Here is a 144,179-nt window from a genome sequence, read left to right as displayed (position 1 = left end):
TATGAAATTTGTTCAGTTTATTTCACAATCTTCACAAAAATTATTATTAAAGTAAGACAAGAAAAAGAATTTTTGTTTTATTAGTATTAATAACATTTTTTAATTTTACTTTGTTTTAATATTTTTAATATAATCTATGTTTATCGTCATCCAGTCTATATTTTTATTAATTTAATCAAAATTGTGTGATTACCTATTTAGATCTTCTTTCATTCACTGTATTAGAAGGAAATGTAATTCATGTTACTAGGTCGATTTGCTACAGTATTTGTTTCATATAAATTACTTAAGTAATATTACAATATCTCTATTACAGACTAATATATATACATTATATTTACACATAATATAGGCAGCTACATTTAGCAATCATTTACTTTGCCTTATAGACTAATAATTCTTTGTTTTTTTTGCTACACATCATATCTATAATGACTAACATGGTATATTATAAATATATTCTAAAAGTGCATTTATTTTAAGTTTAAATGTTTTTTTATGACTGTATTTGTACTTAACTTTTTTTACTTTTTTTATACATATTTTATATACATAATTTATATTTATATACATATTTTGATTATATACATTATATATATATATATATATATATATATATATATATATATATATATATATATTTATTATATACATTATATACATTATATACATTATATACATATTTTGATAAATTTATAGTTTAAAAGTAATTAACGAATACATATTGTATGATAATTACATGTAAAATTGTACGTAAAATATTCAAGTCATTTGAAAAAAATGCTATTTCAAATAATACAGACGATTATTTTGGTTAATTGTTTGCACAATTTGTTCTAACTTTTAATATTGATTTTTTGTTAAGGATATTACTTAGTGATTTATATAACATAATTTCATGACTTGGAGAACATAATTTTATAAATAATAAGTGATTAAACATAAAAAATAATCTTTAATAATATTTACAATATGTGCTAACTTTAATACATTAATATAATGACTAAAATGAGAAAAGATGCTAATCCTAATATTAAAAATGTTCGTCACGTGTTCGTTACGTGTACAATTAGTCACTGTCTAAAAGAAAATTGTGCTCTTGTTTTTTTTCCAGAAATGGCCAAACCGACGTGGACAATTATTAAATTTACAGCAGATAACACTGTTGAAGCAGTACCATCAACTTGGATAGAACATAGCAAATGTTATTGGCCTCCATTTAAATATGAACAAATTATCGCTGCAATTAGAAAAAACGTAGAACGAAATACATGTTGGCCATCTTATGATATCATTACGTTTCGGAACAGCACATATGGTCAGTAACATTTTACTTAAAAAAATTATTTAAATTAATATTATTTTTCTAGGAGTGAATTTATATACGTATATTATTGCTATTATTCGCTGGAATATAAGCATTTACATAATTTTAGATGACTATAATGTGGCAAGACAAAAAACAAAAAAGGCTGAATGTACATCCGATTTAAACTCAGAAGTTGAGGATACAAAAAGAAAAAGGACAAGAAATCCGTTGTTTGTGAGTGACACCTGCAGTGATAGCGATCAGGAAAACAACGCTCCGACAAAACAGAAACACGTTAAAGGTTTGTTTTATAAATAAAAATTACTCTCTACAATTATTATATAAATATTAAAGTTTATTGTATAATGTTAAAATGTATTTTACAAAGAATATATACAAATTTATATTTTAAATTATTTCTTCAGAGAACAAAGTGGTGAAAAAAAAAATTAGGACTGCAGACTCTAGTGAAGAGTCTGACGAGTCTGAAAGCACTCTTCCAAAACCTCCGCAAATAACAGGTACATTAATAAAATAAAATAATTATTAATCAAGTAAAACAATAAAATAATTCAATTTCTATTTATTAAAATAAATATATACAAAATTTTGATTTTTATTGAAATAAAATATTGAGCAACTGTATACTTTAATTGTAATAAGTAATGTAAAAGATAGAACCACATATTTTTGTAACGTAAAGTTGTAGATATAATATTGTTTTTTTAGAATCTATTAATATTAAGAAGAGTTTAAACGTAAGCACGAATGGAGTAACCGGACAAAATTTAATTACCAAAGTTAGCGAACAAACACCAAGTACATCAACGTGTAATTTACTAAATAGCAATTATGATGTATGCGACACACAGATAAATTTGAATAATGTTTTCCCCGCAACCACTCCAGATGATGGCTGTATGTATTATTTTTAAGAATTAAAAATTATCATTGTTAGATAGAAAGATGAATATTTTAAGAATTAATATTCTTCTTTTACAGGTAATGCAAACTATTTCAAAGAAATTATTCGCCAGCAAGGCTACTTTCGAACTCAGTTGTGGCAGATAGTAGACGATTTGAGAGAAATGAAAAATGTCATAACCGGTTTAAATCTGCGGCAAGATCAGGATAACAACCAACAGCAGGATATAAGATCTATTTATTCTTCTTTTGATCTACCGTTAAAAACTGTAGAAAATATTGAGACCGTGGAGCAATTTTTAAGAACTGAAGAGAACTTTAAACGCTCGGTAAAATACATATATATGTTCTGTATAAATTTTGCAAAATTAGAATTAAATATTGTATTGTAATGTACGAGTTTTTGTTACAGACTACCGAAACATGTAAAATAGGAGGCACCTCTCCTTACAATTTTATCAAACGAAGTTTGTGCCGATTGATTACTAATGAACTTGCACAACAATATAGTTGGTTAGGTGCTAAACTCAAAAAAAAATTTTGTAATCTTCGAATTACGAAAATGTTATTAGGTAAATGTATTTATAAAAATATATTACATTTTAATATGATATTTTTATAGTAATAAATATATGTATATTTGTATCAATTTATACATGTATAAAATTTCTTTTGTTACAGCTGCAGGTGCTGAATATTCTAATTCGACGTACAGTGAAATAGAACTAGAGAAGGCCATACAGAAATGGTTAAAAAGGGCTAAAGAACGATATGACGCTGAAAGAAAAAAACTTGAAGCACATGAAAATCGCCGATTGTTGTAGACATTGTAACATTTCTTACAATTTCTAGAACCATAGAAAATCTGCTGGAGTTAATACAAGGGGAATCAAAATTCTTTCAGAAGTGATAGCGGACAACGTACAATTGCAGTGAAACTACTTTCACTTTATAGATATTAATATAAATATAAGTGATTTCTAAACACCACTTATAGTTTCAATCCAAAGTTATCCAAAGTTATAAGTCCACTTATAGTTTCATTCAATTACGAAATAACGTAAGAAGACTGATTTGCTCTTATTTTTGTTACTTATATAACTTATACATACATACATATATTTATACATGCGCGCGTGTGTAAGGTAAGGTTGCCGAAATTGCACCACTTTTGAAATAACTAAATTATAATAAATATATATTTTTAAGTTCTATTTGTTAAGTTTTATTAAGTTGAATTTTTAGGCGATGTGGTGTGATTCAGGAGCCGGTGCGGCAACCTTCCCCTATATGTATGTATTTATAAATTTCTACTAGTTATGCTACGACGCATAGAAAAATATTAAACTCGTTAAGAAAGTGCAAAGATTTTATTCTGATATTTTATAAATAGTAAAGATAAAAAGATTAAAAGGTTGTGAACGTTGTTTATTTTGTAAAAGATCGCACTGCGCATATCTTAATGTTACGTTCGTTTTTATTTTTTATTTCGCATATGTATAATCAAATAACGAAATATAATTTCTGCAGTTAAACCATGTGCAAACTCAATTGAGTGAAAGACTGTCCATTATTACATTAAAAATTTGTGTGTACAGTTATATAATATGTATATGCATATATATATATATAATATATAATGTTTTATAAATGTTTAATAAATGTTTTAAAAATGTTTTATAATAAATATATGAATTAATCTTGTATTTCAGACTTATTATTACTTCTAAACTTTTCCTTTATATATAGTTTTAACATTTATTTCAGCAATAATTACGAATAGTAGGGTACTGAAAATTATGTCCAGTTTAGGTCCTTTTTAGGTTAATTTAGGTTCATTTTAGATCCTTTTTTGGATGTCCAGTGGACATCCGAGGCAGTAGAAAACGGACGTCCATAAGACGGCCATAGGACGTCCGTCGGACTTTATTCGGTTACCTAAAGGACGTCCCAATGTCTGAAGTCAGACGTCCATTGGACGTCCAATGGACGTCCACGTGCTATCTGGGAAGAAGAGAAACCGTAAGATAACGAATCCCTTAAGCGATTGGGTGATGCGACTGTTCGCCCCTCTTAAAGTTAAGAAAAATTAGGAGAAGATGAAAATTAGCCAACGTGAGATCATCCGAGAAGATGATTGGTGGTGAGCGTTGGTGAACTACCCAACGAATAAGCTCAAAATTTCGACAACAAGGAATCTCCAAGGAAAGGGAAAAAAGCTCAAAAAGCTTTACCCAATCAAATCTTCATCTCACCCACTAAACTAACCCCACGCCCTTTTCCTAAGCCCTATAAAATGCGCAGTTTCGAATGCCTCGAACATTCAACTTGGCACTCACATCCACGCGTTAAAGTATCAAAGCTGTGCGCGTTATTCTAAAAATCGTTCGAACTTAGAATCTGTGCTTAAGAATCACATACATTAAAACTCCGAACGGCCCACCGTTGAAGCATCCCCCAGAGCGGACAGCCTGCGCTGCGACAAGCACTTTTCAACCCGCAGAATTTCATAGTTTCTTCCCTTTTTCTTCTCATCTAACTAACAAGTAAGTTTGTTATTCTTCATTCTCTGGTTCCCTCGGGACTACGAGTAATACTTAAACATGGTTGATAGTGGTCAACCACGGGAGACGTCCCACGATCGGTCGCCGGGCCGCAAGACGTCTCCGCCGCGAGCGGGTCAGACGAGCGCGGATTCTCCTCGACCAAGCATACAAGGAGTATCTTCAGGAATTGAGACGCGAGCCCGTGGAACAAGAGATCGCTCCTTTGGAAGAACGCCGCGCTCCCGAAAAAGTAGAAGATTCGCGAGATCCAGAACCCTTTTCTCGAGGCTCCTGGAACTCCCCCAGAGCTCCGACCAGAATCCCCTGCCGTCTCAATTTCCTCTCTGCTCGCCTACCGGATAGCTTCCGATTCCCCTCCTGAAACTATCTCCAGCATCTCGTATTCTCCAATACCCTTCGATCTCCCAGCATCAAGCCCCACTCCTTCTCCCGCAAGCACCACATCCAGTGTGGAGTTCTTGGAAGAGGTCGAGCACCCTCCCCGTCGCCCACGATACTATCATTTTAACGGCCTTCAAGAATCTCTTGAAGAGATAATCCAACAATTTCCTCTAAAAGCTATACCCCCTTTTTTATCAGATATTTGCCTACAATATGATTTAAATTTAGATGTCCTACACTCAATAATTACGGCCCTGAATCCTAATGACCGGATCCCCGTTTTCCTCCCTGACGATCCCTACCAATACTATGTACCCATAGATTTTTTCTATAATTTCTTTCCCTCATCTACGGTTTCCATAACTGAAATTAATTAATTCCATCTGCTCCTGTGTACATAATAATGCGTATAGTTTAAGTTTTCAAAACTAATCATTTGCAATACATATGTTAATTCAATATATATATATATATATATATATATATATATATATATATATATATATATATATATACATATAGTTTCTAGATCAATTATTCAATATGCACCGTTTAGCTTTTTACAATTAAAATAGATAATTTACACTAACATTAATTCTTAATTATTTGTATTCTTGATAATTAATCATGTACTATCCTGTAATTCTCAATGTTTCCAAACCTCAAAAATAATGTTAACTTCATAGATTTTCCTATTGATATTAAATAATGTATTTAAATTTTAAACTTCTGAATAATCATTACCTAATCGTTTTATATTTTAATTAAGCAAACTGTTTACGTACTGCTGTCTTAATTAATAATGATTACCTTGTTATATTGTTTTCTTTTTTTTTCTACTAAATAACAATAACCGATTATGTATTTATTAACCGATTATTTATTTGCTAATTCTTTTGAACAACTTTAATCTTTATGTATGTAAATTTCAAGTATCAGAATATATGTTAAATTCTAGTTAAAAGGAAGCTCCAATGTAAAATTTTATTTCATCTGTACTCACACCCATCTCGTACTCACACACTAACCTCCGACTTGAAAAGATTGCACTCGGTCCGATTCCGAGTTATAGAGATTGAATTCTCTGACTCAAATTAGGACCAACGATCGTACGATTCTGAAAGGGCGTTAAAGCGTGTCATTACACGTTGACGCATAATTTCGGAATCATCAAAAGTGCGTTCTGCTCGTGCCGCACATCCCACTAGTGCGGTCACGAGAATAAAAGAGTTTTTGTTGCATCTTCCCTGCTTTCCTCAAGTCCCAGGCATCTTTTGAGAGATAGCCTCCCTTTCCTTAAGGCTGGATGTAACACTTTGAATAAAATTATTTAAATATTTTAATTTATAAATATTATAGTCAAACAGCATTAGTCTATATATCTATTATTTTTTCATGGCTTATATTTTATATTATATCTTACTTAGCTTTCTGATGCAGTAACATTAAATAGAAAGGAAGATGACTGTAAGCAAGCAAACTGTAAGCAGGATGAAAATTCAAAAATAAATGTAAGTAATGCAATTTTTAATTACATTGACTCTACTATTTGTTGTAGTGTGCTTGTTACAGATATTACGTAATTATAAACAATAATATTCTTTTTATATTTGTAGCATTTCTGTAGTTGTTTATTTTTTTTTGTTTCATGTTTCTATATTAGATTGTTCAACTGCTCTGTGAAATAGATTTAGATGTAAAAGCTGCTACAGCTGTCTTGAATGGACAGGATAATAAATTAAAAGACTCGGCAAGAAATAAACTTCGTTCAGCGATTATAAAATATGAACTGAAAGAAGATGAAAACAAAAAGTACGTTTTATTTTTATCATTTGTTGAAGAATTGTCATATGAAATACATTCATCATGTTCCTAAAACAAAAATGATTACTTCCCGTACAGCACAGCATTGCAAAAACATTGCAAAATATTGCTGAAACATTGCAACAATATTTTACAATGTTTTTGCAATGCTGTGCTGTATGGGTTCAATCTACATTTTAAAATAATTGTTATTATTGTATTATTATTATTTTGTTATTGTTCTATACTATTATTTCAATAATATTAATGTAATATATTTCTGTACCAGAATAACCCAAAAACGATTTCAAGAAATAGCTTTGCAGATACAAAGTGCAATTCCGGGAGAAGTTGAGGTTTGTAATTCAACTTTCCATATAATTAAAATTTTTTAAATTTCTTAGCAAGCTCTTAATATTTATAATTTAAAATTAAAAAAAAATACAGTTAAAAAATTGATGAAAATGTAAGATGTAGAGATATATAAGACTTTTAAAGGAAAAAATATATATACATAGTTCGATTGCTGCTTTAAATGTTAAACTTTTATATACTTATTCTTATAGGAGGCATATTATATTCCGTATAAAAGAATTTCAGAAAATAAAAAAGTAAATGCTAAAGGCAACCATTATGACAAGTATATAAATTATGTGTCACGTCCGCGACGCCACGGTCTCAATTTTTTCGTTCGGCATTGACATTACACAGACGACGAGTCGGCATTCGGTAGCAATAAATCGTCAGGTCGCATCCTTTATATTTTCTTTTCTGGTGCCGGACTGTTGCGACAGAGCAATCTGCACGCACGGCCAGTAAATTATAAAACTCAAAACTTCATGGTACCCTAACCCTTTTTTTTCTCTCCTCCTCGGCGACAGAGCAACTGTACGCACAGTCGTAAGCCATAAGACGTCCATAACCCTATGTCGCCTTAACAATTCCAGCGACGGATTGTCGCGACAGAGAAATCTGCCGCGCGGTTGTTAAACCATAGGGGGGCGAACTGACGTGTTTTTCTGACATTTTCCGGTGCCGAATAGTCGCGATGGGAAGGCCCACTCGCACGGCACTTAAGAGCCAATAGAATTCGAGTTTCTTTATTAAATGATTTTGAGTGGTGGACGCACCAACATAAAACCCCACCGAGGGTGTCGACTTGCCGCCAATTTTGTCCAAAGAATTGTATAAATAGGGATGCAATGTTTAGTTCGGAGAGTGAGTTAGTTCAGTCGAGTCAGTATAGCCGGAACAGTTCCGTGTCGCAACCGTAGCGACCGAGTTCTGCCCGAGCTACTAGTCCGCGTTACCCGGTACAGTGATCCACTCTCATTCCACTCCTAATTCAAAGTCAGACTCTAGATCAGCGCTAACATTAAATCGAGGCTAACCTTAATTGTCTAACACTAAATTCAATTCTAATCCTATGTATAACGTAGTTATAGTTCAAATAAGTTGTGTTGCTTTTCTTCCTTACGCTTACATTAATAAATTGTAACCTACACGCTAAAACGCTTTGCTCAATATCCTGCTACCACCCATCCTCATGCATGCGATACCGCGAGTGTAGTGCACAGGCAAAAGTATTGCGATCGAGGCCCGAGGACAACCAGACAGCCAAAAAGGACGAGGACAGTCATCACCGAACCAGTGCGATCACCCAGGCACAGGCAGCAGTCCCACGAGCAGCCGCCATCTCAAAGCTAAGTCGCAACACCCCAAATAAGGCATGTCACATGATTCGTACCTCTCGACCCCTTATTTCCGCTGGTTACACTCCGTGGTTTGTAGCCTAGCCAGTTTTTACCGACACCAACTAAGCCAGACTATAATTTGCCGCGACTGCTACGGTAAAACATCCGAACGCGACCGCGTATATTATGATTCCGTCACTCGCCATCGCTTAATTATCGGCGGGGACGAATGCGTATGGTGCTCATCGTGCCGCACTCTAATATCATACCCCGAAACCGTGGTCGCCTGCACCGAGTGCTATGAAGCACTAACCGACCTTGCGCGGCATTTATTTGATTCGGACGACAAGCCGTACCTTAAAATCGAGCCTACCGTGATAGAAATTGAAGAATCGTGCGAGTGTTCATTTCCCGAGGAGTAATAACCGTATACGCTAAATTAAAGCATGTGCCCCCCGCCGCGCATTGCCATTTACTCGGCTCGTGTCCAACGCGAAGCGAATCGCACGTTCAGTACATGGTTACGTAGTGCCCGGTGCGTAACTTCTCTGTATTTTCGTGATGACAATGAATCAACAATAGTTTGCCTTGAGTGCAAAGGCAAATATTCAAGTACCGAAAAGGGAAATTATCTCGGGGTAACAACGCACTACATACACCTCGGCCATTCATATAATCCGCAAAAGTGCGACTTCTGTCACGCGCCTGTAGCTGCCCGCCGTCACCCTCTCGATTGCGACCGTTGTCCCCACGAGTTGGAAGACTTCATAACGTATCTAATCCGAGAGGGAGATAGTCCCTGGAACGATCCTGACGCAACCATACTTGCGCTCTCGCGACACACCTTTTAAGACTATAAAACCCTCCCCTCTTAGCCACCGGTCGCGGAGAATCGGGCCCGCCGCCGGATAACCCGGCCACGCGATCCGCTCCTGGGCTGTGGAGACCCCGGAGCCTAGGCTTCGAAACAGCCAGTTTCGCCGAAACGCGCGTATTCCGCCCAACGGGGGACCGCGCTCGGTCGGGACGTAACATAATTTGGTGACAGCGGTGGGATTGATCGCTCCGATAATGGAAACCCGTAACTCCGCGAAAACCGTGGCCAAGACGGTCCTCACCGAAGAGGAGCTAGAAGCGATACGGGTATCGCAAGACAAACACGAGAAACGGCTAAGAGACGAAGCCGCCGCGATAGATCGCGAGAGAGTACAATTAGAAAAGGAACGCAGGATGCTCGAGCGCAATAAGGAAACAGATTCAACCTTGGCATCCGACGTAAGAAACATGTTTGCGGCGCTAAAGAATGAGATGATGCGCGAAATTAACTCACTTAGGCAAGAGGTCGAGAACAGACGCGCGGGAGCACGTAGTCCAAGCTTACCTCCGGGTCAACCGTTTTTTTAATCTAACGATCGGCACTCTTCATTCAACGAACCCGCACCCGATGTGCATGCAACGCATACGCCCAAGATATCACTTCGCGAAGCAACCGAGGGCGTAACATATTTTGACGGCTATAACGTCCCCCTTTCACAATTTGCATGTGCATGTCGACGCGCCCGCGATATTGTACCACCTAATTATGAAAAACCGCTAACAAGATTATTAATAAATAAACTCCGAGGTCGTGCATATTCAGCAGTAGAAGACGAGCCCTGCGACACCGTAACCCAGCTAATCGATCTCTTAAATGGAGCGTTTGGGTCCGCTAATACAATAGCTCAATATCGCGGAGAACTCAGCACGATCTACCTCAAAGCCAACGAGCATATCTTAGACTACATCAGTCGCGTAAAGGAGCTCAGAGCAGCTATCCTCGATTCCGAGCGTCGAGCTCACGGCATGTTAAGTCCCCAAGTCATTTCAGAAATCGACGAACTAACAGCCAAATCTTTTTGCGCGGGTTTACCACTGCGATTCCGTTTACAACTCGAGCCGGAAAAACATCTCCGCCCTTTAGAAGCATTTGCTGCGGTCAAAACAATCGCGAAACGGGACGAACTAGAGATCCAAAGATATGAAAATTCGCGTAGATTAGAGCGTAACACCGAGAAACGTCCTACTTTTGCTCTAACATCACCACCCGCGCGCTCATATTATCGCGATTCTCAGCCGACCAGACAACCGACCAATCCGCCACGAGACAATTGGCGAACGGGAAGCACGCGATACCATGATTCGCGCCGTAACGAGACCTACGATTCTCATCGCCGCGATTCCTACGATTTTCGTCATAACGACAACTATCGCCATGATAGAGCGGCCCGAGCAGGCGGTGACAATAACGCCTCTCGATACTACAATAACTCGCCCGGAAAATGGTGTCGGTATTGTAAATACTCCGGGCATGAAATTGAAGAATGCCGGAAACGAGAGTACAACAACTCTCAGGCGAGACAGGGAAACGAGAACAGCCCCTCGAGGCGGGCGGACGCTCCTCGAGACGGGCCTCCCCACCCCCGCTCGCGTCCAGTCAATCCCATCGAAGCGTTAGCGGCCGAAACGCCCGAATCGCGATCCTAAATCTCTTAGACTTTTCTCACGCCCCCACCATTACCATAAACGCAGTCGGCCTCTTACAAGAGACGAATTTTATGGTCGACACGGGAGCTGAACCAAACCTTGTAAAAGAGAGAAGCATTCATCCCGAAACGCCCGTATGTCGGAGCGATACGCTACGCCTTAGCGGCATAACCGACGGACAGGTAGAAACACTCGGGTCCATTAATATTAATTTCATGGGGCATCCCGTACACATTCACGTAGTTCCGAATAACTTTCCGATCGCGCAGGAAGGCATCCTAGGATCAGATTTCCTCCGCGATTCCGCGAACATAGATTTTATTAATCGAATCGTCCAGTGGCGAGGATCGAAAATTTCTTTCGCTCACCGTGAAACGGTGGTTATACCGAGCCGATCGAGAGCTACCTTTTATCTTAGGATAAAGAACCCAGAAGTAGCCATCGGATACGTACCGCGACTTAGCGTCTGTGAGGGCGTATATCTCGGCAACGCTGTTGTTACAAATAGAGACGGAAAAGCCTATATCCAGGTAATAAATTCAAGCGATACAGATCGCGAATTGATCGTGCCTACTATCGAATTACAAGAGCTCGACTTCATCTCTCGAAATCCCCCCGTTAGCGGCGCGGGAAACGTCACAAGTCAAGCCAACTCTAGTTCGCAAAATTCCCCCGTTAGCGGCATGGGAAAAGCTCTAGACCCATTTGTTTCTATTTCTCGAGATCCCGTTAGTGGCACGGAAAATATTTTAAATCAAATCCATTCTATCTCTCAAAATTCCCCCGTTAGCGGCGTGGAAAATATTTTAAACCCAATCGACGCGAAAGGAGATTTTGCCTTAGGGCATCGCGTAACTTCTATATCCGCGGTAGACGTCCCCGACGGTAACCGCATCAAAAGAATCAAAGAGTTACTTCGCCTCGAGCACCTAAATCACGAAGAATCAGAACACGTGAATGAAATTATAAAAAGGCACAGTGACCTATTCCAACTTCCAGAAGACAAACTCGGTTGTACAAACGTAACTTCTCACAAAATCACTACCTCCGACGAAATTCCAATCCATACCAAGCAATACCGCTTTCCCCCCATCCACAAGGAGGAGATAAATACACAAGTCCAGACCCTCCTAGAGAACGGAGTCATCTCCCCCTCCGATTCTCCTTACAACTCTCCTTTGTGGGTCGTGCCGAAAAAGGCCGACTCTCAAGGAAACAAAAAATGGCGCATGGTAATAGACTACCGCGCCCTAAACGAGAAAACGGTCGGTGACGCGTACCCCCTGCCGAACATTACGGAAATTCTAGACCAATTAGGCAGTGCAAAATACCTTAGCGTATTTGATTTAGTATCAGGATTTCATCAGATACCGATGCATGTGGCAGATGCGCAGAAAACGGCTTTTTCGACGCCTTACGGGCACTACCAATTTAATCGTATGCCGTTCGGGCTGAAAAACGCCCCTGCGACATTTCAGCGCCTCATGGATCAGGTATTATCCGGCCTACAAGGCACAGAATTATTTGTGTACCTCGACGACATAGTCTTATATGCTAGCTCATTGCGCGAACACAATATTAAGTTTAATAAGCTAGCCGACAGACTCAGAAAGGCAAATCTGAAACTCCAACCAGACAAATGCGAGTTTCTGAAAAAGGAAGTCGTATATTTAGGTCATGTAATAAGTGCGGATGGCGTGAAGCCTGACCCGCAAAAGGTCCAGGCTGTAGAAAAATTTCCTCGGCCTGCAAATGCTAAAAATATCAAACAATTCCTAGGCCTTGCTGGATATTATCGCCGGTTCATACCCGATTTCTCAAAATTAGCCAAGCCTTTGACAGCTTTATTAAAAAAGAATACAATATTTGTCTGGTCAGGAGCGCAGGAGGAAGCCTTCACACAATTACGTCAAGCATTATGTTCAAAACCGATACTACAATACCCGGATTTCACGCAACCTTTTGTTGTGACAACCGACGCTTCGGGTTACGCCATTGGCGGCGTGCTAAGTCAAGGCTCCATAGGGAAAGACTTACCGATCGCTTACACATCGCGCTTATTGAATACCGCCGAAAGTAATTACTCCACGATAGAAAAAGAACTCCTAGCCATTGTTTATTGCGTCAATTATTTTAGACCGTACCTCTACGGGCGGAAATTCACCCTTGTCACCGACCATAAACCTCTCGTTTGGCTACATTCGGTAAAGGATCCCACCTCACGGCTCGTTCGATGGCGGTTAAAACTAGCTGAATACGATTACGAAGTCACATACAAAGCAGGAAAAGCTAATGCGAATACCGCCGAACGCTGACGCCCTGTCTCGAAATCCCGTTCCTCACGGAATTTTCCCTTTGTCCCGAGACAAACGAAACACTGCACCGCTTCGTCGGTCTCAACGCATTAAAGACCGACAGCCACCTGCAATAAAACCGTCACGAGACGTAAACACCGACCCGACGCCCCCACTTGAACCAACCATGACTGAAAACCCTCATCTTCGAAAAGTCGTACAATTTAACCTTCCCTCAGAAGTAGAATCATTATCCGACAGTGAAAGCGATTCCGAATCGGACGAACCCCTTTCGGATCCTGCAAATGAACCGTCAAACAGAGCTCAAATAATCGACGTACGTGACAATCTGCAGACTCGTAACGACCACATTGTAATCTTTACCACGCTCAAAGGTGAACCGTGTGATATCGGCGCACGCATCTTAAAGGAATCAAATCAATTACCGCGAATAGAGGGAACTATGGTGGGCCGCGCAAAGGTCATTAATTTGGGGAGGAAAAATTTAATTACACTTATAATCGAAGACCGCGTTTCCGCCACCTTACAATTAGAAACCTTAAAAGAAGCTATAGGCTCGCTTCGCGACGTGGTCAACGAGCTCCAGCTCAAGACCGTATCATTGGCCAAGGGTCCTGTTATTGATGTCACGCGGGATACTGTTCGTACCCTTCTGGCGCGAGAGTTCAAAGATTCCCCGGCTAAAATTATAATCTGTTCGAACGAAATAAAAATTCCCTCGGAGCAGGACCGCGAAGATATTATCAAAGAAAATCACTGTTCCGCGATAGGTGGCCACAAGGGAGTCACCAAAACCCTGAGCAGAATTAAGTACAGATATCACTGGACCAAAATAAAAGAAGACGTACAAAATTTTATCCGCAATTGCCGCGATTGTCAATTAAAGAAACTTGTACGATTAAAAACTAGACAGCCAATGACCCTGACAGACACTCCAAACAGCGCGTTCGAAAAAATATCCATGGATATCATGGGCCCTCTGCCCATGACTGAAGACGGTTACAGTTACATTTTGACCATTCAAGACCTCCTATCCAAATACTCCCTCGCCATCCCATTAACGCGTACTACCGCCCCAGACATAGCTGAAGCGTTTGTGAATGAATTCATTTGCACGTTTGGCGCTCCGAAAGTAATCCTCACTGATCAAGGCAGAAATTTTGTAAGCAGCCTCATGAAAAATGTGGCACGAAAGTTTAGAATTAAACAATGCAGAACCACTGCATATAGGCCGCAATCGAACGGCTCCGTGGAGAGATCCCACCATGTTTTGTGGGAATATTTAAAACAATTTGTCGAAAAGGATAATTGGAATGAACATCTCAGGCTGGCGTGTTTTTCTTATAATACTAGCGTGCATGAGGGTACTTGGTACACACCGCACGAGCTCGTTTTCGGAAAGGTTGCCGAAACCCCGTCGAGCGACCCTCCATTAGACACGGAAAAGAATGAAACTTATTCCCAATACCTGAGCGATCTATTCAATAAAATTCGTGACGTTCAGAATATTGCACGCGAGAACTTAATCAGCTCTAAACTAAGGTCTAAATATTATTACGATCGAAAGATGCGACCGCAAAATTTTAATATAGGTGATTCTGTGTACATGCTGAAGGAACCATTAAAGAATAAGCTATTTAGCCAATATATCGGCCCCTATAAAATAATTGAAATACTAGGGAACAATAATGTTAAATTAGAAATAAAAAGGGATAAAACGCGTACGGTTCATACCGATAAACTTAAGTTAGCCATAGGAAATTCCCCCACTGCTTCATAAGTATAACTACGCCAAGCATTCTTTCCCGACCCAACCCTCGGACCGGCGCAGGCAAAGGATCGTCGGCAGTAAGGAAGCGACCGTTGAATACAAAGGAACGCAACATGGACCTATATCTCATTCCTATTCTTCTCACACTACCGTTAATTGCAAACGGACTCGTCGGGTACGATTGCAGCGGCGAGGGATTGAATATCACGACACTGTCGCTACTGGATATCGGAACATGCGAGGTGGAGGACCTCGACCCTATCAACACGGAAGTATATATGCAACTGCTACAAGTGTCCGACTTCGACCGAATCTCGGTGACACAGTGCTTAGTCAAAATAGACCGAACGGTGTATTATTGCGGAATGCATTCCCATGTGTCTGTCGTAAAAAATGGACGAAAGGAATATTTGCGAAAATTGGGAGCTGACGGATGTCGTCGCCTTCATGAGACGGGCTCTTTAACCCTCGGTTCAACCACCATCGACCGGCTGCAACCAAACACCACACACTGGCGCAGTGTTACACTGGCAGGTCGAGCCAACGCAGGGGGAACCTGCGAGGGCGTACCGTACTCCGATGGTGACGGAGACTGGGAAAGAGCAATTGTGCAAGCGTCTGTAAAAATCATCCTCCGTAATTTCGAAGCCTCCGTAAAAAAATCTTCAAAAGAGATCATATTACCTTCTGGTGCACGATGCTCTACAACTGACCGGATGTGCAAAGATACCGATGGATCAGAAACGTATTGGAGCATAACTACCACTGACAGCTGCAGATTCGACCATTATGACGTCATTTACGAAGGCCCAGCAAACAAGCTCTCTCCAAAATTGAACCAAACGTCACCAATAATTTATACTGTCACCACGCGCGAGACGACCTTCGCCCTAACCAAATTGGAGGAAAGAGAAATCAACGTATGCGGTTATAAACTGTACCTAACGGAGCACCCTAGGTTACTGATTCTGGAAACACAAAAGGGCCGTACCTTCAAAACTCGATCAAAAATAGCATTAAATGATCTAGACATATTCGCCTACGTAAATTCGAAGTTTCTCTACGTAGAGAAGCACATGAAGACGCAGCTCACGCAACTGTACCGTGACATCATGGAACAAAAATGTGCATTAGAGATACAAGTCCTTCAGAACGCGCTTTCTCTAGCAAGCATCGCACCGGATGAAATGGCCTTTCGCATCATGAAGACACCAGGCTATACAGCAATCACCAGCGGCGAAGTTATCCATTTAATCAAATGCGTTCCCGTCGAATGCAAAATAAGGCACTCGGAAATCTGCTTTGATGAACTCCCGGTTATTTACCGGAACGCTTCTTATTTTGTGATGCCACGCTCTCGAATTCTAACAAAGAAAGGAACTCAGCGGGATTGCAACGACCTCATTCCGAGCATGTACAAGGTACAGGACACATGGTTTCGCATAAACAATAGACCGATTGAAGTACTACCACCACCCGTCATTCAACCATTGACCAAGCCAAAATGGAGATATATCAGTCCGGACTACCTAGCTACGAGCGGCATATACACACCAGAGGACCTCGACCGCCTGAGGGATCATATAATGTTCCCTGTTGAACGACCATACACTCTGAATACTATTGCACGAGGCGCAATGGGCCAAACTATTGAGCAGGGAAGCATTTCAATGATGGGATTACTCGACGAACAATCTTTAAACCACATTGCCGAGAATACAGGCAAGCGGATATGGAGCGGGTTCGTAACCTTTGGCTCAGCAAGTGCAGGAGTGCTCGCTATCTTTATCATCGCTCGCCTAGCAAAACTGGTGATCGACACAATAATACATGGATACGCCTTGCACACTGTCTACGGATGGAGTATCCATCTGTTGGGCGCAATCTGGAGTTCAGTCACAGGTCTTCTACTACATCTTGGCAACCCGAGACCGAAACCCCCGACGCAAGAATATACTCTCATTAACATAGAGTCGGCAGCTGCAACTCAAGGAGTCAGCCTCCCCGGATGGACCGGATCCCCTACTGCACCAACCGCCGAGACAAGCCCAGAAGAGGAGAACAGAGACGTCAACAACGAATCATCATACGGCGAATTGCGTAAATATCTCAATAGAGTTAAATTTTCTCCCTAATTTAAAAAAAAAAAAAAAAAAAAAAAAAGATTGTAATAATCGTTCCGAAATCAATTGTAAATAAGCTAATTCTTATCTCTAATTGTCCACGTTTCTACCCTAAAATTAAGCGCCCTTCAGCATGATAAATTATCCTCTATCGTTAGTGCAAGAAAAATGTTGAAACTTGCATTCAACATTTTTCTTTTCCTCAAGAGGGGGGGTGTCACGTCCGCGACGCCACGGTCTCAATTTTTTCGTTCGGCATTGACATTACACAGACGACGAGTCGGCATTCGGTAGCAATAAATCGTCAGGTCGCATCCTTTATATTTTCTTTTCTGGTGCCGGACTGTCGCGACAGAGCAATCTGCACGCACGGCCAGTAAATTATAAAACTCAAAACTTCATGGTACCCTAACCCTTTTTTTTTCCTCTCCTCCTCGGCGACAGAGCAACTGTACGCACAGTCGTAAGCCATAAGACGTCCATAACCCTATGTCGCCTTAACAATTCCAGCGACGGAGTGTCGCGACAGAGAAATCTGCCGCGCGGTTGTTAAACCATAGGGGGGCGAACTGACGTGTTTTTCTGACATTTTCCGGTGCCGAATAGTCGCGATGGGAAGGCCCACTCGCACGGCACTTAAGAGCCAATAGAATTCGAGTTTCTTTATTAAATGATTTTGAGTGGTGGACGCACCAACATAAAACCCCACCGAGGGTGTCGACTTGCCGCCAGTTTTGTCTAAAGAATTGTATAAATAGGGATGCAATGCTTAGTTCGGGGAGTGAGTTAGTTCAGTCGAGTCAGTATAGCCGGAACAGTTCCGTGTCGCAACCGTAGCGACCGAGTTCTGCCCGAGCTACTAGTCCGCGTTACCCGGTACAGTGATCCACTCTCATTCCACTCCTAATTCAAAGTCAGACTCTAGATCAGCGCTAACATTAAATCGAGGCTAACCTTAATTGTCTAACACTAAATTCAATTCTAATCCTATGTATAACGTAGTTATAGTTCAAATAAGTTGTGTTGCTTTTCTTCCTTACGCTTACATTAATAAATTGTAACCTACACGCTAAAACGCTTTGCTCAATATCCTGCTACCACCCATCCTCATGCATGCGATACTGCGAGTGTAGTGCACAGGCAAAAGTATTGCGATCGAGGCCCGAGGACAACCAGACAGCCAAGAAGGACGAGGACAGTCATCACCGAACCAGTGCGATCACCCAGGCACAGGCAGCAGTCCCACGAGCAGCCGCCATCTCAAAGCTAAGTCGCAACACCCCAAATAAGGCATGTCACATGATTCGTACCTCTCGACCGCGACCCCTTATTTCCGCTGGTTACACTCCGGGGTTTGTAGCCTAGCCAGTTTTTACCGACACCAACTAAGCCAGACTATAATTTGCCGCGACTGCTACGGTAAAACATCCGAACGCGACCGCGTATATTATGATTCCGTCACTCGCCATCGCTTAATTATCGGCGGGGACGAATGCGTATGGTGCTCATCGTGCCGCACTCTAATATCGTACCCCGAAACCGCGGTCGCCTGCACCGAGTGCTATGAAGCACTAACCGACCTTGCGCGGCATTTATTTGATTCGGACGACAAGCCGTACCTTAAAATCGAGCCTACCGTGATAGAAATTGAAGAATCGTGCGAGTGTTCATTTCCCGAGGAGTAATAACCGTATACGCTAAATTAAAGCATGTGCCCCCCGCCGCGCATTGCCATTTACTCGGCTCGTGTCCAACGCGAAGCGAATCGCACGTTCAGTACATGGTTACGTAGTGCCCGGTGCGTAACTTCTCTGTATTTTCGTGATGACAATGAATCAACAATAGTTTGCCTTGAGTGCAAAGGCAAATATTCAAGTACCGAAAAGGGAAATTATCTCGGGGTAACAACGCACTACATACACCTCGGCCATTCATATAATCCGCAAAAGTGCGACTTCTGTCACGCGCCTGTAGCTGCCCGCCGTCATCCTCTCGATTGCGACCGTTGTCACCACGAGTTGGAAGACTTCATAACGTATCTAATCCGAGAGGGAGATAGTCCCTGGAACGATCCTGACGCAACCATACTTGCGCTCTCGCGACACACCTTTTAAGACTATAAAACCCTCCCCTCTTAGCCACCGGTCGCGGAGAATCGGGCCCGCCGCCGGATAACCCGGCCTCGCGATCCGCTCCTGGGCTGTGGAGACCCCGGAGCCTAGGCTTCGAAACAGCCAGTTTCGCCGAAACGCGCGTATTCCGCCCAACGGGGGACCGCGCTCGGTCGGGACGTAACATATGTTAAACATTTACGCAAAAATGGATGGCAAAAAAAAAGATAAAATCGACAGATTTTGAATCAGGTTTGTTACTATATAAAATAAAGTAACTGAATAAATTAAAAATCTTTCGAAATAGCAGATAATTTTCTATAATCGCAATTGATAATTTACAAAATAAGAGTATTATACAAATGCATTATTTTATATAGATGTAATTTTAAACGACGATTTGATGGGAAAGCTTGAGTGGCTTCGTAATCATAAAGAACCATATGAAGAAGTAAAAGAATACTGGGACGCTACTCACGAAGTAAGATTAGCACAGCTACGACGGGAACCAGATAGCATTTATGATTACATCATTAAATATGGTGCTCTTCAATTGACAACTGGCTACAAATTAGTAAGTTTCAATATACTTACATAAATCTGCAATATGGAGATGTTATTTTAGTGATAAGGAATAGTTAGTTTTCAGTCATTTTTATTTTTTTCAGATTCTAGCAGATTTTAAGATATTATATCCTGATTATGATACACGAATGTGGAGTAAATGGACAAAGTTTGCAAGAAAAGTATCACTACTGTTGTCTCTAGAAGGTAACATTCATTATATAAAATTATTTTCAAACAATACGTTACTTATTATGCTAAATATTAAATATATTTATGATAATTATAAGATTACACCATCTCACATGGCAAACGTTTTTAATTTATTTTGAACGTAATTAGTATTTTTTGTCTTGTTAACTTTAATTGTTTAAAAAATTATTTTTTTTACATATTTCTGATTTAAATATCTTCTTACAATTAGGATATCTTTTTACTCCAGTTCCTGTACCTCTAATTAATGGAAAGAGATGGAAGCCTTCTACACAGGAAATGATAGATTCATTCTTTATGTGAAGGTAAGTTATTTAAAATTTTTTTAGTTCTGATTAATAATAACAAAGATGTTTATTCAATTTTATTGATTTTATTTTATTTTATGTTTATGTTAATCTTCTTATAAAGTTATTTTGTTCAGGTAATGAATGATTTGGTGCCCAATATCCAGAGAATTAGAAGCAGAGCTCAACAATTGAAGATTAAAATTCAACCGCTTGTTGTCGCTGTAGGACCTACTCTGTCACTGTGCAAAGATTTTTATGTAGTAATTGATAAAAATTACTATAGGTAACATTCGGACGGCAATAGATACATGTTTTAAATGCGTGCATGCTTTGCATGCTGAATATTCTCCTCAAAGTGAGGCAATATGGTATTTTTTACGATTTGCATTGTACGAATTACGTACACAATGGGACAAAATAATACCTCAAGAGAGTAAACAATTAAAATCTTTTTCTGAAAAATAATACTTTTTAATTCGTTTCTTTACTGTAACAAGATAATTTAATTAACAGATTTGTTACATCCGTCGGATTTCACGATTTCCCTTTTCGCATCTATTATATAAATTATGCTAAGGGATTGTCTGTAAAATTTACAATACTTATACCCGGAACTCCACGATTTCTCTTTTACAAATAACACCATCACCCGGCTATTATAAGAAAAAAATATCAAACATTGTTCTCGGAATATATATATATATATAATGGCCACATATTATATTCGGAGCAATAAATAGAAGCAAAAAAAGGAGAAATCGTGCGACGACAAAATTACAAGCAACGATGCTTATTTAATAATTCATATGGACGAACAAAGCCTGGACTCGAAAGAGAAAAAATCTAAACGCTATTAAAGTCTGGCAACAATCAGAGATTGAAGGTTGAGTCGCGACGCCGGACGGAAACTATAAAACTATAAAATCAAAAATTACAACCCGGCTTTGTTTGTTCGAACCTATGTTTCATCACGAACGGAAAGATGATTCATATGGAAAGCAAGTCCCAAATAAACAGACGCGGCGATATAAAAAATCGGGACCGAACGTTCCAAGAAGAGAAACCGTAAGAATCCCTTAAGCGATTGGGTGATGCAACTGCTCGCCCCTCTTAGAGTTAAGAAATCGGGAGAAGATGGAAAATTAGCCAACGAGAGATCATCCGAGAAGATGATTGGTAGTGAGCGTTGGTGAACTACCTAACGAATAAGCTCAAAATTTCGACAACAAGGGAAGGGAAAAAGCTCAAAAGGCTTTACCCAATCAAATCTTCATCTCATCCACTAAAATAACCCCACGCCCTTTTCCTAAGTCCTATAAAATGCGCAATTTCGAACGCCTCGCGCATTCAAGTTCGCACTCACATCCATGCGTTGCAAGTATCGAAGCTGTGCGCGTTATTTTTAAAATCGTTTTGAACTTAGAATCTGTGCGCGAGACGCAGACTGTCTAGTTTCAAAATCGTTCTCTATCAACAATCTCCAAAAATCAGAAAACGCGTCATCTCTCTGCTACCATAAGTAAGTTTTTTCTTCCTTTCCTCTTTTTTCGGTTTTACTTCAATTTTCCATTCAACTCGCCAGGAATGCTAATGAGCAATCACAGCCGTTCATGTCCCAGCTCCTTGTTCCCAATATTATTATTTTTATTAATACAGCAATTCTCATTTTAGACAATTCCCGACTTTCCCTCTAAATATTTCTTAAATCTCTATGTAAATGTAAATGTTCTACTTCTATTCTTAAATCTTAGGTTTTGATTTGATTTAATAGTTAAAATATGAATCTCAACGCATAATTATAATTCCCGTAACCGAAATCAATTAATTCCATCTTCTCCCGTGTACATAATAATGCGTATAGCTTAAGTTTTCAAAAAATAATCATTTGTAATACCTATGTTAATTCAATATATATATATTCTCTAGATCAATTATTCAATATGCACCGTTTAGTTTTTTTTTATTTTCAAGTAAAATAGATAATTTACACTAACATTACTTCTTAATTATTTGTATTCTTGATAAATTAATCATGTACTATCCTGTAATTTTTAATGTTTCCAAACCTCAAAAATAATGTTAACTTCATAGATTTTCCTATCGATATTAAACAATGTATTTAAATTTTAAACTTCTGAATAATCATTACCTAATAATCGTTTTATATTTTAAATAAACTAACTGATTACGTACTCCTGTTTTAGTTGATAATGATCACCTTGTTATACTGCTTTCCCTTTTCTATTAAATAACAATAACCGATTATGTATTTATTTGCTAATTCTTTTGAACAACTTTATAGAAACCTTATGTATCTAAAATTCAAGTATCAGAATATATTCTAAGCCTTGTTTAAAAGAAAAATTTTAATGTAACTTTTATTTCATCAAACCATCTCGTACTCACACTAACCTCCCGACTTAAAAAGATTGCACTCGGTCCGATCCCGAGTTATAGAGATTGAATTCTCTGACTCAAATTAGGACCAACGATCGTACGATTCTGAAAGGGCGTTAAAGCGTGTCATTACACGTTGACGCATAATTTCGGAATCATCAAAAGTGCGTTTGGCTCGTGCCGCACATCCCACTAGTGCGGTCACGAGAATAAAAGAGTTTTTGTTGCATCCTTCCCTGCCTTCCTTTCCTTAAGGCTGGATGTAACAGATTAATATTAGAAATTTTGATAAGATTTATTTTATTTTTAAGTTAAACATATATTTGTTGTACGACTGTCATCATGCCTCGCTGTATTATAAAAAATTGTAGCCATGCTCTATTTCCATCCGTTAAAGCACTCTATCTTCACATTGAAATGTGTCATCAATGGCATTTAAATGAGAAAATTATGTGTCAAGAAGAAAAATGTTGTAGAGATTTTAAAGGTTGGTGATCCTTTCGTAGACACTTGATGTCATTTCATAAAGTTTCCGCCGCATTAAATTCTGCTCATAGATGTAAAAGAAAACCTGATATTAATATTAATATCGTGCCTAATTATCAAGATATAAATATAGTCACTGATCGTCAAAATGTGATTAACAATGAGAATTCTGAAACTGTTGAAAGTATTTTGCAACAAGACTTTGCCTTGTATTTTTTAAGTAAACTTTATGCTAAGCCTTCCACGGAATATTGTTCAATTCATAGTGGATGAGACACATGATCTTTTCGATAACATTTCGTCACTTGTTATTCCTTCAATTATAAGTAATTTGGAAAATATTCCTTTGAATGAAAATATATTAACTGCCATAGAGAAAGGATTGGAAATCCTTAAAGAACTTTTTAAAAATATGGAAACAGATTATCAAAAACTGAAAAAAATGAAGTTTAGTGGATATTATATAAAAGCAAAAGATTATGTAGTTGGAAGTCGCTTTGATGAGAAACTTATTCAAGGTCATATCACAAAAGAAATGTGCGATATTAAAGCTAAGTTTATACCTATAAGAACAATTTTGCAACAATTTCTATCTCTTCCAGCAATATTGGACACTATTCTTCATTATATGGATAGTGTCCAGAAAGAGAAAGGAGTGTTCTCTAATTTTATTCAAGGCGAGATATGGCAAAATAAAATGCAACTTTATTATAAAGATAAAATTGTTATTCCTCTTTTTTTTTTTTTGAAGTTTTTAGATTTAGAAGTTAATAATGTACTCGGTTCTCATGCTACTATTCAAAAAATTGGTGCTGTTTTCTATTCTATACCATGTTTGCCTCCTCAATTTTCTTCTCAATTGAGTAACATTTTCCTTGCTTTATTGTTCCACTCTGCGGATAGAAGTGAATTTCAAAATAATAATGTCTTTGATATTCTCGTAAAAGAAATCAATTTCTTACAGAAAGAAGGTTTGTATATTCAAACTGAGACAGGTCCTGTTCAAATATTTTTTGCTTTAGGTCTAATATTGGGGGACAATTTGAGGTTAAATTCAGCATTAGATTTTGCAGGAGGTTTTAACGCTACATATTACTGTCGTTTATGTAAAGTGTCACAGCATGAAACTCATTCGTGCTGTATTGAAAAAGAAAATCTCTTACGAACTGATGACAATAATGACTTAGAAACTAAAAATCTAAAAGATAGTAGTATTAAACAAAACAGTATATGGAATAAAATAGATCATTTCATGTAACTTCTAATGCTGCAGTAGACAAAATGCATGATTTAGATGAGGGCGTATATAAATATGGAATGGTTCACATTCTATATCATTACGTTATTAACACAAAACGAATTTCTTTGTCCTGTCTAAATGAACGACTGAAAGCATTTGATTATGATGGCAATGACATAAAAAACAAGCCACCTCTCATAACCGTTGATGAAATAAGGAAAAAGGATTTAAAATTTTTGGCTAGTGAAATGAGTAATTTTATATTATTATTTCCTTTTCTTGTTGGTGAAGATATACTTCATGATGATGTATGGCACTATTTCTTGATTCTTCGTAAGATACATGACATTGTTAATGCTGAATTTCTTCAGAAGGAATGTAGTGACTTATTAGGAGTTCTAATACAAGAAAAATATCTTCATCTTTTCCATGACAATCTAAATGTAAGCATCATAATATGACTCATTATAAAACAATAATGAAAAAAAGCAGTCCTCTGTCTCATTTGAGTGTTATGCGTTTTGAATCAAAAAATCGTTTACTTAAACTTGCCGCAAATGCAACTTGTTTCCGTAAAAATATTACTCATACATTAGCCATAAAAGAACAGCTAAATTTATGTCACAGATTGTTATCTAAAGCAACATTATATGAAAATCAGAAAATGGGGCCTGTCCTTTTTGCTGATCACATTTCTCAAATTCATGGATTTGATTCGTTTAAAATTTCTTTATCTCCTGATTTCATGGGAAAATTTATAGAGGTTGCATGGGTACAGCATAGAGGTGTAATATACAAACCTAATTTCTGTGTAGTTATTGATATTTTAGATAATCTTCCCAAATAAAAAAAAACATAATTTGCTTATATAAAGAAACAAAATTTAACAAATTATATCTGTTTAAGATTATTAAATTTTTCTAGAAGACTTTATTTGTATTCCTACTTATATATGAAACAATAAAGTGTTGATTTGATATTAATTTTTTTCTGTGTAGATATAAAATCTGGTTACGTTACTAAAATATTGTTATGGTATTGCAAACAAAAATTTGGTTGCTTTTAGCATATGCATGCAACCAAATGTACTTGATTGTCGTAACTTGACTATGTGCAATCAAATTTGTCTGGTTATTTTAATCAGAATGCAAGTAACCAAATTTGTCTGGTTACTTTAATAAACAATATGGATCATTCATATTTCACCAAACAGTTTGGTTACTTGATCCATTTTTCAGTTCAATTCAACCAATTTTTTTTTCCGTGTGTAAATGCAATAATACAAAGAGGAGGAAAGGTAAAATTTTATGAAGACAAAGTAATAATTAGTAAAAATAAAAATATTATTCTTGAAAGGATAAGACATAACATTAGATTGTATGCCGTAAAAAATGATAATATTGCAGAGAGAGAGCAATGACAGTTGAAAAAGAAACCTTCAGTAAAAATATGGCACGAAATATTAGATCACTTAAGCACTAATAACATGATTAAGTTATTAAAACTATTGGAAGGAATTAAATTAAAAGATGAAATAGAAAAGCAACTTTCAGATAGCGGTATGTGCATACAAGTAAATCAAGTGAGAATGCCTTTCGGAGATCACAGAAGAAGAGCGTCACGACCATTGGAAATTATCCACATGGATGTTTGCGGCCCAATTACTCTAGCGACATGGGATAAAAATTTATATTATGTAATTTTTTTAGATGAATATACTAATCACGTAACAATATATCTCATGAAAGAGAAAGGGGAGACGTTTGTTAGATTGAAGAAATACTTGGCATGCGCAGAGGTAAAATAGAACAAAAAATTGCGGAAATACGTTGCGACAACGGGAAAGAATATTCCAGTAAAGAAATGCAAGCTTGGTGCAAGAGAAGGGGTATACTCCACCTTATACTCCTCAATTAAACGGTAAGGCTGAACGCCTAAACAGAACTTTGACTAAAAAATCAGAGCAATAATTTTAGGAGCCAAAGAAAGTAAAATACTCTGAGGAGAAGCAGTGAGAGTCGCCGCCTATCTACATAATAGAAGTCCGACAAGAACGACTACGAACAGCATATGAAATATAGAATGGCGAAAAGCTGAACTTAAAAAAATTACGAATTTTTGGATGTACTGCATACGTCAAAGAACTAGGACAATTACGGAAATTAGACAATAGAAGTAAGATGGTTAAATTCGTTTGTTACACGCCGATTGGATATTGATTATGGGATCCTGTAAAAAGAAAAATAATTGTTTCAAGAGAAGTACATTTTAGCGAGAAAGAAAAATAAATATATTAAATTAACTGATAAAAAAGATAAAGTGTGCACAATACAAAAAGAAGAGACAAACAGCGATGAAGAAGAGGATACAGGTGTCAGGCATCAAGATATATAGGATGAAAATAAAGATGCAACAGTAACGGATGACAAGATATCGAAAAAAGAATAAAAAGTAGAAGAGAACACAGTAAGATCTCAAAGAGAAAAAAAATTTCCAGACAGATACAAGGTTGACGCATTTCTAATATATAAAGAGGTTGTGAATGGTAAGAAAAAGAAAAAATGGATGTAAGTTACACAAGTAGAAAAGAATTCTTTGAAAGAAAATAAAACCTGGGAATTAGTAAATGCAAATGAAGTAAAAAGAAAAAAATGTTTAACGAGCAGATGAGTTTTTCTAATTAAAGAAAATGGAAGAAGCTTGTCGCAAGAGGATGCGAACAAAGAAATAATATAGACTACGAAAAACTATACAGCCCTGTAATTAACAGCGCTGCATTAAGAATATTATTTGCATTGGCAGCACATCACAATTGGAAATACATAAAATTTGATGTAAAAACCGCTTTTCTCTACGGAGAATTAGAAGAGGAAGTATTCATATATTTACCTGAGGCATACGAAAAAGTAGAAGAAAAAATTTGTAAACTAAAAAAGGCATTGTACGGTCTCAAACAAGCATCACATAGCTGTAATACAAAATTTACAGAGGTACTTAAAAAACATGGATTCAAACAACTGTTGACCGATAAATGCATATTCAAGAGAGAATATAATTCTACATTCCTAGCAATCCATGTCGATGATGGTATCATATTTGGCAAAAACATACAAGATCTACAAAATCTGCTATTAAAACTTAAAAATATTTTTAAAATAATAATTGTTGAAAATTTGAGATATTTTTTAGGTCTAGAGATCGAGTAGGACGATAATGGTATCAAGCTTCACCAACAAAACTATGCGGAAGAAGTTCTGGAGATATATGGCATGATTAATGCAAAAGATGGATACACCTATCCTGGCCAATAACGAGATCAATGACAAAGGGTGCAGGACAGGATCTTTTCCATTTAGAGACAATAGAAAGCCTAATTTACCTCACCGCAAAAACTAGACCTGACTTGAGTTACGCAGAAACGTATAATAGTTGTTATGTACAAAACTCTTCTAATATAAAACTATCTTGCGTTAAAAAAATTTTTAAATATTTACAAGGAACTAGACAATCAGAATAAAGCGTATAATAAAACTAGTAATATCGGATTGCTTAAAGCCTATTGTGATGCCAATTACAGAGGGTATGTAAAGAGTAGAAAAAGTATATTAAGACATGTAATGGAATTTTGTGGAGGATCAATAAATTAGGCATCGCGAAAACAGCCTATTGTTGCGTAGTTGAGCACAGAGGCAGAATTTATTTCAGCTGCAGATTGTTGTAAAGAATTATTATATTTGAAAAATGTATTAGAAAAACTTGTAAATAAAATTGTAAGAGCTGAGATGTGTATTGATAATCAAAGCGCAATCAAAGTTATTAAAACAGGAATATTTAATTGAAGTTCACATAGATGTACGGTATCATTTCATAAGTGAGAAAGTTAAAGAAAATAATATAAATATTGTCTATTGTAACACTAACGATCAAACTGCCGATATATTTACAAAATCGTTATGCGCAACAAAATTTAGAAAATTTAAAGATGTGTTAATAAAATAGAATCTATATTTTGTGCGGTCATTATTAGATTTTTCTTTTGTCAATTCATTCTTAAGTGTATAAGAAAACAATTAAGATTAAAAGGGGATGTTAGAATACCATTGATATATCATTAAAAATTGTTGATTATTGTAATATACTTTCACTATATGCTTTCAGTCTCGGTGGCTGGACTGCGTTTCTCTTGCAGACAGTAAACGATTATTTGCAGAATGTAAATAATCACCAAATATTAAAATGCACGTTTTTCTTCTAGGAAATTCTACAACAGAAATACAATTTTATATTAAAATACAAGCGTTAGGAGAAACACCCCCAATGTAGAAAATTATGTACTCGTAATTATTCTATTTAACAATAGAAATCACAGCTCTTAAATTAAGAGGTGTGTTTCTCCTAACGCTTGTATTTTAATGTAAAATTGTATATCTATTGTAGAATTTCCTAGAAGAAAAACGTGCATTGTAATATTTGGTGGTTATTTACATTCTGCAAATTATTTACTGTCTGCAAGAGAGACGCAGTCCAGCCACCGAGACTGAAAGTATATAGTGTAAGTATATTACAATAATCAACAATTTTTAATGATATAAATCGAGAAAGGAGCATAGCAAGATCTTTATAGTGCTAAAATAATGTTTCTCGAGTATTGTACATGTAACTCCTAATTCTTTCAACTGTGCATTGTTACTTTTGATTTTAAATACAGTTCTTAAATTGAACCAGAAAAATAGCATCAATGATATTCAATTGTGATTCTATTGCAGTTTCCTGGCAAAGTGACATAAAAAAGCACAGTTGCATTGTTTCCTGGCAAAACGACAAAGTACAGAAGTAGCCGCAGATAATTAAGCTGACTGCATCAAGTAAGTACAATAATCGATTGATATCCGAATGCCCAGTATGCACAGCAATTAAAATCTCAGGAAAAGTAATAGTGCACAGTTGAAAGAATATTAAACTAGTTTTCAATTTAATCCTGTGACATTAGTTTTCTGATTCAATTTAAGAACTGTTTAAAATAAAAAATAATGATGAACAGTTCGAAAGAATTAGAAATTGTATGTAAAATCACTCATGAAACATTACTTCAACACTGAGATCTTGATATATGGCTCTTTTTCATTTTAAACTTGATATACTATTATAAAATTATATATTTCTAATTTTCTTGATTTATAATTTTCCTGCGCTCTGAAACATAAATATTATTAGAGATATTATTTTATCCTTATTTATCCACTAAACAACAAGGATAAAATTAATAGCTCTAATGTTTTAAAATGTTTTGAAATTTTTCTAGACAGTCGATTTATAGAATAAATATTTTGATATAAAAATTTAAAGTCTATTAATAAAATTCTATATTTGTTAATTTGCGTAACTTAAAATGTGTATAACCAAATAAAAAGTTAAATATAAAAAAGACACTGGAGTGTACGTACATTCGTGTAATGATACGCTTAAGTTTTAAAACAATAAGGAAGTATGTGGAATGAAGTACTAAAATGTAAAAGTTTCGAAGTGCTTAAAAGTAAAAATGCCTTATAACAATAGTCAACTGTTATGTTTTGACGTATTAGCGGCATTAAAAGACGGTGCTACTAAATGACTAATTCCATAAGCAATTAGATTACGTCATCTAATAATGAAGAAAATAGTGGTAGCCGTATTTGTTTACAATAGCCATAATATTTCTTCTTTTCTACAAATCGTTAAAATTCGTCATCTAGTAACAGAAATAATAATGATAGCTGTAATGTTTAAAGTAATATACTTTCTTCTTCTCTATATTCTTTTTATTTATTAAGGTGGTGTTACGTCCTGCGGAGTAATGATTCTTTTCTTTTGAGAATAGATACACCGTTGCCCGACGCACATGAAGAGTTGACCAGGAAGCGCTTAAGACAAGGAAGGGGGCAAACAAAAAAGCGGGGACACATGCAAACCATAATCATAAAAATCGGTGTGCCTGGCATCATAAAGTATTTAAAACTGTGTCCGAGGTTTGCTTACAGGGGGTCGATCATGTAACATTTTCCCTAGGGCGAAAACGTGAAAAGTGAAAAGTTTCACGTGAACTGCACGATCATGTACGATTCCACGGAATTATGTAACTCACTCATGAACGGAAATATGAATTTTTTCACGTGAACTTTTTCGCCATCAGCCGTGATAGCGAAAAGGTGAAAATTTAGGGAATTAATAAATTGTATGTATTTCGAAATTAGAATAAAAGTGTGGTAACAGTGTGGTAACAGTTTGAAGAGGTATTATTGAAGGGGTTAACCTTTTTGGTATTACATTGCGTTAACAGGATAAGCTAATATACATACGTAAATAAAAATAATGCTTTTGTGATATAATTAGGTTTGATATTTATATTTGAAAAGTTGATATTTTGATAATTATATAAAATGAGGCTTCATCAAATGCAAATTTAGATAAAAATATACTTTAACGCGTTTTGATACACAATGATATACTCGTAAGAAAGGTATGTCTTGTGAAACAGAATATTAATCAATCATGTAAGTGTTTATAACTTATAAATTTGGAAAATACATGTGTGAGCGGAGAATTCAGTTTTGATAAAGATCCATATTCTAAATTATTTAATATTTTTTAATTAAACAAAGTTAAATTTAATGACTAATGAAATTAATTTACTTTAAAATTTGCATAAATATAAAACTAAATTAAAGTTATTTTTGAAAAACATTGTATTAAATTACAATGTAATTTTTAGAATTAGATTACTACATAATAAAATAGTTGTTACAATATATGGATCATCAAAAATAAATGTAATATATATTATATTTGTAAAATAAGTTTATGCAATATAACTAAGAAATATTGCTATTTATTTATTAATATATTTTTTTACAATTTCCTTTTTTATATGATTAAATTTTTACAGTAAAAGTAATACTATAAAAGCAGGTAGAAACCTTTTTCACGACCGCTTTAGCGATGACAGATTCGAGCTTCTAAAGGCTGAATTTTGGAACGCAACCTAAACTTCCGCGCATTATCCATACATAATCGCTGTGCGTGAAAAGATTCACGTGAACTCTCTATGAGTGAAAAATGAAAAAAAATGAAAAGTGAAAAGTGAAACGTGAAAAGTTCCACGTGAAATTACATGATTGACCCCTTGGTCAGGTCCACTAGCCGAATAGATAAATTAAAATACGAGGGGTCTTGAGAGCATGACACTTTTGACACCGGAGGCGGGTGGGCTGTGTAGGCGAGTGCTGGAGAGAGGAGAGGCCAGGACACCGAATCTCCCACAACCGCGACTTTCTCTCCGCGCCGAAAATCTATATGTATGGCGCAATAAATATGCCAACCCTTTCCAAATAAGTGATTTCCTAAAGGTCGCCTGCATTAGCTAGACAAACGTTAAAATTGAAACGTAAAGTCTCTTGAAAGAATAGGGCCCAACGTAAGGTCGAACTTAAGTGGGTAACATCTGGGGATGCTAGAAAATTTGATACCCAGAAATTGTAATTCTCATGACTGCTACTCTCTTGACGCTAAGAATCAGTGCACATGGCAGAAATAAACATGTTACAAGTATCGACTTGGCGATCCTCTAAGAGTCGCCTACATTGTCTAAATAAAAATAAAATCAATTTAAGATTGTTCCAAGAAGTAGCGCTTTGCGGCATTATGCGGAAGCGCGTCTCCTTGGCAAACATAAGAGGTAATGGGTCACTGAGAACCGAGATTCTGGGAATGCGTGGGCAGACTTAACGAAAAACAGAATACCCAGCCCTTAAAAAATGTAAGAATTATGGGCCAAAATTGGTATATAAGAGCTCCGGAGCAGAGAAGGCATTCTTGTACTATCGGTGCCACAGTCTGTGACAGTTTTGCTGTTCGAGTTTGTGACGTCGCCCCGCTGTTATACCTCGTGGACGTTTGGTCGCAAAGCGTCTCGGTCAAGTTGGCCAATCAATTCGTTAATGAGTTTCACATCGACTGCCCGTTCGACTTTAGTTCGCGAAGGCATTGACCACGCCTGCCTCCTCTACGATCAAAGCCGACGTTCTCCACTGGAACACTGCACCGACCAAACACTTCCAAGACTGAGGCTGACCACACACACACAATTATATACTACCATCGACATAAACAATACAACTGTTACATCCGAAGAATTTCACGATTTCCCTTTTCGCATCCCTCATATAAAATATGAAATACAAAACAAACTAAGAGATTGTCTGTAAGATTTATAACACTTATATCCGGAACTCCGGAACGATTTCTCTTTTATAAATAACACTATCGCTCGGTTATTATAAAAAAAAATCAAACATTGTCCTTAAAATACATAATGGCCACATATTACATCCGGAGTAATAAGTCTGTTAAATAGAAGCAAAAAAGGAGAAATTGTGCGACGACAAAACTACAAGCAATGATGCTTGTCCTAATACAATAATCCATATGAACAAACAAAACCTGGATTCAAAAAAGAAAAAATCTAAATGCTATTAAGGTCTAGCAACAATCAAAGATAAGATTGAGTCGCGACGCCGGACGGAAACTATAAAACTATAAAATTAAAATTTACAACCCCGGCTTTATTTGTTCAAACCCATGTTTCATCACGAACGGAAAGATGATTCATATGGAAAGCGAGTCCCAAATAAACGGATGCGACGATATAAAAAATTGGGATCAAACGTTTCAGGAAGAGAAACCGTAAGATAACGAATCCCTTAAACGATTGGGTGATGCAACTGCTCGCCCCTCTTAAAGTTAAGAAAAATCAGGAGAAGATGGAAAATTAGCCAACGAGAGATCATCCGAGAAAATGATTGGTAGTGAGCGTTGGTGAACTACCCAACAAATAAGCCCAAAATTTCGATAACAAAGAATCTCCAAAGGAAGGGAAAAAGCTCAAAAAGCTTTACCCAATCAATTCTCCATCTCACCCACTAAATTAACCCCACGTTCTTTTCCTAAGCACTATAAAATGTGCAACCTTTGAACGCTTCAGGCATTAACATTCGCATTCACATCCACGCGTTTGCAAGTCTAGAAGCTGTGCGGGTATTTAAACAATCTATATTCAAGCATTTTATAAAATCTCCGAGCGGCCCACCGATTGAAGCATCCCTCAGAGCGGACAGCCTGCGCAGCGTCGAGCACTGTTCAACCTACAGAAATCTACATTTTTTTCTTTTCAACTAACAAGTAAGTTCTCTATCCCTCATTTTTTGGTTCCCTCGGGATTACGATTAATAACTAAATACGGTCAATAGTGGTCAACCACTGAAACCGTCCCACGATCAGTCGCCGGGCCGCAAGACGTCTTCGCTGCAAGCGGGTTAGACGAACGCGGATACTTTTCGACCAAGCGTACAAAGAGTACCTCCAAGAGTTAAAGCGCGAGCTCGTGGAGCAGGAGACCGCTTCTCCAGAGGAACACCGCGCTCTCGAAGAAGCGGCAGATTCGCGAGATTCCGAACCCCTTTCTCTCGAGGCTCCTGGAACTTCTACGGAGCTTCGACCCAAGTCCCCCGCCGTCTCAAACTCCTCGTTACTCACCTACAGGATAGCCCCCGATTCTCTTTCCGAAACTATTTCTAGCAACTCCTATTCCCCAGTTTCCTTCGATTTTCCAGCATCAAGCCCCCCTCCTTCTCCAGCGTGCTCTACATCCAGTGTGGAGTTCCTGGAAAAAGTCAAGCTCTCTCCTTGTCGCCCGCGGTATTATTATTTCAATGGGCTTCAAGGCTCTCTCAAAAAAATAATACGGCAATTCACTTTAAAAATTATACCTGACTTTCTGTCTGATTTCTGCCTGCGCTTTGACCTAGACTTAGATGCCTTATATTCTATAATTACGGCCCTGAATTTTCATAACCGGATCACCGTCTTCCTCCTTGACAATCCCTACCAATATTATGTCCCTATAGATTTCTTTTATAATTTCTTTCCCCCATCTACGGTTCCTATTTCCAAAATTAATTAGTTCCATCTCCTCCTGTATACATAATAACGCGTATAGTTTAAGTTTTCAAAATCAATTATTTTGTAATACTAATGTTAATTCAATATGTATAATGACTAAATCAAATATTCAATAATCCTCAATGTAAATGTTACATACAGTATTCTGAATGCGCCGCGTAGCTTTCTCAATTAAACATTATACTTATAATAATAAATAATTTACACTAACGTTAATTCTTTCAAGTAGTCATAATTAATTATTTATATTCTTGATAACTAATCATGTACTATCCTGTAATTCTCAATGTTTTCCAAACCCTAAAAATAATGTTAACTTCTTAGATTTTTCTACCGATATTAAACAATGTACTTAAATTTTAATTTTCTAAATAATTATTACCTAATCGTCTTATATTTTAAATAAACTAACTAATTATGTACTCCAGTTTTAATTTTTCTTAATTAACAATGATTACCTTGCTATATTGTTTCTCTTTTTCTATTTAATAACAATAACCGATTATGTATTTATTTACTAATTCTTTTAAACAACGTCATAGAAACCTTATGTATGTAAATTTTAAGTATCAGAATATATGTTAAGTCTTAGTTGAAAAGAAAGCTTTAATGTAAAATTTTATTTCATTAACCCATCTCTTTACACTAACCTCCCGAATTAAAAAGATTGCACTCGGTCCGATCCCGAGTTATAGAGATTGAATTCTCTGACTCAAATTAGGACTAACGATCGCACGATTCTGAAAAGGCGTTAAAGCGTGTCATTACACGTTGACGCATAATTTCGGAATCATCAAAAGTGCGTTCGGCTCGTGCCGCACATTCCACTAGTGTGGTCACGAGAATAAAAGAGTTTTTGTTGCATCCTTCCCTGCCTTCCTCAAGTCCAGGCATCTTTTGAGAGATAGCTTTCCTTTCCTTAAGGCTGGATGTAACACTAAAAATACTTTAATTTTTGCAGAAGTATAAATATGAAAAGTAAAAGTAGAAAAGAGAATAAAATGAAAACAAAGAAAACAAAGAAAAACTTAAATTCTGTTACAGACAGACATAAAAAAAGACTTATACAAATTGAAAGCAATTGTAACGACGCGAAAATCATATCTCGCACACACATACGGATGCAATACGTGCATCATAACAAATAGGCGACGGTCGGACGGTGCGGCATAATAAAAAATCAAAAAAGGGATACAAAAAAAAACGAAAAAGCGAAGCTTGGACGGTTTCGAGCATTTCCGGGTTGCACGCGGTTATTACCCAACGATAAACATCATTCGGACGATGCGACGCCAATATTACAATTGCAAGGTGGTTGTAAACAACTGCCCTAAGACAATATCGGCGTCGCTAGTCCTGAAACCGTCGGCAATCGTTTGTCGGCCGATCGTCTTTATTCGCTGCGCTTGGAAACCGAAAATCCGAATCGCTCAATCGGGGCAAAGATTTCCGAAATCGGAACTAAGCAGGGTGAGAACGTGGCAATTCCTAAATTAATAAATAAGGGTCCGAAAGGCTCTCCGGCACTTTTTTCTAGTCCGACTTCATCGCGGTAACGACGTTCAAGTATTTGCTCTCCCTGCCGCGCCTCCGCAACACGAGCATACGCGAGTTCGCCTATTCGATATCCGCGGAAGGTCGTATCTCTGATACCAGCTCAGGGCAAAATATGCTCCTGAGCCGATAACTAAAGGGCAATCGTTGCACGGCGTCGTCGCCTCTCGCTCGGCGAGAATATTCGGCCCACATGACCGTTGTAACGCAATAGTGTAACGCGATAGCGTAACGCAAAAAATATATACTGTAAGTGACAATTATTAAAGTGAATAAACAAACGAAAACGCAGTGACAAAGATTAAGTTTTTCCCACTAAACAGCAATAAAATTTACAATGAAATATTTTTATCTTCTAAAAAATTACTAAAGATAATAATTATATCGATGAAAAAAAGCTATTGTTATACAATGATAAATTAATAGTAACAAATCATACTAATAACAAAGATTTTGAACAAGAAGTAACAATATCTACAGAACCATGTGAATTACAAAATATATTGCATACTGCAGCTAACGACTGTTTATTTTCTCAATTAGATAAAAGTACAAATCCAATTGAACCATTCAATCAGTCAGAGCAGACAAATTATTTCAGCGATATTCAATACATGTTGCATACTGATGAAAGCTCATTTTCCCAGTCTGAGAAAAATATAAAATTAAGTATATAATATGATCAGTCAAAAAATATGAATTATTTGAATGATATTATAAAATTAAAAAATTTTTTGACCCATTGGACTTTACAAAATTATGTTACGCATACTGCACTGTCCACATTATTGCAAGAATTAAGAAGTTATCAATGTTTTTTTACGTTACCTCAGGATGCAAGAACATAGCTTAATACGCCATCACAATATGTTGTAAAAACGATTGAATCTGAAGAAAACATGCATTTTGGCTTAAGTAACGGTATAAAACATACATTTGAAGAAAAAACTTTGACAGCAAATTTCAATACTATTATTGAAGTAGCAATTAATATAGACGGCCTTCCAATTAGTAAATCTTCCGGCAATTCATTTTGGCCAATTTTAGGATCTATTGTACCACATGGAAAAGTTTTTATTATCGGAGTTTATTGTGGTGAAGAGAAACCGAAAAATGTTAATGATTTTTTACATGATTTTTTGTCTGAGACTAAAGACCTGTATGCAAACGGAACTTTAATCAATAATTTTCAGTTTCTTTATAAAATTAAGTATTTTGTATGTGATTTTCTAGCTAAATTTTATATTTTACAATGTAGAGGGCATACTGGATATTATAGTTGTACAAAATGTACAGTTGAAGGTGTTTATAAACAAAACCGAATATGTTTTCCTGAAATTAATGCTCCTAAACGTACAGATAAGGATTTTAGAATGCATACAGACGAATCCTATCATATATCATATACTTCACTTGAAGAAATTTCCAACCTTGATTTTGTAAAAGACTTTGTATTTGATTACATGCATTTAATATGTTTAGGTGTTATGCGTAAATTACTTTATTTATAGATATATGGAAATGTAAGATGCTGTTTACAGTATTATGATACACAGAGAATTTCTGTTGCATTAGAAAATATAACAAGTTTTACACCAAAAGAATTTGCACGTAAACCACGCTAATTAAAATATATAAAATTGTGGAAAGCTACAGAATTTTGTCAAATACTTTCATATACTGGTCCAATAGTTTTAAAACCAGTATTACCACAAGATAATTACAATAATTTCATTAGTTTGCATGTGGCAATTAGAATATTATGTAATGAAAGCAATACAATCGCTTATAGGGATTATGCCAAAATATTATTAAAACATTTTATTGAATCATTTGGAAAATTATATGGCAAATATCATGTATCACATAACGTACACAACTTGAGTCATATTACTGACGATGTCAACAATTTTGGTATTCTAGATAATTTTAGTGCTTTTAAATTTGAGAACTGTATGCAGAAACTAAAAAAATTTTTAAGAAAAAGTGACAAACCTTTACAACAATTATTTCAAAAATATCACGAAACACAAAATATAACGACTGAAATAAAAAAAACAAAAAAACAATTATATCCAATAAAATCTACATGTCATTGCAATGGTCCATTATTACCTTTATCAAGTAATCCACAATACAAATCAGCTAAATGCACTTTTTTTTTAAATTAGACGCAAATAGTCCTGCCAACCGTTGCTGTGGATTAGAGGATAATACAATAATACTATTTTGTAATATTGCATACTGTTCTGAAAATCAAGAATTAGTAATTATAGGTCAAAAGTTTCAACAAAAAGATAATTATTATGACATACCATGTGATTCATCTGTTCTTGATACATATATAGTATCACAATTATCTGATCTTAAAATGTGACTCCTACGTTTAGTTATTAAAAAATATGCAAGATATCTATATAACAATGATAAATTTATTATTATTCCTCTTTTGCACAATGAAATAATTGAAACAGATTTATGATATTTAAGAATGCTTTCTTCTAATAAACTGAAGCTAATATATATATCAACACAACGGGATATTATATTGTTACGTCCTGTCAAGTAACGATTCTTTTCCTTTGCAACCAACGAATATCCTAATTAACGGGGCCAAGCAGCGGTGATCTCACTCCGATTCCAAGAATACAGTGACTCTCACGGCAATAATCAGATGTCATGAATTAAGTAGATATAAATTCACTAATCATGGAGATTTGAGGTGACACCGTTGCTCTACGCCCAAAACACCAAAGATAGTAAAATCAGAGAGCTGGAAGACGCACGTGTGCACCCCTTTGAGTTCTGATTGTCCGGCACCCGCATAGCAATAAATCAAAGAATTTTGACATTTAATGCTGTCCGGAAGTTCAATTATCAAACCTGCCGCTTTCTCGGATAACAATTACCGAAGAATATAAACAAGGTGTAAAAACAAATATTGCACGTGAGTGCATTAATGAATAAAGTGGTACACACGGCTCTCGATGGGACAAAGAGAATCATAGACAAAAAATTGTATAAATAGGCGCGTTTTCCAGCGGAGCGTCTAGTCTAGTCTTGATCCTTGCTCAATTCGAATCACAGTTGACATCTTGTATGTCCGAGTTCTGTGACTCTCGTGGGCCTTTAAACTCGTACGGAGCGCAAGTCTCGGTCAAAAGGAAAAAGTGTCATTTGAAACGTGCTTTCTTGGGATCTGCAGACCATTGTGCATCGCACGCAGAATCCCTTCGACCGGACCTACCATCTCCCCCCGAGAGCGGCCCAGTTTGGAGACCTGCGACTCCAAGAGTATCACATTCACCTACATCAACACTCACACTACAATCAGCAAGCAGTAAGTCCTGAATTAATCGTTTAGTTCTTATTTCGCTCTTGTTTTCCGAGCATCTTTTCTCTCTATTGCGAAAGACTTTAGTATAAACATAATATATTAATTAAGTTTATTACTCTTCTCTTCCCATACTCCTTCTCATTTTCTCTCTCTCTCTCTCTTTCTCTCTGTATCTCTCTCTCTTTTTACAACATTCTTTTCTTTCTTGGGATTTACTCGTAAGAGTTAATCCGAAAGAATTTCTTTATTATTAATTTTTCTTTTTCTTGGGATTCACTCGTAAAAGTTCTTTGTTTCCTCCTCACTCTTCCCTTATATTTAGTCAAACTTTTTAAACTTCCAATCTCTTTCAGTTAACCCGAAAGGGTGTCTAAATTCTAACCTTTTGCAAAACACAGAGATAAACGAAGTTTTTTTTTATTTTTAGTGAATAGCGATAAAGTTCCCAAAGCCCACAAAAACAAGTCCCGAGCAGTCGCGAAGCGCTGCCGGAATCGTTACAATCGCCGAATCCGCCGCCTCAAAGCTACTGAGTAGGAAATAAACACCATTGCCGCGCAAGTTGACCTAATTTGCCCCCCTATCTCGTGCTCCCCGGTTGCACCGGAAGAAAAGCGACTTCCCCCGTTCAAATTTTCCTCCAATTCCCCCGTAGATAATTCTCCTCGCCCCGATTCCCCCGACTCTCAACCTATAGAATCTTCCCGAACTCGCCTGTTTCACTCTCTCCTCCTGGATCTCCGATCCCTGAAGTCCATGATCTGGAGGAAGACCAACCTCCTACGGATTCTCCTATCGTAAGGACCCGCGATCTCGAAGAAGAGGAGGAACCTTGTTCAATCTCTCCAATCCTCGAATTTTATAATCTCGAAGACGAGAATTGTTCCCCTAGCCCCGCGCTTAGCGTAGAATTCGTAGAAGAGCTACCACCACTTCCCCCACGTTATCATTTCGTCCCTGGTCCTCTTCAATCATTAGAGTCAGTTTTATCAGTGCTTCCAATGTCCCACTCCCTCCTGGCGCGTTCTCGATCGGGCCTGAGGAATTCGATCTTGAAGCGGTCCGTGCCTTCCTTTGTTATTCTCCCCCCGATGCGCCTGTCCCCGTGTATCTTCCCTATACATATCCAAAGTACTATCTAATCCCCAAATTAATATTTTTAAGCCACTTTACACAACTTCGCCCTAACACTGCCGTGTTAAACGAAGTTTCAATGTAACCACACACTCACATCCACACATGTACACTTAGGTAGAATTAGAAATTGTAACGTGAACATCTAGTATTATAAGTGAATTGTATCAACCGCTATAATTATAAACTAACTGTATTCGACCCCGTAATTATTATTTTAAATAAAATAATTATAATAATAGAACTATTAGCTCAATTCTTCTTCTTTCTTAGTTTCAATAATATAATTGTATCACCAATCTGTTGTTGTTCAATAAATTCTAGATTTTTTCTAATTTAAATAACATAAAGAAAGGTGGAGACGTCAGTTCGATCAACTAAACAACGTCATTAAAATTTTTCTTCATTTTATCTTAGGTATCATAAATATACGTATAAATGTTAAATTATCCACTAAGTTAAATCTCATTGTATTCGTCACTATTATAAATTTAGAATAAATCGGGTGTAATAACTAAGTTGCCCTGATTTCTTAACCACAACCACTATTCCCCGCTCCTAAGATAAGTACTAGGTCCGATCCTGAGGTAAAACAATTAGATTCGTTGCCTCAAAACTGAACCGAGGGACGCGGAACTTCCGGATATTTTGTCATTGGGCCCCCGTTGTGGCCCCACTGACCCATATATCCCGGGTTGTCGACGCGCCCCAGTGGTGCCGCTTGCCCTAACCAAGCGTGCACCTTCTCAACTCGTTGCGTCCTTCCCTCCCTCACTCAGAGCCTATTCACCCATTATTCGGGTTGGACGTAACAATATCATTGTAAATATTTTAGGGTATATTACTAATATTTTTATTTGTGTGTATTATTGTATTATATTATGTTGTGTCGCATTGTAGGTAAAAATAATAAACATGAGCAAAGAAGAAAGCCCCTACTACATTATTAAATTTAGTGATAGAATTCAAGTTATACCGTACACTTGGTTCACTAAAACAAAGGCATACTGGCCTAATTTCACAGACATATCAAAATATGACAAAGCTGTGAAAAACGTGTACCTTGTTGGAAAGAATTGAACTTTGTATGACGTTACAAGAATATTACGTAGTGCTCGTAAGAAAAAATTAATTTTTTTAAATATATGTTCAGATATCTTTATGTGAATTTTTTGTATAGTTATATTAGAGTTATTAGTATTGTTGGTAAATCTATAAAAAATAATCCATTTTATCATTTTAGAAACGTTTGAATCTGGAAAAAAGAAATTAAAATTAGCAGAAACCGCCTCAGATTTAAATACTAATGCTAGTGACGCAGAAAAATAAAAAAAGGAAGAAAAATAAGAGCTGCTAAAAAATTTAATAGTGATACAGATTCTGATTCACAAATTGTAGAATCTGTGATAAAACTATTTCCAAAAATTAATTTGCATAAAATTGATCAGAATACGAAAACGAGTGATAGTAAATGCAAAAATTCACAATATGTAGACGATCATTCGGCATCATCATCATCATCATCATCATCAATATCATCATTATTATCCCAGTCAGATAATAATATGTTGTAGCTTAAGCTAACACCAGTGCATAGCAACAAAAAGCGATGTCGTTGCAATGCATATTAAGATTTGCTAAACGCAAATCCGCGGACCGTTTTTCAAGACTTCCTCTCGAAAAACGTGCAGAAAACGCGACAATGACGGAAGACAAAATAGTCTTTCGCCGGAGGTCGTACCGCTGCCGATTCAACATGTAGTCGACCTGCATATTAGCGTCAGCAATATCGGAGGATAAAAAGGGCCTCTGAATCGGGAAACGGGGGAGAATAACTCAAACAACCGCTAGAGCAACATGACGGCCGTGCATAACTCATACGTCGAGCCGTAAAGCGATAGGAAGATAACGCGCACCGCAGCCCGTTGTAACAGGGCATCTAAGTGTAAGCAACCACTGTATAAGAAAAAGTAACGAGAATAAATCTACATCATATTGCGACAAGATAGGTGTTTCTTGATTGATAATCCGTCTGAGCTGTTGCTGTCCCGTGAGTTCTAACTCTTTGGGCAAAAGCGAATCCCAAAATACCTACCAACGTGCTTGGACCACCACCGGGCACAACAATATGTTGACATATACTCATATGTCTATAAATGTACCAAAGAGTAAAAAAAGAAATATAATAACAGAGATTAACGTAAAAAATAAGAGAATAAGAAAAAATAATAGTGAAGGAAATGTTAAAAGTAATAAAGAAACTTTGGACTTGTGTATATCAAATGGTACGTGTATTTGTTTAGTTGTACCTGTATATATTTTATGATTATACAAGGTATAAAATTAAAAGTGTTACAAGCTTTACTTCTCATGCGATTAATATTTATTGTTTAATCTGTAATTAAACCTTGTTCTTTTGTTTTAATAATTTTGTTTTAAATAGAAAATTGGCTACAATTTTAAGTATAAAAAATATTTTGTTATTTTAAAATGTCCTTTAAATAACATATAAAGTTAATTTGTTTGTAATTCTTTCAAAAATAACTTTATCATATTTTTGATAAAAAGCAAAATTGCTGAAAAGTAATTTTATTAAATCTCTATTATTAAATATTAAAGTCTCTATTATTAAATATTAAAATTTGCAACACTTTTTGACATCTTGTATAATATATTTCATTATATTATAAATTTATTAGCACACAAATGTTTCGTTACAAAATAAAAATTAAATATTTTTCATGTGTAGAAAAATTTGAACGATGACGGATTTATGGTAACGGAGATGGTACGTTCAAAAGTCGTACTACGGCGTTGCGAGAGCATGTTACAAAATATACTGACTAGACCTAAAACTTCAAATTTATCACAGGCAGAGGCTAATTATACTTTTACAAATGAAACACTAGATGTATTTCCTATAAAAGATTCTGAAATGTTACAAAAAGTGGAAGAGCGTTTAAAAACAGATGAATCTTATAAAAATTTATTGGTAAGAAATAATTTTTTAGCTAATATGTATATGTACACTATACATTTTTATAAATATGAATATATATCATTTAATATATTGTTTGTAATTAATGTAAATTTATATTTAATTATTATGTATTTTATATAATCATAATTTTTTTTCTAGATAAAAATGCTGAGTATGGTGGGAGGCAATGATATAAAGTCAATAATCGTGAATATTTTAACGCGCACATTAACAAACAGTATTGCAGCAAAATACAATTGGCTTGACGGGAAAAAAAGCTTATATTTTCCAATTTATATTTATGGAAAATTATATTGAATAAGAAAAATTTCTTTTATATCAATAAAAGAGATAGAAATATATATTGCATGTAAGTCGAAAAAGCGATACAATCTCAAAATTATTAATCCTTTTATCGAAATTCTTAATATATTACTAATCTATAACGTTGAAGTAATATCACAACATAATTTACATTTTAAAACCTTTTTAACACTAATTTATTTTTCTAAATTTTACACAATTTATAGGTTTAAACAATTGCACAAAATTAATAGATTTTATTTTCACTTCTATTTTTTTAATGCAATATTTATTTTGATTTGTTTATTTTCATTTGTTTATTTCTTTTTAACTATTTTAAAAACGTTTTTATATTAACAGGTGTTGTCAGGCGACGTATGCCAAATGCCATCAAATCAGAAATTTCAAAGCACATAAAATTATGGTTAGCGCACGCATCAGAACGATTACAAAGAGAGGAAAAGTAATGATAAATACTTTTCATATAATTTATTGAAGGTATCAATAAATGCCTGGACATTTACTTAATCTTGAACATTTTTATTTTATCTTTAAATATGAATGTACATTTTCACAAAATATACGTGTGCATGTACATATACACGTGCACGCACGCACACATACACACACACATTCCATGTTGAAGCTTTAAATATTCGTATTTCTAAGTTAAACAATAAGAACATCAAGGATTAAAAATGTGTCCACACACTGATACTTTCGTACGTCTTAATTACTAAAATTGTAATTTTAATAATGAAATTTATTATTTTAGGAAAAATAAGAGTGCAGAACTCATTGTTGAAGAGCCTTTATCTCTTCAGGATCTTTTGCAAATTGCTTTGCAACATGATATAATAACATAAGCAACTATATAAAGCTCAGATCTGATGCAATATTATAAAGTATTATGTATGCAATGTTATTATAAACTACAAAGTATTGTGCAATGTTATAAAGTATTATGTAATTATTATATTATTTTATATTTCTTAGTTTATAAAGTATTTTATGTTCCTTAATATTATCTATTATTTTATGTTTATTAATATTACATTATTTTATCATTAGTATACTTCTACCATAATACTTATAAAATATTTGTTTAACATGTTTATTTCAAAAAATATATTTTAATATTGTGTAACTTTATTTTATTGTGTATATTTTTATAGATTTAATAATATCAATTCTTAGTTTTATTGATTATTTATAGTTGATGTGCATATTAAATAATCGATGAAAATTTCACATTGTTATTAAAAACATTCTCCCAGATACTACATCTCGATTACAACCCTAAAATATATCATACGAATATATATATATATATATATATATATATATATATAAATGATATCATGATGTCGTACAAATATTTGTACGATATCAGGATATCGTGTGTTATTAGGAAATCATCTCTAGTATATCTTCATAATATACCTACGATATACATCAAAGGTTTTAGATTAAGAACAATATCTCATGAATATTTCGGATATCTTAGGGATATCTCAGATATCTCAGGAATAACGTTGAGATATATTTCACTTAACCTTGTGATATCACTACGTTTTGTTAAGTGCGGACATTAGTATATCCTATTAATATCTCTCGTACATACAGCCCTTACGAAAAAGAACTATTGCCGGCCGTGTGATTATTACACGCGGCTGTGTGATTATTACTGGTGGCTCTGTAGGAGCCTGTGGCTAGCTGTGTTTGCTGGGTAGTAATATCACTTTATTAAATTAAAAATAAATTTACTAATTAATGATGCTAACTCGCATCGAAATGTGAAAACCCTTCTCCTAATAAAACTGTAAAGAAATTATTGTAAAAAATAATACCTCAGCCAGGAGAAAATTTATTCAATGCACAGTTTAACGAACTTGAAAAGCTATATAAAATCACACAATAAATATTAATACTAACAAAGAGAATCCGGCAATATCTATATAATTACTGATTTTATTAAAATCTTAATAAAATTTAATGAGTGTGGTAGTATTCATTGAAACATTTATTACAGTGAAGCCACAGGTGCAAAAATATAAAAATATAGTAACGAATTGCAAGACACTCACTCCTCGATTTCGCTGGTCTTCATGGAAGAGGAATATTGCTATATTTATATTTATTTTTATATTTTCAATATAATTATTTATATATTTAATATAAGATATTAGTTTAATACTATTAGTTTAATATTATACAATATTATACACGGAAATTTATACTGTATATATTTGTTGTAAAGGAAACATATATTAGTAAGTAATAATTATTAATGTTCTGTATTTATTTAAAATTATATTATAAAGAATTGTGTAATTATTTTGAATAATATTTTATATTTTATAAAATTAGATAAAGGATTAATCTTTGGTGGATCGATTCTTCGAACGGCAATTTTTTATCGAATCAATTCTTAAGTGACAATTCGAAAAATTGATTCTTTTGAAAAAATCGCCCATCCCTAGTATGTAGTGCCACGCGATACTGTTATAAGAGCTAAATCAAAAGGAATTTATTTTCGTTGATCTCGTCATAAATAATAAAATTAGTTAGTCCGTTGTCGATAAAAGAATGCGATACAACAAAGATATCTAGTCAACATTGATAAGGCGTTTTCAGAATCGAAAAACTACGTTTTATTATATTATCTCGTATGGCAGGCATATGTTATTTATCTGCTGGAATTGATTTTTACGATCTCGGAAGTCATAATTTATAATGGCATGCGTAAGCAGAGAAAGAATTCGTGCACGCGGTACAACAGCGTTGCCAAGAAAATAACCCATAGACAAGCACGTGGCGTGGTAGAATAGCATTGTTTAAGATGGCAGCGCGTGGGTAAACGCGTGGCGCGTTTAGGTAGCGTTGTTCAAGATAGTGGCGCATGGGTGAACCATGGATTTAGGAATAGAGGGACGATGCATAACCTACAGAAGAGTGGCACGTTTGCGGGGGGGGGCGCCATATTGGTTTCAAAGATCGCATCCCATACAGCACAGAAAATTGCAGCAACATTGCAGCAATGTTGCAATGTTGCAGATTGGAATGTAATATTACGGAGACATTGCAGAAACATAAATTAACAATATGCCTGCAACGTCTCATGGCATATGCCAGTAATATTCCGGAAACATTGCAGTATCATAATTTTTTAATATTTATATTAATAGACGAAATAGGTCCATATATGAAGAAACCTCGATTTACAGCCCAATGAACAAACAATATTTCTTAATTGTATTTTTAATACAAATTTTTTTATATTTAATTTAATTATTGTATTATAATGATATATATTTTCTAATTACATTCTTATTTAAACAAATAACAGAAAAATTATTCCAAATGCTATTCTGTATTTGCGAAATTAGTAAAAAAAAAACTGTAATTTTATATTTGTTTATATAAATACTAAGCTTTAATTATACATATTTCATTTTTTTGATAACGTATATTGACCTGATCTACCAGTTATATACATATATAAGCATAAAGTTTGTACAGGTCATCATGAGGGATCAATTCGCAGCGATCACAGAAGTCAAGCAACGTTTACCAGAGTCGCGACTTGGATGGGTGACCGCTTGGAAATTTCCGAAAAAGATTCGCGAAATTTTTTTGCGAAAAATGTTTTTTTAAAATATTACACAAATATTAGTTTGTTTATTGGAATTATGTGGTGTAATAATATTTATGTAAATATTTTGGAAAAATGGGATGTTTCAATGCAATATTTCAAAAAGCGGACATCTTAATGTTGCTGCAATCTTCCAACAATGTTGCAGCAATGTTTCGCAATCAAAATGCAATATTACAATGTTTCAATGAAATCATTCTGCAATGTTCCTGGAATCTCTCTGTGCTGTATGGGATACATTAAAACATGTACAGTGTATGTGTGAAATAAACCGTACAGAATAATAAAGTTTAAAATTTTGTTAATCTTTTACATTACATTTTTCTTTAATTATTTAATAACATATAATACATTTAGCAATGTAATAAGCTAGTATAAAAACATATTAAATAATATTTTGCATATAAAAACAAACTAAAAAATAAACTATGATAACATAAAAAATAATTTAATATAATTTTTTTCTTTTTTGCTTTAAATAAATAAAGTATAAACAAGCACATACATCAATTGTATCAACAAAGAAAATATTTTTTTATATTAATAAAAATAATATATTATGTACGTATTAATAAGATTATAATTTTTTACCTGTGAAAACAAATTTTTATTTGTTCCAATACTTTCTGAAATTTATTTTTATATCTGTCTAGAGAATTTGTCGTGAAACATCCTGGTACTATGCATTTTACCATTTTTATTTTTAAAGAGTGAATTAACGTTGATGAATAAGACGAATGAGTTCGAGTATCTAACCTAACCTAACTTTATAGCTGTCACTAACACAGCGCAAACAGGATGTCACTGACACATATCTATGTAAATAAGTTTTTTAAAACCAAGATGGTGGAGAACGGTTCCCCCTGCATGCTTGAGAGAACACCCCTTTTTGCCTAAAGTAGGGCTTTATGCTCCGTCCCTCTATTCCTAAGTTCGTGGGGTAAACGCGTGGCGCGTCGAAATAGCATTGTTCAAGATGGTGGCGCGTTGGTCGGAGCACGTGGCGTATTGAGGTAGCGTCGTTCAAGATGGCGGCGCGTGGGTCGGAACACGTGGCGTAATGAAATTCCGGTCGTCACGAAAAATTACGCAAATAACCTGATGCCGGGCGAATTAAAATAAATCCGGCGGAATAAATGGTTTTACTCTAATAATACGGAGTAATGAATTTTGTCAGATACTTACCTTATGACTCAGCCATGGTATCTTTGGCTATGTGGACGTTTTGTGCATCGACGCAATGCTCGATCAATTCGATCCAGTTCTTAAGTGTGGCAGCGCCGGACACACCGTAGCAGTTCGTTTTATTGGTTTATTTATTTATTGTAGCGTTACGTGTTGAAGTTAAAAAATATCATTAAAAAAAGCACGAGAATAATGTAGTAAATGTACACCGTCGTATGTATATAATATGTATTATATTCTAACACAATTATTTGGTTTATGCTATTAATTTGAAGTCTTACTTAGTACTAGATTCTAATATTTAGTTTAGACTCTTTTACAAGAGATGTACAAAGATTAAAACGGAGGTAAAAATTGACTTAATGAATTGACGGAGAAAACCGCCTGAGCAGCTTGACTGTGAGACGTCCGCGTTCAGAAATGATGCGAGTTGTTCCATCAAGCACATTGCGCGTCGCTTCGGTGGTAGGTGAAGAAGTTGTGTGGTAGGAGAAATCAGTAGCGCCGCGAGCGGAGGAACACACTAACAGTGGCGGCGCAAGCGGCGAAACTTTTGACTACTAAGGGCGCGTTCATAAACGTTACCCACAAGATAAAAGTTCCTCGGAACTCGTTCAGAATGTCAAAAGGTAACAGTAGGGGAAAATTTACATTTACCCATAAGCATTCAGAAAGCTAGGGAAAAATTACTCTGAGTACTCCTCAACGTACCCTGCTTACGACTGTGGTAAAGTTTATCTGTCATGCACAGAAACACACATTTCACGCATAAGTATCGAATTTGAGAGACTCACTGACGACTGACGATACTGACTGACTGCGACACGCAAAGATAACAATTATCAACAATTATTTTTGGAAAAATTGACTATGTCACAATTCCACTACAAAGTTATAGAAGGCCGCGATGGCATAATTATATTGATAGCCTAAATTATTTTCAGATCTGCATCTAGCTAAATTTTTATATATTTTAGTAAAACCGCGTTTTTTTCCATGTAGACCAAACATTCTATTATATATACCAAATAAATGTAAAAACTGATAGTTTAAAACAGAGCAAAATAGTTACTTAAATGCGGACACACAGTGCGTGAATTTTCTAATTTTTTATTACCGAAGGTTTACATTACGAAAGGAAAAATCTTCGTGCAAACTTAAAAAAATGTTCGCTTAGACTCTTTTACAAGAGATGTACAAAGATTGAAACGGAGGTAAAAGTTGACTTAACGAATTGATGGAGAAGACCGCCTGAGCAGCCTGACTGTGAGACGTCCGCGTTCTGAAATGGTGCGAGTTGTTCCATCAAGCACATCGCGCGTTGCTTCAGTGGTACCCTGCTTAAAGATTTGCATTAAAACGGATTAAAATGGATACAATTTGTATCCAAATATGGACATTTTCTATCCGATTACATCCGTTTCTTTCTACTGGAATGAAAAATTCTATTCAAATCTATCCAATTATTCAGTTGTATTCGAAGCTTTCCAAAATTCGTATTAAAGATCTATCCAAATTAATACGAAATTTGAATCCTATACGATTTTATTTAAAAAATGTATTCAGATCCTATCCAATTCCATTGAAAATCTGAACTTATACGTTTTCGTCCGAACACCGTATTGAGATCCTATCCGAATGATATTCCGCGCTTGTATTCAAAATTTCCTGTCTCGTTTCTTTCCATTTCTGTACGGCAGATTGGAATAAAAACTTATCCGAATCAATCCGAAAATCAAATCTTATACGTTTTAATCCGAACACCGTATTGAGATTCAATCCGAATAATTCCGTGCTCGAATCCGAAATTTCCTGTCTCGTTTCTTTCCATTTTTATACGGCAAATTAGAACAACAACTTATCCGAATCAATCCGAAAATCAAACTTTGTGCGTTTTAATCCAAACACCGTATTGAGATCCAATCCGAATGATTCCGCGCTCGTATCTGAAATTTCTTGTCTCGTTTCTTTCCATTTCTATACGGCAGATTGGAATAAAAACTTATCCGATTCAATCCGCTAAAAATTTATTGTAAAGAATTTATTTTTAGTTATTAAATTTTAAAGAATAATAGAGGAGAAGAGGGTAATATAGCACCCATTTCTAGTTGATTTGATAACTTTGTTTATAATCAATATTTTATAATGAAACTAGAACGATTTCTTTTGTCAACGTGTTGTTTAACAGATTTTAAACTTAAAGTAATAAAATATTTATTTCTTAAGACGTGATTTATAAAATTATCTTGAATAAAAGTGTATCTTTTCCACATCTTCGTTTACACATATTTTAACATTGTATAAATTATTTTACGTTTATGCTATAAAAGACTCGTACGTATAGTGAGGATATTTAAAAATATTATAATACGTTCTCATATCATGAATAAAAATATTTTTTGAAGTTCTGTTGTATTTGATAACATTGGTACAAATGTATTATCGCTGTCAACATTCATTAATATACATTTTTCTTTTATGTCGTATCCCGCACAGCACGTAATATTGCAACAATATTGTGACAATATTACAATATCGCAGTAATATTAGAGCAATATTGTAATATTACAGTAATATTGTAGCAACATTGTTGTTATATTGCAATATTACGTGCTGTACGGGATATTGAAACAATTTTTTTACAGAAACTGACTTGAACTTTTAAAACATTCATAGATATAAAATTTTCGATATGTTTAATAGGTGAAAGTACGTCGGCGTGACATTAAAATTTTCACACGAAAGGAGAACATTTGTTGCATTTAGTTCCACAATTTCTGCATAATCAGTGCCATCGCAATACAATAGATTCAATATCATTACAAAAACTCCATCGTTTAACAGAAATATTATTTCGTTAAATTTAAATGTCTTATACTTATATGTATATGATATGTGCCATACAGCACCGAAATATTTCAGAGATGTTTCAGAAATATTGCATGTAAAAATTGAAACATCTCAGAAACATTGCAAAATGTTTCTGCAACATCTCTGAGACAGCTCTGCAATAGCAAAATTTCCGCGATCCTTCCACTTTAAACCTTTCAGAGCTGTCTCAGAGCTGTCTGAGACCTTTCAGAGATGTTGCAGAAACATTTTGCAATGTTTCAATTCCTTACAATAAAACATCATACAGCACCGAAATCTTTCAGAAATATTTCTGAAATATTTCATGTACGTAAAAATTGAAACACATCAGAAACATCTCAGAAACATTGCAAAATGTTTCTGCAATATTTCTGAGACAGCTCTGCAATAGGAAAATGTCCGCGATTCTTTCACTTGAAACCTTTCAGTGCTGTCTCAGAGATGTTGCATTAACATTTTGCAATGTTTCTGAGATGTTTCAATTTTTACATTAAATAATTTTGAAATATCTCTGAAAGATTTCAGAAGTATTTCACGTAAAAATTGAAACATCTCAGAAACATTGCAAAATGTTTATGCAACATCTCTGAGACAGCTCTGCAATAGCAAAATGTCCGCGATTCTTTCACTTGAAACCTTTCAGAGCTGTTTGTCAGGAAATAATGCAATAATTGAATAAATTATTTTTCTCCGCAATGAGCGAAGTGTGGATAGGAGTGTAAAATTCAATTTAGAGAAATTTTGCATTTTAAAAGTAATGTTAATAACAAAAGTGAATTTTTATTTAAATTATTTCTATGTATTTATTATAAAAAGCTTAAATTCTATATATGTATATATACATATATATTATAGGTACAACTTAAAATAATATAATATTGAAAACGTAAAACACTTGAAACATAAAATAATACATCAACTTTTTTCTAAATTAAAAGTTATTGAGAAAAACGTTTACAAAATTTCTGTAAGTTATGCATGCATGTAAATATAAAATTAAACAAAAGCGGTCCGAACTTATAACAAGTTTAATCTTGTGATTTTTTTTTATTATGTTGCAATCGTTCCCTGAAAACATACAAATTTAAATTTAAAATATGTTCTTGTAATAAATTTACGAAAAAGTTTTACTTCCCACCAATATTTACTTACTCATCTCTGTCACATCGCAATTTTCCTTGTATAAACCATTTTGCTATAATTTGCGTAATTTGTTGGTCATCTGCAAATTTTGAAATGACACATTCTAAAATAAGGAATATTGTTCGTTTGAATCAGAATTATTGAAAATCTGTATGACTAACACATAATTAAATAATTAATTAATAACATGATTGAGAATTAATTAAAATTTGTTTATAAATTTTCTATTAAGAAATAGAATGTCTATAACTTTTCTTATTATAAAACAAAACTCAATTCAAAAGTATAATTTTTTCATTATTATAAATTTTCATAAAAAGATTGAATATTTATGAGAAAAAGTACGAAAATTTATAAAAATCTTTGATTACATAACACAATAAATTTTTGAGAAAATAGTAATTTTTGCGAACAGATATGTTACATTATAAAACATATGAAAATCCATTAGGAATTAACAATATATTAAAACATCCTTAAAGTATATACTATGGAGGAAACAAACGGTGATGCAAACAAGGCAGAGAGGGGAATAGTTGATCATGATGTTCTCTGTGTCACACTCAATTATCACCGAATAGGTGTGAGGTCTGACGGGCCAATCAAAATTGAAGGAAAGAGAGAGCATCACAATCTACTGTTTTCTTCTCTGTCCTACACACAAGCGATGGCTTTCTCCTTTAGTTATGGTCTAAGAAAATATCTAAATTTCTGCAATTTAATTAGAAATTATAGAAATTCAGAATTGTTTACAATAATTTTTCTTTTTTTATAAGAACATTTTGTTCATTGTTTGACTTACGTTTTATGCATTTGGCGAATATTAAATCTTTAAATGCTGTCTTTTTTCCATCTTTTCCATTCCAACAGTACAGGGTGGAAAGAAAATTACTAATGGTATGTTTTAAAATAATAACCGTCATTTCATGATAAGTTTTGCCACCTAAGTGTTTCATATAATTTATCTAAAACATAAAAATTTAAAATAATAAGTACATTTTATTTGTGATATTAAATAACACAATTTTTATTCCGGATTAACAATAAATATCAAGATATCGTACAGCTCCGTGTGAGCATTATAAACAGCAGGTCACGAGTTCGAGCCCACATCCCCGTATATTTAAATTTCAAGTAATTCAGATTTCCCCGTATATTCAGATTTCAAATTATTCGTATTGCAATGATAACTTCACAAGAGCTACAGAAGAATTTTTTAGATGTAGGTGACGTAAAAAGATTGATATGGTCCTATTACTACTACAAACAAATATTGCAATAAGATATCTAATATACTTTACCATGTTTTTGAAAAAGTCGGCTTCTTGAAGGTCTAGTTCTAACTTGTCCAGATCTTCTTTCGCTTTTAAAGGAAAGGATACAATTTCTGTTATGTCAATATCATGCTTCTTATTTTTAAGACTATTCTCCAGTTTTTCTTCAAGACTATTCAATTTCCCATCAATGCGATCTAACTTAGTATCTATTTTATTACATCTACGTAGTAATTCCTTTTTTAAATCTAAAATATTAGTTATAAATACAATATTATTAAAAGTAAGTGGCATAAGTATAAAAAAGTCGATGAAGTATAAAAACATGATTCATATGATTATAGATAAATATGTTTAGATACCGATATCTGCCAAAAGTATTGCATTATTGTCTTTTGACACATTTGTTTCAGTAAAAGACTTTTTTGAAACATTCTGCACAGATGTATTATCATTACTGTGTTTTTTTTTAGCAGCATTTTCTAAAGGTGAATCCTCCATTGGTACATTATCATTTTTGGAATTCATGGACGTTTTCGAAAATGGTTTCTTTGGCGGGGGAGGTAACATATGTTGACTATCATTATCGCTTTCGTCAGAAACGCTAGTTGTTGTCGTTTTACGATGTTTTTTTTTATGAGCATCATCGACGTCAGAAGATTCGATGTCCGAAAACTTCTCAGCCAACTTTACTTTTGCCATCCCACTTTCATATGAATCTGGATTATAAACAAATTAATGCAATTAACACATTTAGCTAAATGCTATAACATCAGCATGTGATTTTTCCCAAGCCCAAAATTGAAATTTAATTATGAGTAAAATTATATATAGTAAGAAATAGGATTATAAATCAATGCTAAAAAGCATATAAAGGCGTATTTATTTATCTATATCTAATTGGTTTTGCAAATTTGTAATAAATTACATCTCTACAAATTACGCATTGTTTATGTTACGTTTATATAAATCTTTTTTATGTAGACAGTGCAAGCAATGTAAATTATTATAATTTGGATAATACAAATATATAAAAGTGTAATCAAATTTCAAGAGGTTATTAAGTTTGTTGCCATGCGCTAAGAAAAGAAAGCCATCATGACAACAATATAAACGATATAAATTGTATCAACATAAGCAATATATTATACATCGGTTCTAAAAGACGCTTTAAATTCTGTAGTGAGATGTTATAAAAACAATTGATATATGTAGGTAATTTTTTTCATTAATTACTAATAATCATAACAGACATGTATCTTAAAACAGTCATTTACTCACTTGCTGTTCCAAAAATACGGACAACTTTCACGGTTTCCCAAGTTTCATCATCTGGTTCTTCGCACTCAGAAATATTTTTATGAAGTCTTTTTATGTTTTTATGCGTTGGCCAGAAGCATTCTGATGATCCTTTTAACCACTTGGTAGGGACTAAATGCAGTCCATCTTCGAATTCGACGACAGAAAATCGATTCATTTCTTTTCACTTATTATATTCTGCAACACAAAAATTGTAGCGCAGTCTACTCTATTGGAGCTTAAAATACCTTTAACAGAGATCTTTTGTGTCCTAATTTTGAACATATGTGTTTGTCTGAGTATAAAGTCAAAACACGACCATAAACAAGTATACTTTAAATACAACTACTTTTTTTATAATTAGTATGAAAAATATCCCATACATATAAAACATATACAGAACATATACATATTAAACTTAAAAATAACACATATATATATATATATATATATATATATATATATATTAAAAATATTTAAATTTATATAAATAAAAAAAACTCGTAAAAAATTGACAAATAACCGACTCGCGATAAATTGACAAATAAATACAAATAATTTAAACATTAATAATATAATAATAAGAATATTATTCTTTACAGAAAATGTAAGTCAATGACAATTACAGACACATATGCGTACATACATACGCACGTGTGTGTGTGTGTGTGTGTGTATATATATATATATATATATATATATATATATATACATACATACACACGCACGCATCTACACATACACACATACGCAGTATATATGTAATACTTTATTTAATTAAATTTAATGAAAAATCTTCATATCCTGCCTAAAAGCATTGCTAAAGTTTATATATAATATATAAAAAAAGTTGAATACATTATATACTATTGCGCGACAATAAACTGAATATTTTTCATAAAATAATCTAATTATGCAAAAATCATTATAATCATTTTTGTTCAATGTATTATTATATATTTTGTTTATCAAATTGAAAATACTCTCGTGATTATTTTGAAATTTATATGAACTATTATCGACCGTTTTTAAGTATGTATTACTGGGAAAACAACAAACTGATTATGATCGTACGGCATTTTCCACATTTTATTTCGAACATTCTCGCACGGCGAAAGGCATACAGCAGTGTCTTCGCGCATAACTTGTATACCCAACTCTTCTGATGCGCAAGGATAGATAGGTTCAGAATACAAATTTTTTACTACTTTAAGCTTTCTACCTATTATAAATTTTGTATTATCATTACATTTGACTAAATTTAAAACTGATATTACAGTTCCATTTTCAAATGAAATACAATTATTACTTGTGCTATTGGAATGGATCGTATATGTTTTAGTACGTAATATTTTATACTGAAAAGCAAAATTGTAACAATCAATTAAAGGTCCGTTTGAGTGAATTTTTTCAAAAAAAATTTCCTTACTGTTTTTTTGTTTCTTACTAAGCATATTAAAGTTATTGAGTTCGGAATATCTTCGTGATAATTGTTGAAGAGGTTTCTCATTTCTTCGAATCATTTTTTTTATATTTGACATGTAATTTTCAAATCTGAAAGCACTAAACTCGTCAATGGGTCCATACTTCCGCACATCAGAACAAATATGTAATAAAATATGGAAATTATGAGACATAAATTTAACTCCGTAAATTTTTTTGAAACATTTTAAAAAATACTCTATTAACATTTGGGCCCATGTAATATTATTATTATCTTTCGAAAGATTAGGACTAGCAAGAATTGTTACAGCAATATGTAATGTTATAAAATTGATATACACATCTTTTCTTAATATATCCTGTAGCACAACTGGACCCGTGTAAAGAAGAAACTGACGAAATTCCGTTGCTTTCCATAATTTTACATCTTTTAGTGATTGTGGGCGTCGAACAAAATCATTTAGTACACAACTTTGCAAATTTAATAAAGCTCCTGAAATCTGATTTAATAACTGTTGAGATAATTTTACAGTACGCGGACCTTTAATCCAAAGTAATATCAATTTTTTCATTATTCCTAAACATATAAGGTGCATGTAATCAATTACAACGCTAGAAACTAATCCAAAATTAGGAATTTGCTTTAAAATCGTCTCACCAATTTGAAAACCGTCGTATTTATTATTAGCAAAATCTTCATCAGTTCTTAAAGCATCAATTATTTTTGTCGCTGGAAAACATAATCGTCCATCTAAAAATTCACCTGTAATAGTACATCGCGAACAAGTATTGTAACCGGTATGATATTTTATTGATAAAATAAAAGCTTTTGCTGGAGCATCACAAATTAATCCATGAAAATTAATTTGTACTTGAATTTCATTATAAAAGAGTCCTGTATTAATTAATAAAATTGCTTCGTCAACAAATTGTGTTAAAAAATCATTGTTACACTGCGGTTTTCTTTGACCATAGTATGCTCCCACAATGAAAACTGATTTTAAAACTGTATCTGAACATAAAATGGGCCATAAAGTCGCATTGCTTGATTTGGAAATCGGTAAACCATCAATGTTTATAAAAATATCCAGACTAGCAGGTATTCGGCCTAAAACTGTATTATATTCATCTAACATTTTTTTAAATGCATTTTGTAAATCGAAATGGCAATATAGTCCAACGCCCATTTCAATAATTGCTGTGTGCCTTGGAGAGAGTAATGTTCGAGGATCTTTTGGAAACGAATGTCGCGTATATTTACGTAATATAATCAAAAGTGCCCTGATAGCAACCTGGAAAATGTTAAACATAATTGCCCAAGAAGCTATATCCTTAATAAATTGATCATCTTGATTATCAGTTTTATTGCCAGGCTCAACATTTATATAATGTACTACTGATTCAGTTAATTCATTTCCATTTGTATCACTTTCACTACTATTGTTACTATCATTTCTATGCATTTCTCCCTCTTCATTGTTTGATTCATTATCGTCAACTGTGTCACTTTCATTTAAATTGTCTACAAGTTCATCATTTCTATTGACAAATTCGTTTTCTAATAGCTCTAAATCTTCACTAGTATCAGATTGTAATAATTCGTCTCTCAATTCAAGATGTTCATTATTGGAAAGATTTAATAAATCTGAAGCAGTGTTATTGGCAATAATTCTTCGGAAATGCCGTTTAGAAAGAAAAGAATAATTTTTGTGTTTTCTATCCATCTTTATAATAAAATAATATACTAATCAAAACTGAAATAGCTATATGCTTCAATTAATAGATCTTCTAATATTTGTTCGTTTCTACAGTACATGAAATATAAAACTATTTGTTTTATAATTCATGTACAGTAGAAACAAATGTTAAATATACAAAACCTTTATTCAATAAAATACCAATCTCAACAGCTATGCGTTGGAATGGTGGATTTCTCCGTATACGTTGGACTAGTGTGAATGTCCTTGACACTTCACGGATCGTACTTATTGAATCTAGTAACAGAAAAAAATATATACATACATATATATACACACACACACACACACATTTATACTAACTTAGGAATAAGAAAAAAAAGTTAAAAAAATTTACGAGAAATAAATAATAAATACGTTTTGTATTATCTTTATATATGTTGTAATTATTGTAGTTATTGAACTATCCTTACAAAGTGAAAGCTTTTAGTCCTTCGAGAATAATATAATATTTTTTAGACGAAAAAGTTTAATAATTTTATATGTCTAATTTGTATACAATTTTTCTATCTTTATTACGTTTGTAGTTAATTTATATTATATTTCGTTATTTCTTAGTACATAAAATATTACTTCAAAACTAATTTTTCTTTTCTGGAAACTTGAAATCAAATTAATATATCTAACCAGAATACCATTAATATAAGCTATTGAGAAACAGTAGTTTTAATTTATCGCTTACCTCTGATGTCACACTTTGACAATTGTGATTGGTCGTATGCGTGTGAGCATATCCTTGTCTTTATAACATGTGTGAGACCGCCATATATCTTTACGCATATCAAGAGACATAACGCCCGCGCGCGCGCGCGCGTGTGTGTGTGTGTGTTTGAATGTATTTAGTTCCAAAAATTTTAGAATATTAGTGATGCAATAATCACTTTGTTTCCACGAAAAGCTTTGAAATGCTTAAATTGTAAGTGTAAAGTTCGCTTCTTGTACTAATTTTTTCTGAGTTTTATTAAAGCAACTAATAGGTTAGATTGTCCACAGGAACTACAGAGGGATGTATGGCTTGAGAGAGAGAGAGAGAGGGGGGGAGAGAGAGAGAGAGAGAGAGCGTGTGTGTGTGTGTATCTCTTCGCGCGACCGGCGACTTGCGATTACCGAGATCGAATCTTATATGTACATATACATACATGTAAAAGGTTCTTTTAGATTAAAGTAATGATTGAAAAAATAACTCACCGTGTTATACTATTCTTCCTCTCGATTGTATCACATAATCACATGGAGCTACAGTTGTCGAACCTTGCAGACCAGTGCGATCTACACGACTGCACGATGCTGTGACTCGCGACACGTGACGCGCGACGATTTTCAGTTGTCAAGAAAATCTGAACGCTTGGGATCATCGCGTATCGCGCATCGCAACAGTCTGCAACCAACCATAAAAATTCGCGCGTTTTCTTTTCATAGCCAGGCCATCAGAATCGTATGCACAAGCGTGCATACAAAGGCGTATATTAAAGACGGCGCAAAATTACAATTGCAATCTAAATCAATTATCTTTGTATTAAACACCAATTGTGTGTGTTCGCTTCCGTTAGATTTATATTAATTTCTTCCAAAACCAGTACCGTATTATCAATTTAGATTTAAAGAAATCAATTATGTTACATATACAAAATCTGAAACCATGCATTAATTAAATCGAATAATAATTAATTGTTTATTTTTCAATGTTATTAAAATCTTTCCAGTATATTTTTCAATACGTACACATTATCAGCTATATTAAGGTAATAATAAAAAATCATGCATGTTCTTTTTTTAAAAAATATTTTTGAATTTATAAAAATGTCTTATTTATAAAAGATTGAACGCAAAATAATCAACAAAATATAATGTTGTTTCTAAATGTATTGCTTGTGAAAGGTGTTATAGCTCAATCGAAAGATTTGCAATATTTCGATCTTATTAAACGTTTCAGAGATATTATAATTAATTCAACTAAAAGTTTATAAATGTATTTCATGAAATATTTCATAAACAGCTCAACTGAATTTAAAGATCTGCAAATTATTTCATATGAAATGTTTCAGAAATAATTTAATTGAAAGTTTTTAAATTAATTGCATGTGAAAGATTTCAGAAACAACTGAACTGAAAGATCTTCTAAATCATTTCATATGAAATGTTTCAGAAGTAATTGAATTGAAAGTTTTTAAATTAATTGCATGTGAAAGATTTCAGAAAGAACTGAACTAAAAGATCTTCTAAATCATTTCATATGAAATGTTTCAGAAATAATTCAACTGAAAGTTTTTCAATTTATTACATGTGAAAGATTTCAGAAACAACTGAACTGAAAGATCTTTTAAATCATTTCATATGAAATGTTTCAGAAATAATTCAACTAAAAGTTTTTAAATTTATTACATGTGAAAGATTTCAGAAACAACTCAACTGAAAGATCTTCTAAATCATTTCATATGAAATGTTTCAGAAATAATTTAACTGACAGTTTTTAAATTTATTACATGTGAAAGATTTCAGAAACAACTCAACTGAAAGATCCTCTAAATATCACTTGAAATGTTTCAGAGATAATTCTATTAAATTTTTCAAAAATTATTTTCACGTGTAAGGTTTCAGAAACATTTCTGTTGCAACATTTCATATGACACATTTCAGAAATCTTTCAGAAATGTTGCATATGAAATGTGAAAGGTTGAAATAATTTTGAAACCTTTCAGAAAGCTTTCTGCAATGATCGGTGCTGTATGGGATGTACATATGGAGAATATTTGAAAACACTTTAATAAGTTCTCATATCAAGATAGAAAATATTTATTAAATTTCTATCGTATTTGATAACATTGATACAAATATATTATCGCTGTTAATATTTATTAATATACATTTTTCTTTTATGTCGTATTTTGTAACAATTTTTTATGAGAACTGACTTGTAACCAATACATACCTTATACCAATAAGACACAAATTTAACAACACAAAATGTTTTTCTTAAACGATGGAGTTTTCGTAAGGATATTGAATCTATTATGTTGCAATACCACTAATTATCTGGGAAAAATGTTTATAATTATATATAAAATGTGCCCATATATATATATGTGTGCGTGCGTGCGTGCGTGTGCGTGTGTGTGTGTGTGTGCTTGCGTGCGTGCGTGCGTGCGTGCGTGTGTGTGTGTGTGTGTGTGTGTGTAATTATATATAATATGTGTAATTAATATAATTATGTATAATTATAATTATGTATATATACGAGGGCAGTCCGATAAGTACTTAGCCTACAAAAGAAAAACGAAAATTTTGGAAAATTTTTGGCGATTTATTTCTCAACATAGTCTCCTTTTAGCTCGATACACTTGACCCAGCAATGCTCCAGCTTCTTTAACCCATCTGAAAAATACGTTTTCTCGAGGTCTGCAAAGTAGGCCTCCGTGGCGGCGATGACCTCATTCGATTCAAATTTCTGCCCGGCGAGTGACTTTTTCAAGTTTGGAAACAAAAAAAAGTTGCACGGGGCCAAATCTGGAGAATACGGTGGATAGGGCAGCAGTTCATAATTCAATTCGACCAATTTGGCCGTGGCGACGGCGGAGGTGTGAGCCGGTGCGTTGTCATGGTGGAAGATCACTTTTTCTTCGCCAAATGGGACCGTTTTTTCTGCAATTCTGAATCGGCCCAATAATTTGGCATAGTAGAGCCCTGTGACCGTTTTGCCCTTTTCCAGGTAGTCGATGTAAATCACACCTTGTGAATCCCAGAAAACGGTGGCCATCACATTTCCGGCCAATAGGACAGTCTTCGCCTTCTTCGGAATACGTTCGCCGGGTGAAGTCCACTGTTTCGACTGTTCCTTGTTCTCTGGTGTATAACAGTGGATCCATGTTTGTCTTCGGTCACGAAATAACGCAGAAACTCCTTCGGATTGCGCTTAAACAGCGTCAAACACTGCTCTGAAGTGGTCTCACGGTTGCGCTTGTTGTCCGGAGTGAGCAAACGCGGCATCCATCGCGCCGACAGTTTTCTCATGCCCAAAATTTCATGCAGGATATGACCCACGCGGTCTTTTGAGATGCCTACTGTTTCAGCTATCTCGCTCACCTTCAATCGGCGGTCTGCCAATACGAGATCGTGGATTTTTGTCACGTTATCCTCCGTGGTAGCCATTTTTGGGGCACCTGGGCGTGGTTCATCAAAAACCCACGTGCGACCACGTTGAATTTCGTTAAACCAATTTTTGACGGTCGCCATCAAAGGAGAAAAGTCACCGTACACAGCATCCAAGCGTTCTTTGATTTTGCTACGCGATTTCCCTTCCAAAAACAAGAATCGAATCACCGACCGATATTGCTCTTTTTCCATTTTTCTAAAATCTGCGGACACGCCCGCTTCCACACGCGGTCAAAACAAAACTACGAGTCCGATTCGGCTGAAATTTTGACAGTAGCCGTCTACGAGAATGTACTACACGATAGTAAATCTCTCTTTCGATACTAGCACCATCGGGCGGTGAAGCTAAGTACTTATCGGACCGCCCTCGTACATAGAATTTTCTATAAAAAGGTGATTCAGAACAACCCCGGTGTTCTTGTAAAGACGTGTTCTTGGGTTAATTCTGAAGCGATTTTTTATATACGAAAATTTTGTCCAACGCTTTTTGAATTATAACAGGATAAAGATAGCGAATTACGGACCGTATAGACATGGTAAGCACAAAACTCATTGTTCGACGTGGGCGCTTACGCGGAGTACCCTTTGCGATCAGCTGTTTGACAATGAGAAGTCTGATTCACATGAAACGCATACGCGCCCCTCCCCCCGCCACTCTGCATGTCTTTCTGCATGCCTTACTTTCTCTCTGTCTCTGCATGTCTGTCTGTCTGTCTCTCTGCATGTCTTTCTGTATGTCTGCCTGTCTTTCTCTCTCTCTCTCTCTCTCTCTCTCTGCATGTTTTTCTGCATGTCTGTCTGTCTCTTTGCGCATGTCTGCGTGTCTCTGCACATCTGTCTGTCTCTGTATATCTGTATGTGTCTCTCAGTATGTCTCTTTGTCTCTGCATGTCTTTTGGTCTCTGCATGTCGGTTCGTCTCTCTGCATGTTTGTCTGTCTTTTTGCATGTCTGTCTGTCTTCTGCATGTCTGTCTGTTCTCTGCATGTCTGCCTGTCTCTCTACATGTCTTTCTGTATGTTTTTCTTTCACACACACCACACACGCACACGCACACGCACACGCACACGCACACGCACACGCACACGCACACGCACACGCACACGCACACGCACACACACACAAACACACACACACAAACACACACACACAGATCAATTTAAAATATAACCTACACTTTAATCATTGTTTAGGTCTCTGCAGAGACCAAAAGACATGCAGAGACAAGATTTTTTAAATAATGATTAAATCAATTTTCAATTGGTTGGAATATAGTCCTAATAATGACATTAATATTTAACAAAATTAATCCAAATTCCGATACAAATGATGTTATAAAATACAGTATGCTAAAAAATAAAGAATTAAAAAAATTGTTAGGTAAGATTAATATAACGATAAGTTATATTGTTGTTGAATGTACCGAATAGCTTACTTTGAATTTTTACAGTATAACACTGTAAATGACTGGTGGTCAATTGCAACGTGGTCATAAGACTCCCACCCTATTGGTAAATACATATACTTGCAATACTTAATGTCACTTCTTTTTGATAATATTATATTTGGTTTTATTCATTGTAGTTTTTGTTTGGTATTATATTATCAAAAAATATGGATACTTGGTTCTTCTTTTTACATTTTTAATATTTTCTTAGGCGGATTTCATAAATTTTTGCTAAGTATTTTGATATATTAATAATATATTACAAAAAAATATACTTGGCGCTTCTTTTACATTTTTAATGTCTTTTAGGCGGATTTCACAAATTTTTGCTAAGTATGTTGAAACAGTAACAATACTATGTCTACATATATCATAGACATAGTGAGGTTATATAGACACAAAAAAAAATGTATGTTTTAATTACAAAAAGTAAATAAATATCTAGAGACAATAAGAGAGAAAGAGATAAAGAGAATAAGTTCGGTAAAAAGCGAGAAAAAGCGAGAGAAGGAGTGGAAAAGCGATAAAAAGCGAAGAAGGGCGGTAGAGAGCGAGACCATGAAAGAGCGAGAGGGAGATCATGGAAGAGCGATAGAAAGCAAAGGAGAGCAAGAGAGAGAGAGTGAGAGAGTGAGTGAGAGGGGGCGAGAAGAGCGAGAGAGAGCGGTAGAGATGAGAGAGAGAGCGTTAAAGAACGAAGGAGAGCGGGGGAAAGAGACGGAGAACAAGAGTAAACAAAGAAGAGAATGAAAAACCGAGGGAGAGGGACCAAGTCTGAAATATTTTTTATATATATTTGTATATCTTTTTAAAATTATCGCCAAAGCGGACAAATCTGAAATTTTTCGAAGATGTTATCAAATAACTTTATAGGGGTTGGTAGGGTTAATACCGAATATCAATGTTAGAGTACTCAAAGAAAACTATTTACTTCCGTTGGATTCATTCCCGTATAGTTCCTCATTCGGGTTGTGTATACTTGGACCAAGGGCGACAAATCTGAAATTTTACGAAGATGGAGATGACGACGACGACGACGTATCTGAATTTTTTAATGACATAAATCGGGCTGAAAAATACATGCATAATTCATATCTCAGCATTGAATGCATTTATAAACATCATTCTTGTGTCATTATACTCGGAAAAATTGATATTTGTCCCCACTATATTCATTTTTTAATAAAATTAATTTGTTTAAAAAAAACAACCATTTCTTTCTGCAAATGATACGCGGTAGCGTCTTTTACATGGAAGGACAAAAAAAAATTTACAAGGCGCTAGCCGTTACCGCGTCTCTTGATTTATTCAAAATATTTAAGAATCGATTTTATCAAAATCAATTTCTTCTACATTTGCAACAATTTTCTAATAAATTATATTAATGCAAATTAGATTAATCAATATTTTCATTTTAAACTGCCGCGTTTTGACTTACGGCTTTAACCAATCACTCGACACTGTTATAACAACATAACCAATAACATCTAGTCAATTGCTTGCTATTGTCGAGTAAACACGTGTTGTGTGATCGTAACGTAAACACGTGTTTCTTCGAGTAATTTTAACACGTCGAATGATTGTAGTGATCAGTAGTAATTAATAATAATTAATAAAATCGATCGATTGGTTCGTTGCGTCGTTCTGCGTTTATCAATCAAGTGAGTAAATAGTGTAAATGTGGTAAAATGTAAAATAACTTTATTTATACTTACACGTGCTAACGTGTAAGTATAAACGTTATTAAATAATTATAAAATAAATATTTATAACATGATTAAATTTTAAGTTTTGTATAGATTTTGGTTATATAAAGAACATAAAAAAGTTACACAAACGAGTATCAATTACAAGAATGTGATATTAATGCATACTACTTATTAATGATAAGTTTATAGACATTTAATAATAAATCAAATTATATTCTATTTTAATTTATTTATAATCTGTCATTAAGAATTTATTTATGATCTGTCATTTTTCATCGTGAACTCTATTATTCTTAATCAAAAATGTATAAGGACAAGTCAATATACATGGTGACTCAGAAAATCTGCCTATACTTTCACATACTAGGTTGATAGAGCAAGTAAAACTGAGAAGAAAAGTCTTTTACCATTTTTCATTATATGCAATAGTTATCAAAAATTAGTAAAGCTAGTGGCAGTCGCGGATGGTAATGCGGTAAGGAAAGAGAAGCAGCCATTTTTTACCGGCCAGCACGCTGGCGCTCGGCTGTCACACACACGAAGCCGCGCATGTGTCTCTAACTATAATAATTTTTATTTTGGTAACTATTGCAAATAATGAAAAATGATAAAAGATTTTTCTTCTCAGTTTCACTTGCTCTATTAACCCATGAAAATCTGCATAAAAAGACTTTTCATCTGTTGGGCCCCTAAAAAAGCATTTCGGTGATCATCATTTTGAAACTAATGATGTCGTAATCCAAGAGGTTACACGTTGGCTGCGACAGCAACCAAAGTCTTCTTTGCCGCCGGCTTTTATTTGTAAAGAGATGAGATAAGTGTCTGAATGTACAATCGTGAGCTAAAAGGTTGCAACACATTTTCTTCGATGGTTTTTGGAATGTAGACTTGTTCATCGAACGGCAAACGTAATTGGGTCTTACCTATGGATCTAACCAATTACGTTCGCCGATTGATGAGCAAGTCTACATTCCAAAAACCGTCGAAGAAAATGCAACCTTTTAGCTCACGACTGTACAGGGTAAATATGTCAAAAAGTGAAATAAATGTCAGGTAACTTTTATAAGAAACATTTTTTTGTTTGATCACTATTTTAGGAGATATAAAAAAAAAAATAACAAGGCACAGTTAGTGCATAAAATTTCGTCATTTATTTTAACAAATGTTCAAAATGTGTTCCGTTGTTTCCAAATGTCTAAAATGTTTGTTCAAAATTTCAGAACCGCCTTTATTATTGTTTAGCAAATAATGGAAAACAGTTTGAGCATTTGTTATAATAAATAACAAAATTTTATGCACTAACTATGCCTTGTTATTTTTTTTTCTCCTAAAATAGTGATTTATAAGAAACAAAAAAATGTTTCTTATAAAAGTTACTTTTTTTTTACGTAGAAAAAGATTCCGTAATAAAAAATATACATTTTTATTTAAAAAAACAAATTTGATCTTCAAATTACGTTAAAAATGCCCTCCAAATAAAAAATTGAGAGTGCCGTTCTCTTTCTTCCTCGAAATCATAGAAAAAAGTGTTAAATTTTTTTTGTATTTTTTTATATTTTTCGAGATGATTAGCTGGAAACTTTTCAAATAAACACCCTGTATATTGACTTACCCTAGTATAATTTTTGAAATTTTTATTATTTATATTTAGTTATATGTAAACATAAAATTAAACAAATGGCGCGCGCATCGCGCGCGCTTGTGTTGTTCTAGTTATTCTAAAAACGTTATCCAATATTTCGAGAACGCAAAACTGCATGGATTTTTATGAAATAATTATGCGTAATGTATTTTAATCTGTATTTTATTTATTGGTCCGTTCTTGTATTTGAACAATATAGAGATATCTTCTTTCTTAATATCTATTAAAATATGTTCTATTATACATCTTTTTTGTCGTTGATTGATGTATTTGGAATTTTCTCCCTTTTATTTATTACAATGTTAGACACTGTCTTAGAAATTATTATATGTAAATAAACTAATATATATGTTTGTCTATTAATTATTTATATATTGATATTCTTATTTTTTTGTGTGATTTAATTTTTTCATTTAGTATAGTTGTTGACGTTGTTGCAGAAATAATTATTATTATATAAAAATACTTCAGGAAATAAGTAAAAAAAAACCAAATTTAAAGAATTAAAAAACATACTCCGTGTTCAAATGGCTATAAGAATAATAATAAAAAAATTATGATAATAAACTAAACTAAAATTCCAAATCACACCAAGATACAGATTCAAAATTCCAAACACAGGTTTAAGGACTACCTCAAGAACAAACAGAATATAAAAATACACTTATTAATTATTACCTATTACTTACAATCAGTATTAGATTATTTTTTTCTATGTAAACAGAAATATTTTCAAAATATTAACGTTAATATACTAATATTTAATATTATTAATATTTTTGTTTGCTTAGTCTTAACCCAGTGAGAAATGATAAGTTGAAAAGACGTCTATTCGACGTCAATGTCGTTGATAGTTTAATATTAATAAGTTGAAAAGACGTTTATTCAATGTCAATGTTGTTGATGGTTGATACAGTACAGTCTTCTTAAATTTGGCCCCTCTAATTTTTGCATTCCTTCACACGTACTTTTACAAACACTAATATTATACCCCTTCCTTAACAGAATACTCTCACCACAGCACGAGTCTAACAATCACCGTGTACTTTGCTCGCGCAAATACATGGATTGGTGGACTCGTGCTGTGGTGAGGGTATTTTATAACTTTGGCATTCCGCACTTATCGCCCCATCAGTAAAAATTAAGAAGACTTTACTGTATTAATAAGTATTTCAACTACTTTTCAACCACTCGAAAATTTCGTTTCTATTAAATGTAGTTTTACAAATATATAATTAACAAAAATAATTAACGTCATTATTTTCTTCTCTTATCCAGATAACATACAGTTGAAAATTGGGTAAGGTAAGACGTTCTTTAGACATCTTTTATTAACCCGATTTCCCGACATTTTTCATATTTAATTTAACTTTTGTATTATATTCACACATAATTTCTAGGTGCATTATTATTTAAACGAACAACAGAAAAGTTATTCCAGATGCATTTCCAAAAACTATTCCGCATTTGTGAAAATAGTAAAAAACAATAACATAAATTTAAGAATTGGGTCAAAGAGACAAGCTAAATAATTCTGGATGTCAATTAAAAACTTTTATTACGATAGTACGCAAAAACGCAAATAATCCGGAACGTTTCGGTTATATTTAGCCTTCATCAGCCGAAATAAATAATTTAAACAAACATGTTACAAATTTTCCCAACAAAAGATAAATGAAAAAACGAAGGAAATACAAAAGATACAGACGCTCATTACGCAGATCTATACTTGTATGGCACTTCTCAAGTTCCTCTCTGACCGGGGTCACGACTCGGATAAGTGGCTGCTCGAGAATTTCCAAAAAATACTTCAGAATTTATTTTACAAAAAATTTTTTTAAATATTACAAAAATATTGTTTTGTTCATTGAGATTATGTGGTGCAATAATATAACAGTTATGCGGATATTTTGAAGAAATTATTCATAGAAAACGTCTAATAATTGTCTAATTTTGATGACACAAAAACGTCAAATTGACCAAATTTTCGCTATATCAACTGGTTTTTAAACGTTGATTTGACGATTATTCAACCTATTATTTCTTACTGGAAACTTATCTAGTTACAATAATTTATGGTTTTGTTATTATTTTTTCTTGGTTATTAATTGCACTACGTCGAATAATTGTACTATCATCTACAATATTATATTAATATTAGGTTAAAATATATATGATAAATTATTTAAAATATAATAAAAAATTAGTTTACCTAATACTAGGTAAAAATATAAAATGTTTTCATCAATAAAATAGTTATTGTAACCTTCCAAACAAGAGTGAGTTCTTAAATTTTTGACTTTTACATATTTTTTCACATATTCCACAAGTGTAAACAATTCTGAATTTCTTGAAAAAAACATAAAATTGTAAAAAATGTTATTTAAAAAACTTTTAATACGTACATAATATAGAAGTTATATTTTCAAATAAACTTGCTATATTTTGGATTGTTGATCTTATTTTCGTAATTAAAATTACGAAATATTTTTTAACTTGAAACTAATAATTAAAACATTTTTTACTTATATTATTCATGTTTCTTTTACTTAAAAGTTTATATTCTACAATGCTAGCGGTAGAAAGTTTCTAGACACTGGTCGCTGCTAGTGACTATGGCTTTGACCAATCGTAACGTAGGACGCTCCGCTTAATGCTAAAAGTTAGAAAAATCTAACTTCTTTCTTTTGACACTAGTGTTGACGTTGCTTTTCAGCGTCTCATGAATTGGTATCTTAACGCGGCAAATAGCCGTTTAGGCGAGTTTGAGTACACGGCATCCCTCCAAAGGACGAAAGTAAAGTAAGCAGTGAACTGTGGAGGTGACAGTGACCCACGACGACGAAGCCAAGTGAAGGACTCTAACTAAAAAGGTTAGATTACAAGGGCGCGGATTGCGCGACTAGAAGGTAAGAAAATTTTATGAATTTATAGAAACAAAATTGTGAATAATACATAATTATTATAACGCGTCAATTAACGATAGAGGAAAATATATCGTAATACTGTAGCTAAACTATAATGTACAAGAGAGAAAAAAACATTAAAATTAGAATAATTTTACACGTTAGTCGCGTCAATACTTGACGCGATAGCGGTCGTTACAAGCCGAATCCTGCGGTGTCCTCACAATCGCTGGACGCCGATATCGGTAGGAGGACCAGCTTAGCGATGAGACGAGTCAGCTCGAAAGTCGCAGTACACACAGTTACGACGCGGACTCGCCTGTCGTTGCCCGAATGCACGCTGGTGGCTACTTCGTTAGAAGATTGACCTCGCTCTTCAGCAAACATAAGCGGCCCACCTTGATGTCGGAGTTGGACTCTCACCATTTCGGCCAATGATTGAGAGCGTGGAGGTACTTCCGCAACCACCTCTCTTACAGCTGGTCCCGTATCTGCTGCATCAGTTGTCATTGTCCAAAGTGACTAGCAGGCTCATCCTGTAAGGATGTATCTGGCACGGCGTGGATGGCGGAGTCCACGAGGAAGTGGCCTGGGGTGAGTGCAGCGAAGTTCTCCAGGTCATCAAAGGACCTGCAGTGGCCTTAAGTTTATGCAGGCTTCCACTTGCGCAAGAAGCGTCGCCATCCTTTCAAAGATAGCCTCACCCACCCGGAGGTGGTGCTTCCTTGATTTCACAGCGGTCTCTCAGAGGCCACCGAAGTGAGGAGCCGCCGCTGAATTAAAATGCCACCGTATTCCTTGGCTGCCAAGGTCCGTTACTCGCCTTCCTTCAGAGCTGCTGGTTGCAAATAGGTCACGCAACTGACGATCGGTCCCTACAAAATTAGTATCGTAGTCAGAATAAAGAGTGTGGCACAGTTTCCGCCGGGAGGTAAAGCGTTTCAAGGCTGTGTGAAACGCCTCTGGTAAAGAGTCAGAGATGACTTCCAAGTGTATGGCCCATGAGAGATCAGGCAGACGAACGCGGTCACGAAGGCCTTGTACGCCTTATGCCCTTGCCCCCTGCTCGTCCGCAGCATCACCGGCTCAGCATAGCCGACCCTTGTGTGTAAGAAGGGTCGAGCTGGAACTACGTGAAGCCGCGGGAGATCACGCATTCGCTGCGTCGACGTCGCCGCCCGCCATTACACACAGCTCAAGCAATGGTGGATGATGACCGCCGCTCTTCCGCCAAAGATCCAATAGCGTTTCTTGATCAGTCTTAAGAGGGATTGCCTGGGCTTCATCGTGCAGCGTGGTGTGGTGGCAGGCTTCGATGACGAGTCGCGTTAGATAAGCCTTCTTGGGGAGGATCACAGAATGTTTCTTGTCGTATGACAACAGCGAGTGTTGCAATCGTCTGCTCACTCGGAGGACATCCAGGTCGTCAAGGAATAGACTCAGTTTGATGAGTACGTCTCCCCGTGGCAGCGCTTGACTGCGCCTGACCACGTTCAGCTGCCTCCTTCACCAGGTAGATTGGGACACCGGATCAAGGACAGGCGAGACTCCTCCAGCTCGTCCACGGTGAAAGTCGCGTCTCCGCTCTCAGTTACTAATCCTTACGCCGTTACCGTCGGCACCAGGCAGTCACACGGACCAACCGATTCAGTTTGAAGAATTGGGTCACCCAGGCCGGCTTTTCAGAATCCTTCGCATGATGAAACCGGAGGCGCACCTCCCCTGGTGGAAATAAAACGTAATGCAAGCGTTAATGAAGCGTTAATCGGAGAGTGAATCAAGTGTAAGCGAAGAGTAACAAAATGTAAGAATAACCCGTAGGACCTATAAAAATATCGTAGGAAGCGTAAATTGGGACATTGGAGCGTAAAGCAAGCATCAACTAAACATTCAAAAAGTATTAACAAAACGTTACACAATTCTTCAGCATGTATGAGCAGAACGTTTGTCAAGTGTAAACGGAACGTTATCGGAATACACGGTGAATGTAAACAGAGCATCGAGCTAACTTTTACTCGAAAAAGCGGGCACCCATCCAACTTGTAACCGTGCCCAAAGTTGCTGAACCTTAAAGATTGTACAGGAACTGACACTTCGCGGTAATCCATAAATAATTGATGTTTATGTATACTAAATTTGTGATGTATTAATTTAATAGACGTTAAATAGTTTTAAAATTTCATTTAAAAAGCATATAAGAAGTATATGATTGTATCGTATGCATTTCTATTTTTAGTTTACATTTTATGAATACTTGAAAAATGTACAGAATGTTTAATTACGTTTTGATTACGCTCTGACGGTCGATATTTTTCTACTCTAAACAAGATTGATAAAAAACTTACTTTTTTTTATTTTAAACGAAAAATTGTTGTTTTTTATTTAAAACAATTTGTTTTTATTTTGTTAGTATTTTTTAAGTAACCAAAAAACAAGTTTAAAACAAAAAAAAACGTTTCAAAAAATAAAGTTGATCAAATTGAACGTAAGATTTAAAAGGAAACACAGGGAAGTGTCCGCCTCAGATTAAAACGAGCTTTTAATATGTTGTAGTACAGATAAAAATAAAAAATACGTATTTTTTTATACGTGCCCATACGCACTTTAAGGAAGTGAAACAACCCTTTGAAGAAAATCGTTTTTTTTCTCGAAGCGTATACCGTCGAAACTATAAGAGATGAAAAAAATGTTTTAAATAAAAGTTGAATGGCTCAAAGAGTAATTTATAATAACGGAAAAAAAAATTTTTTTAAATTCTTTTTATTACTTTCCCCCACCACTTACTTATTTCTTTCAAAATTTTTATTTTTTTTATAAGCAAAATAAAGCTTATTTTATTATGAATTGACCGCTATATGGTAAAGTTACGATACAACATTCCTATTTTCTAAAAATAATTAAAAACCTCTTTATACGCACGGTACGCGCACTCATCTGCGTTCGTGCGCTACGGAAGTGACTGCCTCCAATTTCGACGTGCCTTTAACATGTTGTACAGATTAAAATAAGGGATTTTTTTACACGTGCCCTAAAACACTTTTAAGGGTGAAATACCCTTTTGAAGATCGGGTTTTTTCTTTTGAAGCGTGTATCGTCGAAATTATAAGAGATAGAGAAAAATGTTCTCAATGAAAGTTGAATGCATGTTTTTCTTGCATAAGATGGCAAAAACATGTCGAAAACAATCTGTGTCTAACATGAAAACGCAGACATCAAGAAAAACATTTACTATAAAATAAAACGACACTGCACTGAAGAATAACAACAATTACGGTGTTGTAAGACATTAATTTCTTGTTTAGAAAATAATGTGTAATTAATATAAGTTAAACATTTATTTACTGGTCTACATGATTTGACTAGAATATTGGTTCTTTTCAACATTTTACAGATAAGGAGACTTGGATTATAAAAAATTATTACTCACACACACCTTCACTATCTAACGCCAGCTCATCAACTAACAACAAGAGAACTAACATAAAACTAATTAAAAAATTAGTTAAAAATTTCATCTTTTAAACTGCATTTATACAATTCAATTAATGTGTTTATTAAATTTAATTAGTGTAGAAATATGCATAATCACGCTACTGGTGCGTGCACTTTGGGTCATTTCCTTACATATATAACTTTTGAATCTATACATGTCAATACTGCCGAGACGTAAACATTCTATTTCAAGATAGGAAATTATACTTTAGAGTTTAATCTTCCACGTTTTGACACTATTGATATGTCTCGGCATTAGAGATTTTATTTATATACTGATATGTCTAGTCGTGAAAATATTTTCCTCGATAATGCAATTTCGAGGAAACTGCACATTTACATAACAATTGAATGTGTTCATTATATTCGAATTGCATTATTCATCTGAGTTTTGCCTTTGCAAGTCAGAACCTGAGACTTGGAACTAATTATGATTAATGCGCGCGCGTGTGTGTGTGTGTGTGTGGGTTAATTGCTATTACGTTGTCTCTTATTTAACGCGACAAAAATGTTTTAGTCAATTCAGTATATATTGAATTTAATTTGTCAAACAAATGTAGAAAAATTATTAAAATCAATTTTCTTATCGCGTGCACTTTGGGTCATTTCTTATGTTTAATGTTTTTCTCCATGTCTGCGTTTTCATGTTAGACTACGAGATCCAATAGCGCACGTTGCAATAGTCCACCAACCAATCATCTTGACTTATCTAACCCAACCAACGGAAAAACTCTAGTCATCGACCGCTGTGAGTGGTGGTGTGCTATCGGTCCCTTGTGCTATCGGAATCCGCCCGTTAGACACAGACTGTTCTCGAAATGTTTTTGTCACCTTATGCGAGAAAAACATGCATTTAACTTTCATTGAAAATATTTTTCTCTATCTCTTATAATTTCGACGATACACGCTTTGAGACGGAGGTATACGCGTGTGGTAATTTTAACCGTTGCGCTAACGCTTCAAAGATGAGCGAGGTTCCGAACCTTGATCGATGAGCGTCTGGTACTCCTCTCTGAATCGGTCAATCACGCGGATATCGGACGTCGCGAGAAGCGTGGTTGCCAATTTTTGTGCCGGTTGACTGATGAAATGATACGTGCTTGCGAACGTGGCTTTGCGGGAAACATTGTGCAACGTGGAGTGATGACGCTCGCTGCATACCTTGCACGTTTTTGTTCAACGGACAATCGCTTAACTGATGCAGTCCGAGGCATTTGCGACAAAGATTCTTCTCCTGCACGTACTGCAGACGTTCTAGACAAATCTTCTTCCAATATGCCTTGCATTGCATTAGGAAATGTTCGGCACAGGGAATAGCGGCTCCGCTTCTGTTACTGACCCTTCACATAGTGAGCGCGTATCATCTTGGCGTCACCGAAAGCGGCCTTCTCCGCGCTGCTCTTTGACTTCTACGGTTCCACCACCTCCAGCACTTGCAGCTGCTACTCGAGAAATATCTTCAACTCTGCATACGTCGGAAGATTTGTACAATTCCGAAGCAACTTCTCCCACTCGAGGCGCAAACACGACTCCATCCGATTGATCACCGAGTGGACAAAAAGGTCCTCGCAATTGAATGTTGGTCGATCAATGCACTTAAAGTTGTCGATTGTGCTAGTAATTCCTAAATAGTACTTCCGCAACTCGTTCGCCGTGCCGTTCTTCATCTTGGCAAACAAGGAAAAATTTAAGAAGCACGAACGAATAAGCAGGCGCTTTTTCTTATAATACTCTTGGAGTCGTGTCTAGGCGCGTTGATAATTCTCGCCTACAATAAGCAGAGGCTTAATAAGCGAGGCGGCCTCCTTCTCCAGGCAAGTCTGTAGATAATGCAACTTCTCTACCTCGGAGAGAAGCCGATCATTCCTGATGATAGAAAGAAATAGATCACGGAATAATTGCTAATCTTTGAACTTGCCTAAGAAATGAGGCACGGAGATCTTAGGTAAGGTCGTCTGAGGAGCGCACGAAGGCTCTTATGCGGGCGGTTGAGGTTCCTCTTTCGCGGTATTACTGGCAAGTGCAGTAATGTGGTAAGCGTGGTACGTTGTGGCAAATAAATTTTTTCGGCTTCAGTCGCGTAATTGTCGTGAAAATAATCGTTATCCTCGTAGTCATCCCAAAACTGACGGTGTAATTCAGTATGCCGGGCCTCGTACTTTTCTCAGTGCTTGTTGAGCAACTGGAGGCGGTTGTCGATCACGTCGACCGTAATGTTTGCAGCACCGAGTTTCTTCATGTCTTCTTTTTGTATTGGCTATGCGGCTATGTAGTTTGATCAGGCGAATCCCGATAGCACACGGGACTGATAGCACACCACCACTCACAGCGGCCGATGTCTAGAGTTTTTCTGTTGGTTGGGTTAGATAAGTCAAGATGATTGGTTGGTAGGCTATCACATCGTGCGCTATCGGATCCCGTTCTGTTTGACCTACAGTCGAACAGCACTTTCAAAGTCTATACTCATTTTGTCTGTTGTTTATAGGTAGTCACATTCCTGGCACTAAGGAACGGAGTCACCACGAGTTTTACAAATGTACTGCACGCGCCGGCAAAATAATCCGACTCGAAGAACCAAAAATGTTTAACGCATTGCAACGCGAATGTTGTACGAACGCAACGCGGCAAGGTAGAAAATGTCGAAAGAAAAAAAAAATAAAAAGCGCTCGTTGCGATAATTTACGAGAGGATCAAAAAAAACTCTGTCTCATCGTGGAGGCAACTAATTGATCGCTGTACAGAATAATACAATGTTCACGCAAACACGCTCTCTTTCTCTCTCTCTCTCTCTTTGTGACAAAAAAAATACTACTGCTTTTAAAAACTCGTCATCTAAATACTTTTGTAGATTTCGTGTAATTCTTTGTTTAATTTTTCGACTGTACCAAGAATTTTCAGGCACTTCTCTTATCAAAATTATTAAAATCAAGACGAAAAATAATTACATTTTTAAGCTAAAGCTAGCATTATTATGTGTGTGTGTGAGAGAGAGAGAGAGAGAGAGAGAGAGAGAGAGAGAGAGAGAGAGAGGAGGAGGAGAGGGAAAAGGAAAGGGTGAGGGAGAGGAAAAGGGAGAGGGAGGGAGAGGGAGAAGAAAAGGGTGGGACTCTTGTGTGATGTATCAGTTGAGCTCAACAGGCGCCTCACGACATATCCGCGCGTAACGGCGAGTGCGCCGCCCCTGCGTACCATTTGTATTCGACCCGTGATATGCTAACTTAATCGGCTAATATTTTAAAATTTAAGCATCTGCTAAATTTTTGCCAAAAGAAAAATCATCTTAGAATTTGACCAGAAATACGTCCTTTGAAGGACAACGGGTGATTCTCAATCATTCTGTATAGCTTACGGCACAAATTATTTCCGAAGGTTTCACGTAAAAAGGCGTCCGCAGTTTTGACGGGAACAACTCGTGCCGGTCTTCGTCGTTTAAATCCTCAAAAAAGATTGTCGCGGGATGATTGCTAATTGGCTGACAGCGACACATAGCGCTCAATCTCACGTCCGATCACGTGCGGTGCAAGTGTGCGATTGAAATTGCCAAGCACGCAGAACAGTGTGTTTACTGCTTGTTGCGCGGAGGCAACGATTACGCAGAAACGGCGTCTAACGCTAGGCCCCCGCTCTGAGGCAAGTAGTAAACATCCCGCTCTGCGCGTTTGGTAATTTTGATCGCTTAGATTTAGCGATGGGCGAGACTAATTCGGAATTTTTATTAACTTATAACTCGTTATTGCGAGGACACAAAGTAGTACAGTACTTTTCGACTCATTATCAGTTTGGTCCATTCTACTTATTACATGCAAGAGATTTATCATTAATTGTCAGATACCCTGTATATACACTATATTTATATATATATATATATATATATATATATATATATATATATATATATATATACACGTTGTGACGTGACATCCTGTCCGGCTGTCCGTCACAGGAATCGCAAGATCCGGCCGGGGAGCGTACGCTGCAGCTCTATGTCCTCTCGGCTCGGAGACGAACGTGTCGGCGCGTGCGCTAATAATTCCGCGTTATTGTTTTGGGTCCTGTGTTCGTCCGCTAATTGTAGCGACATTTTGCGGATCGGCGACTAGCCGATATTAATTCTGTACCGACGAAGTCTCACCCGGCGAGAAGACTGCAAGAAAGAGGACCTACCGCCACTCAAAATTTTTCGGATCGTGCGCAGGATCGCAGTAGCGCGCACGACAGGTGATCTCTCTTCATTTAATTACGTTATCTCTTACCGTCGCGCCTGTACGCAACCGTAAGACCGCTGAAATTGCAGGACGCAAAGAGGAACGGTCAGACGTAGGAGACGTCGACACTCCATGCAGATCATCGCGTAGGAGACCCCGAACGAGGTGCTGCGAGAAAATGTTCCTGACTTGGTCACGAGCGCGGAGGCACCGGACCCCGAAGAGTCCGTAGGGATAGCCGTCCGGCCTCGGGAAAACCACGGGAAGAATCGCGAACTGCCCGAAGACACCGACCTATCTTGAATTGCGTGCCGCAGTGCGACGGCCTGATTAGAAAATCGCAAGGACCGCGTAATAAGGTAGAACCAATAACACGGCTCGACAAACCCTCGTGCGTGGGGCGAAAGATCCTGCGTGCCGCCTGCCAAATTTCCTTGTGCTATCGATCACTTTGCTGTGGATCGTCGTGAGTGCCGTCACGAGCCGGGACGACCGGAGCCGCTTATGTTCGAGGACGACCCTTTTTTGAGCCCAGCCAGCGTCGTGGTGAGACGAACGAGAATTTTGTAAAGCCGCCAATTTCGCCGATTGGATGTGTCGCGCGCGTGGTAATTGCAAGTAGAGTTCAAGCTCGCTGTAAGATCTTTCAGCGTATGTCGTACCGAATCGCCATATAATTTCGCGGGGACTAAGAGTGCGCTTGTAGAGTTTCGAGTGTGCACGGCGTTGTGTACGCCGTTAAGTAGAATCTTGACTCTCTCCGTTCGATGAGCTCGTACCGACGACCGCGTAGTATTTTCCGACCGCGCCCGGGTCGCGAGACATTGTCGCAGAACCTTGTGAGTACTGTTAGATCTTGGCCAAAATACATTGTTACTTTCTCTATTAAATTGACGTGTTCTCTTTAAGCTCCCTCGCTCTCCTCTACCATTCCGCCCGTGGCGAACCACCTCCTCTGCCAATTCCGTGGCTAAGCTATCGGTTAAGAGAGTCCGTTATTGCCCGTGACAAAGTCAAATATTTTCGCATTTTATCCTACAGGAATTTAGAGATCGGTAACGTCTCGATCTAAGAGTGGCACGCTCGCTCGAGCCTGATGCTCATTAGTACCGTCTAATTTCGTGCGTTTGTGTGTGAGCGAGCAGCTTTGCTATCCAACTGTCGTCACAAGCAATTAACGTAGTTGCACCACGTTCGTGAGTGCGGTCGCAACACACACACACACACACACACACACACACACACACACAAATATTTTTTAATACAATATAAATTTCTAAATATGAAAATGTATCTTTAAATGTGTGTATGTGTGTATGTACGGACGGTCCCCACATAAAATTAGTAAAGTTCGACGATTGATCGCGTACTTTCCTAGCCCACTGCACGCGGGGACCGCAATTCATGTTCAAAGAATGCAAGTAGTTTGCTGAGTTAAGTTTCTGTCAAAAAAGAAGGGTCCAATTAAGTAACCATTTACAATATCACACCACACTACAAGACTCCAGTGATGTTGGTGATCAATTGGACGATGCCAATATGGGTTATCGTAAGACCAATAATAATTCGGAGGGAAGTCTTTGCTCATAAAAGAGGAGGAGATTCGTTTGGGTTAGGACGGACCGCAGTGCATGCTCAGCCCGATCCCATGTCCGCCCCGAGTCCAGATACCGGAAACAGTTGGGGTTTAGTGGGTATTCCGACCCCGTAGGTCGGGAGCCTCACATACTCCGTGTCCTGTCCCCACAGGGTACAAAAATGCGGTAACGCATTCTCCAACTATAAGAAAAGGACCAATAATGATTGTTGTGTACGTTTAGTTGGCCTGTATTCATCTGAGAACACAACAAACCCACAAAATGTTGATCTTGCACCAAAATAACCTGAGCCCAATTACAAAATTTAAGTCTTTGACGCTAATCATTAGGTGTTAGTGCCTAAGTCAATATTATGTGATATGGATAGAATATACGCAAGGCCAAAAATCTTTGAACTGTGCTTCTCGGAATACCAAATTGTTTTTCTATATCTTGTAGTGAATATGTGGATTCAAATGCACCACAACTAACACAAAAAGGACTCGGGGGTCGTCGCGCTTAGAGACATTGATATGACGTCTTTGTCTTCTTACATTAGGACGCTGTCTTTCACGTCTTTCGATATCGGCAATCACTCGATTATTAGTATGACATCTATCAGAAAACAATTATGATAAATTCGATTTGCTGCACGATTTGCGACAATATTCTCTAAGAACCAGCAGAATATCAACAATTTCGTTCTCTGTATAGTCTGGCATTGCTAAAGTTACAAAATAAACGCAGATTTTTTTTTAAGTTTAATTTTCACTAAATTTTCAATTGGATGTACAATTACATAGGTACAATATCATTCGTGCTGTTGGAAGGAAAAGCCCAGATTCAATTTGTAGAAATATTATGACCAAATTCCCATGGATTATCGTTCCACACTGAGGTAACAATATTAGTTATTTGAATGGTAACCTGCGATTTTGACAGTAGGAATGAGAAAACAAATTTTGCATTCAGATATGTAATTAATTTCTTCGTTACAACAAAATAAACAACTTAGCAACCTCTACCTGGTACACCTTGTAGTAATGCTAATGTCGGCGATGTAACTTTCAAGTCTTGTAACAAAAAATTCTTAACAAAAAAACATTTATTTATAGTGTTTTGGAAAAGTCCCGAGATATGTTACAAGAATATGTAAAAAAAAGTAGGCTATTTAAAAAATTAAAGGTGACCTTTACGTAATCTTCAAGCAACTATTCAAAGTTAAATTAATGATACCATTTTATGTCATCCTCGAAACCATACAACTTTTGTCGGAAACATTTTTGCTGAAAATGCTTTATGGAAGAATTATCGAGGTCCGTTTTTTAAAATGAGACACCCTGTATATGTATAGTATATACATTATATGTATATAAAATTGAAATTGTTTGAATTAGATACAGAAATTTATAAGAAATATTATTAATTCCGAATAATCGTACAATACAAATATATGTACTATACACAGCATGTGCAATATTTTTAAAATATCACAGTATCTACATGAAGGAGTATTTTGAAAATTACATGAAAATGGAAAATGGAAATAGGAAAGTGAATTGATTACTTCATTCAATTCTCCTAATCAAGATGATTCCAACGATAGTTTATACACAAGGTCAATTGGCTTGTTATAACAGTCAAAATAGTCAGCAAAATTAAATACTTTATGATGGACAGTGATATGATGACTAGCAGACGTTGGTCAGTTTAAAATAAAATCGGTTCATAGAATAAAATATAGGGATAAAAATAATACCAAATTGACCGTGATTGCATGGGCAGCTAATGTTTGCTAGCGACTGCGCCACCCACCACCTAGACGTATTTAACATAACCATTTAGTCTGTTATAATCCATGTGTAACTTTTGTTAATATCGTTTTGACGGGGAGTATTCAATAAAACTTTAATTTATTTTTTTATTCTTACATATTTTAAGGATTGTTTTCAACATATTCTTTTGTAAACTTTGTAGTAGGAAGATACTAACTGTCTCTTTCTTTCTCTTTCCTTCTCCCCTTTCCTCTCTTTAATTCTTTATGCGTTCTAATTTCTAACATTAATTTTTATATCCCAATATACTATGTGATTCATGCATACATTATATACTAATATTCACAATATTTACCTCTGTTGTCCTTGATTTTCTGTTAGGTTTGCCAACTTGGACCAGGCCGCGGGTCATCAACGTTTGTAAATGTATTATCTTCCTCAGCTACTGATTTTGTCATTATACGTATGGTATTTCTTGGAATGTATTGAAACATTGCTGTAAATATACTTGCATGATGATTGTACAAATGTTCGATTAATCCCATGTATCCATTAAATAAGTTGAGAATGTAAATGCAATTATCAACATTGCATTTTATTCGAGAAAGTCCTGTGTCGCATACAAAATATGGTGATAGACTGCGATACCTAATTTCTTCATCTATTTCACATCGCATTTGAGCTATTAGTATTATATGATAATCTAGCAAGTGATGTTCAAATTTTTTCAAAACTCTACCTTTGCAATATTTTTTACAGATATTGCATTTTGCATAAGGCTTTCTAACTGGTTTGAAATATCGCCATACCAAGTTATTGGCATTGCCCCATGGTAATTCTACAAAATTTTCTGTTTCTTGCAAAAGTGCATCAGTCAGATGTTTACTAGCATTTGCATTTTTGTTGTCTTTTATTAGCTGTATACTTTCATTACTGCCTCCAGCTACTTGTTCTATCATTATATCTGTGTTACTTTTTGGCATAGAAATCCTTGTATATGTACTATGATAAATGCTCAAATGATCTTTCAATTTTTTTGTTCCGTGAAACATATTAATTTTGTAAATGCAATTATCAATATTGCATCTTATTCGAGGAAGTTCTGTGTCGCATACAAAATATGGTGATAGATTGAGACGCCTAATTTCTTCATCTATTTCACATCGTATTTCATCTATTAGTTCTTCATGACAAAGTAGCAAGTGTTGCTCAAAATTTCCCAAATATCTTATACTTTTGTAGAGATTTTTACAGATATTGCAATTTGCATAAGGGTTTCTAACTGGTTTGAAATATCGCCATACCAAGTTATTGGAATTGCCCCATGGCAATTCTACAAGATTTCCTGTTTCTTGCAAAAGTGTATCAGTCGGATGTTTACTAGCAGTTACACTTTTGTTGCCTTTTATTAGCTGTATACTTTCATTACTGCTTTCAACTACTTGTTCTATCATTATATCTGTGTTACTTTTTGGCATAAAAATCCTTGTATATGTACTGCTATGATAAATGCTCAAATGATATTTCAATTTTTTCGTTTCGTGAAATATATTAATTTTGTGAATGCAATTATCAATATTGCATCTTATTCGAAGAAGTTCTGTGTCGCATACAAAATATGGTGATAGATTGAGACGCCTAATTTCTTCATCTATTTCACATCGTATTTCATCTATTAGTTCTGCATGACAAAGTAGCAAGTGTTGCTCAAAATTTCTCAAATATCTTATACTTTTGTAGCGATTTTTACAGATATTGCAATTTGCATAAGGGTATTTAACTGGTTTGAAATATCGCCATACCAAGTTATTGGAATTGCCCCATGGCAATTCTACAATATTTTCTGTTTTTTGCAAAAGTGTATTAGTCGGATGTTTACTAGCATTTACACCTTCGTTGTCTTTTATTAGCTGTATACTTTCATTGCTGCCTTCAGCTACTTGTTTTATCATTATATCTGTGTTACTTTTTGGCATAGAAATTCTTTTATATGTACTGCTATGATTAATGCTCAAATGATCTTTCAATTTTTTTGTTCCGTGAAACATATTAATTTTGTAATTGCAATTACCAATATTGCATTTTATTCTAGGAAGTTCTGTGTCGCATACAAAATATGGTGATAGATTGAGACGCCTAATTTCTTCATCTATTTCACATCGTATTTCATCTATTAGTTCTGCATGACAAAGTAGCAAGTGTTGCTCAAAATTTCTCAAATATCTTATACTTTTGTAGCGATTTTTACAGATATTGCAATTTGCATAAGGGTATTTAACTGGTTTGAAATATTGCCATACCAAGTTATTGGAATTGCTCCATGACAATTTTTCATGATCTTCTGTGTTTTGCGAAAGTACATCAATTGGTTGTTTGCTAGTACTTGCGCTTCCGTTGTCCTCTACGGCTGTTGGCTGTGATGCATTTCCGTATGGATTTCTTTGTGTATTGTTAAGTGCCCTTGCATGTTTATTTATACCATGGCTGTGCAAATGATCTTTTAAGTAATCTATTCCGTTAAATATGTTGACAATGCAATTGTTAATGCATCTTGCCTTAGAATCTTCTACATCAAATATAAAATATACTCCTAAATCGGCACGTCTAATATTTTCACGAATTTCTGTTATTACTTCTGGATGTTCACGTATCAGATGTGTCTCTAAATTTGGCACATGCTCATTATGATAGAATTTATTACATAAAATGCATTCTGCTTCTGATGGTCTGTGTAGGATGAAATAATGCCACACTAAATTTTGGGACATTGTTACTTACTACTTTATATTAATTATTTTATAAATACACTGATTTGAAATGCCTTGCTGACTACTGATTAATGCCATTAAGAGGTTACAGTTTCGAAGCCAAAAAAACACGTCTCTTTGAAAATTTCTTTTTTAAAACTTAAAGATTGTTCGAAGCAAACGTTAACGTATTTAAATATATGTTTTTTAAGAATAATTTAGTAATTTTTTTACAGTAAAGTATCGAGAAATAAAGAGAATACGAACAATCTTTTAGGAGCAGTCTTTGTTAAAAGCGTTTTGCAGTAAGCATTTTAAATTTGAGCTAGTCATCTGAAATCAAAAATCTTAACTAATTTAATTACTGTATAAAGTATAAAGTTATTTAGTTTCCAATCGTCTATTTTTTTTGAAAACGTAATTTGCGACTAAATCGCGTTTGTTTAAAATCAAAGGTATGATTTTTCGACAAAAAATTCGTTTGTTTTTTATCAGTAAAAAAAAATACGCCAAAGAAAACAAAGTAACAATCGGTCACTAAATTTTTTAGTATCAAAAAAGCCTACAAAATTTTATTTTGATTGGTGCAGTGTGTTTCGAAATATTTTGATTACCGATTTTGAAAATGCAATCTTTAGAATAACGCGTTTAATGCTTTTACTTAAATTTTCAACCGAATAAAATGCAATATTTATTTTAACTTACACTGATTTATCTATTCCAAGGTCATACAGTAAGTCCTCCAAATCAGTTGCAACCTCCAAACCTGTAATTTGAACTTGCCAAAGTGCTCTTGCTTCTTGACTCTTTTGCTGTGCATCAAGATCCAAAATTTTGATGCGCGTAATGATTTCTTTTTCAATGTATCTGCAAGCAGGTCTCTATTTATACAATACAATAGCTTGAAACATTTAAAGAAGTACAGCATTACTTTTGTTTAATATACCGGTGGCGGTATAAGCTACTGTTTCTATGGTTTTATTGCCGCTTGGAATAGTTTTAGGGTTAATTTTTCAATTTAGTTGATTGAAGCTTTTGTTGTTATTTTGAGTAAGGTGAAGTTAATATTTACGCCGCGGAGGGATGTACGCTGCAGCAGTCAGAAACAATAGAGGGAATAAAGATAGTCTGCTCACAATCAGTTTATGTGCCTTTATGCTATATTAGTATTGTTATTACAGTTCTTGATTGTTAATATTAACGAACCCAGCAAACACAGTTACATAACGGCAATGTTAATAAAATAAAATCGAAAGTAACAGGCAATATAATATGCGCGTTACATGTAATGTCCATGTTAGTTGTAATTTCCCACTCATAAGAAAAATAACAGTTACATAACAGTTGTATCATATTTGTTATATAGCCCTGCCGAAAATGTACGATTAAAACTGATAAAAAAAAAGTAATCCGAATCGATCGGGATTTCTGCACCAAAAATATAATATTAAAACCGATTGAAAATAAAAACCCAATCGAACCCCAGATAGATTTATTAAAACAGAATACATTAATGCAAATGTAATAAATGTTTAATTTACAAAAAATATTTCTTGTATCTTTTTCGTTAACAAGGATTAAAAAAGGATTAAATTTGAATTAAACATTTTTCATTTAAGTACAAAATTAAATAACAATACAAATTGTTATTTACACATAAAAATATAAAATTTTATATGGAACAGCGTTCCACACATACACATCATGTTTGAAAAAAGTGAGAGCGAATATTCGTTTCGAGGTTACAATAAACAGCTCCTAAAAGTCTCACTGAAGTATGAGCTGGGGAGTCGGCCGCCGTGACGCCTAGATATAACGCATGTGGCCGCACTCGACTTACGAGAAAATCTCTCACGGCGTGGCCACCTAGTGGTGGCACCAGAACTCATTTGTTAAATCCATTTTAATTCGAAATTACAGAATTTCATAAATTATAATTAAATCTAATTTTAATGCTACGTGACACGTTGAGACGCTAACAATTCTTATGTACCATTTTCAAATAGATATTTTGATGACAATACTATAAATCACGTTAACAAATTTGTAAAATTGTCCGAAAGCTATGTTTTTTTTTGGCAATTAATAATTCTTGACAACCGTCAAGAAAAAAATAGTTTCCGAACAATTTTACAAATTAGTAAAAATGATGTACAATGTTATTTTATCAAAATAGCTTTTTATTTAAAAAATAGCACGCCAGAATTTTCAACGTTTCAGCATTTCTTGCTACTAATGTCAGGATTATGAAACGTGGTCGCTGAGAGTATTTAGGAGTCTTAATGCAAATGAATTAAAATTTTAAAAAATTTTTATATTATGCATTACACTTAAATAATTCACGAAAGCAATATTAAAATCAATTACAATTCGTATATAATTAAAACCGATTATTTTTTAATCCGCTCGTGGATTGAATCGATTAAAACAGATTAAAATCAATTAAAAAGGATTCCGTTTTAATCGGTTTTAATCGCACATTTTCGGCAGGGAGGAGTCGTATTAATAATTCAGTTTTATAACAGTTATATTATTAAAATAAAATGTTTATTATATAAACCTGATAAACAGCAGTTATCTGACTGTTATAAGTTATTGTGTTGTAATATTAACAATTCAATTTTACATAACTACAATATTGCTAGAATGTAAAAATTCGTTATATAACGTGACACACACAAGTTATATAACTATTATTTTCTGTGTTTGCTGAGAAAATATCGTGAATTGAATTAATTCTTTTATGTAGAAGTAGCGCGATGTATTACCATCTACGTAAAATGATTACTGTAAAAAATATAAAAGGCATAATGACTATTTCATGATATGTAAATGTAGAGCGATAGTAAAGGATGAAGTACAAGCAAGATACAAGTGTATAGTTTTTGTTTTCTTTATTTAGTTTGATATCTTGTATATTCCACTTGTTTAGGATATACGGCTTTTTCAGCGAGCGAGATTTATGCTGTAATACAGACACTGCGTGATTGGAAAGCATCACTTACCCTATGTTGAGCACTATGTTGAGAACATATTTGCACTCTGTTGATGTCTGTGCATATTAATTTTTTCAATATTGCATTATTATTATTCTGTAAACATATTTACTGTTTTTATTTCCTAATAAACTTTGTAAACACATTTTGTAAGTCATTATGTTATTTTATATTATATTTGTAAATATTATTTGTAAATAATCGATGTGCCGTGTATCTTATATATAAGAAGTCGTAAATCCCGCCCCTTTTTTTTATATGACAAAAATGCAAGAGTTTTTTTAAGTTTCTTTTTCAAGTATAAAAAAGGAAATATTTTATATTTAAAATTTTTTTATAATTGTTACGTTTGACGGATAAAATTTTTTATTTTTCCACGCCATCCGTATTAATAGTAATAAATTAAAATTTGGGAACACCTTCCAATCAATTAAATAAATCCTACATTAAAATCATAATTCAATATCTCTCAACAGATGTCATACGGTTTTTACATCCGCGACCGCTTAGCAACATCGCGGCACCGCCCCCTCCACGCGCAACACCCGCGAGCGTCTATTGGCGTGGCACAACATCGCGCGCGTCGACCTCTCAACTCGCGACCCCTTCTAATATCGCCAGGCTCCGCACTTTGAAATTCTATCTATCTTTTCAGTTTAATATAAAATATTAGGAACAAAATTATAATTATTGAAGTGTGATTCTTTCATGGATGCTTTCTACTACCGCACTAAGCAACTTAAATTAAAACAACTTTAAAACCGTAACCAATAAAAATACTAAAAGATGTTGAATCAATATAAAAATTAATTTCTTATAAATAACAATAAAGCTTGAACTTTTTACACATAAAACAATAGCGTGCGGTTGGTGCTATTACTTCGTACACTCCCAATTGCATTAATTTAAAAGGTAACACTCCAAAAAAATTCTAGAAATTTCTCTTGTTAAAATTTAATTCCCTGCAATAGCAACCATTAAACATTAATGTCTAACATTACATAACGTTTTAGTACATGGTCCTCCACCGTACCATATACGTCAAATCAAGATTCTTTAAAAAACGTAATTTATATTAATTTTCTAAATATTGGAATTTGCGTCAAAGCGTGGTATGCGGTACCCCCGCGAGTCGCGACCTCCGGGAAAGTCTACAAGTGCCTCGCGCGGACTATAGGATAAAGCTGCGCGGTCGCGGAACGGGGCGGGCTTTTAAGGGCAACGCGTTTTGAAAAACTATTGCTCCGAATTTTCCGGGAACCTGCGGAAACGTCCCGTGACATCTCTTGCCCATATCCGCGCATATAAAAGGAGCAAAATCGGAGCTCTAAAATTCAGATCAATCTTGTTGGTCGAGTGAAACACGCTGCCCGGCGACCGCCAAACTGCAGACTTCCAGGTACAATCTCACCGACAGGTGGGTTTACTTCTAGGCGAAGACGATGGTCTTCGGGGTGGCCCACGGTCGGATTGCCTTCTTCTTTCTATCATCCTTTCTCTCTCCTTCTTATCAAAGACTCAGAGGGTTGAACCACACCAAGCATTAGCTAAAGTGTGGCCTCACTCGTTTTTCTATCTTCCACTTTCTCATTCTGGCGTTGAGGAAGATTTACAAACGCGACTCTTTGACGTCTCTTTTCTCTCTCACTCCCAACCCCGTCGAAGAAGATTCACGAACGCGACTCTTCGACGTCGTCTTTCTCATTTCCTCTTCTGCAGCGTCGAAAAAGATTTGCTAACGCGACTTTTTGACGTTTTCTTTCTTTCTCACTCTCTTATCCAGTCGAGGAAGATTCGCTAACGCGACTCCTCGACTTCCGATACTTCAATCTCTCTCCCCCGTCGAAGAAGATTTGCGAACGCGACTCTTCGTCCCATTCATTTTCTTTCTACCCTGTAACTTTAAATTTTTCTCTTGGATAATTTCTACCCTCCAAAAAGTATTCTAACGGGTGTCCTCTCCCAGTGGATTCGTCTCTCTCTCTCTCTCTCTCTCTCTCTCTCTCTCTCTACACACACACACACACACTTTTTTTTCTTTTTTATTTTGCAATGGCTAATAATTAATTCATTAAAAATTGTAATCTCTTAAACATACGCGACAGATCTCTTAAACATATCTCTGTCTCTCTCTCTCTCTCTCTATCATTTAATATTTTTTCGGAATGGACCGGTAAGTCATCTTTATTCTCGTGGCAAATTTCCAAGTTAATTATGAATTCATTAATGCAGATATGGGCAAACGGAAGGTTTATCGTGCCTACGTTGGGTGGGTGTAAGCGTTTTTTTTTGTCGGATGATGCGCGAGCTAAATACACCTGGCCTGAGTTTGACCTTTCGATGTTTCCGCTCCCCGCGTTTTAGCCCCTGCTCTCACCGGAGAAGGTGCAGAAAGCGTTGGGGACCGAATACCCCTCAATGCCCGAACTAATAAGTCCTACGACGGCGCAGAACGGTTTGCCCCCTCCAGAGTAGGAGCATCGAACAATAGTAGCGACACCTCTCAAAAAGATAACTCCCCGTAGGTGAGCCATCAGCAAAACTAAAGATTGCGTCTTGATCCGAGCGTCTACTCGTTCTATCCCCCTGTCAGTGATGGTAAGAAAGCCAGCAGGCACCGTCCTTCAGTTGCACCCCCGTCACTTACCACGCGTTATCGAGGATATAAAGATTCAAAATAATAAGGATCTCCTCCGGATATTTAATCACAATCGACGGCACATCACCTCGCGCCCATTAAAAGTAATCATTCTTATCAATAAGTAAGTTTTTTTTGTATTCACTCATTAAACAATTACCTATAATCCTACCAAAGATTATCATGAGATGTTATTTTCTTTTATTTATTTGCGCAACTTTGTTGTACCAATATTGATATAAATATATATATATATATATAAATATGTAAATATACTTTTTTTATGTACAATTCGATCCGTAATCTAATTATTTTTCACCCTTACCTCCACTCAACTACGTCTGTACCACGCTTGTATACCACTCCCCCTCCCACCCTCCAAATTTCCTCTTTCATTCAAATTAAATATATTGTCGTGTATCTGAGCGTGTGGTCTTACGACTCAGAGACACGACTGGTGACAGTTGCTCTCCCGATTCAAAAATTAAGACAAATTAAGGAAAAATTACGTCTCGGATAGCAATCACGCGAATCCGCGGACGTAACAATAATAGTAAATAGTATGAAGTTTTTATTGGCATAATTTATTTTCCTTAAACATAGTAAATAATACTTGATAAATTAAATTTTTGATAGCTGTAATGTCTTTGGGCTCCAAGAAATCACTCAATGCTGTAGTACAATTAGCTTTGAATATTTTGTAACGATACACCCCCGCATCGTTCCCCCTGGGGCCACGAACCGCCCTGTCCGGCCGAACACCCGCCGGACAGACGAACAGGCGCTACGCGCCGATAAACGCCTCACACACGCGCGCGCGAACGGCCCAACAAACGCGCCGTTAAACGTACGGAGTCCGCGCGCACGCGCATTAAGCCGCACGCTCCTGGCGTTGGAGCGACAGAAGGGCGTGCGCTCAAGCGAGAGTGCGATACCAGACCGATCTCGAAGCGGCGGGGATGCTGTGTTCCGGGAAGAACCGAACTCCACCCAAACATCCTCGATTCTCCGAGATCGGGGTATAAAAGGCGGACGATCTCACAGAGAGAGCGACTCTTCCCCGGTCCAGCCTCCGAGCCAGACCCAGGAAATCTGCGTGGTAGAGCGAGATCTGTCACCGCTGAGAGATCTCGGCGATTTTCAATCCCGCTTTCCCGGCACTCAGGGAATCCGAGTGGTAGAGCGAGCTCTGCCACCGTTGAGAGATCTAAACGATTCCGCCAACTTCCATCTCCATCCGAGAGTCCGCGGTAACGACTGCCACCCAGGGGGTAGAGAGATCTTTGCCTCCATCGAGAGATCTCGAGGCAGCCGGCACCGACGCACGTCAGGGATTCCCTACTAAGGGAATCCCACCGAACACCTGTCGCAAATTCGCGGAATACCGGCGCGACTTCTGGAGTAAGCGCCCCGGCCCGCGCGCATCGTGGATCGACGAGACCGCGACGATCGACGTAAACACCGCAAAAACCACGCGACGGCATCAAACAAGCACGAGCAAGACCACGCTATCGTGCGCTCTCTCGCACCGGCCGCGAGCCGAGCACAAGCGACGGAACCGATGTAAATAGATCCCCGTCCTGTACATACCGCATCTTAGTATTGTTAAATCGCGTCACCGTACCGTACGTTAAACGCACGTTCGATCTCGGAATTAATTAACCCGATAACCTCCCTTCGAGCCCTGGCTTCCCTGAGCTCGTCCGCGCTCGGACAAAACACAGGTTGTTACAATTTATTACCATAAACGGCTACATACAACTAAATTAACTATAATACGAGTGACGCGGCGATCCTCGTGCTTGCTCCGGCTCGCTCCATTACTCGTTTTCCTCCTACGCGTACCGATGCTGCGCAGCATCGCCGCTCGCGCCGCTCGCGCATCCCCGCGTATACTACAACTCTTCCGCCTCTTTAAGTGTTGTTTTTGTTCAAACAAGGAGAGCGCCGCCGTTCAGTAGAATCCCTCTTGATCATCTGATCGGCGTGTTGCTTTTGCAAGGTATCGTTTTTATCCTTGACTACGAAAGTGGACGACATTTGCTTTACAATTTCTCCTTCCACACGCTTGTCTGCTCTTACGCTATAGTCATTGATAACTACTTTGTCGCCTGGTTTGAAATCAGTTTTCCTACTGCCTGCTCTCGTTACTATTTGTGCACGCTGCCGCTGATCAACTGTTTCACTCAGCGTAGGACGTAGTGAATCAAATCTTGTCCGTAGTTCACGCTTGAACATTAGCTGAGTAGGGCTCCTACTCGTTGTACAATGCTCGATACTCCTGTAATCGAAAAGAAACATGCTGATCGCGTTACCTACACTTTCTCCCCCTTTGACAATTTTTTTCACTTTATCTTTGAACAATATTTTCCGCAGCCCCGTTTGTCGCCGGGTGGTGGGGTGGACTAAATGAATGTTTTACTCCATTTTCACGCAGGAACCTTTGAAATTCTTCGCTTCTAAATTGCGGGCCTCCGTCTGTAACACAGTGTAGCGAGAACCCGTATCTTGCAAACAACAGTTTAAATTCCTCTATCAATCTGTACGCTTTCGTATTATTATTAAAGTTAATAATTTCTGGCCATTTTGAATGCGCGTCTATTACTAGTAAGTACATTTTACCACGTAACTCTGCAAAGTCACAGTGGATTCTCGACTATGCTTTGTCTGGATATGGCCAGGTTGTCAATGGAGTATGAGGTGGTCTTTTTCTTTCAATCAAACAAATGTTACATTCTTTGACTAGCTTTTCAATGTCATTATCAATTCCTGGCCACCAGACGTATGATCGAGCAAACATCTTAATTTTAACTATACCTAAATGAGTAGCATGCAGTTATTTTAATATTAATTTTCTCATGCGTTCTGGTATTACCGCTCTTAAGGCGATGCTGGATCGGTCTCTACACGTCCTTATTTTTGTGCACAGATAACTCTTAATTGGCTTAACAGATCGCAAAATCCTTTTACACAATTAAAGTAGTGACAAAAACACAGTTCGCTAGCTATAATTTTGTAACGCTGGTAGTTTCTCGGTGTCGGTTACGGGATTTAGGTTCAGGATCGGTTGCTCGGATGTGCTCGCCGGATGTCCGGGTTTGTGTCAAATGATAACGCCGTGGTTTGGTAATGAAAACGAAATAGTTTAAATATATTTTGCTATGGTTTAGTACAAAAGAATCATAAGGTCCCGATATCGTTATCGGATAATACTGAACTCCACGATCAGTATTACGTCACTGGAGTGCTTAATTGCGCGGTCGTCGGCCCGCGTGAAACTAAGAGCACGGTCACAATGTATTCGCGGCGTACTTAATATCTAGACACTTAGAAGAAACGGATTTTAGCAACTCTGGAAACAGACGGATACGTGTCATGCGCTATGCGCTCGGAGGTAGCAATCGGGGTTGCTCGGTTAAACAATCATCGGTTCCGCGGACAAGAAAATATAATTCGCGGTGTCACTTAATACTAAAGAACGGACTCGGATAATTATAGCAACAGACGGACAGGCATTATGCGCCAGGCGCTCGGAAGTAACGGTCGGAGTTGCCGTGAAGCGGCTAACTTAACTTACGGTTAAACGGGCCGTGATTGGCCCGCGCGACGGTCGGTCGCGATCGCGGAATCGGCAGTGTGCGGCGCAGCGGACAGTTCCGCGATACGCGAAAGCGGTCGACGGTGGAGACCTAAGCGGTCTCTCCCTGCGGAGTGTTGTCATCCCGTAGAGAACAGGTTTGCGGAATGAGCCGGAGAACGGCGTCGAGCATTCCCGACGACGGTGCTGGTCTCGAGAATCCCCGAGAACGGAATTGCGGGACGGACGGTTCCGATTGGCCGAGAATACCCAGCCGCGGAGACGACGAGTATTCCCGTCGCGGACGGAGGATGGGATCGGCCGAGTATTCCCAGCCGTTAGGGCCGACGAGTATGCCCGTCGCGAGGAAGTTAGAATGAGAATGCCCGTTCCCGAGGAAGTGCTTGAGAATGTCCAAGCTAAGGAGCGTCGAGAATACCCGGCGCAGGAGCGGAGTAGGTTCGAGATCGGTGGCTCGGAGCGATCTGATTTCGACCATGATGTAAGAAGAAAGGTGAAACAAGTAACCAGATGCGCAGTGGACCATACTCTAGACCAATCAGAAGTGGGTCCAAATTTTGAGATTCAATATGGCTACGGCTCCGGTACTGGGGCGTATTTATGGGTGTTTACGATAACTAATCGGATCTCGGATTGGATTGAACAATGGTACTCAACGTAAGTATAGAAAATTTCCCTAGGCTAATCGGATTGACGATTGCTGTCTCAAATGTAATCCGATTGATGACGAAAGTGTGGAGACCGAGAAGCATGCTTGAAAAGTAAGTCTCTTTATTTTTTTAAATAATAACACAAAAAATCAAAGATTAAGTTAAAAAGAATGATTTGAATTTAGATTTATTGTAATTTTTTTTGTCTAAACACTGGATTTCGTTTAAATTTCTGTTTGTAAAAATTAATTAATCTATTCTAAAGTTTGTGGTTATATCGAAAACAAATCAAAATTAATAAAACAATTATTAATTATTAGGTACATATTAAAGCATATAATATTTCAAGCATATTATATAGAATTCCTGTTTATTATAAACTTAGTAAACATAACTTTGAAATTATTCAACTACATTATATATTAATCAATATTAATTTATATGTTAAAAATCAATAATGTTTCTAAAAATGTTCTTTTTATTCTTTTCCAAATCGTAAATAAACTTCAATTCCATGAATAAATAAAAATTACTGGAAAATGGATTTATATGAAGAGGGCATTATTGAACAATATCAATTTGTGCTAACTTAAAATTTGTAAAATCTACTTTTCTTTATTAGTTGTTTATTAGAGAGTAATAATATAAAAATGTAATATACGCATCATATATGCATACAATTATTTTAATTTTATTTATGTATATTCCGTTCTTATATTATTACTTTTATATTATTTTATATTATTACTTATATTATTACTTATGAACACCCGTCATTGCCGGAGGTGGCAGGATCACTAGATCACTTCGTCTTGTAAGTGATATACACCCCCACACCATCACGGAACCGCCGTTGTAGGATCGTATTGGCATAACGCAACGTCGATCATAGCGTTCATTTCGTCGATGCCAAGTACGTATACGAGCATCATTGCCATAAAGGCAAAAACATGATTCGTCGGAGAAATATACATTTCTCCAATCCTGTGAACTGTAAACATATAGTCGTCTTAGTCTAAAAAAAATCTCTTTTTAGACAAAGATGACCATATGTAAACATTGCATGCTCAATACAATAAAATTTTGTTTAGTACGCCGGCGATTCTCGCAGTGTGATAAGCGACACGGAATTTTCAAAATGCCGCGTAGACATTTATCGGCCGTAGAAGTTGCACGCATAATTGCGCTTTTGCAACAAGGTTTTAGTATGCGTTATGTGGCGCAAGAGAGGCACGAGCCAATCGATATGTTTAGGTCCTCAGCAACTTCTCTAACGGTGATTCGACGATTGGCCAATACCATTTACTCCACTTCATTAATTTTTTCGTCTGTTGTTGAAGTGCTCGGGCGTCCGGCACGCTCTTCGTCGTTCACATCTTCTCGGCCTTCTGAGAACATTTTGTACCACCGATAAACGTTGCTTCGGTCCAAGGTAGCTTCTCCGTATGCCACAGTCAACATTCGGAATGCATCCGCGCACTTAATTTCGTTTTTCACACAAAATTTGATACAGGTTCTTTGATCCATTTTTTTGAATAGGTAAAAATCGAAGACGATCCAAAACACGTGCAAGCAAAGCAGCTGTCAACAATTAAGTGAACATTCAAAATGGCCGAGCTTGTCGGCATAAGTGAGAGACATGAGTACCAACATAACGCCACAAAAAGATCGAAATTCGAATATACGTAACCCGCGAAAATTCAAAATTCGCGATACTTTTTGAACACACCTCGTACACTGGATTAATTGATTTTGGCATTGATGGACCACAACCATCAAATCTTGATGAAAAAGCTAATTATGGATTAGTAATAATGTTTCACTCAATAGCGGATTTTTACTCTCAACCGATCGCAGTATTTGCCTCTAGAGGACCAGTAACAGGAGAAATGATTGCACAGCTTGTAATTAAAGTACGCGTTTAATCCAACAAAAATTATACGGAATTGCAAATACGATATTTTAATTATGCTTATTTATTACAGGCTATTTCATTATTAGAAAATATTGGTGCCAAGATCCATGGAGTGATTACAGATGGTGCAGCCACCAATAGAAAGTTTTGGACTGCAGTAGGCGTATGCGGTAAAAAAGATAACTTAAAAAATAGTTTTGATCATCCAACAGTTAATGGACGTTATGTATATGTTTTCTCCGATACGCCACACTTAATTAAGACGATAAGAAATCGTTTATATAAAACACCATTACAGGTAAAATAACTAATTAAATTAAATTGTAATCATTTTGTACAAATTAAGATTATTATTATTACTAGTGCAATATTTCTATTATTAGCTCAGTCCGGAGGAAAAATTAATAAAATGGGATTATTTCCGAATCTTACATAATAAAGACAGAACATTACCTGCTGAAATGCGGGTATGTCCAAGAATAACAACCAATCATCTAGAACTCAGTAACGTTGCTAAAATGAGAGTGTTACTAGCAGTTCAAGTAAATATCTCTCTCTCTCTCTCTCTCTCTCTCTCTCTCTCTCTCTCTCTCTCTATTTATATATATATATATATATATATATTCTTTAATATTATTTTAGTTGCAGTATAACGAGATTTTGTACAAAATATTGATAAAACTCCATTATTTGTATTTTTTGAATTTCTATTATTTGTATAGGTTTTCAGTAAATCGATGGCCTATGGACTAAGGTTTTATAAAAATTTTTTACTTGAACTACAAGATTGTGATTGTACAGTTAATTTTTGTGATTGGATCAACGATCTCTTTGACGCTTTAAATCAAAACAAAGGTTTGAAGATTGAAGATAAATACTACAAGGTTAATTCAACTTTAAAAAATTATTAATTACGTTATTTATTTGATTTATGTTTAAAAAATATGATAATATTAAATACAATATTTTTATTAGACTATAAAAGAATCTTTTAAAAAATTGGATAATTGGGAACAATACGTCCACAGTGGTGCTATCCCAGAAAATAATTTTTTAACAAAACAGACTGCAGAAGGACTCCGTGTAACTATGAAGTCAACGCTTGACTTAGTGCAGTATTTGACTCTAAATGCTGGTTTTGATTATGTTCCGACGGGACGTTTGAATCAGGACTCACTTGAGGTTGGCTAACATTGTACCCAGTAAACATTACAATTTTTTGATAAACGTGTGGAAATAATCTATATTTATTTTTGACATAATAGCATAACATCTTTTTTGTGTACTTGTAGCATAAAAATTTATAACTTTAATATTTTAAGTCTTTTATTTACAATATTTATACACGGTGTACACGGTTTTCTTTAGCTGGTCTACAACCTTGCTTTAAAGGATATTTAAGCTCTAAACAGTAAGAAATTGACCAATCACAATAAAATATGAAGAGAATACTCGACTGTAATTGGTCAATTTCTTACAGCTTAGAGCTTAAATACCCTTTAAAGCAAGGTTGTAGACCAGCACTTACACTATGTTTTATATCCATTTTTTTCTGTATCTAATATATATTTAGAGATTCTTTGGAACCGTGAGATATACGGCAGGATCGAATGATCATCCAGGGACACCTACTTTCCTTCAAATTTATAAAATTTTAAGTACTTTTAGTATAATCAAACCACCTAAATATGGAAATTGCAGACTTGTGAATACAAAATGTAAACCTCCAATTTCAATGTCAGAGATAAAAAATTTATATCGTGATTCTCGTCAAGAAGTATCATCTATAGTAAAACTAAAAGAAAAATTAGACAATGTTATTAATAATAACGAATTTGATCAGAATTTAGACCAGTTTATGGATAATGATTACAGTGATTACAGTCAACCAGAGATCATTGACTGCGTTATTTATTAACTGGGTATTTATCAAATCACATACTAAAATCAATAGATTGTGACATATGCAAGAACGCATTCACTTGTTCTGTTACAAATTGTCCTTTACCAGCAGCTCTACTAGTTAATATGGAAGATATGAAAGAAGGACGGATAATGCATCCTAATTTAAAATTATATAATTTTATCAAATATTTAGAAAATTTATTTGCAAAATACTATCATCGGTCTGATGTATTTGAATTAATAATTGAAGACATTTATACACCTGCCTTGTCATTTCCTTGTAAAAATCATGGTGATCAAGTACTAGCGCAAATTATTGAATTTTATATAGCTTTGCTTATGCGACAGTATGCAAGTAAAATAAATAACGAAAACAAAAAAGTAAATCAACGAATTAAAAAAAATGCAAAATTTTATCCAACTTGAATAAAGAAAATGTATTATTTATAACATATGTATTTTATTTTTATCATATTTATAGTATGTATAGTATTATACAATGCTCTATCCTATATCCTCTATCCTATTTTATATAATTTTAGTGAAAAATTATATATTATATGTACATACAATACATATAATTACACACACACACACACACACACGTTGCGTAAAATAAAATAAAAAACACAGTTTCGCCGTTCGTGTGTCATACTCGTTCCGATATTCGTTGCTAATACTAAAAATCTGTAGTTTACGTTACGTACACTATATACGTATATATATATCAACCGGCATGAATATCACCAGCGCCACGCGGACATTACGTAGACGCGAGAACTAGCTGTCAGGGGGCTGGTTTTTATTCTAGATTCAGTGGTAATAAAGCTTATTTAAAATTCTGTATGTGTTGGGAACACGGGTTGTTGAGAAAATTGATTGTCTATTTTAGACATGTGACACTCGTCGATCACTAAATTGAAATTTTAATGTTATGGCATATTTCTCAGCTATTAGCATTCCCAACGTGTACAGACTTTTATTCTGGCATAATTACCACTAAAAAGTAAGACTAGAAACTTGTAAGACTAGAAAAGAAAACGATAGTCAAGCTGATACAAAGCGTATTATTATTAAAAAATTAATAAAACATTGAAATTTCAATTTAGTGATCGACGAGTATCACATGGCTAAAATAGACATTCAATTTTGTCAATAACCCGTGTTATTGTATCATGTTTCCAACACATACAGAATTTTAAATAAGCTTTATTACCACTAAATGTAGAATAAAAACACCAGTGGAGTAACCACAAGCTATAGAATCATTTAAATCAGCTTTACACCACATACAAATTTTGTCACCGATGGATGTCAAAGGTGTCAAAAACAAATAGATTTCTCAGTCAGTTGTGTTCCCAAAACATACAAACTTTAATTTCAGTACCATTGCTACTAATTCGAGAAAAGAAAACGATAGTCAAGTTACCAAGAACTATATAATTCTAAAAAATTAAGTTAATGTTCAATTCAAATTTTTTGACCGACGAATGTCAAAAAGTCTAAAATAGATAGCAAGTTTTCTCAGTGTTACGTGTTCCCAAGTCATACAGATTTTGATGCAAGCTTTATTAGCACTAGTACTAGAAAAAAAAACGAGATACAGGCAATTGGAAAGTAAATTACAAAAAATAGCTTCAAAAAGACTTGTGGTAGTCATGGTAGAATTGACAGTAGTAGCGATAAGATATAAATTGAATTAACATACAACCAAGGCTCAGAACTGACAGAAAAATACAATAAAACTACAAATTGATAATTAATTCAATGAATAACAAATCATATACCTTATATATGTATGACAATAACCAAAATTAATAAGATCGACTAACAATTATCCAATATCGAATATCATCCTACAACAAATATATATATATATATATATATATATATATATATATATATATATATATAATCCAAATAGCATATAATATTAAAAAAATAATATACCACTACCTAAATAAACAAATTATTATTATTAGAAACTAAATAGCAAATAAGATAATTATCATTATACACTTCATAACAACAAAATTGATCAAACATTATTCTGATTCCGAAAAATAGACAAATATTTCAAGTGTAAAACTTTGTAAAAAATGATGATAATGAAATTCTGAAAAAAGTATTTTATAGCTAGAAAGCTCTACTTCGTTAAACAAATTACTATTTTATTTTACGATGCTACACGGATTTTTTGATTAATATTCATGCAGTAATTGGTTTTTTTATAATTTGAACATGATTAGATGTGTTTTCCCATATATAATGAGTTTTCACTTCCCATAAAGTTTATCGTAACAGACTTTAGAGCTGAATAACTCATGAAACAAAGCTCCAATGGCGAATAGATAAATTAAAAGTTATTTCTAGTGGCGGGTTCTTGCCGATAAACCTGTTGTTTCTTTCCTGACCTTTCTGGATTAAAATTTCACTTTTTTGACTGGGAACGATAACTTTCATATATGAGTAATTCTGAACATTGTCGTGATTCTAACGCTCTGTGCGCTTACCTGTGAGGAAATTTTTGTACATTACTTATAAGTTTCTAATCATAAAATGTTGAATTGGATACCTTTCTTTTATTACTAAAGCTCTTAATTAAAATTTTAACCCATATAATGTCCCAAAAATAAAAAGTTCTGTAAAATGTAAAGTATGAATGAGAGTGAAGACTCCGTGAATTGTAATGTTTAATGAATGGAGGCAATTTTAGCGTACATAATATTTATGTTTAAAAAAAATATTTATCTTTAAAAAAATATTTATCTTTAGAAAATATGTTTAAAAAATTTAAACGTAAATACATTAAAATGTAAATTTTATTTTAGTTTCAGAGGGTTCAGAACATAATAATGTAAAGTACACACAAGTGTATATGTATATTGATACACATATATAGTGATTATAATAAAACGTAATAATATTTATTATTATTTTCACATTTTACATAAGAAAGGACGAAAGATGGTCTACAGGACAAGAGTTATTAATGAACAATACTAATAAATATTATTACATTGCGTTATGAATACTATAAATATTAAATTATTATTATAGTTTAAAACTTTTTTTATTTTAGTATTAAAAATGTAATGAAATTATAAATTATATTAAAAATATAAATGTTTCATGACACACCATTTTCTTTTTCTATAGCATAAAACAATAATATATTCTGAGGTTATTATAATATTGAAAAACTAAAATTATTAACTATCAAATTAAAATTATGTTTTCGACGTAAAAGTAATTCCGTATTTTTATTATGATTTGTCATATAATTTTAATTAATTAATAAAATTCATGATTTTTTTTAAATTATTTAAAAAATTTTTTTATAATATAGAAATTGTTTATATGCTATTGAAAGATTAAATGATTTGCTATAATGTTAAATTTACAATATTACATGTAAATTTTTATATTTTTTTGCACACTTATATATACACATATATAACATGAATACGACAGTGAAAAGAATTCTTGAGCGCTTGGGCCATCGAGATTATCGCGCGCGAGCGAGCGGAGGGAGTGAGAGGGAAAGACTAGTTCTATTGCATGATCTTCGAAACGAGCCGAGGCGTGACACGGCGCGCGCGACGATTCGGTCAACGTAACATGTTTCGTGACCAGGCGAGCGCGTGGCCGCGGGAGAAACGCGCGCACGTACATGTCTTGGTACCGCTGCGGAGATCGGAGAGAGGGAAAGGAAAGTGATGGGGCGCAAAATTACGGTGAAGTTATAGTTGACATAAAAATTTTAGTGTGTGTTTAAATATCGTCAACCTAACCTAACCTGTCCCTGTCCAAAAGAGGATATAATGCAGAGGTGTAGGATACCTATAATGACAATATAATGTCAAAAGGTTTCTGTCATCACAGACTGTTTACAGTGGTAAGCTGTACTTTTATTAATCATTTACTGTCAGAGGCGTTTATCGTGAGCTGACTATCAACCCTTTCCAGGTACACATGTGTACCAGGTACACATGTATACCGTTTTGAAAGGGTTAATTAATTATCAGAGGCGTTTGTCGTGTGCTGACTATTATTAATTAAATATCAGAGGCGTTTACCGTGGGCTGACTATTATTAATTAAATATCAGAGGCGTTTACCGTGGGCTGACTATTTTTAATTAATTATCAGAGGCGTTTATCGTGGGCTGACTATTTTAAGTTTATCATGTGCTGACTATTATTAATTAAATATCAGAGGCGTTTATCGTGGGCTGACTATTATTAATTAAATATCAGAGGCGTTTACCATGTGCTGACTATTATTAATTAGATATCACAGGCGTTTACCGTGGGCTGACTATTTTTAATTAATTATCAGAGGCGTTTATCGTGGGCTGATTATTTTAAGTTTGTTTTTGCCCATCTTATAGGTGAACATAAGCAAACGAGAATAGAGAAACTATGAAAAATTTTTGCGTTTCATAAAAATGGGCGATGAGAATGAAGGATTCATTCCATATTGCCTACAAAATATTGCCATATTCATGTTCGACATGAAAATATAATTTTAGTATTATGTATTATATACATCATTTTCTAATGAAATGGCAATAAATGTGTTAAACATTTAGTCTGACTAATGTCAATCTCTTTTTGTTACATGCAACGAAAAGAGATAGCGTAGTGTCAAAGTGCAATGTATATTGCCAACACATTACGTCCTTATTCAACAGCAGAAACCCAACAGGTTGGACAAAAAATTGTTTCGCGTAAACTCATCCGCCTACAAGACGGCCCGAGCGTGCCTGTCGAAATATACGGTACTGAGTTGGGCGGTTTTGCTTGTTGAAAAGACAAGGATGAGTGCAGAACTCAAATGATAATGGATCTAAAAATATCGATATTATCGACATTTTTAGTTCCACTTAGATGGCGCAGGACCGTCGGAGTTCGGCCATCACTCCAGCATTGCCTTAAGCCCCAGAATAGACATTCCTTTTCTACCCATAATTCTAATTTCTTATTAAAAATATTTTTTAATTCCTTTGACATTTTTTTTTCATTTTTTGGCCACTCACTTGACACGTATTTAATCGCTGTTGAAATTAACGGATCTCTTTTGCTTTCTTTTTCAAGCGTTTTGCAGTTATAAGTTATTACGCCGGTTTCAAAAAAATTAACATGAGAAAAGTTTGTGTCGACTATATTTGTGTTGTTGTTGATTGGTAACCGTGAAAGCGCGTCACAATTTGCATTTGCTTCAGACTTTACGTGCTCAATTTCGTATTAAAAACCTGATAGATAATAGGCCCATCTTTGTAGTCTATTATCTGCTGTTCGGGGGATGCCCTTTTGCGGTCTCAAAATCCATTGCAACGCTTTGTTATCTGTCCTTAATATTATAGTTTTTCCAAAGATAAATTGATAAAATCTTTGAAAGCCAAATATTATTGCCATTGCTTCTTTATCCATGATTTTCCTATTCCATTCATGTTTTGATATTATCTTTGATGCGAATGCAATTGGCCTCTCTATGCCATTTTTGTACTTATGAGATAGGATTGCTGATAGCCCGTAATTTGACGCATCGCATGCTAATACAATTTTTTTCATTTGGATTATAGTTTACTAATACTTTTGGCGAAACCAGTTCATCTTTTACTCACTTAAATGCTCGTGTACATTCCGTGTTCCATTCAAATTTATCCTGGTGCGACAACTCATACAAAGGTTTTAAATTTGCTGACCTATTTTTTAAAAACCTAGCGTAGAAATTAATTAAACCTAAAAATGATTCCAATCCTTTTTGGTTCTTTGGTTGGGGAGCATCTACCATTGCTTTGACTTTAGATTCGGATTTGTGTAGTCCATTTGTGTCTATGACGAACACTAATATGTCTAACTTTTCTTTCATAAAAAAACACTTTGATTTATTTAGTCTAAGATCACAGTCCTGTAATCGTTGACAAACTTTATGTAAATTTTGCAGATGCTCCTCATCCGTTTTTCCCGTTACGTAAATATTATCGAGATACGCAATCGCTCCATTTATTCCATTCAAACATTCGTCTATTTTTCTTTGGATGTCTCGGGGTGCTGTTGGGACACTCTCGGGAAGTTTTGTATATCTATATAAGCCTTTATGTGTAATAATTGTGAGTAATTTTGAGCTGTCCTCATTTTTTGTCCACCTTTTTTGAATTGACCAATTAAGTTTGAATTTTGCCACAAGAAAACATTAGCTTACTGAGTTTTCGTATTTTTAAATCGAAAAAAGAAAAAAGATTGAGATTTTAACTTGCGTGAATTTAAAATTTTTAATTTAATATGTAATTAGAGGTGAATTAGTTGCATAGGAGATGACGACTGTTCGAATGCCTTTTAGAAGGGTAGAATTATTTTAATGGTGGACAGTCACTGGTTTAGAAAGAAGATGTCAAAAAGTCGCGTTTGCGAATCTTCTTCGACGGTAAGGATGAAAGAGAGTAATGGGTAAAGCCCCACACTAGCGTATGCTTGGTGTGGTTAAACCTCCTGACAAGGGAGAGAGAGAAAAAGGATGGGTAGAAAAAAAGGTATTTATAAAGCTATCCGCTTAGGCTGGGTCTACTTGTCACGAGGCGTTAGACGCAATAAGCTATGAGGCTACTTGTAAATATCACATCCAAATAAAGATTTAGTATTTTTGTCAACTAAATACCGAGTGCGATTATTATACCGAACCCGACCAATCCGGCGAGCTTATCCGCAACCGTATCCTGACACCTACCAGAACCGCACAAAAACTACCAGCGTTACATACTAATACAGCATAAAGGCACATAACAAAGTAGTTGTGAGCAAACTATTTTTATTCCTTCTATTTTTATTTACTGTTGTGGTATACATCCTAGCGTGGCGTAAATACCTGACCCTATATTTGTTCTGGATTCACAGACTGTGTTTCTATTGTCCCCGATTTCCGCAGATTAATTGATTGTTTCAAATCTTTAGATCCTTTTTTTAGATGTACAACCCAATGATAAATGTGGCGAACCGAAATCCGCCACCAACATACGGGCGCGCGCGAGCGTGCAGGCAAGCTGCGGACGCCAGCGTGGGCGTGAGCGCCGGTGCTAGTTCAGGCGCTGCCGTTAGGCTGCCGCTTTCTCGGGAGTCAAATGCATCCACCGAGCGCATATAATACGCGACCGCAACCCATCATGCACGCATCCTCCAATCGAGGCTGAGCTCCCTTTGGGCCCTTCGATCTCGAAAATCGTCACCTGAGGTGCGATCCTTTACGGGCCCTCTTTCTTGGTGTACCCTGAGGTGCGCTTCTTTCCGGGCTCTTTCTCTTGGTATAACCCGAGGCGCGCTCCTTTCCGCACCCTCTTCCTTGGTATAATCCGAGGCGCGCTCCTTTACGGGCCCTCTCTTTTGGTGTAACACAAGGTGCGCTCCCTTCAGGGCCCTTAGTTTTTGGTCGAAGAGCTTCGTGGCACGCCAAACTGCCTCGTCGACGTCTTCGACGGGACCGTCCCGGTCCTTATCCGCATCCGGACTGTCCGGGCTGCACCTGTCCCGACGGTTGTCAGGGTATTTCTATACCTAACCAAGGAGTAGCGTTCCTTTCCTGGAAGCTAGTGGGAATAGAACTACGACGTCACGACGATCCTCGACGCCGGTCCACCGTAACGAGGAATCAAGGGACACAAACGTTGCCACCCGCTTCGACCACGTCCAGCGGTACCCAGACGTCCCCTACGCCTGCCACGAGCACTCCGCCGAGGCCCAAAAGCGTCGTCGTCGTCCCGGTCGCTCCATCACCGCGTTCTCCGCGTCCTATTACGCCAGGGCAATCTCTCCCCACAGAGAAGCGGGAAAAGAAGAGGAAGAAAAAGGACAAGCTAATACGTAACTTATTCGACAACTGACCAACTTTTTTAGGCGCCTCCGTGCGCCGCCTAAGCCACTACCAAAGAGAAAGATCACACTTACACAAAATACATTTGTACCAAAGAGCAATCTTATTAAAGAACACGTGAACATATAATGTTCATTCATTTGTGGAACCTTCTGATACAATGAGCTACCCCACAATAAATAAAATAAGAGATCACAAAATAAAATGATGCGATAGAATTTTTGAGTATACTACTCGACTGCTAATGCTGTACTATTAGTATCTATTTGTAGTGTATATCGTTTTTCTAGGAGCATCAATAGATTATTCCTCTTTTACTTATGGTTTTGTATAGTATTAAGTATTCATTAATATGACGCTAAAGCAGACGGTCGCCGTACAATACCCACGACGCAGCGGTTCTCAACAAGATTTTCGTTCACAGCGTCTGCTGCGCTAAAAAATTGTTTTTAACAAATAATTTCAGAGAATACATTATGTATCACTTAAAAACAGTCGTACAAAGTAGCATTTCAGATTTAACAAAAACAAAAAAAAACATGCTGAAAACAGTATATATGATGTTTTGAGATTTACAAGCTGCATTCGGAAATATATAATCCGGAAATATGTTTATAACTTCTGTTTTAAGAGGTAATAGTTCTTCAAATTTTGTGCACATTTTCTGAGTAACATTAGGAAGTTATAAGTAAAGTTTAAAAAAATAAACCATCTTGGAAAAATATTTATAAAAAAATTAACTTTGAAGATAGACGATAAATATCTCTCTTCAAAATTAATTTGTTTACAACATTTTTTATAAGAGGGTTTATTTCTTGAAACTTTCCACATACCTTCTGGGCAATATTAGCCCGTAATGGTCACACCTCAAAATAATAACATAATAGTCACATGGGGTCTACCAGATTCTCCCCTTCTCATAAAGTCAGTCGCCATTTGTCAGTTTTTTGATATTTTGTTGCAAAAATTTTATTGAACATACCTTGAGATCTGTTCTTTATCATCTAATAATTTTTTTAAATTAAAATTTAACATAATAAAAAAATTAAAATAAAAGAACTGCAAAATTTGACTCTTTTTACAAAAATATTCATAAAATTTTTAAATTTCTAGATAATTTAACAAAAATTTAGAGGTGTATTTTTAAAATAATGTACTATTAGATTCCAGACAAATCTATTGTAAGTTTTCAGAATCATTTATTTTAATAAAATATAACAATCGTATGAAAAATATTTTTATATTTGGATTAGGGCCTAAAAAACAATTTTATTCTATATAGCTCCCCTCTACTTCGTTGACCGTTTCAATTTTGGGCCAGAAGCGTGCCCATGCCTTTGTCAAAAACTCCTTTACCATACTCGCGAACAACGCCTCAATAGCGGTTTTCAGCGACACAACATTAGGATATCGAGTCTTGTTAGAGTGTCGCTTAATCACGCAACACACAAAATAATCCAGCGGATAAAGTCCGGGTTGTTAGTAAGCCAAAATTCCTTACTTCGACACATGCTCATGTTTTTGAAGAGCCGATTTTGCATTAAGTGGCCGTCTAAGAACCTTTTTTGGATCCTTTGGAAGCCACATGGCGATAAGTAAAATCGTCAAGTAATCAAAGAACTTTATTATTTTGGTTGCGGTACGTCCTGCGCTAAGAATTTCAACAAGCACGGCTCTCCGGTTATATTCTGGACACTGCTTAACCAGCTCGGTCATGACAAAGTTATGTTTTTATTCCCAATAGAGGTTTACTTGTATGCTATCTAGTTACCGGCTCATAAGTTATTATATGGAGAAAATTTTAATTTGAAAATTGTCCGAATTCTACTGATACACCCTGTACTTTCAGATAAAAATTAGTTTCATAGAAGATTGTTCGATTTTGAATGATCTGTGTACTCTTAAAGTTAGCGTGGGGTCCAAAAGACCCCAAGTGACCATTACGGGTTAGGAAGTTATGAGTAAGGTTTAAAAAAATAAATTCTTGAAAAAATAGTTATAAAAAAATTAACTTTGAAGATAGACAAGAAATTTCTTTCTTTGAAATTAATTTGTTTATAACATTTTTTCTAAGAGGGTACATTCTTTTTTAATTTTACTGTAATTTTCTAATATTGCCCAGAAAATGTATTTAAGGTTTTTTACGTGTTTTTTTCTTATAAAACATAATGAGTATATTCTTTCCTAAGTTTTTAAGTCTTGAGGGTCATAAAATTGTACAATTTTAACAATTCAAGATCTACGGTTTTAATAAAAATTTAAATTAATAAAATATGAGCGATTTTGATCAGTATTTATCGATTCTTATACTTCAAATTGTCTCAAGTACTTTTTTAAGATATCATAAACACAAACCAACTACAGAGATTAGCAATTTAAAATATTACTTAATATGATTTTAAAGTAAGAGTCAGTTATAAGTATTGGTCTTCATTTTATTTTTTTTGATTTATTATAACCGCACAATTTTATTTCTCTCAGAACATACAATGTAAAAAATAATTTTATAATTAACTTTTATAATTATGTTTTATATCAAAAACGCAAAAAGTGTTTACTAATGTGTTAACTATATTTAATAAATATAATTCTAATAATAATTATTATTAATACTATTAGTAATAAATAGTGCAGTAAAAATCAATATTAATTTTCATAGAAAATCATAGATGATAAATTGATGCGTGTTTGTAATTTTGTGTCTAAATACGCGAATTCTGATCATTGATTGATTATAATTTAAAAAGTGTGGTCTCTAGATATTTGAATACTTTACTTTACCTTTTGTTGTTAAATGCTGTTAAAATATATGATGATTGTGAGACGCTCTGTATATATATTGTAGAATCTCACTAACGAAACATGAGAAAGACACTTAACTTCCGTTTATTTAAAACGCAAAATTGAATACGCCATATTACGTCCTTTTATACACACGGCGATCTTTTCGTCTCTTTGTTTAGCTGTCGATTTCGTTACTAAGCTGCGTTGCATTTAAACGCTGACGTGTTCTAAGCTTCATTCTATCCTTCTTCCACATATAATGAGCGATAAAGATAGAATAAAGCTTACAGCGCATGAGCGTCCGATGGAACGCACCTTAAGACACAAATTCAAGTTCCCCAGTTCTAGATCCCATTTACATATATGTAGACTATTGTAGACAGTTAAACGTAACAACGCTAGACCTCGAGGGTAAAGACAATTGCTTGATAGTAACAATATTGCTATACCAGAAAATGTCAGTTATCGATCTGGGTATACATCATGAAACTGTTCATAATGGAATCAAAATTATTCTGTTTTCTCTAGAAAATAATAGAAATCTAGAAAATAATTTCGATCGGAATCTAATCCAAACAGTTCCACAATACCCAGCAAGCTTATTCTGAATTGAAAATTGTTATCTTCTCTTGCAAGCTACATACATAATAAACAAATGACAATTGCTATAACAATATAAGCGGGTTGTAATACGTTGCGGTAGTACGAATTACGTGATTATACAAATCGAAGTTTCCGTTTGGGTTTGACACGACGACAAGACGATATGCAACTATTATTTTTCCGTTCACAGTATATCTGATCATCATTTTCGAAACACTTCACTTACAACCCTGCTTTATTCTCCATCGTCACATACGTACACGTCTCATATACGGAAGTATAAGTCCATAGATATGATGTACACATGTTTCCGATACTACACCCTCACAAATCGTTCAATTCAATAATGTACGTATTCTCGTAGATATGGGGGTAGCTATACTCATAAATAAATACGGTGCTCTGAAAATGTGCCGGTTTACCGCGAGCGTATAGTAGATTCTTTGTTATTTAAGGATTTTGCGGTTAATCGGATCTTACCGGATTTCAGCTTGTGTTCAGTAACATAAAGAGATTAATTAATTATCGTGTTTAATCAATGATTGCTGCGATATCGATTATGTATAGATGAGATAGAGTTTCCATGTGAATGGAAAATAAAATTTATTATTTTTAGTATATATAAGTATTCCATTATATGTAACTTATAATTATATTAAATTGGCTTTGTCATTAGTGTCATTAGAATATATTTTCTGGGTACTTGATGTAACAATATGTATACAATAGCATTTACTGAAACTTATATTTGAATTATAATCAATTAAAGGATTCAAAAATAATTGTATCCTTTTTTCAATTATTGAACAATTTCTTTTCAAACTGTACTGATGGCGAATTACCTTAGCATATTTGAGAAAATTAAATTTGGAAAGAAATTGTTGAATAATTAAAAAATATATTTTATCTGGATTAAAAAACATTTAGAAATATAATAAATCTAGGTATACTTGTTTATGAAAACGCACAATTATTTTTAACATGCAACATGAAATATTACATATTCAGCTCGGTAATACTATATTTTAATATTTTAATAATGAATCAAACTTTTGGAAATAATCGTAAAGTATTTAACATTAAAAAGATTTGTCCAATTTTTGACACATTATTTAGAAATTTTATTCTGATGCAACGTTACGATGTATTATACAAGTATAATAGTATAATCGCAATTATTGCGTAATTTTTATTAATTTATTATGCTTTTATTGAGCAACATTTATGGCTATTGGGGATATGATTGCTAATTTATGTAATTAAAAAAAATTTATTTATACATACAAATTGAAAACATTCAATTCGATGTGATGAGTGTTTCAAAGTATGTGTATGTACATCAGGGATGGGAAATAATTCTTGTAACGAAAATTACTTGTAACGAAATTACAGTTCCCAGCAAGAAATGATAATGGAATCGACGTCGAATCGATATCAAAGTGATGATTTCGATGTCAAATCAATGTCGAAATTATCATTTTGATGTCGATTCGATTCCCCATTATTATTTCTCCCTGGGTTAGAGTTACTTTCTTTTTGGTAACTATAATTTAACTTTGTTACTTTTTTCCATCTGTAACTATTAACTTAACTTACAAAGAATGTACGCGAAGTGTTAGCCTCAGATCTAAATGAGCTTTGGTACGAGCAAAAAATAATTTTGTGAACTGTTCTACTTGCACATAATATTTTTAAGTTTACTGAATTTTTGGGTTGCCCAACATTTATCAATAAAATACATTGACCATTGCAATCAACTGTTCTACAGTCAAAATTAAATAAACAATATTTTGCAAAAATAATAATTTATCTATTCGTAACTTGCTTTTAATTATACAAAGTATTAGGTACATACTTTGACATCGCCAACAATATTTGACTGATTTTAGCAATTGAGTTCAAAAAACTTATTATTTTATTATTTCAATTATTATTACTATTATTATTATTAAGAAACTCTTATTTTAATATTCATTGTACTATACTGATTTGCGTAATACGCGATTAGCGATACGTATGACACAAATCCGTTCCAGCGTGGAAAAATTGAGCGCACGAACAGGTACATACGAGGTGTGTTCAAAAAGTATCGCGAATTTTGTGTTTTTTCAAAAATTATTTATTTATTCATGAATATCTATTTTGTCCCCTTCAAAGTAATCCCCATGAGATATTATACACTTGTGCCAACGGTTTTTCCAATCTTCGAAGCACTTCAAAAAATCATTTTTTTTCATCTTGTTCAGCTCCTCCTTCGATGCCGTCTTTATCTCGTCAAGCGTAGCGTAACGTCGTCCTTTCATGGGCCTCTTCAGTTTAGGGAACAAGAAAAAGGCACAGGGGGCCAGATCTGGGGAATACGGTGGCTGCGGCATCATTAGTGTGTTGTTTTTGGCCAAAAAGTCGCGCACAAGCAACGATGTGTGAGCAGGGGCGTTATCGTGGTGCAAAAGCCAATTTTTGTTCTTCCACAAATCCGGGCGTTTCTGGCGGATTGCTTCGCGCAAATTGCGCATAACTTGCAGGTAATATTCCTTATTGACCGTTCTACCCTGTGGCAAGAACTCATGATGCACCACGCCCCTGCAATCGAAGAAAACTGTCAGCAAAACTTTCACATTCGACCGAACTTGGCGCGCTTTTTTCGGTCTTGGTTCGTGCGGCAGCTTCCATTGAGATGATTGAGCTTTGGTTTCCACGTCATAACCATAAACCCACGATTCGTCACCAGTTATGACCCTCTGGAGCAAATTTGGGTCGTCGCGGACAGAGTCCAACATCTCATTAGCAATGTTCATGCGATGGTGTTTTTGGTCGCAATTGAGCAATTTTGGTACGAATTTCGCGGCGACCCGTCTCATGCCCAAATCATTGATAAAAATCGAATGGCACGAGCCAATCGATATGTTTAGGTCCTCAGCAACTTCTCTAACGGTGATTCGACGATTGGCCAATAACATTTTCTCCACTTCATTAATTTTTTCGTCTGTTGTTGAAGTGCTCGGGCGTCTGGCACGCTCTTCGTCGTTCACATCTTCTCGGCCTTCTGAGAACATTTTGTACCACCGATAAACGTTGCTTCGGTCCAAGGTAGCTTCTCCGTATGCCACAGTCAACATTCGGAATGCATCCGCGCACTTAATTTCGTTTTTCACACAAAATTTGATACAGGTTCTTTGATCCATTTTTTTGAATAGGTAAAAATCGAAGACGATCCAAAACACGTGCAAGCAAAGCAGCTGTCAACAATTAAGTGAACATTCAAAATGGCCGAGCTTGTCGGCATAAGTAAGAGACATGAGTACCAACATAACGCCACAAAAAGATCGAAATTCGAATATACGTAACCCGCGAAAATTCCAAATTCGCGATACTTTTTGAACACACCTCGTATAGCATGCATATATAAGGAGTTTGTTATTATTTTTCAAGAATGGTACATTGGAAAGACACTTTGTTATGGTTGGATTTGTATTAAAAAAAGCTTTAATTTTGTCATTAAAATATCTGAAAATTTATAAAAAAGAAAGTGAAATGGTGGGGAAGTATAAAAAATAATAAAAAATATTTTTTTAAAATTATTGTTGTAAAGTACTCTTTGAGCCATTCAACTTTTATTTAGGACATTTTTCTCTATCTTTTATAGTTTTGACGATACACGTTTTGAAAGAAAAAACCCAATTTTTTTTCTAAGGAGTGTTTTATTCCCTAAAAGTGAGATTGGGAACGTATAACAAAATACGTGTCCCTTATTTTGATCTGTATTACAACGTATTAAACGATTATCAAAATCGACGGAGGACACTTTCATAGTACATAGACAGGTGCGCGTACTATGAGTTATGAGGTGGTTTTTAATTATCTTTGGAAAATGGAAATGTCGCATCATAACTTTATCATATACCAATTTGTAATAAAATAAGCTTTTTTTTGTTTATAAAACGAAATAAAATTTTTGAAAAATAGGCAAGTGGTGGGGGAAAGTATAAGAAATTTTAAAAAATTTTTATTACTGAAATTTTATACATTTTAATATAACTGAATATCAATTTTTTTAAAAGAGGAAGTAAAAATGTTTAGCAAAATTTCAAAATTGAATTCTTTTGCTGTAGCATTACAGAACCATAAATATATATTGTCCATTCCTTTTCGTACTGTATTTGTTTTACTTCATATATTGCCTATCATTGCGTGCTGTATCTTTTTCTATTTTTTTTTTCAAATAAAATTGTGTGATATATAAATGTAAACTAATCGTCTTTTTGTACTGATTTTTCTAATCATTAAAAAAAAAATATTAGTTTACGTTTTGATCAATGTTACTTGATTAAAACGTAAACTAATACTTTTTTTTAAAAATGCCTTTGGATTTAAGTTCTATATCTAGTCATATCCTTGAAAGAAATTCAAATTTAGAATTCAGTTCACATACCTTTTATGTGTACATACGCACATATAATTAATTAATACAGATATATCACATGCATCTTACGCAATTAATGATATAATACGCGAGACGCTTTTCAGCAAATGACACAAATCAACACAGGAGTAATTTTTATTTTTATTTCTCACTAAATTTCAAACAATAGTGTCTCTAAATTTGACAATATGTTCCAATATAAATAAAATAATTAAGTAATATTAAAAATATAAAAATATAGTATTTAAATTAGCAATACTTTAAAATATTACAAGAAAAAACAGAAAAGTAATTAAAAAATAACTTCTCGTTACTTTTTGAATAACTGTAACTATAACGAGGTATTTTTTAAAGTCAGTAACTTGTAACTGTAACTAGTAATTTTTAAAATGTAACTTTCCCATCCCTGCATTATTCTATACTCCGAAGTCTATACTAGTTCCTTATTATTTCCCTCTATAGGAGTTCTATACTACCTCCTTATTATTTCGACTGTATATCTTTGCCTTGCCTGTCTTATCTTTAAGAGACATGCGTGAAAATTGGCAAAACTGGCATGAAACTTTTTAGAAAACGCTCCTATTTCGTTTGTTCAACTCAAACGTTAGAGTTTTGCTCGTAAGACATTCGACAGGAGTAGAGTTCTAGAAATCAGAGAGACGACATAGAAGGGTATTGGCAGTCTAAATCATGTGATTACGTGGATATATTTCCCGTGTAGTATCCATTAGGAAAAAAATGGCGGTATCGATTTAATCTAATCATGCCGTGACATCTCTCTGATTTCTAGGAGTTTAGAAGGCGGACATCGTATTATGTTGAGTTTTTCCACGCGCCATTATCTACATCTTCGTTCATATACTGACCTTGTTCTCCACGTTTGAGAAATCCTTGCAGCAGTCCGAAAAGATTGGCCCTTCAACATGTTAAAAATTATATCTGAAATTCCAAAAGATAGCATCCTGATGATGTCCAATTCCCTTCCTATAACGTTAAGGTATGCAAATATCTTTCTAAAGGCCTCCGTCGCTTGTGATGTACTCTGTTAGACTACTTAGAATAAACTGACAGCTCTCGGAAGTTCTGACGGGTATTTATATAACCTAATGTAATTTCTGATTATTTGTTTCCGCATTTGAGCGCTCTCTATCGTCTTTTCACTGTCCAATAGCATAACATATGAATTGTAGCGTACGAAGCGTTCCTTGATCAGAGTAATATTTTTTGCAATAAATTCTTTACATATTTCGGGATAAGGGAGGATAGTAGAGATGCTTGTAGCATCAAGAATTAATAAATTGTGTACAATGAACGATTAAAAATAATTAAATACAATTACATTTTTAAGTAATATAACGCAATAATGCCAATACGAGCCAACACTGGATGTTCGTGTACATCTAATACTTTTATTATTATAATTTCATACAAATTGCGCAAATATTTATTGGTCTTAAACATAATTCATTACAAGAAACCACAATCCACGATGTAAAACATTAAATTAGCAAGCAATTTAATAGTTATGTTAACAAGCATCTATAAGACTCCCATTCCTTTTTACAATCTCAAAAAAATTGTAAAAAATTTATTGCAAGAAATAACACCTCAGCTAAAATTTGAATCTGGATCTTCCAACATTTTGTGTGGGCGTGCTACTAATTCGACTACCAAAACATGTGATGATACTCTTCACAATAACTAATATATTTTCTTTTTATAATTCTTTTCAATTTATTTAAATTTATGCTACCAGAAAAATTTAACTCGTTGTTTATATATATTTGCATGAGTTGGAGATAATAAATAAATATACATGTACACAAACATCCATCAAGTCGTATTGGCATTATATTTTTGATTTAATTTTTCCTTGTGTCTAACCAGAGAGGTCTCAGTAATATTTTAATTGATAAAGTAAAACATTTTATAAATCATTAATTTATGAAACATTTTATAAACAATTTATTTTATGTAATAGATTTTAGAAATGTTTCTATTGCGACATTTCATATCATAATATTTTTTGAAACATTTCTATTGCAAAATTTTATATGATACTCAGAATCCATTTAGTAATGTGTTGCACGTGAAATGTGAAAGATTGAAACTTTTCTGTAAACTTTCCGCAATAATCGGTGTTTGAGGGTTTGGGATTTTAATTAAATCTGTATAAAAATTAGATCTTAAAAACATAAATTAATTTTTAATTTATTATTTAGAAACTTTAACTTAATAATTATATAAGTCATTTACTGGTGTTTGTTTAGATATACATGTAGCAACGAGTGTGACAGTGATCCTATGCGTTTTCACAAATGATTGATCACTAATTCAGAATAATGAGTTTTGGGCAGATAGATAAGACGAAAAGAAAGATTTCCAAGCATCATTGAACATCGCAGTAATCAGATTACCAGATAAGAGAGCCCTACCGACAGTATGTCAGAAGATTTATTTCGCTTTTTCGTATATTTTGATCGGCTTATTCCCGTCCCCATGATCATCCATACCAATCTATTTCGAAAACCTATTTTACGAAAATAATTAGTAGTTAATGCTTTTCGATTGCTTTTAGTAATGATAACTGTGCGGATTCCTTTGTTTTGACATTTAAAAAAAAACTTTTTACCTAAATACATTAAAAATATATGTATAAAACTCATTCTCATAAGGAAATTAAATCTTTGACATGATATAAAAATTTGATTAAATTTTGAGAATAAGTTTATAATTAATAGGATTGAGGAAAAATATTACTCACAAAAGTAAGACGTTACCATTACTGTTTCTCAAAATGTAATTCGTTATTTTTATGCTAAAAAGTATGATGTTAAATTAAAAAATTACATATATAATAATCAAATAAAATGTAATAAAAAAATATTTAAATATATTAAACTTACTCTAACTTAATCTTTATATAGTACATTGAGAGAAAAGACTTTGCTAATTTAACAAATGTTCAGTAACTGTGTTCAGTAACAAATATTTGTATATATAGTGACAACAAATGTGACTTTGTTGCCACTATAGCTAGAAATTTTGTTGAATTAACAAAGTCTTTTCTCTCAATGTAAGCTTTTCTTCATATTAAACTTATCTATAATAATTTGTATATTTTTTTATATAAATATCTTTATTTTTTAATATATTTTTAATGAAATTTAATATATTTATTTTTATAGAAAATATAGTTCACAAATGCAAATTTTATAAAATTTGTACTGTGAATTTTTAAATTTTTATTGTTTTTGTAAGTGAATACACATTGATATTATTATTAAGAATCTATTTCAGTATTCACTGTCAGTACTGCTAATTTATTAACGATTATTAACGAGTTAACGATATACTTATATACACTATAAAATTTCAAAAGTATTGATATCAACAACTGACTATCAGTACGCGACCGAAGATATAAAGTACAAAATGTTTCTCAATACTTAAAATATAGGTGAAACTGAGGCAATTTGGAACACCGGGTTATTTGAAACAATGGAAATATCTTTATATAGGTACATGTTAAAAATTTATGTTAAATACTTACAGAACATAAACGCGTCCTAATGTAACGCTGATGACAAAATTTTGTTGGCGACGTTGTTGTATTGAAGTCGTGGGAATAAAAAAATGTGTTTTGCAACAGTCGAAGTAATTTCTGACAGTGAGCATTTCTTCGATTAAGTAAAAAAAATATAATTCTTTTAGAAAACTTTGAATAGTGTCAATTGAATGTATTTGAAACAATTTGTGTCTACTTTTTGTTGTATGATCTATTTCTGTAGACTATACGCAATAATGCACAGAGTTGGCACCAATGTTATTCGAAAAACCGAATGTCGAATCGTTGTTTGGATGATTTTTTTCTTTTATATTCGCATTCTATGTACCAAAATACATAATGTAATACTCAACTGATATAATTATATGAAATATGAATAGAAATATGAATCCCTAATTTGTTCTGAAAACGCTAAAGCAATAAAATTCTCTATTGTGTGTCTTTTTTAACGTGTGCAACTTTTCTTAATAATATTATATATCCTTTTCTTCTTAAAATAAAATCTTTGAAAACTGTTTCTTTACATTGCTTGATTTTAAAACGCAAATTTTCGAATAATCTCAGTTTTGTTTCAAATTTTCTCGGGTCCGGGCTTATTTGGAATACTTCGCACTATTCGACATTTTCATATGTAGTTCAAAACAAGTACAATTCCTTTTATCTATAACAGCATTATAAAGGATAAGATCCAACCTTTCAAACAGGCCAACAGAGGTTACCTGAGAGGTAATTTTTTTAATTAAACAATTAATTAGTTTCTTTTTCTTCAAAATTGACAGGTGTCTTACACAATAAATTGTGGCTGCAGGAAGATAGGCTTGCATTGTTCAACAGTATGTGGTAAGGTATTGTTTATATCGCACCAAATCCTAAAACGCAGCGCTTTATATGTAACTTCAACCACAGTACTTGTACACTTTTTGTGGGATTATTTGAGAATTACATAGGATAAGTGCACGTTATTATCGTGGCGTTTTCTGAAAAATCCAACTTTAATGCATCGTAAAAAAAAATAAATGAAAAATTTAAACTTTTTTTTTCTTAACCTTTATAAAAGAACTAAAAGAATATATAAATCCATTTATTATTAACAAAATGCAATTTCATTAAAATTAATAAAAACGGAATGCGCTTGTTACCGTGCTCATGTACGAATTATTGTGTACCCGTTTCCACGGATTTATCAATTACCGTGTCCTAAATACCGTTGATGAAAAAAATGCATAAATAAAAATAAATAATTTAATAAAATAGTATAAAATATAAAACTTTTTATATACTGTGTAATTAATAAACTATAATTTATTAAGTAACAATTAATACTCTTTTAATAAATTATAATACTTTTAAATACAAATTTATAATCATTTATTCACAAATTATAAATTATTCCAATTTTTCTTTTTTGAGTTGCAGTTGAAGCTATTCTATTATATTTATCATTTCAGTCTTTTTTTGTTTTTGATAAGTTATTTTCCATAGTATTTTTTTTTCTAACAAAGATATTTTATTTTGTACTTTTAAAGCTTTCTCTTTTTACAATTCGATTTTTTGTTTTTCTCTTAATACTTTTTTGTCTTCTTTCTTCAGACTATCAACTTTTTTTTCTTTTTCGACATTTCTTGTTTTTCAATTTTTATTTTTCTTTTTATTACTGCCTGTTCTATTTTCGCACATTTTTCGTCTACTTTTTTTGAAACCATATCTTTCCACTCATCACTCGTAATCACAGAGGGGATCTTTATTATCTTCCGGATTTTTTTCCCATTTTTATTTGGCGTTAAAATACTTTCATTTAAAAAAGCCAAATACTGGTTTACAGACGTATTAAATTTAGGATGTATACTTTTTTTTGAACTAGTACTCAAAGGATTTATGAGTAATTTATTAAAATCTGAGTTTTCTTTTTTGTTTTGATGTGACTGTACAATTTCTTTTTTAATAGAGATTGATAAATCTAAAAGCTTATTATTTTTATCATCTTTCAAAGTTACTACATTAAAAGACCTACTTTTTAAAGGTATCTGTTTTGTTTTAGATTCTACATCACATAAGTTAAAATTTTTAAATTTATTATCACATAAATCTTTGGAATAAATAATTGGATTTTTAGTGCAAATGGCGTCTTTTGCTGCATTGCAGCTGTTTTTAGTATATTTTTCAAAAATATTTTTGTCAACATTTAACTGATTTGATTTGTTTGCTTCTTTTAGAGTCTTGTTGACTATACTAGAATTTATAATACTGTCAGTTAAAGATACAATCACTTAGCTCATTGCTCAATTTTCTTTGATCCACATCTATGAATTCCAAGATAATGGAATCATTTTTATTATTTATTGTCACTTTTTTTGTTACCTGTAAAACATTTTTATTTCAAAAAAATTTTTTTTTAAATTGATTAAGATACATTTTTTTTTAATGTTTTAAATGAGAATTAAACTTAAAAAACAAATTTAAAAAATATGTATATTACTTAATATTTCTGATAAATTATACAATAATATTATAAAAATAGATTATATAACTATTATGCATATTATGCAACAGACTTATAAATACAGCATTATAAAAACTATTCTCTAAAAATATATTCATACATTGTATTTTGTCGGTTCAATATCTGTATCACTTTTTATGTCTAGTATTTCAATGTTCTCTTTATCTTTTAAATCCTTTATCGCATCATGAAAATCATCTACTGAGTTACTTTCAATTGTAGTAGATTTAACGTAACCTGCATACATTAATTATTTGTGAAAAAGTAAGGATGATTTGAGTTGTGTATGCAATTGAATAAAATTACAGTATTTGTCACTTGTGAATTTTGATTAAAAGAGATTAGTTCATCGCAGGAATAAAATTCAAATTCTTTGAATACTATTGATTCAGTGTCTATATTTTTTCCTTCAGTCGCACCAGAATTATCAGCAAACTATACGTATACACAAATAAGTATGAAATAAAAATATATAAAATTGTATTCAACATACTCATCATAATATAAATATTACCTGCAAATGCTCAACATTAGTTATTCGATCACTGTTCCTTAAATTATACCAAACATTGTAAAGATTACAATCTTTTTTTGCTCCATTCCAGAAAAGACCTTCATTTGCTTGAAAGGACACAAGCTGCTCTTCACTCAACAATTTCTCTATACAATTCACAGCTATTAGATTATCATGTGACTTATTTGTTAGTGGATCATCAAATTCACCAATATCAGTACTTAAATCTTTATTTTTTTTTAAAACTTTCGTCAAATCTACTGCATTAAAATTAAATGGAAACAACCCACATTTTTTAAAACCAATTTTTAAAATTTTTGTTACATCCATAGAATTAAAAGTCATATTGAGGAGTGGAGCAAATTGGTATTTATGAATACCCAACAGTTAAACAATTTTTACAAAATTTCTCGTACTCTTTGTGCCACTGCACTTTTAATGGCTTGAAAAAAGCCACGTCCAACGGTTGCAATACATGTGTGGCATTGGGTAGTAATGCAATAAGAACTATTTGTTTTGTAGAACAAAATTTGCTAAGATCCAGTGACAAATGAGAGATGTGTCTATCTAAATAAAAAATTATTGGACGCATAATGTTTTGATCCGTTAGCCATGGTTCAAATACATTAGCTATGTATTCGTAAAAAATTATAGCTGTCATCCAGCCATTTTCTGAAAATCCAAATGAAAAATTAGGAAGAGCCATTAAAGCTGCATTGTCTGATAAAGATGCTTTTTTAAAAACCACAAAAGTTGGTGCAAAATTTCTTGCAGCTTTTGGCGTGACTAACGTTGTTATGTTTTCTTTTTCATTGTTGTTTACAACATTAGATGCATTCTTACAGCCTTTTGGAGCTAATACATGAGAAGGCTTGGGATTTAAAAGTAATCCTGAACAATGATAAAATAATAATTTTATAATTGTATTGACATGTATCTGGTATATATTAATACATTATTTTTTAATTTTGAATTTTAATTTAAATTAAAAAAAATAACTTTTTAAATTTAATACATTTTTTAATTTAAACTAATACATTTAATTATACACGAAAAATAATATGCAAACGTGTTTCATCACAATTAAATACTCTCGATGCATCTACGTCCAATAAATTTTTAGATTTTAAGTACGCATGCACTTCTAAGAACCATTTTTGTATATCAAGATCTGAAACTTTGGCTTGATTAAGAGAAACATTTTCTGCTAATCTTTTTGAAATTTCAGAGTGCCTTTTCATAAAGTTTTCAAATCAATGCCTCCTAAGCTTGTTATTTTTAAAAGAATTTTTTTCTCCTCGTCTTTAGACATATAATCTCAACACTCGCAAGCAGTTGCTTTTTAGTTACTGGAAAACCTTTTCCACAGCACTCAATTATCCCTTCAATGATTTTATTTTCTTCGTTTTCATTTAAAATTGTTAAAGGTCCTGGTCTTTCTTTGGAGTATTTGTTGTATTTTTTATTTCGTAAAGTAGACTCTGGTATACCGTAGACTCTTAAGCATTCAGCGATTGATTTTCCTGAACGTATATCGTTCAGAGCCGATTCCACATTTTTGAAAGCGTAATTCTTTCTTTTTTTCGAGATTGGCTTGTTTTTTGACTTAATTATTTTTTTATTACTTGTTTTTTTTATTTTTAAAGTTTTCGTATATTTATATGTCAAGTCATTCGCACTTTCACTGAAACGTGAATATAGATTGCATTTACACAAGCATACCGCGGTAATACCAACAACATGCGCATTGTACCTAATTTTGTGGTTAAATGTGATTTATTTATTAAATGTATTTATATTTCCATCTTTATTTAATTTTAATTTATTTTACTTTTGATTAAGTTAAATGTGAAATAATTTTTTTCTATAGGTACTCTTTTTTTAACGAGCTATCATCTATTTTCCAAAAACCACGGTAGTAGGGCAGGCCACGATAATAGGTGCATTTACCCTAGCATGATTTTTATTTTTTATTGCACTCAACATGTTAGATAATAGAAAATTTGTTATTAATTTTATTTATAGAAAAATCGTAATTTTGCTACTATTTTTCGACACATTTCGTAACTCGATTGCAAAAAAAGTACAATAACCTAAATTTTGATAATTTATAACGATCAAAAATTATTAAAATTTGATTAAAATTAGATTAAACAAAGTTCACATACTTTTGTGATCTTATTTGTAAATTAAATAAATAACATTTACAAAATGTTTCACTTTTCTAAATCGCATCATGTCTCAGTTTCTTAAATTGTACTATACATGCCTCGATTACGATTATCTACATAAAATTAAATATAATAACAGTATAGAGCATATGTTGTAATAGTATTGCTTTAATGTAGCAATGTCATTGCAATATTATTAAAAAGTTATAGAAATAATGACATTGGCGGAAATTGTATTTAGTTTACAGTACTTATCTCCAATATTAATAAAATTGTTTATCTACGCGTTTTTGTTCAAGAAGGAAAAATCTAGCAGAAAAAGTATCACTTTGTCTCAGCAAGCGGAATATTAATCTGTGATGCAATTTAGGAGACTAGTTGTCTAATCTACACTGTTTGAAGGCTTATTAAAAATCGTCATTAAAAAGTTACGATAACACATCAAATTCTGGAAACAAATAAATATGAAAAAAGAAATATTTTACTTTATGACGTAAGAAAAATAAAAATATTCCTCGTAATTTCTTAGTTATAAGTCTTTATGTCAAAAGTGGTGCCATTTCGGCAACTTTACCCTAATTGTCATGGCCAGTCTTGTCTTAATGAAGGACCCAATACAAGAGATACAACAAAAGATAGTTATGTTTACAATTATGAAGAAATAGATCCTGTTGATTTCTTAGCGCGAAAGCTATAGAAATCGAAGAAATAGCAGTAATAAACGTTGAGCTAGGTCTCAATTTTGAAAAAGAAGAAAAAACTACAGTAACTAGTTTTTTATTTTTTCTCTATAAAAACATCATGAATTAAGCTTACGGGAGAGAGAGAAAGACTACATTAAAAAAAAAACGTCCTAATACTCTTTGAAGTGGTGTGGAAAGAAGTACATTACCTCTCAGGAGCATGATTCTTTAAACTTGGAAGCTGTAGTACACAAAAATGGTGACTCCTACGAAAAGAACTTATACAACATTTTTTATAGAGAATTTCTTAATCTATAAATCTTATAATAACATAAATCTTAATCTATAAATCTTATAATAATAATAAATCTTATTATTTTTATCGTAAAATTAATAGAATTCGAGATATTTGCAAGAAACTGTTATTTTTTACCTATAACCTTTTATAAAATTTTAAGCACTAGTTACATCGACGGGGACTTTTGAGACACTGTTTGGAACGACAAAATAAAGGTCCATACAAAAATTTAGATAGCTGCTAATTTTTCCGCAGGTTTATTATATTTTTGTCTAATTTTCTTGAACGAACAATAAGTCAGTGTGGACGCAATATTTCGATCCTGTTCCAAACTTGTTTCCATTTGATAAATTAGCGTCGCTCATTTTATTCCAGAGGTTTAATCGCGTTGTTTCGTAGACAAGAACTGTATGGAGAAAGACATTGTCTCCAGCAGGCAACTTAAGATACGGATTAATGTACGTCGAACGTAGGGTGTCGGACCGACACACTAGATAGAAAAAGATACAAATATAGAATACGGATACGAGTTGAAAACAAGACTTTGACATATCATTATATAAAAGCACGTATTATGATACGATACAGTGATACAACACAAGTGAGGACATGCTTTAAAAATATTAGACTGTTAGCACTCTATCTACTTACTACTTAAAGGTTGACATTAAATAACAAAGATAAAATATATCTCTAATTTCCAAACACCCTCTAGAGTGCTCTCTAGAGAGCTTTCTAAAGTGATAATAGATTTAGCGAAGAAATATTTCTATATAAAAAAATTTTGTTCAAAGTCATATTAACAAAATCTAATTTTATTGTTTAACTTTGCATAATTTGAAATGTGTACAACTAAATAAAAAGTTTAATAACAAAAAAATATTTGAGTGTACATACATATGTGTGATAACATGCTCAACTTCAAAAACAATGAGGAATGTGTAAATAAGTGCTAAAATGTACGTTTAAAAAGTGTTTGTGCTCAAAAGTAAAATTGCCTTGTAACAAGTGTCAGTTATTGTGTATTAACACATTAGTACCATTGAAATACGATAGACTACTAAACGAATAATTTCATAAACAATTGTAAGAATTCATCATTTAATAACGCGTGCGCGAAATGATAGGGATAGCCGTAATGTTCACAGTAATTGTAATATCTCCTTCTCCTCAATTATAATTAATAATTCTTTCTCGATATCTTCTACATTAATATTATTCAATATTTTAATAAAAATACTTTTAAATAATATATTATGTATCATTTTTATTGCTTAAACTTTATTCATTATTTATTGGTACAATTAAATTTAATTGTTGCTTTTGTAATTGCAAATCTTTACGATATGAATAAAGGAAAAAATGTCGAGCATCGAAAAAATGTTGAGCATTAAAAAATATTGTCACGTGGGAAGATTTTCGTAGCGTTCGGTTCGACAGACGCAAGTGCTCTTACATCGTATGTCTACCACATACGTATCGTGATAAAAAAGTATGAAGCGGGCGTTTGTTTGCTTTGACAAGTATTAAAAGTACGATGGCTCACGTAGTCGGCGTAGGACGAGTGTGACTCGCCCACTTAGATTTCACTGAAAAACCATGACGTCCATGTGTAGAACTGTTCATCCTAATTGCGCGTCTTAAATAAAATGTACTTTTTGCGTACGCATGATACATGAGTACGCAGGAAAAGAATTAATATTAATCATTAGTATAAATTAAAAATTAATATCAATTGTTATAAATCAACAATTTATTGTTTTATATATAAGCAAGAATGTAAAATCTTGGAAGAATTTATAACCTTAAACATCAGATATATTTAATTTACTTACATGAGAAAACAAAATTTTTTGTAAGCAAATTATATCTGTTTAAGATTATAAATTCTTCGAAAAAAATTTTATATATTTGCTTATATATGAAACAATAAATTGTTGATTTGATACTAATTTGTTTTTTCTGTGTATATTCTCAAAAGACATGCACAATTGCAATAGTTTCAAGCCTTGTAAGTTGATTAACTTGTATTTGATTTAATAACTTGTAAAAACAACGTATTAAGGTTATAGATTGGTCATATTTCAAAGTATTACCAAAAATATAAAAATTTCATAGATTGTTCTACACTTTTACGCTTGAATGTTATGTAAAATTTTTGTATTCTTTTATTAGTTTATTAGAACACAATTCTTTTATTAGTTAAAAAAGTACTCAATTTTTAGTTTACTTTTTATTTTTATGTAAAATCGTGTTTTGTAGTAGCTATTTACATTTAATGTAAATGATCATTACGAATTTAATTAAAAATTTACATATATTAATAAAATTTTCAGCTGGGGTTATTGTGACACGATGTGATCATCATAATACTTTACTGACGTATAACGTTAAGGATTAAGTTTCCAATGTTTTACACATGCACTTTATGTTACAAGCACAAACTGAATAAAAATAATATATTAATGTTAATAACAATATATATTGTTAACATTTGTGTTTATGTGTGTTTCATATATTGTAATAAATATGTACGTTTACCACATTTCCGAGAGCACAACACAATTCTAGGGTAATGGCAGTTCGCACGACCAATCCAACACTTTTATAGAGAGAGAGCGCAAAGAATGCGAACTCATTGATCGCCGAATTAAGCCTGGCAATCGACAAGTTAAATCCAAGATTAATCGTTCGTTCAGGCGGCCGCAGTCATTTGTTACGCCACGTGGGGTATGAAAAATACGCATAAAAAAAACAAGATCTATAAAAAAAAAGATATATTTATATGTTGTTTACAATTGACTCAAATTAATTTTATAAATTTTCAAAACATATGCGTGATTTGAATTATAATGCAACTTAATTGTTCTCCCTAATTATATCCTTAAACAAAATTGGTTCGGTAATAAAAAAGATAATACATATGATTACAAAATTTTTTTAAAGTACAGAATTTGCATGTCAAATGCTTGTAAAAAAAAACAACATATGAAGTATGTACACTAATTTATATTGTATCAATTAAAATATTTAAAAGTTTCTTTTTTACAACTATTATCTCTGCTTTCAATAGTAAAACATAATATTAGTATTTCTTCACTATAAATTAATTTACACATTAAATTAGTTAATGTACAACGATCAAGTATAACAAAAAATAAAAGTAAAAATTTATAAAACTATATAAAAGTAATGTGACTGTTTTTCTTTTTATTAATAAAATGTTAGAAAGTTGGAATTATTATGCGATAAAATTAAACTGAATTCTTTTATAATTTAACATAAAATACACGTTTCTATTTTTGCGCACAAAGAAATCGATACGACAGTTTCATTCACTGAAACCGAAAGAATTAATGAATAGCTCAAGTTTTTTTCCGAGAACGAAGATAGAGGCTGGTCCTGTGCGTGGGAGCGACATTCCCAAGACTCTCGGGTGTGAAACCTGGATCCAGGAACCTCATTGCGTATGTAGGACAGTCAGCCGAGATTTCAAATAAAGACGAATCGTTTCTCGCCGACGATCGTGATTGGTCTCAGAGGGGATGCGAAAAACAACGTCGACGTTCTTGCAACGACGTTAACTCCGACGCACCTCTATAAAACCCCAAGGATCACCGTCGTGTCGAACATTATACTGCTGCGGAGTGTCGAGGAGCGACGTGTCCGAGATGATCGTCACCAGGAATTCCGTTAATCGTGCAACTATCGTCTGCATTATGGCCATGCTGCTCTGCTTGGGGTCTCGCGCTTCTGGTGAATACGGTAATACCGATTTTAATACAGCACGTAATTATTAAAAATGTACATCTATTTTTATTAATTTGTTAATATTCATAGAAAAAAAGGTGATATTACAGGGACTCATTTACATTTCATTTAACAACTTTGTTAATAATCAAAATTACATATTGAAACTTAACAATTATACTGATCAAAACGTTGTTTAATAGATTCTAAACTCCAAGTTATGTAATATTTATTACTTAGAACGTGATTTATAAAACGTGACGGCATTATATAATGGTCGAACAGGAACAGGGATAGTAATCTAAACCATCACAAACATAAATTAAAACATTTTGTTTTGATTAAAACACACAGAATATTTTATTACAATATATATTTTTTTAAATAAATTGTTAGACAGAGCTAAAATATAAATATAAACGCGAAGTTTGAAGTAGATAGATGTGAATGCTTGCACTTGCTTCAATTAGAAGATAGATCACAAATTACTTAAAGAAGCTTTTACAAAAGAAGTTTCGAATTTTCAATTATTGAAAAAAAAATATTGGAAAATACGTACACTTACACATTATCTTTTTAATGTCGATACTAGAAATCTATTACAAGTAGAACAAAAAGATTAACATCATTAATTGTTGCGATAAATATTGCCAAATGTTTTAGTGGTCAAACTGGCCAAGATATCTATACAAAATACAAAGAAATTTATATTTAAACCATGACTGAGATAACATTTTTTGCAATAAATTCTTTTGAAATAAAAGAGGGGAATCGTAGAGATATTTATAAATAATCAAACTTATTAAGTTATTTAGCAATTTAATTTTCGTGATATTACATTTCTGGGTTCTTAAAAATTGTATTTTAAGTCTAGCAAGTATGCGGCACGCAGTTTGAAGAATCTTGTAAATATTTATAAATTCACCTAAAAAATTATTATTGAGCACTAACAAAGAGAATCCGCCAGATGTACATCACTGATTTAAATAAAATTTTATGAGTGTATAGTATTTATTCAAATATTTATTAAATTGCGTAAATTGCGATATTTAGGCATTCTTGAAAAAAATGATGATTAAATAATTCCAGCACCTATATAGTTACAGAAGAATTGTTGTTATTTTTCATTTGTACTAGCGCTCATTGACGGTCTCGGAATATCCATATTGTCAATAAATGATCGTGAATATCTTTTATAAAAAAGACATTTGTGAAAAAAACATCTAATTCGAAAGACTGTGTCAAGACTGTGTTGTTATTAGCTATTTTTCCGTTAGACAAGGAGTTTTACATATAAGCTAACCCACACAACAAAGTCTAAAAAAAAAAAACTCGGCGATCGTTGTATGTATAACGATTTATAAAAACACTTATTTTTATATAGACCTATAGTAAAGTCTTATAGTATCGTTCTTCTGTGACGGTATTAAAAGTGCTGGAAATATTTAATCGTCATTTTCTCAAGAATGCCTAATTTTTGCAATTTACGGTTTTACTCTAATAAATGTTTGAGTGAATACTACATACTCATAAAATTTTATTAAAATCGGTGATGCACTGGTTGCGGCCTTTCCTTGTAAGATCCGCTTTCGATATAGTCAATCTTGTTTTATGAATATGTTAGAACAAAAAAGCCATCAAAACGATATCAAAATGATATCAGAATGATTACAAAATAACTATTAAGTCACTTTGATCAATCACAATTCACTTTAATATGATTTTGACTTATTCTACTTGGGAAATTACGCTTCTTAAAAAGTTTGATTACGCTTTTATTACTTTAATTTATATGCTTTATCTATGTTTCAATTTATGCCTAATTTGCGCTTGCTTTACGCTATATTTTGGCTTAACTTTTACTATCACAAAAACAGTCACCTATCCAATTCGTCGTTGTCAATGTTGCTTCAGGCTCCTGACTTCTCACCGCGGCCATATTAAAGTCGTGGCGTCAGAAGCGTAAAATTGCGTGAAATGACATGTAATTTTGTCCGACGTGCCATTTCTAAATAAAGTCAATTTGGATAAAGCAGACTAATTAGATGGCTTTAAAACACTTGTAAAAATGGGTCAAGACTATCCTTTTTTTGCCTAGCAATCAGTAAATAGTCGTAAAAAGTACGTAAAATGACGCCCCCCTTTAAGAAAACATTCGAATAGCTATTAAAAGGAGTGAAAAATGTGCTTTTATGTATAAAATTCAAAGAAACTTTACTTGCGGTCCACATTTATGAATTTGGTAAATACGAAACAAGTCATATTTTCACAATAAAACACATAATAATAAAGTGACATGCACAACAACATCTCATCGTCAATCTATCACATTTCACGTTTATTAATTATAATTTTGTCTGCGACGGAATGTCGCTATCGTCAACGCGGAGTTCTCGGGTGTGGAGTCAAGTGCCTTAACCCTTAAATATACTAGGGGGTCTGGGAGATCCTTTACGATATTTCGAACGATTGCTATGTAAAAATAAAATACAGGGATAGGAGGTTCAGACTAGAGTGTAAAAAAAGTTGAAAATCTTTTTTTTTTCGATTAATATGGTTGATCAATTTTATTGGTCAACTGAAATTCAAACTGCACGGCAGTATAGTTTTGTTGGGGTGAATGGGACCCATATAGTGTGTGAGTGTAACTTTTTTATAAGTTATCTTATATAAGTTATCTCTATATACTCTGTCTAAAGTTAAAATATTATATAGTGTTGTAAAGAAGGGGGCTTCTGCGCATGTGTTCGAAATATATAATGACACACATCAATTTTTAATTTTAAACATCTTGAGTTAATAAAAAGTATTCCCTTGTTACCTAATTATTGAAGGTGTGTACGTACCTGAGATTTCGGGTTTGGGTTGTGTCGGGAATTTTTTCTCGGGATCGAGTCGGGATCCGAAAGTTCTTAATGTTCGGATACCCGAAACTTACGAGTACCCGAAGTTGAAATCGGGTCGGGTTGAGTTAAAATCGCAAAATTTTTTGTAAATTTCGAATGCTCAAATCTAAAGTTGGATCAAGCAGCGATCATAGATCTAGATACTTTATACACTGAGAAAAAAATTACTAAATTTTAATAATTATTTGTTTAAATATTGTCCCAAATATAAATATATATTTAATTAGTACAAAAACCACTAATTTGACTATTATTTTTTTATTAGTACATTATATACAGTACATAAGTAAATACTTATGTACTGTAAGTAAATATTGTATTGGTAGTATTCAAAGTTAATAATTCAATATAATAAACGAAATGTTTTACAGGTCATAGCTAGATCTTAGTGCTGATATTTATTATGAGTGATTTTATGTACCTTTTCATGTTTACAAAACTGCGTATCGAATAAAACATTTTAAATTTAAGATTTTAAAACACAGTTCTAAGTTGAATAAAAAATAGTAATATCACGTAAACTTAAATTTCCAGATTTGGAAGTTTTATAACATTCTATAATATAATTTGATGTAAAAGTTTATAAGAGAGAGAAACAGTTCATAATATAAGCTATTAAAATTATTTTATTTCAAAAATTTTATTTTAAAAATTATTTTATTTCATTTGAATGGAGAAAACATAATTGTTCTACCAATGTCGCACCATAACTTTATCATATACCGTTAAATTTGTAATAAAATAAATTTTATTTTGTTTATAAAAAGAAATAAAAATTTTGAAAAAAAGGGGTAAATGGTGGGAGAAATGTATGAAAAAATTAAAAAAAAAATTTTTTGTTGTTGTTATGAAGTACTCTTCGAGCTATTCAACTTTCATTTAGAACATTTTTCTCTATCTCTTTTAGTTTTCACGGTATACGCTCCAAAAGAAAAAAACCGATTTTCTTGAAAGGGCTGTTTCACCCTTAAACTGAAATTGGGCACGAACAAAAAATATTTTTGTGTTATGGATGGACTCCTCTATGTGTGTACAGCCATGAGCTAAAAGGTTGCAACACATTTTCTTTGATGGTTTTTGGAATGTAGAATTGCTCATCGATCGGCGAACGTAATTGGTTCTTACCTGTGGATTTAACCAATTAAGTTCGTCGATCGATGAGCAAGTCTACATTCCAAAAACTATCGAAGCAAATGTGTTGCAACCTTTTAGCTCATAATTGTACACAAAATTTTAGACTTTTTTGAATTTCTGGATGCAAACCTTCCTTGTCAGTTGCCTCCGGGCAGTAACAAAGTGAGGATCGCATTTCGCACGTAGTGTGTTTGATGATGCGTCGAGATTCAAGATGCAGCGGTTAATCGAACAGCGATATACGCAATCAAATTTTACGTTGAACTCCAAAAATCAGGCTTTGAGACGGTGAGCCTGATTCGGGGCTTTTTAAACGGGGATTGACGTCTGGGTGTAAAAATGATAGCAGAAGATTCAAAACTTTTTGCAGTTTCTCCATATTTTTATCCGTTTGGGACGTTGACGGACGCCCAAAGCGCTCAGTGTCAAGGTTTTCTCGGCCCTCCAGGAACATCTTGTACCACTCGTAAATGCTTGGCTGGTACATGGCTTCCTCCATGAAGCTTCCTGAATCAAGCTTACCGTCTCAGAACCCGATTTTGTAAGTTTAAAATACAAAAAATTTGATTGCGTATCGCTGCATCTTAAATCTCGACGCGTCATCAAAACACACTACACACGAAATGCGATCATCACTTTGTTACTGCCCGGTAGCGACTGAGACAAATTGCATTCGTTACCTAAGACTCTCTACCACATTTCCCGCCAAAAACCGCATCGTTTTAGCCCTTCTGGTTCGCTGGAGAATTTTATTTTGAAAACTTTTAGGACAGACCATGTATACACAAAATTAATTTTATACTTACTTTTCAAGAATTTATTGTTAATAGATTTTTCATAGAAAAAAGTCATAAATGCATAAATTATGGGTTTTTATTTTTTTAATTATTTGAACAGTGTTTTATTAATGCAGTAGAGGAAAAGAGGGTAATATGTCAACCATTTTTACTTTATTGAATAACTTTGTTTATAATCAATATTTTATATTGAAACTGGAACGATTATATTCGTCACAGTTTTGTTTAACAAATTCTAAACTTAAAATAATGAAATATTTATTACTTAAGACATGATTTATAAAAATGCGACGCACGGTATAATAGGTAGAAGAAAAAAAGTAGTGGTAATATGGCTAGCCCAAAAATAATTTTTTAAAAATTGGATTAGTTAAAAAAAACACAATATTTTCTTATAAAATTATATATTTTTAGTTTTCCGTTATTTAGAACCGTTATTTCTACATTTAAAATTTCCCTACGGAAAAAGACTTTAGAGATATCGTGAGAAATATTATTTTATCTCTGTTGAACTTCAAACAATAAATATAAAATAAGATTTCTAATGTTTCTGAACATTGGTCTTTAGAATAATAATCGATTTATCCAAGAAATATTTTGTTTAAAAAGTCATATTATTTATAGAAAAATTTTGTTTAAAAAACCATATTAACAAAATTGTATGTTTTTGTTTAACTCTGCAGAAGTGTGTACAGTCAAACAAAAAGTTAAGTGACAAAAAAACAGTCGAATGTACATACATTCTTGTGATAATATGTTCAAGTTTATAAACAATGAGAAAGTATGTGAAATTAAGTGTTAAAATATACTTTGAAAACGTTTAGAAGTGCTCGAAAGTAAAAATGTCTTATAATAATTGTTAGCTATGTATTGGCATATTAGCGTCATTAGAAACGACGGACTACTAATTGTATAATTTTATAAACAATTATTTGAATTTGACACTTAATTATGGATATAATGGGGGTAGCCATAATGTCTACAGTAGCCATAATACTCTCTTCTCCTTTATTAAAGCAGTGCAATATTTAGTTTCCGAAATAAAAGAGTGCTTTCTTTTAAGAAAGCATACAAGCATTAGCGACTTTCCTTAACAAAAAAATAATAGAAATCAATTACCTTTTGCTATATCTGTATGTGTTTTATTTATGACGTCTTTCCTTAAATTTTTGTACGTACGAGGTATGATGTTTCTGAAAAGTGTTGAACGACTTGAAATATTTTATCGCCGTTCGGCAATAGAAAATTTCTTCTTTGAGCTATGTTGTTTCGAATTCCACATCGGGGAAATACAAGCATCGTTAATCCATGATGCACATTTCGTTTATATTAAATTATTAAATTTACTGCCAATAAAATATTTACTTACGGCAGGAGAGACCGGGGTAAGATGTTCCCGGGGTACGTTGTTACGGTTATAATTTCAAAATAAAAAGAGATAGCGATATGTTCTAAGTACGTCACGAAACAACAACCGATCACGTCACTGCGGCAATCATTTTACAATTAGTAGTGTTTAACTTAACCTACGCTGCGGTCTGTGTAAAGACATGCTTGTGCATCAAATAAATGCATCAAGTAAATATTTGTCTATCGTAATTTTTTGGTCTATTTTGCTTATTTAAGGTAGTTCTTATTATTTATTGTATTTATGTAGATAGATATACATTCAGAAATATGATATACTAGTGTTTATTCGTCTATTTTAATATGTAGGCAAAACAATGTATCAAGATGTTACATGTGTCGAATGGGGCTAGTTGTTACCGCTATTTGAGGTACGTTGTTACCCTGGAAAAATTTGCCCTGTCGCATATGTGCAATTGTCTACATCGATTCTCATTTTGTTATAGGATGCGGACATATAACAAAAGACAGAAAAAGTTTTAATAAAATATTCAACATTTAATCTCAAAAAATTAAAGTGAAAGCAGAAATGAGAAAATTTTATTAAAATAAAAAATTTTTAAACTACAAAAACTTGACGCTGTTAGATATTTAAATATAATCAAATGTTGTAAAGTATAATAATAACTTAGAAAATTATAATAACTTACAATGTTACTTTAATGTTAAAGAAATTTAATCTGTAACTTACTTCTAATTATTTTTATAACGCATATCTTACAAGTGTTACATTTATTGCATTAGTTCTGTCAATTTTTTGCCTTGCTTTTCTTATCCAGTAGCGCGTTTTTATAGTTAAAAAATTTTTTATTTTTATAAAATTTTCTTATTTTTGCTTTTTTTTCACTTTTTAATATTTAATTTTTTATTGTTCTTCTAAAAGGCTGATTATTTTTTTATTTTATTATTATTTAAATTAGGTACGTAAAACGATCACAAAGATTATCTTAATATTGTTTTTCTAAAAGGTTAATCATTTTTTTATTTCATTATTATTTAGATTAGATTTTTAAATTTATTATTTAAAAGGATCGTAAAGATTATTTCAAAGCACTGATTTCATAAATACAAATGTTTATAACAAAAAAATGAGATAAAATGTAGTTTTAGATGTGGTTTATAATTATTATAAATTCTATGATTGTTAACATAATTAAATATAAATATCAGTTGTTTAGCTTTAATGTACTTGATTGTCTCGTTACTTCATTAAATACTAATTATAAATATAATTCACGTGTTTTAATTTATTAAAAAAATTTTTTTTTTTTAAATGACTTTATATCTTTTGGTAACACATTACCCCAGTGCAGTAACAACTAACCCCCAAGGGGTAAAACGTTCTTCTTTGACTTTGACACTTATAAATAACTTTGTACAAAAATCAATGATAATATACTATAATTAACCTTAAACAATAAATCTAAAATACAATAAATTTGATGATAAATCAGTCAATAGTCAAAGAAACAGCAAATGATTTCACTAGTCATTTTTGATATTTTCTTAAAATCGGCACCTCCCGATCTCTCCTATATAAATATTTAATTAATAAAAAAATGTTAAGTTAGTGGTTCTTCTACTAAATAAATATATATTTATTTTTCTTACCTTTCTTATATGTTTTTATATGTTATATTAGTTTCAAAGTATATTCATTAAATTTAAAGCATTTTGCATATTTGTAGCAACGCGTTCAATATAACATACACATTGCCATAACATTATTGTAACCTTACATCGTAATATTTCTAAGAGCGGACATTTCAACGTTGCCGTAAGCTTACAGTAGCATTGCAAAAGTATTTCACAACTTCTATTTAATATTACAATGTTTTATTGTAAGGTTTATGCAATATTTCTACAATCTTTTGGTGCTGTATGGGCGTTTTACGAAGAATCATGTAAGAGGCATATTTAGACATTCGAAATATCAAAGAGTCAGAACACTTCAAAAAGTTTTCTATTTCTTTTATTAGTACAAAGAGACAAATAAAACACTGATCTTTACTTCAAATTTAAATTTAAAAATTTGAGATTTTTTAATTCAAAGTAGTCATTTTTGCAAATTTTTGGAATACAATTTCTTTAAACAATTATAATTATTTAAAAATAAAATATTTTTTATTCGGATCTTATTTATTGATTTTATATATTTTGAGTTAAAAAATTTGTTTTCTATTTAAAAATATAACGTGACAATGAGATTTTAGACTCTAGTGTAGCGGAAAACGCAAAAATAGCAATATAGAAACCTAGGTTTATAGTATTTTTATAAAAAATTCTTATTTTTGTTAATACTTCTTAATACATTTCCATTACAGTACACGTTTATTTCTTGTTAAAGTAATTTTTTATTCAAATAAAGAAACCGCTGCTAAATATTTTTGCATTATTTTCAAATGTAGTTTAGAACAATATATAATTTTTATTATTTTAAAAATAAATGTAATACCCAAGAAATCCTAATTTTATTTATTAACCGCGTGTTTACAGAATCAAGGGAAATTGGCTCTAACGGCGGATCGAGTGAGAGTAGATCTCCGAGCAACGATTTTGGTTCCTGTATCGACGGCAAATGTATCAAGCGCACCTCGCAGGATATCGCCAGCGGCATGTGGTTCGGCCCGCGTTTAGGAAAGCGATACAAGTCAGATGAGAAACAGGAATTGAGTTCCGAGATCGAGATCCTTGCGAACGCGTTAGATGGCGTGCGTTGGGCGGTCATCACAATTCCGGGTGAGAATCAAAATTTTTTTAAGCGATTCATCACTAGGCAGTATTAAGGCGATACTGGACCGCGATTTCTGTACGCAATTATTTTTGAACACGCTAATCTTTTAATTAATTTTACAGATTTCAAAATCCTTTTTTTACAGTTAAAAAAGTGACAAAAATATATTGCGGAAGCAATAATTTAATTAACGAAAAACAAAAATAGATTAAAAAAGTTTAGTTTAAATATCGGCTTCTTCAATCGACTCGTGACAACGTGTGTCCCATATAAAAGTTTCAATTTTTATTTTGTACTCTGTGAAACAAGTAATAGGGTCCTTGTGATGTGAATTAGAACGAAAGAACAAGACGGTATTTGCAGAATAATCCTAGAAGCATTAGTATAAAAAAATATGTGTCTGAAAATTTTTTATATAAATTGGCGTACGGAATTGGTGCGAAGAATAAAACAGAACAGCTAGCAATTGTGTAACGTGCTAGTTGAGAGAGCTTGCTTTAAATGGCGTTGAAATCGAAGACAAAAATAGATAATGTATTCATGAGTACATTTGATAAAGAATCTGCTCGCTTGGTCTTACAATTAGCACTATTCCTCTTACCTTTTGCGATCGCGTGTGGCTCAATTTTTCGTCAAAGAAAAATCTGTAATACTGATGTCAAATGAATTCGGCCGTCACTTTAAGATTTAAGCATCATCTAAAGATTTAAACTTGCATGTTCTTTTGCTCGTATAAAACTTTAATAATTCTTTTATTATTGGTTTTATGTGCAAAGAAAGTTGTTGACTAAATTTTTTAAGTTGATGAAGTTGAAATTTTGTCAAATATTTACTTATGTATTTAAATATGCAAATACTTGAACTAATTAAAGTACTACTTAAATATGTAGATTAAAAAATACATAAAATATTTAAAATATAAAATTAAATTTCTCTAATTCAAATATGTATTTAAGTTAAATATTTGAAATGTTATTTAAAAAAAGATTACATAAAATTAGAAAATTAAATTCCTTCAGTTCAAATACTTACTCGTATGTATTTAAAGTTAATTATAGAAGTTCAAATATTTTTAAACTGACTTTAGATTCTAACTTAAAGCACCTGTCTACTCATCGCGGTGATATTAAAGTCGTGACGTCATAAGCAAGAAATCACACATAAAAGTTTTTACCGTGGCATTTGTAAATAAAGAGAGTTTAGATAAAATAAAATAAAAAAATCGCTTTAAAATACTTGTAAAAATGAACCTTGACTATCCTTTTTCTGCCTAACAGTTAGTAAATAATCGTAAAAAGCATGTAAAGTGAAGCCTATTCAGACAGAAAAACACAGCTATTGGACAGCTATTGAAAGGAGTAAAAAAATGTGCTTTTTTGTATAAAATTCAAAGAAACTTTACTTGTGGTCCATTTTTACAAATTTGGTAAATACAAGACTAATCATATTTTTATAATAAAACACATAATAACAAAATGACATGCACAACAACATCTTATCATCAATGTGTCACTTTTTACGCCTATTAGTTCTAATTTTGTCCACGACGGAATTGCGCTACCGTCAACGCGGAGTTCTCGGTTGAAACGCCAGAAGCCTTGATTGACAATGTAAAATTTCGGCGAGTGTCTCTGTATTGATGACGAAGAGTTGAGAAGGTATTACTACCTTTCAATCGCAGACACAGTCTCTCACACGAAGACATTCTTGCACAACTCAGCAATCTCCTTTTTCTACCAATAAACCGATGGACGCCTATTGTTGACTATTTTCCTAACTATAGGCGCATCGCATGACTTAGTGACGATCTTCATCACTTAGCGCGTTCTAATATTTGCTCCTCTTAATTGACTTCTCTCATTATGAAACGAAATATTGCCTCGTTAAAAGTCCAAATTTTCCAGCTAACTTAGTCCTTTGAGATAATTTGTTCCAACTCCCTACCTCGATGCCTGTACCTTCTACCGGATGATGGTCACTATGAATATATTGATCATCAACTCCTTGCGTAGCACTCTTTTCAGCAGATTGTTATTGATAAAGATTAAATTTGCAATTACAAACCAGTTGATTCAAGAAGTCTTAAAATTTTTTTATTGATGCACTTAATGGACCGTAACAACTATAAGTATAAACAGTCATTCTTTGCTGGAATGGTTATTTTCCATAGACGTAGACTAATATTACTGCTCTACTAGAGTAGACCCTGATGGCTAAATAGTATTCACCTAATGCCTAAATAGTATCCAAATTCTGTACTGTTCGCATAGAATTGCCACATACGCATCCTATTCGCAAAAAGTTTGCATCAAGAAGCCCTGTGTTGCCTCACAATGATTAAGATTTAGTTGATACAATCTCATTTCTCTATTCTACATCCCAAAATACTTTATGGAAAACTGGATATCCGTCACTGCTAGCAGCACATTCAGTGTCCCTACTGTTGCCATTTCCTCTGCAGAAAACAAAACTCGGTTAATATAGCTTTTATCAAGATGCCCTTTCTGACCATACTTTATACACAAACTAGATCTGTTGAACTTTTACAGTTTCTCAGCTAGGTGTTCGTTTCTAGATTTCAAGCACTTGAAGTATTCAAGAAAACTTACCGTCTCGAATACGACAAATAACGCAATTAATTTTTATTTTGCTAGTGAAATAACTTTCCTAGTCGATTGATCCTGTGCTCTCAGTCTGCATACTATTCTCTTCCATCTCTGGATGGGGCAACTTAATACACATTCCTTTTTATTGAATCAGGCAAGTAGTGCGAGCATATTGCACTCGCGAGTCGCTTGATCTCTCCATGCACGTTATGTTAGCCAAAATCTAAGAGTTCCGCAATTCTCTTCCCCAATCTCTTGAATGCCGGCTTCTATTTTCACTTGTGATATTGACAGTCGCGATGGCCAAGTGCTGCCCTTTGCAGCTTTGCGGTCGCATTATTGAGATATGTAGGAGCGCGCTTGTTCACTTACTGGAAACGCTTTGGCTGGCTATTCGATCCCTTGTTTCTAAGTTTCCCTTGTTTGCATTTGTTTTTTGTATACCTACATCCTTTTTTAAATAAAAGAAAGTCTTAACAACAGCTTTTTTACAGACTTTCAACTTAAAATACAAATTTCGGAATATTCCCGGACTAGTTACGAATTACCCCGGGCTTGAGGCTATTCTTAATTCTTGACATTGGTGGACATTTTTATACTTTAAAGCAAGTACATTTGCATGTTCTATTTATATCGGCATTGTGAAGGGAAAGGTTCAACTTTTCAAACCGGCTCATATATATTTTTTTTTTTTAATTAATATAGGACTCAGGAGACACAAAAGAAAAAAAGGTCTAACGATTTGCCCCGGTCTCCCCTATTTCTGCATGACATTTTAAACTTCTATTCAAATAAGGGGATTATAGTCGTCATTCAATCCGATTGCATCAATATATCGATCTTTTATAATTTCCTAACGTTTTTATCATTCATCATTTTTATAAAAGAAAAGAATTTTCTGTATGTAATATAACATTTTTGTACTTTCCGTTTAAATCAAATTTTCAAACGGTAAGCTCAAAAATTCCAAAAAATTTGGCTCAAGCCAAAGTTATTTTTCAATTGACCCAAAATTTTATGATTATTTAGACATGGAATAAAACCTTATTAAACCTATACGTTTTTCATTAAATTTAAATTAAAAATAAATTCTATTTAAACAAAATGTCAGTCTTTCTTCTAGTTCTCTCTAAATTACTCCCGTATAATTTTATTTGAAAATTTCTAGAGAATTTTAATGTTATAAACAATTTCTTATTTTCAATGTTTACATTAAAGTCTATTAACTTATGGCTCCGCAATTTTAAAAATTTAATACAGTAATTCTCTAATTTTTCTTATAATTATAACAAACAAAAATAATTTCAGCTAGTGACAAGAGACAGCCTCAATTTACTCCGCGTCTGGGACGAGGATCAGGTGAGGACCTCTCTTACGGAGACGCATACGAAGTCGACGAAGACGACCATCCATTATTCGTGCCCCGTTTAGGACGACGGCTTCCCTGGATACCATCACCGAGACTCGGACGTCAATTACGCAACGTATTACGAAAACTATAGGCAACTATCCGAGTTAGAAGATCATTGAAAATTGGAGGAAAAAGTATGATTTCGTAGATTTGCGCGATTGTGACGATCTTGATGAAACGATAACCACAGTTATGGCATGATTATGTGTAAGATATAGAGAAATAAAGTATATTTGTATTGCGAAACTAACTGTCATCTTTTTTCCTAGTATCTTAAAAATTAGAAATATTACTAAAAATGTTTTACATTTGTTTAACCCTTAATCAACACAGGTGCCATAGAGATACAGAAATTGAAAGTTCTGTATCTTTACGGCGCCTGTGTTGATTAGTTTTACTGAAGATGACTCAAATCCAGGGTCAAAATGTTTGAACATTTTATTAATTAATAAATTATTATATTATATATATCTACACTAAGAACTTGGCTTTTACTGACTTCTTTATTTTATTGACTTTTGTCTTTAGAGCCTTTTCTTAATTTGTTTAGTTTTAAAAAAACTCAATGTTTGTTTGAATTTTGACTTATTAAGTTTTATTCTGTTAAATTTTATAAACTAACTTTTTTGTTTTATATTACTGCTCTGTTGGAAAATAAAATTGTCATCTAAGACGCGAAACAATAATTTCTAGACTAAAGAATATCAACGTACAATATCGTATCTGCAATTATATTACCATTGATTTGGATCAAATTTTCCATTCTTGATAAAATAAAGCAGCTCTAGATAATAATGATGCTTCCTCGACGTTTATTGAAAAAGATGTTGATGTTTTTTTTCCAATTCTCACACTTTGATTCACGTTTAAATTTAAAACATCATTAAATAACTAAACTAGTTAAATCATTCAAACTTATTTTAATGGAAGCATGGAATTTTTTTCTAAAAGTCAATTGGTATTTCTGAATATTTCTTCACAAATTCCAGATGCTTTATTTTGTCATGCATAGAAAACAGTTATGGTCTGGAATTGCTTTATTAGATCAAGTGTGAAAAATTTTATTCAAATCAATATCTACGTTCTGCAGACAAAGCAGATCAGTATTTATTATGATTGATTTCTACACCATCCAAAGAAAAAACTAAAGCAAGTACCATTTGTGTTAAAGAATCATTGAGCGTTCACTGATCTGCTTTATCTGTTAAACATAGGTAATATGGTGGATGTATATAATCGATGTGCCAAATAATAAAAGTTATTACCGTATATCAGGTACTAATTTAAAAAAAGATATCAGTAATAATAAAAATATGTAAGTGAAAATAATTATTGAAATAATTAGAAATGTGAAAAATGGTTTTGAATGCACGCCTGTGGGACAGGCAATTTCTCAAAAATGGATCGAGAGAAACTTATGAACGAAATTATACTTTGTCCTTGATATTAGGGATCTTTATCATAATAATTTTATTTGTTATTTAGTTTTTGTTAATGATAAATCCTCACGATATGACCAATTATATACTAATATTGTTAAATGTCAATGATACACCAACATCAGTTATTTCGGTTAACATTTACATATGATATATCGTATAGACTCAGTTTAACATATACTGATGTAATTTAAAATACTAGTTTAGTGTATTAAAGATAGAGATGTGTACATGTTGTTTTATGTTTGATCTCATAAAAAATGATTAATTTATTTATTCCTAGACAACTCTGAATCTCGAATGCTGCATCTGTAATGTTAATTTTTAAAGTTTTACTATAAAATTTTGGACAGATATATTGTCGGATACTAAAGACATCCAATTATCCAGCAGGAATAATAAAAGGACCAGATAAACCAGATATCGTATACTTGTTAAATACTTGCCCGGCACATCCTTAATAATGGTAATAATCGCAGATATTTACATAAATATTTTTTGAAAAAAAAAGATATCACTGTTTTATGTTAAGCTGCAAAATAATTTTATCTTCCAGCAGGAATGATACAAAGTATACAATAAAAAGAGTCATCAAATTCAATAGAATAAAACTTTTTGGTTGGCCACCACAATTTCCATCTTAATCCCATAAGCCCAATATCGAAATTTCTTAAATTCTTTTCATAACTTTATGAGGTCAAAACTTATAAATATTAGGGTGATGTTTGTTTGTCACTGTATTTTCATAAAATTTGTATATAGAATCAATAAACAATTACTAAATAGAAGATAGAAGTAATAAGTTAATACTATATTTATCGATTAAAAATAATAAAAACTAACGAACACGCAAAAATATTTTCTTGTTACAATCGATATACAATACAATGTTAAAGGAAAGAACAGAATATATCAGTATCTATTGCAAGTTAGTACGAGAATGTATATGGAAAAAGATAGACGTTATTTCCAGCCTCTCGAGTAGGGTTAAATATCTCTTTCAACAGGAAGTAGGATGGCGGAAGATAGAAGAGAGGCAGGGTGCCAAACTACAGCGAATAACTCTTCAACCGGAACTGCAAACGAGCCATGTGGCAACGTAAAAGACGATCATAATCGTAAAACAGCAAGGCGAAGCAGATACAAGTTAGCTTCTAATTCCTGCTTTACAACAGTACCATATATCAAGGAATGCTCGTAAAATGCATCAGAGAAAAATACTCGATAAGAGTCTCGAAATATTAATATTGATTGTGGAAACATATTATACAAAATAACATCAAATGTTCTCGTAAGAAAAAATTCTTTGATTATTTTTTAAACCAAACCAAATTTCTTCAAAAAAATAATTTTTATAAACATACAAATAAAATGTAACTAAAAATAAAAATAAAAATTATTATAAAAATATAAATAAAGTATAAATAAAAATATAGCTAACAGTTTGTAAAAGACATTATTAAATAGATTGTAAGATCGTATTATTCGTTTAACATTCAGTTAATTATCAAAATTTTTAATATATTATAAATAGAGAAATTAAAAATAATGTGACAATGTCAAGTTCGTATAAGTGAATAACAGTAAAAGTAAATAAAGGAGTCTTTTAATGAGCAGAGTAAACGATAGAGAATTCAATACATATTTATTTTAAAACGGAAATTATACATGAATAATAACTTTGAATTCTTTCAAATTCAAAGATTTAGTACATGTAAAATTATAAAAACCAAACGTGTTTCATGTTACACTGCGTCTTCATCAGTGGTCTTATTAAAATGCCAGTAAAGTCAATGAATTATTGGTCAATAACATTATTAAATATTTCAATAAACTTACTCCATTGTTCCCGCAAAGAAATAAAAAATAAAATAAAAGTTAAAAATATGATAACGAAACGGAAGATATATATAACGCATTGACCAGCGTACATTCAAAATAGTGTGACAATGTCAAGCTCGTGTAAGTGAATAACAATAAAGATAAATAAATGGCTTTTCAACGTGTAAGTTAACCGGTAGAGAATTTATTACATATTTATTCTGAAACAGAAACTATACATAAATAACAACTTTGAACTCTTTTAAATTTCCAGATCTAAAAAAATTAAATTTTTGATAAGAGAAAGTCCGCTTGAAAAATATCAATGATATTAAATTTTTTATATAATAATTTTATATAATAATAGTATGCAATGGACTGTTTATTAAAAAAATGGATCAACATAGAAATAAACTGCAGTATCCCGAAAGACGAAATTTTTATTGCAATAGGAATGATTTTAAACTCGATTTTTTTCTTTATTGACAATTGTTTTTACAAGCAGAAATTCAGTACTCCAATGGGCAGTTCTTTATCTCAAATAATTGTAGATATAATAGTACTCTAAAAATTGGAAAACAAAGCAAACTGTTAGAGACTTTTAATATTAGACTGCTGTTTTATTTCAGATATGTGGATGACGTTGTGATGACTGCACTGACATAATTATGTAATAAGACCTTGACAATTTATAACTCGTTTCACCCACGGTTGCAATTTACAATTGAAATTGGAGGAGAAAAAATAAACTTTTTAAACGTCACACTTTATAA

At 33.8% G+C, this 144,179-nt stretch overlaps 4 protein-coding genes across 11 annotated transcripts in view; 2 read left to right on the top strand and 2 right to left on the bottom strand.

Moving 5' to 3' along the window:
- LOC105204298 overlaps nt 1-3,845 on the top strand; it is a 6,960-nt gene extending 3,115 nt beyond the window's left edge. For 2 of the 3 annotated variants that reach the window (XM_039457361.1, XM_039457362.1), the window contains 7 exons: nt 1,115-1,318; nt 1,437-1,610; nt 1,735-1,830; nt 2,039-2,227; nt 2,312-2,562; nt 2,646-2,805; nt 2,915-3,845. In XM_039457361.1, coding sequence (XP_039313295.1) covers nt 1,117-1,318; nt 1,437-1,610; nt 1,735-1,830; nt 2,039-2,227; nt 2,312-2,562; nt 2,646-2,805; nt 2,915-3,057 — 1,215 coding nt within the window. In that variant the 5' untranslated portion in view covers nt 1,115-1,116 and the 3' untranslated portion in view covers nt 3,058-3,845. Of the gene's footprint in view, nt 1-959; nt 1,319-1,436; nt 1,611-1,734; nt 1,831-2,038; nt 2,228-2,311; nt 2,563-2,645; nt 2,806-2,914 lie in introns of those variants that run through there. The other variant, XM_011173354.3, reaches the window with a different exon arrangement.
- A 48,240-nt stretch (nt 3,846-52,085) lies between these two features.
- LOC113002646 lies at nt 52,086-61,695 on the bottom strand. 4 transcript variants are annotated; one of them, XM_039457265.1, is made up of 9 exons: nt 61,569-61,695; nt 59,828-60,270; nt 58,763-58,876; nt 55,422-55,637; nt 54,503-54,859; nt 54,168-54,388; nt 53,669-53,831; nt 52,876-52,969; nt 52,086-52,791 (listed from the first exon to the last, which is right to left on the bottom strand). In XM_039457265.1, the coding sequence occupies exons 4-9, from the start codon at nt 55,615-55,617 to the stop codon at nt 52,752-52,754; spliced, it is 1,071 nt and encodes a 356-aa protein (XP_039313199.1). In that variant the 5' UTR covers nt 55,618-55,637; nt 58,763-58,876; nt 59,828-60,270; nt 61,569-61,695; the 3' UTR covers nt 52,086-52,751. The 4 variants fall into 4 exon arrangements, with proteins under 4 accessions (XP_039313199.1, XP_039313200.1, XP_039313201.1 ...); XM_039457266.1 differs by lacking the exons at nt 58,763-58,876; nt 59,828-60,270; nt 61,569-61,695 and having other exon boundaries at nt 52,087-52,791; nt 52,876-52,945; nt 55,422-56,116; XM_039457267.1 differs by lacking the exons at nt 52,086-52,791; nt 52,876-52,969; nt 58,763-58,876; nt 59,828-60,270; nt 61,569-61,695 and adding an exon at nt 53,173-53,577 and having other exon boundaries at nt 55,422-56,115.
- A 6,034-nt stretch (nt 61,696-67,729) lies between these two features.
- On the bottom strand, nt 67,730-108,908 carry LOC120359506. 3 transcript variants are annotated; one of them, XM_039457178.1, is made up of 4 exons: nt 108,639-108,908; nt 87,293-87,379; nt 81,896-85,154; nt 67,730-72,213 (listed from the first exon to the last, which is right to left on the bottom strand). In XM_039457178.1, exon 3 carries the CDS (start codon nt 84,306-84,308, stop codon nt 81,918-81,920), a length of 2,391 nt encoding a protein of 796 aa, XP_039313112.1. In that variant the 5' UTR covers nt 84,309-85,154; nt 87,293-87,379; nt 108,639-108,908; the 3' UTR covers nt 67,730-72,213; nt 81,896-81,917. The 3 variants fall into 3 exon arrangements, with proteins under 3 accessions (XP_039313112.1, XP_039313113.1, XP_039313111.1); XM_039457179.1 differs by lacking the exon at nt 67,730-72,213 and having other exon boundaries at nt 80,935-84,620; nt 84,993-85,154; XM_039457177.1 differs by lacking the exons at nt 67,730-72,213; nt 87,293-87,379 and having other exon boundaries at nt 80,935-85,154.
- An 18,164-nt stretch (nt 108,909-127,072) lies between these two features.
- LOC105195396 (PBAN-type neuropeptides-like) lies at nt 127,073-140,237 on the top strand. Its single transcript, NM_001304598.1, has 3 exons — nt 127,073-127,166; nt 135,892-136,134; nt 140,044-140,237. The coding sequence occupies exons 1-3, from the start codon at nt 127,073-127,075 to the stop codon at nt 140,235-140,237; spliced, it is 531 nt and encodes a 176-aa protein (NP_001291527.1).
- Nucleotides 140,238-144,179: the final 3,942 nt, after the last annotated feature.

The sequence above is a fragment of the Solenopsis invicta genome, chromosome 14 (assembly GCF_016802725.1).
Source record: "Solenopsis invicta isolate M01_SB chromosome 14, UNIL_Sinv_3.0, whole genome shotgun sequence".
Classification (NCBI taxonomy): domain Eukaryota; kingdom Metazoa; phylum Arthropoda; class Insecta; order Hymenoptera; family Formicidae; genus Solenopsis; species Solenopsis invicta.
This window is presented reverse-complemented; position numbering and strand designations above follow the sequence as displayed.

What these genes read in the sequence shown, in the direction of transcription:
- LOC113002646 (XM_039457264.1), bottom strand. Translation starts at nt 58,606, where the DNA reads ATGGATAGAAAACACAAAAATTATTCTTTTCTTTCTAAACGGCATTTC.
- LOC105195396 (NM_001304598.1), top strand. Translation starts at nt 127,073, where the DNA reads ATGATCGTCACCAGGAATTCCGTTAATCGTGCAACTATCGTCTGCATT. An exon ending in TCGCGCTTCTGGTGAATACG is followed by an intron (nt 127,167 to 135,891) that starts GTAATACCGATT and finishes GCGTGTTTACAG; the next exon opens with AATCAAGGGAAATTGGCTCT. An exon ending in GGCGGTCATCACAATTCCGG is followed by an intron (nt 136,135 to 140,043) that starts GTGAGAATCAAA and finishes AAATAATTTCAG; the next exon opens with CTAGTGACAAGAGACAGCCT.
- LOC120359506 (XM_039457178.1), bottom strand. Translation starts at nt 84,308, where the DNA reads ATGTCCCAAAATTTAGTGTGGCATTATTTCATCCTACACAGACCATCA.